This window comes from Lissotriton vulgaris, chromosome 3_1, assembly GCF_964263255.1.
Source record: "Lissotriton vulgaris chromosome 3_1, aLisVul1.2, whole genome shotgun sequence".
In the NCBI taxonomy this organism is placed as follows: Eukaryota; Metazoa; Chordata; class Amphibia; order Caudata; family Salamandridae; genus Lissotriton; species Lissotriton vulgaris.
The window spans coordinates 236,332,767-236,476,945 of NC_141689.1; the positions used below are offsets into that span (position 1 = coordinate 236,332,767).

The 144,179-nt window shown below is 45.5% G+C and overlaps 1 long non-coding RNA gene across 1 annotated transcript; it reads left to right on the plus strand.

The window, feature by feature from the left end:
- The first annotated feature begins 6,401 nt into the window (after nt 1-6,401).
- LOC147726250 (uncharacterized) lies at nt 6,402-78,456 on the plus strand. The gene is made up of 3 exons (XR_015309273.1): nt 6,402-6,505; nt 39,629-39,807; nt 77,229-78,456. It is a non-coding gene; the product is annotated as an uncharacterized LOC147726250 (long non-coding RNA).
- The last annotated feature ends 65,723 nt before the right edge of the window (nt 78,457-144,179 follow it).

Consider the following 144,179-nt stretch of genomic DNA (forward strand, 5'->3'; position numbering starts at 1 on the left):
GTTACCAGCTGATCGCCGAGCTGACTGCCGCTTCGCTCCATGTTAGGAGCAAACGTGTTGGTCGGAATAAAGAAGTTAAGAACACTCAATAGTTTTGTATTCTTAACACACTTTGCCAGGGCCGGTTCTGGTTCCCAGTCCGGCCCTGCAAGAGCATCGCCAATACCTGCTTAAAATATGCACTAGATGCAGTGGAAACATCAGACCGACATTATGATAGGAATCACTGAGAGAGCTATGCCTCGTTAAGAATTTCAGGTTTTAAGTTCTTAGGCGCTAGGTGGTACACTGGTGAATGGCCGCTATTAAGTTAGGCTCTCACCGTCCGGAGATCTAAATCCAGCATTTATCCTTTCAAATCGGAGTATGCTTGCTTTGTCATGGGCAGGAGAGCATCAGAGCAGTACCACCGTTGAGGAGTATGTATCCTCCTGGGAGCGAGAATGTCTGGGCAATAGTACTATCGAAGAGTATGCAGCCTGCTAGTGGGAGAACATCTGGTACTACTGCTATTGACGAGTGTGCAATTTAATGGGCAGGGGCATGTTCTCGCAGTACCACCATTGAAGAGTATACATCTGTTAAGGTGGGACAGCATCTGAGCAGTATAAATCCTCATGGACACGAGAGCAGTAACAGGGTACCACGGGTGGTTATGCGTGTGTCCCTCCCCAATCCCACTTGCATCGCTACTATTTTCTTGAATGTCTCCCCAATTCCTAGGTATTATAAGTTGAGAGCAGTAGAGGTGGGATCAACTGCCTCCTTTAAAAAACAGAGCAAATGCTCATTAACCACATCAGATGAGACTTGCCTTTTTAATACGCAAATCTTTACCCATGTGGACAGCAGACTCCTTAATCCAAGTATATGCAGGGACAGATGGACAGTGACCTGGGCATGACCTGGGCAGCCCTCTGGGCCTGGTAGATGGACCAAGGGCTGAGTGGAGCATTATCGGGGAGTGTTTATATCAGGGAGGGATGTAAGAAATGGCGACAGGCTCAGTGGTTCTCGCAAGGTACTAAAATGGACGGCCTTGCAACCGACCGAGCAAAGAGACTTATGATTGACTGAGGAGCAGAGTGTGGACCCTAATACCCTGGTCTTCATTGCTTGAATTTGCTCGCGAGAAAGAGTGGCCGAATCGTGTCACTCATAATTACACTGAAATTAAAAAAAATTCACACATAAGCATTCTGAAACTTGGCATCTATCTGATGTAAATATTATTTCTCTCTGGTCTCACAGTCGTCCCTGGCATCCCAAATTCGAAGGCGAATTGCGACGCGATATCACAGAGAAGAAGGTGGTGGCCTCTGTCTGATGTCGTCGTAGGTATTGTGTTTCACCACTGCGGCGCACGCACGGTCTCCGCGACCTCAGTCCACTCCCTGGAGGGCGCGTGACCGCGCTGTGATGAGTCAGAGAGCAGGTGCCTTTCTCTTGAGCTTCAATTGCAACACCGTTCACCGCTCAGATTCCATATCATTTACCGCCCGCCTTGTAGCAGTAGCTCTTCGTTTATAGAAGATCTCAAAGACTTCATCAGCGACCAATACTCTCAAAGTGACAATCAGACCATCGTGGGTGACTTCAATCTCCACTGGGGCGCACCACAAGACTCCTCTGCGAACTCACTGGCCACCTTCCTCTCGGCAAATGATCTTATCCAACACTGCACTGAACCAACCCACTCTAAGGGCGCAATCCTGGACCTTGTTATTTCTAAAGCAGGCATGCTTTCTACTACTACCCCTATTCATGTAGATTGGTCTGACCACCACCTCATCCCATTCTCTCTTCAACTTTCACACTCTATAACTCTTGGCCAACCCAAGAGGGCCATCTCCTGGTTCTGTGATGCCAAAAACATTGATGTCGGTCCCCTCTGTGAATCAGCTTTGCTTTCACTTCCAAGGCTAGACCCGAACATAGCTGTTGACGATCTCACCTCCCAATGCCTCACAGTTCTTGAAGCTGAAATTAATAACGTCGCTCCACTCAAAAGCAAAAGGATAAGGATAAGGCCCACTCCCTCAGCACCTTGGTTCAACAAATCCCTTTATGAGGAAAGGAAGCAGCTAAGATTCCTGGAGAAGCAATGGAGGCAATTGCCTTCCACTGACAATTTAGCCTTGCTTCGCACAGCAAGATCCAAATACCACAAGCACATCTTCCTTGAGAAAGCGACGCACTTCAAAACCCTCCTTGATTCCGCCAAAAATAGACCCAAAAAACTATTCGATCTCATCAAGACTCCGAGCTGCTCTCCCCCAACCTCCAAGGTGGAGGATTCTACAAAGAGAGCAGCGGATTTCGCTACTTTCTTCGATGGAAAGGTGAAATCACTTGTGGATCAGGTTGCTCATCCTACACCTCCAGAGGAGCGCAAATCCTTAGCCATTTGGCAGAGCTTTGACCCCATATCTGAAGATGCCCTTCTCAAATGCATACGCGAAACAAAGCCCTCCAACCACTCGCTTGACCCTATCCCCAGTGCCATTGCCTTTGACTTCTATGCCCATTCCCTCCCCTGTTGGACCACTCTGATCAACCTCTCCCTCTGGCAAGGCTCCCTTCCTGTCCCCTTCAAAACTGGGCAGGTCACCCCTCTGCTGAAAAAGCCCACTGCTGATGCGAATGACCTCAATAACTACCGCCCCATCACTAACCTTCCCTTTCTTGCAAAGATAGCGGAAAGATGTGTAGCCAAACAACTCTCTCGTCATATCAAGGACAATGATCTTCTTGACAATTGTCAGTCCGGCTTCATCCAAAACTGCAGCACTGAAACAGCCCTACTGCAAGTGGTTGATGATGCGCTGAGGATACTCGACTCAGGGGGGTCCTGTCTGCTAATTCTCCTTGACCTCTCCGCAGCCTTCGACACTGTTAATCACAACACCCTCCTCAATATTCTTCAACAGAGAATGGGCATGGAGGGCACTGTGCTTAAATGGTTTGCATCCTTCCTCTCTGACAGATCTCAAATGATCAAAATAGCGAACAGTCTTTTGTCTCCTGTGGCGGTGGGTCAAGGTGTTCCCCAAGGCTCTATACTTGCACCCACACTGTTCAATCTCTACTTAGAACCACTGGGAAACCTCCTAAGCAAATCCGGGATTCACTATCATCTCTATGCAGATGACACTCAACTCTACCTCAAGGTTGCCTCCACTCATGATCTCTCCATCCTAAAATCTACTCTTGACTCCATTCAAAACTGGATGTCATCTCATCAATTAATTCTGAATCCCTCCAAAACTGAATTCCTCCTCTTCTCCTCCTCACTCTCTCCTCCCCCGGTTCAATCATGGATGGATCAGATGAATCTACTAAACAACAAACCCATCATTGTCGACAGCGCAAAATCTCTTGGTGTCATTCTAGACAAAAAACTCAATCTAACTCCCCACATCAATTCTATTGCAAAATCTGCTCGCTACCAACTGCGCCTTCTTTGGGGAATCCGTCGCTTCTTCCCGGAGCAGGACCTTATAACCCTGGTGCAATCGCTGGTCCTCTCCAGACTAGACTACTGCAATTCTCTTGTTACTGGCCTCCCCAAATCTCACCTGTCCCCACTTAAGTCTGTCTTCCATTCAGCAGCTCGTTTCATCTATGGGGCCAAAAGAAGCGATCACATCACACCGTTGTTATCCACCCTCCGCTGGCTTCCCTTCGAGGCTAGAGCTATCTACAAGACCGCTTGTATCACCCACAAAGCCTTGCACTCCTCCTCTCCCCGCTACCTGGTGAATAAACTGAAACTCTCTGGAGGCTGTAGACCTTCACGCAATGACGAGAATCTACTGCTTGAACCTCCCACTTTCAAGAAGGAAAGAACAATGGCCCAATCCTTTTCAGGCAACGCAGTGAGAATCTGGAACTCGTTTCCGCCTGAGCTCCGGACCACCGCCTCCTCCCAGGCCTTCAAAAGGGACCTCAAAGTTCTCCTCCTCCAGAGACACCTCCAAAAGTAATTCACGTCCTCTTGCTATTCGGAGGAAGACTTCCCACTACTGATATTTTTTACTTTCCATGACCATGGGAGTGCCTTCCCAGTGTTTTCCTGTGGTGGGAGTGTCTGCCTTTTTGCAGTATTCTCCATGTACTTGTGTTCGGTGCCCTTTTGTAACATGCACACAACACTTTGCCCTTGTAACCCACGGTTGCTACCTCTCACATGTTTTTACCTTTGATACTTGCACAAGTGCCACCTTGCCTACGTAACGCCTGTTCTTGTGCCTAGCACATATTGCAGTATTATACCTCAAATTATACTCTGTTTTCTCTTATAACTGCCCACTTGTCACTTTTCCTATTGTGCACTTTTGACTACCTCATGTATTTTTGGTTGCTCACAATTTTTATTACCTCAAGTATTTTGTTTGCTCACAATTGTCACTATTACCTTTACTACCTCATGTATTTTTGGTTGCTCACAATTTTTACTACCTCAAGTATTTTGTTTGCTCACAATTGTCATTATTACCTTTACTACCTCATGTATTTTTGGTTGCTCACAATTTTTACTACCTCATGTTTTTTGTTTGCTCACAATTGTCACTATTACCTTATGTAAGTAACGTATGTTTTAGTAATCTGCTCTTCTGTAATGTTTCTCATTATGTTTCATTTCTGTTCCCAATGTGAAGCGCTCTGACGCCTCCGGGTAAAGTCCGACAGAGCACTGCACCAATCAGCCTCCAGCATGGCTCTGTGCAAATCCCCCTGTAGGCATCCCGGAGACACTGCTGAATGAAACTTTTTTTGGCGCCAACTGTAGATTATATGGTGCCGGTCGCTGCAGGCTCTGGAGTTTGAAACCGTAGTTTGCTCGTATACCATCATATGGGGATTAGTACTTAAACTATAAGTTTAGCAGGGTTCGTGTTCTTCTATAGAACACAAACACTAAACTTTAAAAGAGAGCTAAACCATGTACCGAACAGCCCGAAATTGGAAACGACTTAAAAGTGCAATGCCGCGGACTGACTATTGACTGACTGAACTCACTTGTCTTCTAACATTTTACACGAATAATATACGGCATACATACAACACCTCGGAGCCGAGGAATGTACATAAGGTGTTCAAGGGCAGGAGAACAACCACAGGCTATGTTCGCGAGCTGCATTTAGATTTTTTGATATGTAAATGTATCTATGTGGATATTCAAGGACCTCATTCACAGAAAATCCAGAAATGTTCATCCACTGGGTTCCACGTCACTTGGGTGTAGATTTTCGGTGTTTCAAATTAACGAACGTTTTCGAGATTATGCCTTAAAACATCTGGCTGTCAGAGACTTCCAGGTGCACACCTGCAAAACTTTCCTAAATATGATTTTCTCCTGAAAAAGTACACAGGCCTCAATCAATTTAAGTGAAATACTTTGTGTATGAACATCCAGGATTATCATAGCAACAGGAGCAGTAAGTAGTAAGCGTGTGGCGGGACCTGACAAAATCACAGAGCCACTCGACACCCACAGAATGGCCGGATTTAGATTGCTCGTCCTTAATAACCTGAACGCCCAAATCTGTGGCATATTATCTGTTCACAAATTTGACTGGCGCTTGGAAATGTCATGAATAGCCCAGCCAAGAGGAACATATGACGTTACAACAAATGCAATTACAACGCATGCTTTTTCGGTTGCCTCGTGTTTTTTGTTTGCTCACAATTGTCACTATTACCTTATGTAAGTAACGTATGTTTTAGTAATCTGCTCTTCTGTAATGTTTCTCATTATGTTTCATTTCTGTTCCCAATGTGAAGCGCTCTGACGCCTCCGGGTAAAGTCCGCGCTATGTAAAAATGCATAAATAAATGTAGGACATCTAAGTAACTAGCTCCGCACCCCCGCACCACCCTAGTGACGCCCTGTGGCGTCTTCCCACGGAGCGCGACCTGCGAGCCTGTCGGATCTGCCACCCACGAGAGGCACCCCCGCACCACCCTAGTGACGCCACTGTGGCGTCTTCCCACGGAGCGCGACCTGCGAGCCTGTTGGATCTGCCACCCACGAGAGGCCGCGGCACTGCCTAGGGAAACGGGCCGCATAAGTACAAGGCCTGGAGGGGAGACCATCCTTACCTAGGCTGCCGCATTCACGGAGGAGGGTCCACCTCCTGGCAACGTAGAAAATGAATGTGCGCATGCGCATGTGCGCACAAACCTTAATGTGCGCATGCGCATGTGCGCACAAACCGGGGGTGCAGTCCCTGATGGGCGGGGTATTGAAACGTCATAAAAATTAATGTGCGCATGCGCACCATTGGTGCGCATGCGCACAATGACAGGGGGGGCGCTCAATCATGGGAGCAGCGGATTATAGAACACCGTGACGCACCCCACCGTGGCCTCGTCAGCACGCTGTGCGCCACGCCCTTGCCCAGAAGATTCTGAGCAATGGTGGTCGGTTCTTTGGCGTGTCTGTGGTACTGACAATGTTGGCGTCGTCTGCTCCCCTGGTAAAACTGTTGGGAGTACAAAGGTAAAGAAAGTGAAATGTTAAAGCGATAATGTATGAAATTATTGCTCTATAAATTGTTACAGCCACGGATATGTTCTTCGTTTACTTGACCTGAACGATATCGGGTAAACAGATGAAAGTCTTGGACAGTCACAAAAACATTGTTTTGTTGGGTAGGGTGAGGCGTGTTACAAAGATGCATAGAAATGACATCCGCCATCCAACTGTTCATCTTGTTAAAAAGCTACACATTGAGTAAATATTGATGCCACATTGCTAGATAGAGTCTTCCACGGGAGGAAAGGTCTGTGGGTCCAGGTTACAAATGCATTGGAACAGCTGAGGTGCCACACCCGCAGCCTAAAAGATCTACTTCCAGACCTCAGTCTTTTACTCAACACAATATTATCACCAAATGATGTTGAAAAACCTTCCCCCAACTGCACCCTATAACGTGAAAGGAAAGTATGTGGAAAAATCAAAACAGCTGCACTAAAAGTGACCCTCAATGATGTCCCTTTAAATGTAGCCACCATTCCCCCTGTGGACCTGTGTGGGACAAAACATAACCTGTAAGAATGGTAGATTTATTTCACATTGAAAAAGTAAATGTAGAGGTATGTGACCATTTATTACCCATTTGAAATGTGAGAAACTGAGTTGGCTTTGTGAAATTATGATGATCTATGATAATTACTAGAAAGGGCTCTGTGAACATCCTAAGTATGTAAACGTTCCTCAGCCGAGGAAATATCTGGATGGAAGACACGAAGAACAATGACCTGTAAACAGTGGAAAGATTATGGAATTTTAGGTAGAAAAAAACAAACATGGACAAAGAACCACGGTATCTGGAAAAAAGCAAATGAAAGGCGATACAGACAGTAAGGCTTCTATCTCCCCACCCTCTGTCCAGAAGAAAAGGCTACCATTGGTGTTTGGTATGTAAGCTCCACGAACTCAAGAGGCTCAAATGGTGTGTACGTGAATACGTGTAGCACCAGGGGCCAATCCCAAGGAGGAACTTGAGAGTGCATAACTGGACGTTGAAGAAAAAAATTTAGAAGCCAATTAAGCAATTTCTGTTACCACCTCCCCAAAATATCTTAATTGCACCCCATTAAGCCCTAATGGTGGAGACTGCCAAACCAAGGATAAAACCATCCCTTAGGAAATTAAAGATTTTGATAAGTTCACATTGATTGGGCTGTAAATGCTACACCATTTCTCAATTTTCCTCCGATGTGAGCTGTGTGATTTACTAGCAGATCAACAAGCTTGCCAAAGAAAATCTCCCACATTTGAAGAACAGCCCTAAGCAAACTCTGAGAGCGAAGCAGCTGACTCGAGGGTGATGGTTGAAGAGGAAATTTCCATGGAGGAGAAACTGCCATCTGCTGTAACAACGGAAATGAAAGCCTTCTCACCCATCCTAGGGACTACCAACAGAAATAGCTGGCATGATTGGACTGAATTTTCTGCAGGGCTCTGGGTATCCGTGAAAATGGAGGGAAACAATAAAGAAGACCTCAAGGCTACCGCACTGATGGTTCACTGACAGAATATCAACCTCAAAAATATAGATGTAAAAAAATATAGAGGTAAAAATATAGAATGCACAAATATCGACTCCCTATACTTAACCCCTTCCATGCTGGGCCGTTTCCGCCGCTGTGCGGTAAACAAAAGAACAGGGCGGGGCCGTGACGAACCCCAGCCGTCATCAGCACACGAGCGCCGCAGAGCGTGACGGCTGGGGTTCGTCACCAGCATGGAAGGGGTTAAACAGGTAAGTACAAAAATATCGATGTCAAAAATATAGTTATACAAAATATAGATTTTTCCAAATATAAAATAATAAATATCAAATATATTAAAAAATAAACTTAATTTAAAAAATGACACATACATAATAATATATATTTTTACTTTAAAACAATGAAACTATTAATTTTAATGTATTTTATCATTTTAAAATTATATAAAAATGTGTATTATATATATTACCTACTGGCGGTCGCCAGTAGGTATATATAGTTAGGACCTAGTTACATAGGAAATCCCCAACATTGTATTGGGAATAACTTTTGCGCTGGTTGATGAATCTTCGCAAATTTCTCAAAGAAGATGGCTCCCTCCGCTCCGCTCCTTCCCTGAAAGTTTGGGGGGGATTCGTCAAGTGGAGGCTGAGAAAAAAGGGGGGTCCCAAAACGTGTTTTCCCCATGTTAATTTCCATAGGACCTTTAGACTCGGCTACAGCTTGAACCGCTGAAGGGAATGACACCAAACTTGTCAAGATGGTAGTGTCTGGTATGCAGATCACGCTTTTGGTAAAATAGTGTAAATCCCTCCAGTGGTTCCTGAGAAAATTAGAAGAGAAATCAATTATATATCTATAAGCGCGCACTGCGTGCACCCCGCGATTTTTCGCGAATATTTTTTTTGGGGGGGGGCTTGGGGGGCTTCTCTTTTATTTTTATCTGTTTTATTTAAATTTCGAGGGTGCTCACCCCTCGTTTTACCCCTGAGATCACCGCCGCGGCCCGAGCCGCCTCAAGATGGCCGCCGCCGCCTGGTTGTGGGCGGAACCGGGAGGACGTGGTTTCCGCTTCCCCCTGCCTGGTTGGTAGGTTGGTCATATGTGAAACACTCCAAAGAACTATAATCTTTCTTACTATCTTTATTTTAACACCAATGGTTTCAATTACATATGACTAATGGGCGATTTCGGCACTTTAAATTGCCGCCGTTTTGGGAAGTACAGCCCTTTATTTGGGTTGAGGCGTTTTGTCCCCAATCACGTGATAAGGGTTTTTGCCGGTCACGTGAGCGAGGCACGCCAGGTTGCTCGTTGCAGTCGGGAGGCATAAAAAACACACGCGTGCATCTGCCCAGTGTTCCTGGGATGATTGAACACCCGCGAACGCGGATTGTATGGTAAGGCAAGGGCTCGATGTTCCGGGTTACTTTGGCTGCCTAACTGCACTCACCGGGCGGTTCCTTCCGTTTCCATGACGGCGCATATTTCAGTTACCAGCGTGTACCATCCCTTTGATGCTCACGCACGGCGCAATTCATATTGGCAGTGGTTTTTACCATTGCTGCACTATTTTCTCCCCTCTATTTCTTTCCCACATGGTGGTAGACTTTTCTGACATACACTATGTGGAAATTAGAAATGAAAACCCACACACACTGCATTTGCAGTAACTACATACACTGCTATTGCAATAAGTACGGTGTGTTTTGGCTAGTAATTCTCTGTGGATGCTCCCCCTGTACAAATATGCATTTGGCTAGTGCTAGCCCGCCATTATGGAGGTAGCCCATGTTCTGAATGCATTTCTCGCACAGTGTACAGGAAGGAGAGGGCGAAGGGACGCAGAAAATGGAAAGAGCAGTAGAGAGTAAGAAGAGAGAGGGATAGCGGGGGAAATAGGAGAGGGGCAAGATAGGGAAAGACAGGGGAGAGGGGGGCAGGCAGGAGAAAGAGAGCGGACAAGACAGATAAATGGAGGTTGGACAGGCAGGAGAGGGCGCAGGGGACAAAACAGGAAAAGACAGGAGAGAGTGGGACAGGCAGGAGAGAGCGCAGGGTACACAACAGGAAAAGACAGGAGAGAGGGGGACAGGCAGGAGAGAGCGCAGGGGGCAAGACAGGAGAGAGGAGGGACAGGAAGGAAAGAGAGGGGGCAAGACAGGAAGGAGAGGGCGAAGGGACGCAGAAAATGGAAAGAGCAGTAGAGAGTAAGAAGAGAGAGGGATTAAAGATGCAGAAAACACTTTTCAGACGCACCACTTACACAATACATATTTTCCCATTAATGTTATTTGTCAAATGTGGCACATTATACGCTCTAGCATCTATAGTGGCCAGTTTTGGTGAGTTACGGTTTTGGTTAAAGACAGCACTTTTCTACTTTTCTTATAAACATAGGAATTTAGGGACAAAATATATATATCTGTAAGCGTGCTCCGGCGCGCTTCTATTACGGGTTTTGTTTGCGCTGCAGAGCCGATACGTCACGGTTAGGCGACGCGTCATGAGGCGTCTCATGTGGCTACGTGATACGTCACGTAATAAAGAATATATTTTACAGCTATAGATATTAGCTTTTAAAAAACCAAAGAAATTCACTGAAAAAACCATAGGTTATACACTATATATAGTTAGGAATTAGCCTTTAAAAAACCAATGAAATTCACTAAAAAAACCATAGGTTTTAGGCCTTATATAGTTAGGAATTAACATATAAAAAACCATTGAAATTCCTCCTATATAGTTAGCTGGACATTTTATTGATATAAAACCAATGAAATTCGACATATAGTTAGTTGCACTAACTATATATTTCGCGCAACCGCAATCCAATGCTGATGATGTCACATATTACATCATTCATGACATGGTCAGTGACATCACTGATGACATCACTGATGACGCATCCGCAATCCAATGCTGATGATGTCACATATTACATCATTCATGACATGGTCAGTGACATCACTGATGACATCACTGATGACAGCTCATTTAACATCAATAATCACACCACTGATGATATACTTCATGTGATTTTTACAATGCACCTCCTTACACGCTAATACACCTAGTGTAAAATACAGAGTATCATTTTTGAAACTATTGACACACCAATACCATTTACTACATACCCACTCACTGATTCCTATGTCTACATGCACATTCATTCATTCACCCATAAGGTCATTCGTACATACTGTCACTCATCATTGCAATACTATCATATGCACTCATACACCTATGCAGACACTCACACACTGCCACTCATCCATGGAGTTACTCACACACCTACTCAGTCCTGTAAAGAATCAATCACACTTTGATTTCTTCATCTATACAGTTAAACACAGAACAGCTTACATTTTCACAGATATACTAACACATACTTACTCACTTATACAATCAAATCCTTCATCCATACTCTTATACATCCTCTCATTCTTCAATATGTAAAACATATTTAAACTTTACAAAAACACACAGACACTGGATGATGTCATCAGTGATGTCACTGACCATGTCATGAATGATGTAATATGTGACATCATCAGCATTGGATTGTGGATGCGCGAAATATATAGTTAGTGCAACTAACTATATGTCGAATTTCATTGGTTTTATATCAATAAAATGTCCAGCTAACTATATAGGAGGAATTTCAATGGTTTTTTATATGTTAATTCCTAACTATATAAGGCCTAAAACCTATGTTTTTTTAGTGAATTTCATTGGTTTTTTAAAGGCTAATTCCTAACTATATATAGTGTATAACCTATTGTTTTTTCAGTGAATATATATATATATATATATATATATATATATATATATATATATATATATATATATATATACTAATAACATAACATCTAATATAAAAAAGACATCCTATTATAAATTAAAACATGAAACTATTTAAAAATCTTTAAACTTACATTTCCCACTTCAGTCAGTGCAACAGTATGGAACGTGTTCGATAGTGGAGGGGTAAAATTACTATTCCCACTCCAATGAGTGCACCAGTAGGGAAAGTGTTCGATAGCGAGGGATAAAAATTACTGTTCCCACTCCAGTGAGTGCAACAGTAGGGAAAGAGTTGGATAGCTGAGGGTTACAATTTACTATTCCCACTTCAGTCAGTGTAACAGTAGGGAAAGTGTTGGATAGCAGAGGGGTAAAATTACTATTTCCCCTCTGAGTGCAACAGTAAGGAATGTGTTGGATAGCGGTGGGGTAAAAATTATTATCCCCACTCCAGTGAAAGTAAAAGTAGGAAAAGAGTTGGACAGCGGAGGGATGAAATGTACTATTCCCACTCCAGTCAGTGTAACAGTAGGGAAAGTGTTGGATAGTGGAGGGGTAAAAATTACTATTCCCACTCCAGTGAGTGCAACAGTAGGGAAAGTGTTGGATTGTTGGGGGGTAACAATCAGTTCGAAATAAAAAACAAACAAAATATTAACAACAACAAAATATTTAAAAAGCAAAGTAAATAAAAATATATATATACGATAAACATTTAAATAAAATATATTTAATATTAAAAAATTTAAAAATTTAAACATATTGTTAAATACATGACAGTTACCTACAAATATATTAATACAAATGAAGAAAAACAATTTCAAACATATTTATTAGAAAATATTTAGAAGCAAAAATTCTAATTATTACATACATTTTGTTTTTTAAATTCCTTCCCTATAACACAACACAATTCACAACCCACATCTAAACAAACATTTTTTACTTCCATAATTAATTACCAATTAAAGAAATATTAATTAAAAAACAAATTAAAACTCATAAAAATGAATTAACTTTAGACAAAATCTTGTGCTTAGCTGGAGGGCAGGTCCATTCTCCCTCCCCGGAAGATACACTACTTGTAGAGAGTGGAGAGTGACCTCTGCCAAGCATATATGTCTGTAATATCCTCATGTTGTGTTATAATGTTCTATGTTATCTTGTTCCTAGCTAACTCACGGCACCGCCACTATATTGTATGCCTTTTCCGCCCGACCGACGGAAAAGCCGCAGACGGTCTTTCGGTCCGCTGTGGTACCCCTTGCCATATTAATATGTCGGGATGCAACAGGAGCATCTGGCAGGCGGATCGCCACCCAGCCAATGCGATCCGCCGAAATCCTAATAGGGCCCTAAGTCACTTCACAACTCATCTAATATGGACGCTGCCCACATTGACTCTGCAAGCTTATCTGCCTTCATTCATGTTCCTGGCAACCTGCACCTGGAGAACTTTATAGCGGAAGTTGTGTTTGCTGCATGTCTCTTAAAGGTTTTAGTGGTTTGGTGTCTACAAAGATCTGTTATTGCCACTGGAGCGGAAATCTCCACACACTGGGAATTCATACTTTAGCTCATTTTCCTGTGTGGAGTGTCGGACGACGTTGGTTTTGCATGACTTCCCAATTTGGGGTGTTTTTGGCATGTTTAGTAATCGTCCCAGGTGTCGGCTCATGGAGTGGGATATTTGTGGTGAGATGTTTATTGTTTTTTTCCCAGTGTTTTATATAGTGCGAACTTGACCCAAATTGGGTATCAGAGCGCTTTACATAGCACCAGTTACATAACATAAGGACACACATTCATTTTTGTTACGCAAGGGGAGATTAAGTGATTTGCCCAGAACCACAGGATGTTCAGTGTCATTGCCGAGACTCAAACCCAGTTCCCCAGATTCGAGGTCGACCGCCCTAGCCGTTAGCCCAACTCCTCTTCCCTATATTAATAATTTTCTTTTGAGGCTTCCCTCTAAACAATGGCAGTTAAACCGCATACTGGTGCGGTTTAAAAATAGAGATGCGAGTAGCGTGTAGCATGCACACATCTACTGTCATCTTTCAGACGCGCTGATTCTTTCCTTCAAAGTGTACGTCACTACGGATCCTGGGGAGCTGCTGTGGGACACTTTGCAGCATGCTCATGGCATAAGCCACTCAGTGCACGTTAATACTGCGTGCCGCCATCTTTAAGTTTATCACCCTGAAGTGTTGACAGGTTCTCAATCCAGGTCAGTCAGTCTGTGTACAACCTGTCTTTGAAGACATTATTTTGCCGCCGCGTTCTTGCAAACGGAGAGCTGTGGTGGAGTGTGAAGTAATCTGGTAGTTAAAAGTATGAAGGCGTAGCATTTGAGGAAGTCTGCCAAATGATGGTGAAAAGTGAAAGAAAGACGCTGTGAAGAGCCGTGATATAAAGGCTGTGCGGTAAGGAGAGGCTCTATGGGGAGTTGGGCTGCGAAGTATGCCCACTGCGAGGGACGCGCGTTGAGGAAAAAAGAACTGCACAATTTTATCTATGGCAAAGGGAAGTTTGTGTTGTAAGGAGCACCGCATGGGTGAGTCAGCCTGCGGACCGTAGCTTAAGCGCTGAACTGTCTGCAAAGAGTGGAGACTATAAAATAAAAGATGCTGCTCAACCATTCTTAGACAGGAGTTTGTGCAGTTACAAGCAACATGTTTTATTGTGAAGTCTGCCTTCAAGTGCAAAACTGACTGCTCTGTGGTGCCGCTTGCAGCAGTTCTTGCCACACCGCTTGTTTACCTACCTTGCCGGGACATTGAGTGCGAATTCCCCCGACTGAAATTACAGCCTGTGAAGGACCCTGATCACAGGACACAGCGTGGGACGCCGGGACTGCGAGGACCAGCATACCTTGTACCATCCACAGCTGGCGCCTCTTCCCGTGCAAGCCCTGCCCTTCTCCACCAGTACTTCACTGCTCGCGGCCCCCGCTCCGCGGGAGCCGCTCGCAGCAGTTCTTGCCACACCGCTTGTTTCTCTACCTTGCCGGGACATTGAGTGCGAATTTTCCCGACTTGGCTGACTGCAATTACAGCCTGTGAAGGACCCTGATCACAGGACACAGCGCGGGACGCCAGGACTGCGAGGACCAGCATACCTTGTACCATCCACAGCTGGTGCCTCTTCCCGTGCAAGCCCCGCCCTTCCTTGTGTATTTAAATCACGTTCCTACTGCGCATCGCGGGACGAAGCTCGGGGCTAAGCCCGGGCAAAGGGCGGGCCGTTTAAGGCCGGGCTGGGCTACCCCTCTAACATCTTGCTGTTTGCTACCATCATCTAGACATTTAGAATTTGCATCTATTCACTGTCTAGAACATATAATAACTTGTTATTGTGTGTCATCTACTGCAAACTGTTGGCAGGCACTATCTGTAAGTAACTATGTCCTCACAGGCTGGAAAAAATTATAATATCACTCTTGCCACTTCAAATGGGGTGGCTACTGGAACTCTCGACCATTTTTTCAAGAGAGTTTCTAACGTACTCGAGAAGGAAATCGCTGATGTGGAGAAGCGTCTTTCTCTGGACTTATAACGAGGAAGCGATCTTCTTTAGGGCAAATAGGGACTGTGGCTTCCCCGGTGTCTACAAACTATATAGTGGAGGAAATTAGGTTGGTGGATGTAGAGGATGCTGAGGGTATTGGAGAAGAGCTGGACGGTTCTAATAGTGTTCCATCTTTGCTGAGTCTGTCTACCAGTAGTGATAATGCTGATCTATCGAACTCTCCGAGGCTACCTACCCCATCTCCCTCCAATATGAGTCAGAGGACGCCACCTAAGATTAAAATTGCCAAAAAAAGAGGGGGGGTCCTTTAAAAACCCGGCAAGCTAAAGTACAAAAGAGGAACTCGACCTCGATAGTGTCAGACCCTGCTCAACCGCTAATCCCTCCTAGGGCTCCTTTAATATCCACTTATTGCCCATACTGTCTTACTGATGATGGCGGCCTCTTGGGAAAAATTGAAATCCTAGTGAAATCCCTGATGCTGCCTCTCCTAGAAAGAACTAGGATGCTCAATACACAGCTACACCTGATCGACAAAAAAGTTGGAGGGAATACACTCTTATTAACCGATCTTGCAAAGGGTCTGATCAGTATAAATCCTCTAGCAAACTCTGTAAGCTTGTTGCCGCCCACGAAACAATGTCCTCCCTGTCCTACTGTCCCCATAAATATCAATCACGTAGGAACAAAGCCAATTCATAAATCCCCCTAAACAGCACAGATGTCTTCTGCACCACAGAAGACGACTGCACCTAAAGTAGCACCAAAACGAAAGGAGAGCTGTCGAGCGGGGGATAAAACGAATTTGAGGGAAAAAATGGAACTCCCACAAAGTAAAGTTGATAAGGAAAATGGGGCAAAGGTCCCACAAAATATATACAGACAATCAAATAAAAGAGTAGACCTACCGCCAGAATCTGCCCCTTTTGTTGTCATTATGGTAGGAGTCCCTGAGCTCCCCCTCGGTATTAAGGAAGATCATCGAGCCTTAAGTAATAAAGTAGTATATTGGTTGTGTAACAATTGACCTTTGCCCGCTCACATTAATGGAGAAATCCTAAGTGTTAGGAGTGCAATCTGGGTCGGTTCACGTCCAAAAGAGAGGAAGGGGGATGTAATTATTATCAATTTTAAAGATCATAGAGCTGTGAGGCATATTGGGGACTGGTATGGTGCGAGAGGTACTGATTCCATCTCTACACATTATCTTAGTTATTTTTACCCGCAGACGTCAGCCCCCTATCCCAAAGTATGTTTATTAGGAATGAAGTCCTTAAAAAGCTCCGGATCAGAATATCATGGACGTAATCAAACACTTTTTACCTACCCACAAAGATTTATTGACTCCTACCCCAGACTGACTTACCTTCCAAACGGAAGTTCGAACTTCGAAAATAACTACTTGTTGGGTAATAGAGGTGGTGCATTAAGCGCCTATAACATACCAACCCACAATCGGTTCAACTTACTTTCGGGTCTTGAATTTGTGGACTGACTCGACAAGGATACTCCTATTAACATGTTAGGAACACAGGAGAATCCTGATATAATTAATAAGAATTCAGAAGAGCAGAGGCTGTTGCAGGGTAATGAAGACATTAACCTAATAGAAACTACGTCTGTAGCGACTAATAGCCTTAATAAAGGGGAAGGCTATAAGAGAAATAGCAAACTCGAACAAAAGATGGGGGAATATTGCGGCGAACCTCATTCCCCGACACGTAGAAGGGAATCGGGCAATGTGTTCCTGGGTGAGCCTGTAGTGATTGAGAATAGGGAATCTTGCAGTTTTCTGTTTTGGAACGTGGCAGGTCTGAAACAGAAAACTAAAAACCCCTCCTGGGAAAGTGTTATAAACAGTTTCGATATCTTGGCTTTGCAAGAAACTTGGTCAACTGACCCAGTATATATAAATGGTTATAAAAGCTTTTTCACTCCGGCAGTGGGGGGCTCACATGGGAGAGCAAAAGGCAGGCTGATTATGTACCTCTCCAATCAGCTCAAGTATGAGCGGGTACGCTTTTCATCAAAGTGTAGCTATTACCAGACAGTAACGATAGATAGCAGGAAGGCAGCTAGTTTTATTGCCATAAACTTTTATAACAATAGCCCGAATAATGATATTCTCAACACTTTAAAAATGCTAAGTGATGATATACAACATGAGATAGATAGAAATGAAAGGGAAGTAACAATTCTTTGGGGGGATTTTAATTGTCCACTTTGCAAAAAAGGGCAACAAGGGATCTGTGATTTAATGTTGGAGCAGGACATTAACCTTACACATTTTGACCACTCCATGATCGGGGACTTACTAAATGAAATACTGTTCACCTATGATTTGGGATATGTAAATGAAATTGCCCAAAAACCATCTCATTTTCTCCCGACCTTTATTGGCAGAGGAGCACTGACTACTATTGACTTCATTATTTCTTCAAATACTTATGGCCGTAAGATTAAGAGGCTCAAGACCCTAGACTTACCATTAAGCCATCATCGGCTGCAAATAATGGAGATTGAAAACCCATTTTGGGACAGCATAATGATGGGTCCCTTACGCGCGCACTCCCAGATGTGATGTTTGGGAGGCAAAATGGGTATACACTTAAATGGAGTAAGTTGGTCCCAGAGAAATTCTTAGGCAAACTGTTGAAAAATTCTTTAGATAGCTTCATGATTTGCCTGGGTGAACACTGATAGTGAGCGGATAATAGAACATTTTAACATTATAGCATCTTCTATTAGAGATAGTTTGTGAGTGGAGTCAAAGAAATGGGCCAAAGGCAACAGGAGATGGTTTGACAGCGCATGCACAAAGGCACTTACTGACCTGAAATATGCCATTCATAGGATACCTCGAGACCCTTTACTAATAAGAGGATCAAGGAAAGCATACAACGAGGCATCAAAATAGGAAAAAGGCTATAAAAAGAGAGGCCTGGGAGGTCCTATGTGCAGCATCACAGTCTAAAGATCCATCTGCGTTTTGGAGGGCCGTAAACGCCCCCTTTCTGTTCTGATAATACCAAAGCACGTATGGAAATTGCAATCGCGGAGGACGATTAGGTCGAACATTTCTCAAATCTTTATAGCTGCCTAGATCAAACATCCAAAATAGGCTTTGACACACTGTGTGACAAAAGGGTACGGGCCCCAGAAGCTGGTGGTTACTCTGGATGAAGTTATGATGAGTCTGAAAGCAACAAATGTGGGAAAGGTTGCAGGCCCAGATGGGACCCCAGCAGATTTGTTCAAAGCAAACAGTGAGATCTGGCGCCCCATGCTGGTACAGCTTTTTAATGCTGCGCTAGCGAGGGGATAAAATCCTTCATGGTTCACATTGGTCATTGTCCCAATATACAAGAAGGGAGATAGACAAAATTGTGCTTGCAATAGGCCAATCTCTCTTCTAGATTCATCTATAAAGATCCTTGGCAGAGTCATCCTAGTTAGACTCCAAAATTGGGCCGAGGATAATGGGATAATAAGTGACTTGCAATTTGGATTTCAGAATGGTATAGGAACAATTGAACAAGGTTTAAATGTATTTATTCTTCATCAAAAATATACCAGGGTAAAGGGTGAACGCCTATACCTGACGTTTGTGGATCTTACTTCGGCATTTGATTGTGTGTCCCATAGTAAACTATGGGCATTATTAGAAAGGTTGGGCGTGGAAGACCCTATTATTTGCTTTTTAAGGGAATTGTATTTAGGGGCCACAGCATCGGTTCATTATGGAAAGGGGGGTGAATGTACCAGATCATTCGGGATAGGACGTGGGGTACGCCAGGGATGCGTCCTGGCTCCATTTTTATTTTTGGTCTATATAAGTGGACTTGAGCTTCTTCTGTTGCAAGAGTGCAGGAATATGCCCAGGGTTGGCAAAAGATCTATCCCTGCAATCTTGTATGCGGATGATGCAGTCCTAATGGCCCGGATCCCCCTGGCCCTACAGAACCTGATAACATCCTTTGATAAGTTCATGTTGAGTATGGACCTAAAAATTAACTGTAGTAAAACATTCTCCATGAACTGTGGTACACGAACTAGGAAACAAATGAAAACGATGTGTATAAATTATATTCCCCTGGAAAATACCTCCACTTTCCCTTGCTTGGGTATCCTGTTTCATGAGACTGGCTCTTGGACACGTGCTGTAAAGGCTAGAACTCTCCTGTTTTCTAAAACAATAATGGCCGTAAAGAATTTTATAAAGAAGTTGGGTAAGAAACCAATAAGAGAAGTCTTAACTATTTATAATGCTACGTGTCTATCAGTGGCTCTGTATGGATCTGGACTTTGGGGGTATACTAACATAAAATCAATTCAAATAGCCGAAAATAAGTTCGAGGCATATTCTGACAATACCAGAAAGTGTTGCGACCCACATCTGCCACATCGAACTTGGGCAACCGTACATTACAGATATAATCAGAACTCAGCCCATTCTTTTGTGGCATAGGGTATGGACAACAAATGAGTGTACAGTGAACCGGGCTATTTTGTGGGACGTCTTAAAATTAGAAAATGAGAGCAGATTCAAATGGCTAGATTATGTTAAATGTTTTTTAATAGAAATCGAATGCCAACAATACTATGATGATCCTCTCACAATGGTTAATATATCCATAAAGTTGTTGAAAAAATTGTGTATGGAACACCTCGAGGAGAAAAGAATGTTAGAGGAAGTAAAGAAAAAGACGGTTTCCTCGCATCAGCTGTTATTAACTGGTGATAAATTACAGATGTATTTAACTCTACGTATGTCCAATTATGATAGATTCCTCTTGACAGGTTTCAGATGAAATATTGTTTTTAGACTTTTGACTTTCCCAGAAATGAATTTGTGGTCGCGTGATTTGCCTATGTGCCCATGTGATGAATCCTTGTCCCAATCCGACATCCATGTTTTATTTTTTTGTAAATTTTATACTTTACCGCGTAGGAAACTTACTATCCCAATTCTCAAAGAAATGAACTTAAATAGATGTCGGCCAGCATTTTTAGAGTTGCAAAGAATGGACACAGTTTTGGTTGTTGCAGTACTCTCAGAATTTTTTAGACATGTTTTTAAATTGCGGAAATCAATTGGTCTGGATGAATTTTAACTGCCTCCTTTTTACATTTCTGTGTAAATGAAATTTCATGTTGTTGCTTTTATGGTTATTGCCTATTAACCGAATAAAGTACTTTTTGAACTTTGAACTTTGACTGCTCTGTGTGGGACTAAATTAGCGCATTTAATACAGCTGATATTCTGTGAGGTTTAAAGTCATGCTTTGGAAGACATAATGTTAAGAGTGTAAAGCTACCAGTTTATTTATTTTCTCTTATCTTAAGGCGCAGTTTCCTCTTCAAGTATCTCCAATTTGGATTAATTATTAAGCTAAATATATTCTTTGTTTTTGGTGCATGTTTAAATAATATGCATAGTATGTTTTTAAAAGTGACATGATTTAGTTGTTTGGGTTTTACTGCAAAAACATTTTTGGGTTAGCCTATTTAATTTTGTTGGGTGCGCTTACTGTTACAAGAAGGTGGTTGTCTGTTTCTTTATAGTTGGTTTCACGCATGGAATGGGTCTTAGTCCCATATCCACACTTTATGACACTGTACCCTTACTAGAGGGTTTGCTTTAAGGGGTTGTTTCCCTTTCATGCTAGGAATGGGTTTTAGTCCCATATCCTCACTGAACACCAATGTACCCTTACATGATGGCTAACTTACAGGGTTTTTTGTTTCCCTTTTTACACATAGAATGGATTTTTAAGTTCCATTTTTTACAATGTTTTTTGTTTCTTGTGTGCGTAAGCCACCATGTGCTGCATGTTCGTTTTTGTTGTAGTGGGTGCTTTTCACTACCTTTCTATGGGGTTTGGTCCCTTATTTAGTGGTAAGAATTTGGGTCCCAGTCCCTTCTTCCACATTTTTACATGGCTTCTCTCCTTTCTTGGAGAGTATACACATTGTATTAGTATTTTCATCTATACTACTATTCTAAAGGAAGAACTTTGAACCTTTGAGGCGGGTAAACTCGGGAACCACAGCGCCAATCCAAACACCCGATACATCGTTGGAATTGGCAGGGTCTGTAGATGGACATAGGCTATATAAAATTAAAAAAATATACGTTATTTAAAATATTTACCTAAAAAAAAAAAAGTAGTCCCTTGGAAGTAGCGCCGGCCGGCCGCGACGTGCGCGGGGAGGAGCGGCGGACAGGCGGGGAGGAGCCGTGGACAGGCGGTGAGGAGCGGCGAGGAGCGGCGGACTGACAGGGAGGAGCGGTGAGCGGCGGATGAGGTAGGGGAAATACAAAAGCTACAGGCGGGGAGGAGCGGTGAGTGTAGGTGAAATGCAGGGAGGAGCGGTCAGCGTAGGTGAAATACAGGCGGGGAGGACCGGTGAGCGTAGGTGAAATACAGGCGGGGAGGAGAGGTGAGCGTAGGTGAAATACAGGCAGGGAGGAGCGGTCAGCGTAGGTTATATACAGGCGGGGAGGAGCGGTGAGCGTTGGTGAAATACAGGCGGGGAGGAGCGGTCAGCATTAAATGAAGCAAAAGAGGTAGCAAACCGTGCATTACAAAAGTGAGAATCGTGACCCAACAAAATACAAGAGCTAGCAAACGGTGCATTACATGAGGAAAAAGTGACACGTGTAGGTTACAAAAGCATACAAACGAAACATAGAGGTATAATACTGCAATATATGAAGGAAGGCTCCGGGGGACCCACGAACATTACAAAAGTGAGTGCATTACAAAAGTGAGAATCAGACAAAAGTTGGAATCGTGAGCCAACAACATACAAGAGGTAACAAACGGTGCATACATGAGGAAAAAGTGGCAGGGAGGAGCGTTGAGCGTAAGTGAAATACAGGCGGGGAGGAGCAGTGAGCATTAAATGAAGCAAAAGAGGTAGCAAACCGTGCATTACAAAAGTGAGTGCTTTACAAAAGTGAGAATCGTGAGCCAACAAACAGTGCATTACATGAGCAAAATGTGACATGTGCAGGTTACAAAAGCGTACAAAGGAAACATAGAGGTATAATACTGCAATATATAAAGGAAGGATCCGGGGGACCCACGGACAACGTCGGGCGGGCGGGGGTCCTAAAGCATGATTGCTCCCGGACAAGGTCGGGACGGGCTGCTAGTTCTTTATTAAAGGAGGAGGATGGGTATGTCGTATTTACCTTTTCACTTTTCTTTCCTCGTTATGTGGTCCTTTTCCCTCTCGTGATGTGGTTTCTACTGTTCATCCCTGAGTTATGACAATTGACTTCTATTGTATTTTGTTGTCTATAGTTGTGTTTCATTATTCTTCTATTTTATAGGAAGACATAAAATCCTCCTAAAGAAGTATAAGAGGGAAGGGATTAGAATCAAACAGGAGTATTTTACCTCTCTAACCACCTCACTCTCTTCGCCGAAAGAGCTGTTCAAGATAGTAGATACGCTCACATCACTGAAGGTACCAGATCCCGTGATGAGTTCACAGCAGCTCTGTAATGACATTGTACAATTTTTCCAATCTAAAATTGTCGATATATACTCGGCCTTAGAGCTTCAGAGGGCGGCCTTGTCGTTCACACCGTGTCCATCTGTCCCTTCTATAACATCCTCCAAGGAGTTGCTGCCGGGGTGTTTGTCCAGCTTTCCACCTCTTTCCCTCCAGGAACTTGAAGTCCTTCTGTTAAAGACCAGATCGGCCTCCCCCTTAGACCCTTGCCCCTTGAAGCTTCTCAAACAATGTAAGGAGTCTCTCCTGCCCATCTACTTAGAGATCATGAATCGGGCAATGAAGGACGGTACTTTTCCCGTACAATGGAAAAGAGCAGTGGTTAAACCACTGCTAAAAAAGCCCACACTTGACCCGGGAGTCCTCAAAAATTTCCGCCCCATTTCGCTGCTCCCAGCCCCTGCAAAGATGCTGGAAATCCATCTAAACAAGCATCTTGCAGCCTTTCTGGAAACCTCTGGCCTTTTAGATCATTCGCAGCATGGTTTTCGGAGAGAGCATAGTACTGAGTCGGCCCTCACCATTGTGCTTGATAATATCCGCACAAAAGTGGATAAGGGCCAGACTACCCTCCTCATTCTGCTAGATCTCACGGCTGCGTTTGACACCCTGTCTCCCTCAGTGTTAACATCCAGACTGAGGGAGATAGGGGTTGAGGGGCCAGCACTCAGTCTGCTGACCTCTTTCCTTGGCCAGAGGGAACAGAAAGTCAAGATGGGGGAGTTCCTATCTCCATCCCACCCTGTGCAGTGTGGGGTCCCTCAGGGGTCGGCCTTAAGTCCGACCCTTTTTAACATCTATGTGACCCCACTTGCCAGGCTGATTAGATCTTTTGGGATGGAGGTAGTATCCTATGCCAATGACACGCAGATCCTGATGTCTCTCGCCCAACCTTCCATCTTGGCTGCCTCCAATTTTAGACACTGCATGGAGGCAGTGGCTCAATGGATGTCTGCAATTCATTGAAGCTCAATGGCGAGAAAACAGAGATTCTGGTGTTCGGAGGCAAGGAGGACATCTGGTCGGCGGATTGGTGGCCTCCATCCCTGGGCCAGTGCCCTATACCCACTGCCTTGGCCAGGAATTTAGGAGTCATGATTGATCCTACTCTGGGGATGAGTCACCAAGTAAACAGGACCATCTCCACCTGCTGGGGCATAATAAACATCCTGCGGAAGATAAAATACTATCTGTCCCCTCAAGCCAGGAAGCAAGTGGTAGTTGCTTTAATAGGCTCGAGATTAGATTATTGCAATGCCCTACTTCTAGGCATTAACAAGGGCCTCATAAGGAGACTTCAAATGGTACAGAATGCCGCAGCAAAATTTGTACTAGACCTACCCAAGCGGGCTTCCGCTACGGCTGCAAGGAAAAGTTTGCACTGGCTCCCGATAGAGTCCAGGATCTCTTTTAAGTCCCTATGTCTGATCTATGGGGTTTTGGCTTCAAATGGGTCTAGAGGCCTGAGGGAACTGCTGGTTCCCTATTCTCCCGTTAGAACTCTGCGCTCAGCCAATAAGTCTCTGCTGGCAATCCCCCGTGTCCGCAGAGCCAAATGGGGTGGCAGAGCCTTCTCAACCTTGGCCCCTAAGCTGTGGAATGCTCTGCTAACCGAGATTAAATCCCTCCCCACTAAGCAAGCCTTTAGGAAGATGCTCAAAACGTGGCTATTTGCCAAAGCCTACCCCTAGCTCTGGATTTGCCTTTTTCTGATTTCTTTGGTTAGGCGCCTTGATGCCTTTGGGCTTAGTTGCGCGTTTATAAATTTCATTTCATTTCATTTCATAGGAAGGAGATAATATAGTATCTTCATGTTGTATTATAATGTTCTATGTTATCTTGTTCCTGGCTGCTGAGCCAGTGTGAGTGTTCTCTGTGGAATGTTGGTGTGTGGACCAAGAGTGGAATGCTTGGGTGACTGGTGTGAGTGGTGACAGTTGGTGATGGGCTGAGCAGCTAGCTGGCTGCTCCTGGTGGGGCTGCTGTCCAGGATCTATGCTACATGTTGTCCACTTAAATAAACCTACTTAAACATCATCTACTAGCATGGACTACTTTACTACAATCTCCCTGGCCAGCCGAAAGACAGAAGGAACCTTTCCTCCCTGCCTGTTTACATATGCTCTTACAGTTTGATTGTCCTAAAGCAGACCGCTTGATTCTTGATTTGCACTGCTTCAAACTCCCTCCAGTTGGAAGAACACTAAATCTCTGGAACAGACCATCTTCCCTGAGCTTTGTCTTTTTCCAGGACCGCTCCCCAACCTTTCTTGCTGGCATCTGAGGAGCTGGCTTATTCAATTGCCACCTTCCCTGGCATGAGCACCCACAGGAGCTTTTACCGGACCTGTGGAGAAACTGTCACCAAACCCTTGTAATCTTATGAGAGGGGATTCCAATGGTTTAATAAATGGTAGGCTAATGAATTTAGGTGAAGTCGGCTATAAGTCACAAAAGCAAGTGCAGAAGTAATCTTTTCTGACTCCGTACCCACAACCTTGCTGATGCTTGAGTTCTTTGAAGGAGGTCTGACAAATGCTAGTCTGTTTGCTCTTTTCGGGGAAAGAAACACCTCTCCTAATTCCGATACACTGAAGCGACTGCACCGGGTGAAGATGTGATTTGCCGAGATTGTTCAGGAAGCCATTCCTCCAAACTACAACTCTGACATCACTCTTCACCTTTGAAAAAGAAGATCTAATTAACCTATCATCAAGATAGTGGTATAAATGGATACCTTTAGAATTAATAATTCCCACCAGTGAAGCCAAGAGCTTTGTAAAAACTCTTAGTGCTTAAGTTAACCCAAATGGCAGGACTCCAAATTGGTAATGATAGGCCCCTATCACAAAGCACAGAAACATCTAGTGGTCTGGGTAGATTGGCACATGCAGATAGGTATCCAGCATATCCCCCCTGTTTCAACAATGGGGGGAAATGCTGGAGGGGAGGACTCTTCCTGGCTTGCAAGGCTGCCCCAACTGCCATATTATTCATTTCCTGAAGTGAAGCCTGTGAGGGAGCCTCCGTAAAGGGCCCAGGAAGCCTCTTTCACCACCTCCTCCATATGGTAAGTGGGAAAGACAAATCGTTAAATCTCACCAACGCTACCAAAGAGAACGCAGAGAGCAACCGACTTCCTGTTTGTCATTTTGTTTCTTAGTAAAGCGCCCTCTCGCGCTAATACTCCTGACATTTCCAAATTACATGATATCTTAAAATAGGCAGACTTAAAATGAAGACTGCCTAATTAAGTGTTCGATAGTTGACAGTGAAAAACCCGTGCTTCTGGCCTAAATTATTACTAAACAAACCCAATACGTAGCACGACCTGAAAGACTGCTATAACAAGTCTGGCACAGCGCATGCAAACTGCCAGAGTCCTGCCTGCTAGTGCAAGTTGTTTAGGACTACGAATACACAGTAGCACTTTCTTAAATTGAGGTTACTACAGCAGAGCTTCCTTAAAACATAACACCAATACAAACATTACTTAAGAGAAAGTAGTTCATCCCTGCACCCGGTGACAGGCACCTCAAGGGATCAACAGGGGGGCACCATAGGTGCCAATGGCGGCCTTGCACCCATGGAGGCTCTGCAGGGGTCCCCAAAGACAGATTCCCAATGCCTTTCTATGTCGGAAAGGCCGGCACCGAAAGGCAGTGGAAAGCTGCCATCGTAATCCCTCAGCAGGAAAGAGCTGGCCGTGGGATTACTGAAGGCCTTCCAAATGGCGGACGGGTTTTTCAAGCCTGTGGTAAGCCATTTGGAACTCCTTTTTGGAATAATTTCCGACCGACTCCATCAAAATGGGTTGGGCGAAAATTATTCCAAACAAGAGATTATGATGCAGTAAGAATTGCTCTGACCGGCAGTCAGAGCCATTTCTTACTGCATCGTAATCGGGCCCATAGCATTGGGGGTCCCATAGGCCAAATTAAAGGGACCATCCTAATCCTTACGGCGGTGCCTGGTAGGCACTGCCACCATTTCAGAGATAGGAAGGCCTCCGCAGCACCGACGGTCTCAAGGAGTCCATCGGATGCGTGCTAGTCTGAGTTTCCGACCGCCACAGAACCGCCTGCCATCATTATATGGTGGGCGGGAAATGGCCTTACAATGGAGGTGAGATCGCCATGACAGCCTGTCGGTGGTGGTCTCAGTGTGATCGTCATGACCCCATAATTTTAAACCATAGAACCATCTTTTCAATACAGCAGCTTATATTCTCTGTTAATGACAACAGCGATAACTGAGGAAAAAAATAATTCTACAATATAAGAACTGTGAAGATTATTTTATTATTTTGATTCTTTAATATAAGAGGAGTGAAGTCTCAAGATTTTGATTCTATCATATTAGAAAAGTGAAGGCTGTTTTAAGATCTTGCTTCAACCTTGATTTGAATGCATCAGCTAAGGTCATGCTTTTAGACATGTCATCAGCATCTGACTTGGTCTTGCACCCCATTCTGTTGAACAGACTATGGAGGATTGGAATTCAAGGGAAAATGTTAGCCTGGATTAAATTGTATCTGGAGGAAAGATCTCTAGCAGTATTTCTTATAGATTTCACTGCGTCACTTCTATGACCCTTTCTTGCGTCAAAACGCCCCCCTTGCATACATTATACCAGGCGCAGGTATAATGTGGCGCAGGGGTTTGCAAAGTGACGCATCTACCTAGATGCGTCACTTTGTAAATATGGCGCAACAAGGCGCATTTTTTACGCCACTGGTGCGTCACAAAATGTGACGCACCTGCAGCGTAAAAGTGAAGTACAGCCTCTTAAATGAGGCCCATAGTACCTAACCAACTCTCTTTAATGATCTAACTAGTGTATTAGTGAATGGATGGACCTATTTTAACAGAATTCAGCGAGGGTATCCCAGACACTGGTCGTGAATACACTGTGTCATAGGACTCCACCTGTAGCTCACCAAGGAGGCATATAAAACCCAAAATGCAAATTGCAGAAAACGGATGCATCCAAATCTTGATCTAAACAGGCAGAGGAGCCATTGTCATACTTGTCAGCAGCCTACAACCCGCCGACCAGCTGAGGTTCTCTGAGTCATGAGCATGATCCGACCAGGCCTGGAACTAGCAGACACTGAAAAACATACTAATAGGTCATGAAGTGCTTTTGGGTGTGTTGGAACTGGGGTAGCCTGGCCTAGGGCAAGACGGATATTTCAGAGGAACAGTGTAAAGGTTGCAGACCACCCAACAGTAAAACCACGCAATAGCACTCAAAAAGAAAACGCTACACCAAAATGTGGAAAAATAAGTACTGCTTTATAAAAATAATATATATCTTTGCTCTTTTTACTTTTAGAATTCACAATTAAATTACACTTCAGTTTGTGTGGAATATAGCAGGAATACTTTTCAATTCTAAATCATATTAACAACCAGCGTTTGTAGTATAGACAGTTCACTTAGATGACTGGCAGATAATTCTTACACTTTTATAACTCCGTTAGGCAATTACTGTACTCAGCTTACTATGCATCATCTCTCACTACAGTACTACTCTAAAGTTTGGCAAGATCAACCTTTTAACTAGATCAGGGTAACACTTTCCTTTACATAAATAGCGTTTGTAGTTCTCTTTCTTATCCTGTTAGAGAGAAATGGGTTAAGAACCACTTAAATCAGCTTTATATAGAACCCTGTCAGGGATTCCTCATAGACGCTGTACTCCCAGAGTCAGAGTCTCAATTTATATACAGTTAATTCTGTGGAAGTCAATCCCCCACGTAGCTACCTCCTTACTTGTGACTGTTGTTAGGATAGCTCTGCGCCAGAGGTCAGGGATTATCAAGCGCGAGGGCCCGGGGAACCAAGGCTGAAGAGGCTCTCTCTCGCCTCAGGCCGACTCCTCCGCACTGCACTCGCGCTGGAATTGATCAGGGCAGACACCACAATGCCCCAAACCCCTACCGGGCCTCGTATCTCTCCCTCCCTGCCCGGGCCAGCTCCTCAGTGTGGCGCTTGGGCAGGAGGGACAAGCCGATTGCTCCGCAACCTGTAGAAGCCGCCGGCGCCTCTCCTCAACGCTGGACGGCAAAGACGCTTCTTCCGGCGGGCATGCGCAGTAGCGCGCATGCCGGTGACTCCTCCCGCTCCGAGGAAGGAACACTACACTCCCGGGCCTGCTCGATCTTAGGCCCCTCCTGCGCCAGGGATACCTCACTGCTTGGGCATGCGCGCAGAAGCAGCGTCTCCCAAATGGAGATCGCGCACTCGCGTCAGCGCCTGCCCGCTTCCTCCTCTCTCCCTGGGACCGGGGAAATTACCTCAGGGCTGTTACTTCCTCACAGCATCAGCGACCACAGCGCTAATCCAGCGCTTCTCCGCAGAGGCCGAATTGGGGTTTTCACTGCACAGCCTTCCTCCGCTTCCGCCCCAGTCAGTAAGTGATGAACTTAGGAGGAGGGGGGGGGGAAGAAAGACTCTGCCAGCAAGGAAAGTCACGGCAGCCAGTGGCAGGATACAGTTGGCTACTGCTACTGGGGGGGGGGTCACAGGATTTACCCCTACCTCTTCTAAACACTGCTCAAGGAGAGCCTCTCTCTCTGCTGGGCAGAGGACTGCGCACCGCAGCACTGCAGTCTCCTTCTCCTGAAAGCTTCCCCTGTATATTTTTAGTCAAGGGGCAAGCTAGGCGCCCAAGGTCTCCAGTAACCCTCAACAGCGGGGCCAGGGCAAGTAACCAAAAGGGGAGTAGTGGGGTGGATCAGTAAGGCAGCTTCCCAGTCCAGGAGGTCAACCCTATGTCTAACCTTTTCCCACCCTTAGCTACAGCCTGTCCTCCAGCTGACTCTCACAGGTAGACAAAATGGCTGCCCCGCATTCCCCCTTATATAGGCTGCCCTTCAGTGGTCCAGAATGGACCAGAAGGTTCTAGAATGCCCTATGCTAGGCTATGGCCAAGTTCTGTGTGTGACAGTTAGGGCAGTTGGTGGCCACCATTTTAGGTGGTGCCAACTTTCCTGTCAGAACAGGCCTCTGGGCCTGAAGTAAAAGATTATGAGGGGGAGAAAGAACACCTATCCCCCTGGCCAACACCTACAAAAAGTCAGTAGACAAAAATTATTAAGGGTATGAGGGGCAAAAAGGGGACAAAATAAATAATAATGAGGAGGGACTACGTCAAAAAGCTAGACAGGTCTAACACGCGTCCCCCCCAGCTGAAAGTGGGGAGAACTACCCAACCCCTTGGGAGTCCTCATCACTAAGGCGTAAATACCTGGAGAGACCGTCTGCATTGGCGTGGTCCACTCCAGGCCGATGTTCCACCCGGAAGTCCATTCCCTGTAGGGAGATGGACCACCTCAACAACTTGGGATTTTCCCCCTTCATTTGCATTTGCATCAGCCAACGAAGGGGTCGGTGGTCAGTCTGAACCAGGAAGTGCGAGCCAAAGAGGTATGGCCGCAGCTTCTTCAGAGCCCACACCACCGCAAAAGCTTCCCTCTCAATGGCACTCCACTTCTGTTCCCGGGGAAGCAGTCTCCTGGATAAGAAGACTACAGGTTGATCCAGGCCCTCTTCATTCAGTTGCGATAACACTGCCCCAATGCCATGTTCTGATGCATCTGTTAGGACAATGAACTCCTTGGAGAAGTCTGGGGCCTTCAGGACCGGTGCCGCACACATTGCCTGTTTCAACTGTTTCTCGAAAGCTTGCTGACAAGCTCCCGTCCAAACTACCCGTCGAGGTTGTTTCTTGGAGGTGAGCTCTGTGAGGGGTGCTACAATAGTGCCATACCCCTTCACAAAGCGACGGTAGCAGCCTGTGAGGCCCAGGAAAGCTCGGACCTCAGTCTGTGTCTTGGGGGGTTCCCAGGCCATGATTGCCTCAATCTTCGCCTGCAGGGGCTGCACAGTCCCCCTACCCACCAAGTGTCCAAGGTACACAACCGACCCCTGCCCAATCTGGCATTTGCTGGCCAACCCAGCTTGTCTCAGGGCCTGGAGAACGGCTTGCAAATGCTGCAGATGGTCCTCCCAACTGCTACTGAAGACAGCGATGTCATCCAAGTAAGCAGCAGAGAAACTCTCCATTCCAGAGAGGACCTGGTTCACCAGCCGCTGAAATGTGGCAGGGGCGTTCTTGAGCCCAAAGGGCATCACACAGAACTGGTAGTGTCCCTCAGGCGTGGAGAAGGCTGACCTTTCCCTTGCTCCATCTGTCAAGGAGATCTGCCAGTACCCTGAAGTGAGGTCAAAGGTACTCAGATATTGGGCAGCTCCTAGCCGGTCAATCAATTCATCCGCCCTAGGGATCGGATGAGCATCAGTCCTTGTCACTGAATTCAGTCCTCGGTAATCCACACAGAACCTCAGTTCAGGTGTGGTGCCTGGTGGTACGGCTTTTGGCACGAGCACCACCGGACTGGACCAAGGGCTGTTGGAAGGTTCAATTACTCCCAGCTCTAGCATCTTGGCAACCTCTCCATGGATGCTAGCCTTCACCTTGTCAGACAGCCGGTAGGTCTTCGACTTCACTGGTGGGCTGTCTCCTGTGTCCACGTCATGGGTACACAGTAGAGTCCTTCCCGGGACAAGGGAGAACAACGAAGAGTACTGCTCCAGGATCTGGCGGCAGTCCTCCCGTTGCTCAGGAGTTAGAGTAGGAGAGAGAATCACTCCCTCCACTGACCCATCCTTCTCTTGAGACGAAAAGAGATCTGGGAGAGGTTCGCTTTCCGCTTCCTCTTCCCCGTCAGTCACCATCATCAACATGACTTTGGGCCTCTCATGGTGGGGCTTGAGACGGTTGGCATGCAGCAGCCGTAGGGGCTGTCGAGGGGTCTTGAGGTCCACCAGGTATGTGGCCTTACCCTTCTTTTCCAACACCTCAAAGGGGCCTGTCCAGCGATCCTGGAGGGCGCTAAGCTCTCCAGGCTCCATCACCCACACTTTCTGTCCAGGCTCCAATTCCACCTGGTGAGCATTGTGGTCATACCACTCCTTCATGACTGCCTGGCTGGCCTCCAAGTTGTCAGAAGCTTGCTTCCACAACTTCGCCATTTGGCTCCTGAAGGCCAGCATGCAGCTCACCACATCCTGGGGGGGTTTCCTGGGAGACTTCTCCCAACCATCCTTCACCAGGCTGAGAGGACCGCGTACAGGGTGCCCATACAGAAGCTCAAAGGGGCTGAAGCCCACTCCCTTCTGGGGCACTTCCCTGTAGGAAAACAGTAAACAGGGTAGGAGGACGTCCCATTTCCTCCGCAGGCTTTCGGGCAGACTTCTGATCATGCCCTTCAAGGTCTTATTAAACCTCTCAACCAGTCCATTCGACTGGGGGTGATAAGGAGTGGTGAATCGGTAGGTCACTCCACACTCCTTCCACATTGCCCGCATGTAAGCTGACATGAAGTTGGTCCCCCTGTCAGACACAACTTCCTTGGGAAATCCCACTCGGGTAAAGATTCCCATTAGGGCTCTTGCCACTACAGGTGCAGTGACTGTCCTCAGAGGAATTGCCTCTGGGTACCGTGTGGCATGATCCACCAGAACCAGGATAAACCTGTGACCAGCTGTTGTTGGTGGATCCAAAGGCCCTACAATGTCGATGCCTACCCTCTCAAAGGGTATGCTAACGACTGGAAGTGGTTCCAGGGGAGCTTTTAGCTTCACCCCTGTTTTCCCACTGGCCTGGCAGGTTACACATGTCCGACAGTAAGTGTTGGACGCCACTTTCATCTGAGGCCAGTAAAAGTGGAGGACAAGCTGTGCAAAGGTCTTGTCCTGGCCGAAGTGTCCTGCCAGGGGTATGGCATGAGCCAATTCCAAAAGAAAGGCTCGGTACTGTTGCGGGACTACCAAGGCCCTTGATGAACCAGGCAAGGGTACCTTGGGTTCACTGTAGAGGAGTCCATCCTCCCAGTAAATATGGTAGTGTCCCGTAACATCACCTGCTGCTTGGGCTTCAGCCTGTCGCCTCAGTCCCTCAAGGGTGGGGCACTCCCTCTGCCCCTTACAGAATTCCTCTCTGGTAGGACCTCCCTCCACATGCCACTCCGCAGGGATGGGTAAATCCTCCAGAGAGTCTACTTCCCCCTCCACGGACTCCTGGTCCACCACCGCAGGTGGCCGATCTGTCTCATGGGGTGTGGAAGCCGGAGCAGGCTTTCTCTGTCTCCGGGTCTGTCCCTTCTTAGCAGCGGGTTGGGCCATTGTTCCAGGCTCCAACCCAGGCGAACTCCCTCTCCGGGCAGTCGCAGACCGTGTGCTGACACAGGCCCAGTCAGGTGTACCCAGCATCGCAGAATGCGTCCGGTATTCCACCTCTCTCCAAGTGTTGTGTTCCATGTCATTCCCCAACAGACAATCGACTGGCACGGCAGGGCTTACGGCAACTCGAAGTGAACCTGCAACCCCCTCCCACTCAAAGGGAACCTCAGCCACTGGATAGTGGCCCATTCTGCCGTCAGCCATCGCGGCGGGGTGGAGTACATTAGGAACAACCTGCTCTGGAGACACCAGCTGACTTCTCACCATAGTCATACTGGCTCCTGTATCTCTCAGAGCCTCCCCTCTCTGGCCATTGATGGTAACCCATTGCCCATACTTTGTAGTATTTGGGGGCACCTGGATCTTTGGCACCATCTCCCGCTCTCCCAGGGACACTAAGGTGACACCCGCCCACTCACCCCCCTTATCTAAGGGCAACTCCTCCCCGAGCGCTACACTAGCGACTCCCGGTGACTTTCCTCCGGTGGGAGGGGGTGGTCTCTTTGGGCATCTGACATCCCCCTTATAATGTCCAACACCACCACATTCAAAACAGTGGAGAACCCTTGGCTGCTGGCTTTGGCCAGGATTAGGGTTTCTGGGCGGGTTTGCCCTAGGGGTGAAACCTGCTCCCTTCCCTTGGAAGTTATTTTGGGGACCTTTAGAGAACTCTTTCTTTTTCTCTCCCCCCTCCTTCTTCTGGGGGGCGCCCTGTCCGGCTTTTTGAGATTCCCCTCCAGTCCCCTTAGAGGACACCCGGGTACTTGCCCAGATGTCCGCCTCCTCTGCAAGCTTCCGGGGATTGGTCAGCTTGCTGTCCACCAGGTGTTGGCGCAGCTCGGGAAAACATTTCTCGAGGAGGTGTTCTCTCTAAAATAGATCGTACAGCCCCTCATAATCTTTTACCTCACTGCCCTTGACCCAACCCACTAAGGCCTTTCTGGCGTAGTCAAGGAAGTCCACCCAGTTCTGAGTGCTCAATTTGTGGCTCCCCCTGAACTTCTGTCGGTACCTTTCTGGGGTAAGCCCGAACTTCCTTATCAACGCCAGCTTCATGGTGGGGTAGTTTGTTTGTTCCTCTGGTTCCAGGGCCAGCAAGGTGTCCCGACCAGCAGGAGGCATGTACTTATACAAACTACCCCCCCAGTGCTTCTCCTGCACCCCATGAACCCTCAGAGAAACCTCATAAGCAGCCAGCCACTTAGCTATATCGTCCCCCTGACTGAAGCTCGCTATCAGGTCTTTTGGTAAATAGGGTTTGGTCTCCCTGGCTGTCTCCTTTTGGTTCGCTACCACCATTCCTTTCAGGAGAGGACCCCCTTCTCAGGCTTTGGGGCTTCAGTTCCTTCAGTCTGAACTCGTGGGCCATCCTCCTCTCCTCTTTCTCCTGCTCCAACTTAGCCAACTCCCACCTCAACTGTCTTTTCTCCCTCCTATCGGTGAGCTCGGCTTCCGTTAGGCTTCCCCCAGAGGCGCTACTGCCCCTTCTGGAGTAGGACACTGGTCCTGGGAGTAAGTTTTCCCCCTCAGAGCGGAATAAACCTTCTACCCCCCCCACCGTGTCCTGGTCGGCCTCTTCATCCTCCTCCTTCTTTTCTTGGTGTGCCTCCACCCAAGCCCTAAGACTTGTCTGGAGCTCCCCCTTCCTGGCACCATGTTTGAAAAATACCCCCATTTGCTGGCAGAACATTTTCAACTGTGACACAGAATAGACTTCCAGGTTTTCCATAGCGAACTCCATTGTGAGTCAGGCAAACCTATATAACACACCAGAAATTTCAGAGTTGCAAGAGCAACCTAAAGCCACCTCCACCCACCACCAGGAACAAATTTGGAAAAATCAAAAAGACAAATTGGGAGGGCCGCAAGGAGAAAACTCCTGGTGTAGCTTTAGTGTATTACGTTGAATTACTATTGAGTAGCTGCAACCAAGTCAGGATCCCACCGCTAGGCACCAATATGTTGGAACTGGGGTAGCCTGGCCTAGGGCAAGACGGATATTTCAGAGGCACAGTGTAAAGGTTGCAGACCACCCAACAGTAAAACCACGCAATAGCACTCAAAAAGAAAACGCTACACCAAAATGTGGAAAAATAAGTACTGCTTTATAAAAATAATATATATCTTTGCTCTTTTTACTTTTAGAATTCACAATTAAATTACACTTCAGTTTGTGTGGAATATAGCAGGAATACTTTTCAATTCTAAATCATATTAACAACCAGCGTTTGTAGTATAGACAGTTCACTTAGATGACTGGCAGATAATTCTTACACTTTTATAACTCCGTTAGGCAATTACTGTACTCAGCTTACTATGCATCATCTCTCACTACAGTACTACTCTAAAGTTTGGCAAGATCAACCTTTTAACTAGATCAGGGTAACACTTTCCTTTACATAAATAGCGTTTGTAGTTCTCTTTCTTATCCTGTTAGAGAGAAATGGGTTAAGAACCACTTAAATCAGCTTTATATAGAACCCTGTCAGGGATTCCTCATAGACGCTGTATTCCCAGAGTCAGAGTCTCAATTTATATACAGTTAATTCTGTGGAAGTCAATCCCCCACGTAGCTACCTCCTTACTTGTGACTGTTGTTAGGATAGCTCTGCGCCAGAGGTCAAGGATTATCAAGCGCGAGGGCCCGGGGAACCAAGGCTGAAGAGGCTCTCTCTCGCCTCAGGCCGACTCCTCCGCGCTGCACTCGCGCTGGAATTGATCAGGGCAGACACCACAATGCCCCAAACCCCTACCGGGCCTCGTATCTCTCCCTCCCTGCCCGGGCCAGCTCCTCAATGTGGCGCTTGGGCAGGAGGGACAAGCCGATTGCTCCGCAACCTGTAGAAGCCGCCGGCGCCTCTCCTCAACGCTGGACGGCAAAGACGCTTCTTCCGGCGGGCATGCGCAGTAGCGCGCGTGCCGGTGACTCCTCCCGCTGCTCCCGCTCCGAGGAAGGAACACTACACTCCCGGGCCTGCTCGATCTTAGGCCCCTCCTGCGCCAGGGATACCTCACTGCCTGGGCATGCGCGCAGAAGCAGCGTCTCCCAAATGGAGATCGGGCACTCGCGTCAGCGCCTGCCCGCTTCCTCCTCTCTCCCTGGGACCGGGGAAATTACCTCAGGGCTGTTACTTCCTCACAGCATCAGCGACCACAGCGCTAATCCAGCGCTTCTCCGCAGAGGCCGAATTGGGGTTTTCACTGCACAGCCTTCCTCCGCTTCCGCCCCAGTCAGTAAGTGATGAACTTAGGAGGAGGGGGGGGGAAAGAAAGACTCTGCCAGCAAGGAAAGTCACGGCAGCCAGTGGCAGGATACAGTTGGCTACTGCTACTGGGGGGGGGTCACAGGATTTATCCCTACCTCTTCTAAACACTGCTCAAGGAGAGCCTCTCTCTCTGCTGGGCAGAGGACTGCGCACCGCAGCACTACAGTCTCCTTCTCCTGAAAGCTTCCCCTGTATATTTTTAGTCAAGGGGCAAGCTAGGCGCCCAGGGTCTCCAGTAACCCTCAACAGCGGGGCCAGGACAAGTAACCAAAAGGGGAGTAGTGGGGTGGATCAGTAAGGCAGCTTCCCAGTCCTGGAGGTCAACCCTATGTCTAACCTTTTCCTACCCTTAGCTACAGCCTGTCCTCCAGCTGACTCTCACAGGTAGACAAAATGGCTTCCCCGCATTCCGCCTTATATAGGCTGCCCTTCAGTGGTCCAGAATGGACCAGAAGGTTCTAGAATGCCCTATGCTAGGCTATGGCCAAGTTCTGTGTGTGACAGTTAGGGCAGTTGGTGGCCACCATTTTAGGTGGTGCCAACTTTCCTGTCAGAACAGGCCTCTGGGCCTGAGGTAAAAGATTATGAGGGGGAGAAAGAACACCTATCCCCCTGGCCAACACCTACAAAAAGTCAGTAGACAAAAATTATTAAGGGTATGAGGGGCAAAAAGGGGACAAAATAAATAATAATGAGGAGGGACTACGTCAAAAAGCCAGACAGGTCTAACAGGGTGCTTTTAAGTGTATGTAGACAGAGAGACATTAGCAGTATTATTAAACCTGAAATATCCTTTTAGTAAAATCAGGTCCTTTGCGTAAATAATGAGCGTCTCAGTGGGCTGCAGACTGCAAACTGGCTGCATGCCGAGTAAATCAGGCCTGACTTTCTGTGGGCTCAGGGCATGGCGTCGTCGATCAAAGGGGCCTTTCCTCTCTTTTCAGAAATGGTTAATGTCGTGTAGTGACAAGAACACATCAAAGAGTGGAATAGGAGTCAAGTGGTCCTAGCAGCGCCAGACAGCATTTGAAATGGCAAAGGAGCGAAGAAAATGACATTTAAAATGATCACTCTTCAGTCAGTTGCCAAGGGTGCAGACCAGAGAGTAATGAGTGTGTTTTCAGTTATCAGAACAAGCCTGGATATACAGTGATAGGGCCATATTTTATTGACAAGTCAACGCTTCTAAGCATTGCATTCATATTTTGGTATCACTATCAGGCTGCAGCACTGTAAGTTTAAATGTTAACGTAATTGTACAAATATGCCTCTTTTCTGTAAACCTACATGAGCTGGAAATGGTGTAAATGCATTCGATCACGTTCCTGGTAAGAAATGATACCACCTTAATGCAAGATGACATGATGAGAATAGTACACATTATAGGCTAAACTAGGGAAGAGTCATTAAAGTTGCATTTTCATCCAGTCTAAAAATCCAGCCAATAAACTGAAAGTATTTCGGGGAATTTGGTAGTCCCATTAAAAAGTGTTAATATTTTAATGTAGATACAGAGGCTCAGGCAGGGGTGTGGAAATCCTATAGCCTAATGCCCAGAACATACTGTGTGGGGTCAAGGTCAACACGTTTTTATGTTTATTTTGTCCTTGGGACAAGTAGGCCCAAACCCCTGCAGCACAAACCCTTTGGCTGCCAGTTAGCAGTGCCACCTTATATACCAGTGAAGGGCATTGTCTACAGTGAAGGTAGTATCTCTGTCCAATATTTAATGCTGTTCAGACTTGTATTTATGGTTCATTAATGCAAAGCCTTTGTTAGGGTGAGCGTTCTATGAAAATGCTGTAAGCTTGCATTGCATTACTGACAGTGGTGCCAGTATAAGAATGTGTACACACGTTTGCCTAGTTAAACAATGTGAGGCTTCATACAATGCTTTCAGAATGCTAGGTTTCTGAAGAAGCTTGAAAACAAGATTGATGATTCTTTGCTTTCAAAATAAAATGTGTGCAAAACATATGCAACTAGAAAAAACATGTTTTGCTAAATTACTGTGAAATTGTAGGTACTATTTCTTTGAAGCATCATTTAGTAAAATGTGTTTGATACATGGTAGTATTTCCCAAAAATATTTATAAAGGAATATCGGTGTAATCAGATTCAACAAGATTATGGGGCAAAAAATTAAAATAAAAAAACATTGGCAGAACCAATAGGTCTGACATTGAGGGCCAGCCTTTGGTTTTGTCAGTGCATGTCTTGTATTGACATGTTTTTTGTTAAACGTTATTGTTTTGGAAGATGCCAAGCCCTCTCCAACATAACAAGCATTGGCAAAAATAGTTTTCGGTCATAAAAAGCTTACAGCGCCACAGTAGTCCATAGGATTTACTATCCAACACAGATCAGAATTTGTTTTGTATAGTTTCCCAAAGCAACACAGAGTTGCGCAATGCGCTGCTTTGCATTACTTTGTTTCAAGGGGCGTCCCATGGGTGGTACACGTGCGTTTTCATGCAACAACTCATGGGTTTTGCCGCTGTGGTCCTGTGAAAACGGGCCTCGTTATGTAAGGTTATGGTTCCGTCAGTATTTTGGTGATGTTGAACCGTATTTAGTGAGTGCGGCTAATGTGAAGTGAATTCGTCACGTTAGCTAGCGAAGTACATTACGCATTTGGAGATTTCGTCCCGAATATGGGTTTCATTTTGTTTGAGTCTCCATTTTGTCTTGCCATCACGCAGGCCGACGAATATGGTCGAACGAAAGAAGCGGCCTGGCCTTCATGTATTGGTATACATTAACAGGGTCTTTCTTGATCCCGAGGTGAATTGCAAGGATCTGATTCCTTCACCTAAAGCTGACCCTGCCGAGTCAATTTCCCTGGTTTGATCGTTGTCTGAGATTGCCCAACACTGTTCAGGATATCGTTAACTTTTAGTCTCCTTACACATGCCTTATCTTGCTCACTATCAGACATTGTTTCCTTTTCTATGCTCTTCATTACATGGATTGTGCTTTTCAATTATGGGTTTGTCCTGCTTGTGAAAATTGGATTTGGGACATTCCAAATGATTAACTTTGGGTTGGGACATTGCAAACTGAGCTTTTCGTCATGTGATACTTTGTTTGAGAATGTACCTCATTGGTTAACTTTTTGCGCAGTGGGAGTGTATGTTTGTAAATGTGAATATTGTGTATAAAAGGAGATGTCTTGCTCTACGAATTTGAGCAGTCTCCTGAAATACCCCCATTGTGTATTTTTAGGATCACTGTTACTGGCTGCAGCTAATAAACTTGGTCTCTGACGCCACCCAGAAGTTTTCCGTGTTTCTGTAAACCAAGACAGGTGAATCCGAAGACTTTGGACATGCCCCTGGCGCCGCTGGGTTCTAAAAAGCCAAGTTCTTCACCGCAAATCCCTATCTTCAAATTTTCGCAGACAGGTATGTGCACAAAAACCTTATGTCTCATAGAGGAAGAAGAAATGAGAAGGAATGTCTTAATTTTTCTTCATTTTTCCTTATTTGCCTGCGTGCTGCATTGTACAGCACACATACTAAGCAGGACAAGTGTTAGAGGGTAGTTTTTGTATGAGGAGAACTGGGGTTCCCTTGACAGAGAGCGACACAGAGGTATCCGTTTCTGTGACAGTGAAGTGCGTGAGGTATTAGTTTCCATGACCGAGAACTACACAGAGGGATGAGTTTCCATGACAGCTACACAGTTTGCCAAGTTAAACAATATGAGTATACATATGCTTTCAGAATGCTTTCAGAGGCATGAGTTTCCATGACTTACTGCAACAGAGACCCAAGATTTTCCGTGACAGAGAGCTTAGTACAGAGAGTTATGAGTTTTCTTGACCTAGAGTGAAATGTTCCCAAGAGTTTTCATGACAGCGACAGAGCCCCAAGAGTTTACATGACAGAGAGCTATCTACAGAGAGGCATGAGTTTCTATTAAAGAGAGGGACTGGGGTCCACGAATTTCCATGACAGAGAGATAGCTACAGAGAGGCATGGGTTTCCATGACACAGAGATACACGGAGGAATTAGGTTCCATGACAGACAGCAACAGAGAGGCATGAGTTTTCACGACAGGTACAGAGCTCCAAGTGCTTCCATGACAGAGCTTGCTGCACAGGGAATGCATTTCCATTACAGACCACAAAAGAGAGGCATGAGTTTCCATGACAGAGAGGCAGAGACCCAAGAACTTCCATGACAGAGAGCAACAGAAACCCAATAGTTTCCATGACAGAGGTAGACACTAGACAGAGGAATGAGTTTCCATGACAGACAGCGACAAAGAAGAATGAGTTTCCATGAGAGAGAGCGACAGAGACCCAAAAGTATCTGTTGCTAAGACCCAAAGGCCAGACTCCATTTGTGCTGGCCTGACTCAATTTTTTTTGCCTGATCATTGACCTAACTTTGACCTAGATATTGTCTGTCTGTATCTTTCGAAGATCTTGGGAAAGTGCCAAGTCATCTATACAACAACCTTGAAAAAACACCTAATGTGACCACAGTCTGGGACATGTTCCCTGTTATCTATATTTCGAGGTCAGAAAGCAAAGATAACATAAACAATGTAGCCTTAATTGATTTTCTTTTTTAATACTGGTTTTAGTGGTTCGTCTTAAGACTGTCATATTGATGCATATGGGTTATGTCTGGAATTTAATGGAAAATCCTCCATGTAGGGTAAAGGTCGTGGCTAATTCTAGAAAAACTCTATGCAGTGGGAAAGGACTCAGAGAGGCCCTCAGATTATTGCACGAGATCCTGACAGACTGTCAGATTACCGTACTGCTGCAACATCCATTCCTGTGCTGAGAGCTGATATCGAGCCAGTTCCGGGAGGAGAGGAGCTGAGCACAGCTGATGTGTGTTTTCCTTTATAAAGAATTATCTCTCCGGGCCCAAGGCTGATAACTACAGCTTCTTGCTATAAACAGATATGCAGTGCTCTGAACCCAAAAGAATGCTAAATGCGAGTAAACCTTCTCCTTGTTCTCAAGGTATAGCGTAAAAAAGTATTGGGGTGCTAATGACATTTCATGTATGTTAAAAATGTTCATATTATTCTCGATAATGACATGCGTAAATTTTGTCCTGCTTATATTCTGGTTAGTTATTATTCATGTGCTAAGCAAGAGGATGAGACTGTTGAAATAAAACACTTGTAAATGCAAAGTGTATTTTTCGTAGAGCAGTACCGGTGGACGATAATCTAAAGAACAGAGTTGGGTCTGAATTACTACTGCGTCCCAAACTCTTTTTTAAGGGACTGTTAATAACCCATAAAGCACAGACACCATATCAACAAGTGCGTTGAGTGGGGTTGTGTGGGGGCTACAACAACCTGGACTTTCTCTCCCAAGTGCTGATGCTCGGAACTCAGTACAGGCATCTGTGGCTGGGAACTGCAAAACTTGTGGAACTAACCCAAAGATTTGGTTTACACATCATTTCCATGACAGAGAGCAACAGAGACCCACGAGTTTCCATGACAGAGAGCTGCACAGACTGTTGAGAGTCCATGAAAGCGGTGGGGCAAATCTTCAAGGATAGTATTAGGAGTAGCAGGTAAATGTCTGGACTCTTCCACATGCAACATACAGGGAGACTAAAGAGAACAGTTTTATAGGTTGCAGAGGGAGGTTTTTCCTCTTTCTCCTTTTTCTCACATACAGATTACTCCTTGTTTCTCCCTTGGCTACTTTCCTGCCCACGCTAGCATTCCTCGTTCCCTTATGCTTCTTTTTCTTTTGTCATTTCTCGCGAGAAGTGCAATATTGCTGGCTTCCTATATTTGGCAATATAAATATTTAAATTTAAAGAAGATGCTGTAACTTACAGGTATGTAAGCACGCATCAGCATTGTCCTCTTTTCTGGTTCATTTAAGTTAATTATTTGCTGTTACTTCTTGCTCAACCTAACCTGCTGTGTTTGTAGTATGTTCTAACCTAATATTGGGTAGCTCTTTTGACGGAACCTAAGGAAGAGCCCTTTTACAACAAGCCCAGTATGTATGAGCCTGTACGCGAAAGTCTGCTTTGCAGTTAACAGTAATACTGACATTATTTACTTTCTTTTTTTATATGAACATTTTTGTTTTTATTTTCAACAGTAGCAGTACCATAAGGCAAACATATCCCAAATGAATTACATACACATCCATAGCAATTTCGGACAATCATGAGTGAGTGCGATTATTCTTCATGTGGATCCAGGTGATGGTTGTGTTGTGTAAAATGCCCAGGTTTATACACTTTAATCTAGTTAGGTTGTGAACGATGTTTCATCACACGATTATCAGACTTGAGTTTGGCTTCTCATGTGGAATGGGTGAAGGTGGGAGAAGAGATCTCGTGAATCTAATATCAGAGAGTAGGATTCCTGATTTTCTTGACAAAGATAAAGTTTAGGGCCAAAGAACAGGAGAAACCAGTGGCACTGGCTGAAAATAACTGGGATTGAGGTTGCCTTTTTTCATTGTTTATCAGGTAGGAAAGGGGAAGCTCTTCTGCAGGTCGCTAACCAACCTGCACCTGTGGGCCACTAACTTGCGCTTGCACAATAATGGTAAAACCACGGTTCCTGAGGAAGCTCATACCAAGCCTCGAGCAGAGGCCAATGAGACATAAGGAGCCCTGTGAAACATGCAATCTATCTCAGCCAAGGAGATCAACTCCCCACATTTAATTTATCGTCCCCTTTGAAGGAAATGGCACAGTCAATAATATGCCCCGTATATTGTGAAAAGGGCTGATTTTATCAGATCGATTGGCATATTATAACAAAAATATAGCACTTGGCTGAATTGCCTTACCCAATAAACCTAAGCATAACTGTGTGTACAGTTCACTCTAAAATATTATGCATGACACAATGATGAGATTTGATTTTCTTTTTGCAAATGTGATGCGAAACAAATTATTTTATGTAGGGTCAATGCAAGATTCAGAGCAGTTTTAATTTTTCTTTGGGAGAAATGATCACTAACTTAGCAACATTGTCTGAATCTTGCATTGACCCATTAAAAAAAGATATCTGCATTACAACTGGCCCTTCACCTAAAAGACTAAATCCAACCAAATGTGTGAATACAAATCAACGTTTTGCCCACCCCATAAATGCAACCCGCTTTAGCCTATCGGCTAACTCTCTCTCCTAGACCCACCAATCACCCCTTTGTGTTGCCTGTGCACAAAAGCTAAGCTTCCAGTTCTATAGTGTAGCCATATCTAGTCACAACCTTCTTCTAACTAGTGGTCTTCCACCATAACCAATACCTACCTACTAGCTTCCTGGAACTAACTGGTCTACCTTCAACTTTCCTTTAGCTCCATTTACCTCCCACTTCTTTCATTCTTGTAGCTTCTTTAGAAATGTTTTTCTTTCTTCCAGCCTACTGTTTGTGCACTTAAACCCCTGCCAGGCAGTGACCAGGCCAAATCAACAAGTGCTCTCGTGCCTGGTAACTCCATCCTAAAAAAATTCAAGTAACCACCCCTGCACCGAAAAAAATTCTCCCCTAACGTATTTTCCAGACCTCTGATTCCACCTGCTGTCATTTCTCCAACTCTCCATCCACAACCTCACCATTATTGACTTGACTAAAAATGCTCTCATCCCTATCGCATAAATGCATGTTGCAGTCTGTAACCGACTGATGCACCTTCTGCTCCTGAGAGAAGACATACAGATTATACTTTTTATTACCATGAAGGAAACCAGGCTATATATTTCTCCATGACAAATAGTTATCTTTCAATAGAAAATGCCTTCCTAAAATTCTTTATTCCCCTAATGCTCACACTTCTGTACAGTCCTGACCAACATCACACCTATATGTGCCATGGTTAAATCGTTCCTGATTGCTTTCCTCGCATAGCTTACATTTTCTTTAGAACCTTTCAAACAACTGGGACCAGAGGCTGACCAAACTCATCCCCCCATCTAAATCTAGAAAACCTCCAGTGGCCATAAACAGCGTATGCTACACTGATATGGGTGCAACAGCTGACCCCATTCCCTTCACCCCACCTCTTGCCATGCCTACTGCATTCAATGTGCCAAAACATCCTAACCAAAAATTAATCCATTTCACCTATCGTCCCCGTCTCAATCCTAGAGCAATATAAAAAAGTACAGAACAAGCACATCAATGTTCCTCGTCATCCCACTATACCTAGTCTCAACTCAATACTTATCCAGTCTCCGCTTCCATCTCCTGACCCCTTCTGGCCTCAATCTAATCATACTGTTGCTTTTTCTATCCTCACTCTGCGCATCCTTATTTCCCTGCTCCTTGAGATACAGTAAGCCCACGTATTTCATAGCAAAAACCAGACTTGCAACTGAATGAATGAATAGAGGGATTTATAGACGCTACTCAGAGTGCCCCGGCGCTAAAAGCAAAACATTATATGCATCCCGGCACAGGTGGCCTGTGTCCTAGAAGAAAAAAACATTGTTTTCAGTTGCTTTCTGAGGGAGGTCTCAAGGGGAATCTTACATATCACAAGGACACTTATTCATGCTTTAGCAGCAAGAAACCTACAAGCTTTTCCACCCCGTTTTAAGCACATAATGCGCGGGACAGTCACCAACACAGCAGAGGCTGAGCGCACTTCTAGATGGGTGATAGGACACACATTTCCTCGCAAGGGCGGTTGGGCTAGCTGGAAAAACAGCCCGACAAACCAAAACAAGGGCTTTGAAAAGAATACACTTCTTCCACCATGGCCTACCAGCACCCTAAAAAACACACCACCATTGTTACTTTTCCCCCATTTGTGTTCCAATAAGGTTTTGTGATGGGGCATCGATTGACCCTTTCTTAGACTTCACATTTAACAGGATTTGTAGCTTGTAATTGAAAGCCAGTTTGTTTTTGATGTATTTACTTTTCTGCCTCAGCAATGTTTGAATTACTAATTTTATAGCTTTTTCCATTTAGGACGTTTAGCTGCTTGCATGCCTTAGCCAGTCATAAAGACACAGTGATATTCATCAAGCAAACTTACACATTCATTTCAGGTTTCAGGTTTTAAAGTCTTTATTTCGATTATTAGCAAATCATAAAAGACACATTAAAATACAAAAGAATATAACTGATTCATTTAAAATATCCAAAGAAAGTCAATACAATAGAAAATATTTAAGTACTCACAAAATACATAAGTGTACAAACAAAGGAACATTCGTAACAAATGAATAAAACAGGATTAAATTTCAATTGATGAATAAAGAGACCTGAATGTTTTATATAAAATTAAAGAAAAACATTGCATTAAAAAGGTCAGGATTACAGTTCAATATTGCGAACAATGAATGCAGATAATGAGACATGGTCGTAGGGTGGTTTAGCAGTTACATACTCAAGCTAAACAAATTATGGCCGATTACAGAACAACCTTTATACTTGGCGCTAAGGCGTACGGTTTTTTAGCCTAAGAAGCCAAGCCCATCCCAAATACTTTGCCAAAGCTACCACAAAGAGTTCTGAAGTGTTGGTCCTGAGTACCTGTATGGCTTCCTTCGCTGTTTTAAATGGTAAGTTTTGAAACAAGGGTTTTAGCCATTTTTTTCGAGGTGCTCCGTACCTAGGACAGGCAAAAAGGAAGTGGCCTTCTGATTCAATATGACCTGAGCAGCAAGTACAGTGAGGTGATATCCCTGTGGATCGTTTGTTCAGAAAGATGTTTAATGGCAAAGCGCCCACTCTAAACTGATGGTACAGGTTCTTATCCAGAGTTCGAGATATAACATCCCAGTATGGCTCTCTCAATGGGTCAATTTTGAATGTTAAGAACCTGCCTGTAAGGCCGTTTTTGTTGGACAACAGCACTCTTTTTAGGCGGATAGTGGCCCAATATAGAGATTTGAATTCATCTTTGGGTGGGAAAGAGTTAGATTGTGGGGATGACCAGAGATGTTCCAAACCCATGTCTTTCAGAATTGTTTTGACAGCAGAGAGCCATGGTATTTTCCCAGAACCCCTGATAGACCTAACTTCCGACAGTTCTTTTGCAAAGAGGGATAGGTCTGGGGATGTCCATATTCGTCTCCACAATGCCACTAACCTAAATCTTGCCATCTCATTGACATTCATTTGTTTTGCGTTGCTGTAGTGATAACAATATTGATTTGCAGTTTTTTTGTCCCAGGATTAAAGATGTGCGCATAACGAAAATACTAGTCTTTTGTCAAAAATGCCTACTGTGCACCTTCATCTTCTAAAATCTTCTGACTCTTTTCATCCTTTCATTGTATTCTCTAATGCAGCCGGGTCATCAAGGGGGCCCTAGCCCTACCTTCAATATTTTTGTAGCCCAAAATGGGATTTCTAGGGCAACTGGGGCAACACGCCCAAATATTATTACCAAAAAACACTATACTTAGCGACTTTGTAGAAAGCTGTGTTTCTGTTGCAGTAACCCCCCTGCTTTCGCCAGACTACTTATGCACTTTGATTTGATGTGCCCTGGGTGCTTGCCAATCAAGGTCCCAGGGCCTGTGTTCTTTCCCAAAAACGGTACCTTGTACCCCCAATCGGCACCTCTCTGGCCACATGTCAGTCCCTTGTAAAAGGTACCAAAGGCACTGTGACCAGGGAAGGCCTCTAAGGGCTGCAGCACCTATTGTGCCACCCTGAGAGGCCCTGTACCTTTACACACACACACTGCCATTGCAGGCTGCGTGTTTTGGTCCAGAACAAAGTGAAGAGTCGACATGGCACACATCCCTGTGTGCTATGCCTACAACCCACTGCTCTGGCATATGTCCGCCACCCCTCTAGCTGGGTGCACTATACCAGTGGTGAGGGTACAGGTGCATGAGCCCTGTACCACTACAGTGTCTAAGCCAATTCTTAGACATTTTAAGTGCAGTACTGCCACTACGAGTATATGGTTCTGGGAGTTAGTCGTTATGAACTTCACAGCACCTTAATGGCTTTCCTGAAAACTTGGAAGTTTGGTATCAAACTTTTCAGCACATTAAACCTGTTCTGATGCCATTGTGGGATTTAATGAAAAATGCACTCAGAGGGCATCTTAGATATGCCCCCTGAAAAACGACCAGCCTCTGGTTGGTTCCCTGACTGGTACACACCAGCCTGCCACCACAATATATTTTCCTGGACCCCTAGGGTGATAGCCTTCACTCCCTGAGACCAGAAACAAAGCCTTAACCTGGGCGGAGGTGTTGACACCTTCACACCTCCTCCGATGCCAGGAAGAGCCATCTGTGGCAGGGGAACTTCAAAGGCCTTGCAGCCTTTGTAATTCGACCCCCTGCCTCTCCTGTTATCTATTAGGAGAAGGCCCCCTTCCTGTCTCCCCTCCTTTTTTGATCGGAAGACAGGCGGGAAAAATTAGCCAGCCCAGAAGGTGTGCCCACCTCGGCCAACCCCACCCCTCAGGTGGGGCACGCGAGGAGAAGACCACTCTTAAGTGCCCGCCATCTTGCAGATGGCAGGCACTCCCCAATCAGGATTAGGGATTGTGCTCACTCCCCCTTGTAGGGTGAGCACACCAAGGGTGTAGTCACTCTAAGGTCAGTAGCCCATGGGCTACTGACATCGAGGCCCCTAAAACGCCCCCTAAAAACAGTATTTAGGGGGCAGCCCTGACCCAAGAAGAGAGATTCCCACAACCTATGAAGACGGATGAAAGAAGACACCAAGCAGAGGAAACTGCAGAGAAGAACTGACTTGGCCCCAGCCCTACCGGTCCATCTGCAGTTTCCAGAGATTCAGTGCCAGAAGTCGCTGTGTCATACAGTCAGCAACCTCCAGAACCCTGGAAGGACGGATGTATGACGGAACAACACTAGTTATTACAACACGTGCTGTTATATTGCTGTCTTTACAACAACTGCGATGTAACCACGCTATGCCATTACAGCGCAAGTCTTTACATCGACTTGCGCTAGATGGCGTGCTAACATTAGAAAAGTGTAATTTACTATTCCAACTCCAGTCCACTTAACAGTAGGGAAGGTGTTGGGATAGTAAACAATACTATTTATAATGTTAGCACGCCCTCTAGCGCAAGTCGATGTAAAGACTTGCGCTGTAATGGCATAGCGTGGTTACATTGCGGTCATTGTAACGACCGCGATGTAACAGCATTGCGGTGTAGTGACCGCGCTGTTAACGATGTTTCCGGGAAGGACTGACTGCCTTCAACAAAGACTGGCTCTCCTGTGAACAGCAGCTCTGTTCAAAAGAAACAGCCAAGAAAGACTCCGAGCCTGCTGATGACACTGAAATCAGATGCATAGAACCACCTACCGCCCGAATCTGAGTGGCCCACCGGTCCCAGCGAGGACCCCCAGCTCTCCAGGGTCCGAGTCCACTGGGGGTGACCCCCCCAGGACTCCCCAACGTTGCCTGCAGCCTCTATACGGAGACACTCCCCCTCCCCCCCTACCCACCGCGAGTCGCCCGGTAAGGTGTAATCCAACCTCAAGACACCCCTGCATCCAGTCGCCCTGTGCCCTGGATAAAAGAACCTGAGGTGCACCTACATTCCTGAGCCCTCCAACTTACTTGCCCAGCTGTTGGTTTCTCCTGGAAGTCTTCCTGGACTGAGCCTGCAGCTAAAAACCAAACCCGGCAATCCTCTTGAAATCAACAGGGCACCCCACCCCAAACTAGCACCCTGCACCCAGCCGCCCCTGCACTGCTAATGGTGCACTTTGAGTGCTAAACAGGATCCCACTTTGCCCTGAGCCTAACACCAGGAGCTTTGCTTCCACAACCTTGTGGCCTGCTCGTGCGCAGCCCCCAACCTGAGGCCCCCTGTCCCCCTTTGTATAACATTGGGCCTTAGCACTCTGCACCTGGCCACCCTAGTGTGGAGTTGGATTGTATGAAAACCTGAACAGCTACAACTGTACTACATTGATTTTACTAACCTTTTCTGTAGGAAATGTCCCAGTGTGATATCTAGGCATAGTACACTGAGTAGAAAAGTAACTTAAAAAGTAATCTAAAAAGTAACTGAAAAGTAATCTGTACAGTAATTTTGAATCCTTGAGTAACCTGTATTTCAAAAAACTGCATTTGAACTTGCAATCAATTGTAAACCCTGCATAATATTTTGCAAAGCATTTATTTCACTTACCTGTGCCAGGCTTGACTTGGTTCTAAAAATAAAATAACATAATCGTTTTATACAAACAAAATTGGTCGGAGTTCTGTCTTTAAGAGTGTGACATTTGCTGATTGAGTGTGTACAACAAATGCTTAACACTACCCTCTGATAAAACCTTACTGCTCGCCCACACTACCTCAAATAGAGAGTAAGGTGTGATCTACTTTTACCTCTGCCTACCTTTGGGGTTCCACTGGACTCTGTGCACACTATACCTTATTTTGGTATAGTATATACAGAGGCAGCTTCTTAAAGACTTTGACGATTATTTGCTGTTGACATGATCCACGGTAAGACATTCAGGTGCATGCTATTGTCAAAAATGTGAAACTACAAGTACCAGAATGCAAGGACTGGCTGAAAGTGTCACACATGATGGAGAGCCTCCTTGACAGAATTAGCCATCGATTTGCCACAGCTAAAGGAAACCAGTATATGTAAACTCTTATCATAACTCAAAATGTTTTGAAAAAAGCGGACATCAATTTCCACAACTAGCTACAGAATGAATGGCAACACGTCACTGTGCAAATACTTAATCTGTAGTCATACCACACTCACACCGAGTCACTGAACTATTCAGTAAGTACGTCCAAAATAAAAACGTTAACAATTTTTTTTACATTTTGCTAAAATACTATAATATTTGTACTATAACTACTCCCTTTCTATTATTTGTTGTAATCTGCAAATATGAGAACACGTCGTTTCAGGGCTTTAAGTGGGATGAAAAAACTGGGGGTGTCAAAGGGCTGTTGCCGATATAATTAAGGGTTTGGCTTAAAACACATAAGTTAGGACTATTGGCTTTGGCAATGGTTGGTAGTTGCATAAGACAAATAAGTAACAACGAGTTTTTTGTATAAAATAGTTAACATGCTTCAGTTCTGAAATGATGAGACTCAAAGAACTATAACGAGTTCCTTTAAATATGTATTAAAAACAGTGAATGGTGGTACTGCTGTCAAGTTAAGAATTTTTTGTAGTCGGAGGGTGAGGGCAATACTGGAGATCTCGAAAGAGCCCCGTCTCAACACCTGCTTTCGGCAGGACCCGGCCCACTTAAAGCCCTGTGTGTGTCTATTCCAATAACATCGTAAAGTGTTTACTCCCCCCTCGTCACCTCCTCCCCCCCCCCCCCCCGATAAGGGGGAAAGCACTTTAAATCTTACACACTGGAACAGAGAAGAGGATTAATCTGTGTTGCAAATTAAGAATTTATAATATTAATTCACCTAACCGTGTACAGTCGGACAAGCATTAACTCACCGAGCCACCTTTTCTGCTGTATTACCCACCTCAGCGTATGTTCTGTATCAACTATGCACTGAATATGGGGGCATATTACCAAGGAATAGCTATAATTATCGCTATTGCTTGGTTAGAGACAAAAATTTACTGCTGAGCTGCGGCGATTTTTATCGCAGATAAACCTTGGTATTACCAAGGTTTATCGCAAATGCGATAAAAATCGCCGCAATGCATCAATATCGCTGAAAAGTCAGCGATATTCAGGCATTACCGAGCTAATGCTCTTAGCCATGTTATCCACCTCCCATTGGATAACATGGCTAAGAACTGCTCAGGGCAGGTGTTAGCTTTTGGAGATATTCGCGCTTAGCGCGAATATCTCCATAAGTTGGTAATAGGAGATAGCGATGTTAGCGACTGTTTCCAGTCGCTAACATCTTGGCACGCCCACTTTGCATGTCATTAGTGATAAATATCACTGACATGCAAAGTGGGGCCCAAGATGGTCGCTATCTCCTAGCTGTCGCTAACTGGTGTTAGCGGCAGCTAGGTAATAGGGAGATAATTTTATTTCCGCTTTCTTGGCTTTTAAAGCCAAAAAAGCGGAGATAAACCCCCCTGATAATATGCACCCTGGTTATTTATGTTCAGTAAAGCCACGCAGCACACAGAAGCCGCCACAAGACAGCAGGTTGGCGCTGTACACATGCAGAGTATCAAAAGCGTACATCAAGGCAACACAAAGAAGGAAGGCATGGATGACTAGCGCGTTCTCTTTGAAGGTCGGAAGTGCTTGAATGTGGACTACGTTCCTGGAAAGCAAAAACACACCAGTCATGAACAAATCAAATAGTTATGGATTTCAGAATTTCCAAGCAGAACGAGTCGGTGTGCAAATGAGGTTGCTTGGGGAGTTAATTAGATGGTAGAGGCTGAAATCTCATCAGTAACCCAGTTTCCCGTGACTGCGGCGCTAGCCTTGGCGAATGAATGCCGCCTGACTGATGAAACTCCCGAGAAAGTATCGATTTGGAGAGAATCCCAGGTGGAAAGGAGTTGTGTGATTGCAACATTCATTATTGTGTTGGAGGGGTAGAAGGGCGAGGGCAGACATGTCAGGTGTTGCAAAGTTTTCAAATACGTGCTTGTAAAAATGTAGTTCTCTGCGCTCTAGGTTTCAGCATGTCCATAAATTCCTACGTCCCTAGTTCCTGAAAAAAATAGGAGTTTTATGAATTTTTCCGACCTCATTTCACACTTGAGCATTTTATTTAGCACTAAACTCGACCTTGCAAACTGGGTGTGCAAAAAATATTGGGGGTGTTTGTGAATATTGACAGTTATGAATATGTGGGTTTTAACTACAATTCTAATGACAACCCATGTATCACAGCACACAGCACACCCGCATTTACTCTTAAAACTGTCAGCTGTTATATATTAATGCGACTGTAAATGTCTGCAAAATTTTCTTCTCAGAATCAGGTCGTTTGTGTCTGTGCATGACACTTTTTGGACACTTGGGTGAAACATGGTCCACTAAACGTTTTGTTACTCAGTTCCTGACTTTCTAAGCAAGTGTGCTCGTTAGTCCTTCTGCACAAACAAAATATCCAGAACATTGCAGGTCTTAAGTGAGATGAAAACTAAAACATTGTTAGACAACTTTCAGGTTCTGATTCTAAATAAAAGACGAATCTGCACTTGTAAGTTAACTAATTTATTTCAGTGCAGATTTATACATTTTTAGGTTGCAGCCTATGCAAGACATCTTGGGGACACACAGAAAGCTGACCTAGGAAGGCTTCTGTCCTTGGTTTACCATTGTCTTTGTAACTCACATTTTCTGGCTTTCTATTTTCGTGCTTTATTTTTTTTAGGATGTCTAGCTTCAGTGTTCCTTTCCAGCTTGAGTGCATCCCTCCCGTTGCCCAAATCTTATTAACCATATCCTTCTGAGTGCCCCCTTTCCGTAAACAGCCTTTCAAATGTCACATTTGCTGCACATTCAAAGACAGAGGTCAAATGTTAGGCTTATTCTTTTGAAGGATCTTGGTGTTTCCTTTTCTTTCTCTGACTTCAAAGTGAGAGGATTTATGTGACAATTATGTTGGCTACTTACTGGGGGTAATTCTGATGTGTGGTAGAAACAAATATTTTAATGCCATCAAAACAAATCAGTACACAATGTTATGATTTTCCACCATTATATATTGTGTGTCCGTATACTTTTATCAGTAAAACTGTATATATGTGCAAATTTAAAGGTAATTTCAGATGAAGATGTGTTGCCTGTAATGGCAGTGCGCTACCACACTCCACACTATTCTGCACCAATTCACTGCCCTCTACTCTGCACCACTCACACTATGCCCCTCCACTCTTCGCCACTTTACTCTATGCCTCTCTACTCTGTATCACTACACGCCAATGCACTTTAGTGCACTAAGCACCACTGCACTAAGCAACACTGCACTCTACATCACTGCAGTCTAGGCCACTCTACTCCACAATCCTGCCCTCGGTCACTGCACTCTATGCCAATGTACTCTACTCTGTAATACTCCACTCTGCACCAGTGCTCTCCATGCCATCTGCACTACACCACTCAAATCTATTTTGCTCCACTTCACTCTACCCTGCACCATTCCAATGTATGCCAGATCACTCTACTCTGAAACAGATTACTCTGGGCCACTCCACTCTACACCACTGCAATATACACTGCACCACTCCACTCTGCCACTCTACAGTACCACTCCACTGCACTCTACTCCAACCACTGCACTCTATGCCACAGCCCTTTACGCCAATTTATTCTGCACCAGTCCACTCTATGCCACTATACTCTTAACACTCTACGCCACTGCACTCTGCACCACTGTACTCCACAACACTGCTCTCTACGCCACTCTACTGTGCACCACTCTATTCTACTACACTCTCCATCACTCCATTATACACCACTGCACTCTACGACAGTCTGCAACACTGCACTTTCTGCCACTGAACTCTATGCCTCTCTACACTATGCAACTGCAGTCTAATCTGCACTACTCGTCTCTATGCCAACGCATTCAACGCGACTACTCTCTGCACCGCTCCACTCTATGCTACTGCACTCTACACCAATCTTCTCTAAGCCACTGTAATCTACTCTGCAACAATGCACTCTAGGATACTGCACTGTAATCTATGCCACTGACTCTACACTGCTTCAGTCTACTCTGAAACTAGTCTACTCTATGCCACTGCATTTTGTGCCACGGTATTCCATTCTGTACTATTCCACTTTACGCCATTCCTCTCAAGGCCACTGCACTCTACACCACTTTAATCAAAATACACTACACCGCTGCACTACCCGCCACTATACACTACTCTGCAACACTCTACTCTATACCAATGAACTCTGCACTGCTCTATTCTACTCTGAACCACTGTACTCTACACCACTGCTCTCTATACCACAGCACTCTAAGCCACTCCACACTACTGCACTCTATGCCACGGTATTCCACTCTGTACTATTCCACTCTAAGCCACTCCTTTCAAAGACACTGAACTCTACACCAATGCATGCTACACCTCTTTACTCAAAAGAAGTACACTCTACACCACTGCACTCTACACCAGTCTTTCCTGCACCACTGCTCTCTATGCCACTCTACTTCACTACACTCTACACCAATGCACTCTATGCCACTGCAGTCTACTCTTCTCTACGCCACTCTATGCCACTTCACTCTACAATATACTACTCTGAAACATTCTACTCTGTGCTGCTGCACTATGAACCACTAAACTCTAAGGGCCCGAATCACAGAATGAATTTAAGACTCAATCCTAAACTTACTACTACTTTGGTATTCACAGAATGCACTTGCTACTTTTGGTATTCACAGAATGAACTTACTACTTTTGGTATTCACAGAATGAACTTACTACTTTTGGTATTCACAGAAGTTAGGATTTTGTCTTAAGTTTGTCTTAAGTCTGTCTGAAGTCTGTCTTAAGTTTGTCTTAAGACAAATATAAGACAAAATCCTAGTTTCTGTGAATACCAAAAGTAGTAAGTGCATTCTGTGAATGCCAAAATAGTAGTACATTTAGGATTGAGTCTTAAGTTCATTCTGTGAATCGGGCCCTAAGCCACTGCACTCTAAATCACTGAACTCTACGCCACTAATCTACTCTGCATCACTGTACTCTATGCCACTGCTCTCCGCACCACTTTACTCTGTGCCACTGAATTCTATGCCATTGCACTCTGCACCACTCTACTCAACACCACTACACTGTACAACACTCTACTCTGCAACACTGCACTCTCCACCACTGAACTCTGCTACATTCTACTCTGTGCCTCTGCAATCTGTGGCACTGCACCATTCCACACTACTCTACACTACTCTACGCCACTGCCTTCTATGCCACCCTTTTTTTTTGTTGATAAACAAATGTTTTGTTTTTACAGAATACAAGCACCAGTGACAAGACATTGGATAGCACCAATATTGACGCAATACAGTTAAAAGAACACAGACATTGCTTGTAAACCCCACCTTCCAGCAGTGAATACAAACATCATGTATAAAGAACAGGCCCCCAGCCATTTGCCCCATACCCTCCGGTATTTCCTAGGACACCCCGTGCCTCATACATGGCTTTTTCTTGTTCCGCGCACCAATCCACCCCCTTGACAATTTCTCAGAACTTGGTGGTGTGGGAAGTTTCCAGGATGCGGCTATATCCAGTTTGGCCACAACCATGGCTGTATTGTGAAGTAACTTCTCGTTCCTGGACCTGTCTAGTCCATCAGTAATCCTGAGAAGAAAGTGACGTGGGTCATGGGTAACCTCCCACCCCACGACCTCGGTCAGCTCATTTTCGATCCCCCTCCAGAACTGCGCCAGTCGGGGCATGCCCACACCATGTGGAAAAAGTTGTCCGGGTCCTGACCGCATCTCGTACATTAGGCGGATGGGGAGAAGCCGGCTCCATGTAGGCGCTGAGGGGTTAAGTAGCTGTGTGTAAGTAGTATAATTGGATCAAGCGGAGTTTAGCGGATGTGGTGACCATCTTGGGTGGAGAAGTGTGGCTCAATGGTGGAGAAGTGTTGCTCAATGGTTAGAGCAGTCAGACCTTGATGCAGATCTCTGGCCAGGGACCAGGGTTCGATTCCTGCCCCAGCGGGTCTCGGGCTCATTAATTCCCCTGACCGGATATTCTCGCCTCAGTGCCTATTCTGATCATGGGTCCCACGCTGCAACTCTGGGCAATAGCTTGCTTAGTCTCCACAACGGCCCCCACAACGCGAGGGATGCCTGGTCTGCACCATGGGGGTGCCCAGGAGTGGACACTTCACAGGGAAAACCAGGAAGGGTTCCCTTGCGGTATTCGTACAAGCGCCGGGAAACCCACTGCGGGTAGCTGTGCGCTATACAAGTACAAAAACATTTACATTTACATGAGGGCATCTGGCCAGTTCTCCTCGTCCAGAGAACCCATCCACTCCTCCCATTGGCCCCTGAGTCGGTTTAGTGAGGTCGGGGTGTTGTTGACCAGCGTACTGTAGATGCGGTAAATACCCCCTTCCCCAAGTCGCCTAGCATGGCCTGTGCCTCAGGGGGACTGCATTCAGGGATCTTGGTATCATCGGGAATATGTACGTGGAGGGTGTGTCGTAGTAGTAGGTATTTGTAAAATTGTGATGGGTGCAGGTAGTATCTAGACTGGAGGTCTTTAAAAAAGCACATGTGGCCGCTCGCTCACACATCGCCGAGCTGAGAGATCCCAATAAGATTCCACGTTCGAACCCTTGTAACCCACTGACTTCCCCGAGCCATGTACCATGCCATGGAGGCGTGTGTTGAATTAGTTTGTGTGTGCACTTGATATGTCGTAGAGCAGCCCGCCAGGCTTGGAGCATGAGCGCATGACTTCAGGCGGGATGGAAGGGATAGATTCCCCGTACATTTTCGATCCCCCTCCAGAACTGCGCCAGTCGGGGCATGCCCACACCATGTGGAAAAAGTTGTCCGGGTCCTGACCGCATCTCGTACATTAGGCGGATGGTGAGAAGCCGGCTTCATGTAGGCGCTGAGGGGTTAAGTAGCTGTGTGTAAGTAGTATAATTGGATCAAGCGGAGTTTAGCGGATGTGGTGACCATCTTGGGTGGAGAAGTGTGGCTCAATGGTGGAGAAGTGTTGCTCAATGGTTAGAGCAGTCAGACCTTGATGCAGATCTCTGGCCAGGGACCAGGGTTCGATTCCTGCCCCAGCGGGTCTCGGGCTCATTAATTCCCCTGACCGGATATTCTCGCCTCAGTGCCTATTCTGATCATGGGTCCCACGCTGCAACTCTGGGCAATAGCTTGCTTAGTCTCCACAACGGTCCCCACAACGCGAGGGATGCCTGGTCTGCACCATGGGGGTGCCCAGGAGTGGACACTTCACAGGGAAAACCAGGAAGGGTTCCCTTGCGGTATTCGTACAAGCGCCGGGAAACCCACTGCGGGTAGCTGTGCGCTATACAAGTACAAAAACATTTACATTTACATGAGGGCATCTGGCCAGTTCTCCTCGTCCAGAGAACCCATCCACTCCTCCCATTGGCCCCTGAGTCGGTTTAGTGAGGTCGGGGTGTTGTTGACCAGCGCACTGTAGATGCGGTAAATACCCCCTTCCCCAAGTCGCCTAGCATGGCCTGTGCCTCAGGGGGACTGCATTCAGGGATCTTGGTATCATCGGGAATATGTACGTGGAGGGTGTGTCGTAGTAGTAGGTATTTGTAAAATTGTGATGGGTGCAGGTAGTATCTAGACTGGAGGTCTTTAAAAAAGCACATGTGGCCGCTCGCTCACACATCGCCGAGCTGAGAGATCCCAATAAGATTCCACGTTCGAACCCTTGTAACCCACTGACTTCCCCGAGCCATGTACCATGCCATGGAGGCGTGTGTTGAATGAGTTTGTGTGTCCACTTGATATGTCGTAGAGCAGCCCGCCAGGCTTGGAGCATGGGCGCATGACTTCAGGCGGGATGGAAGGGATAGATTCCCCGTACATTAGGGATTGGATTTTGGGCAGGCCGTGGTCACTTAGTTCAAGCCCTATAGGCTGGGTCAGACCAACCCCCATTGAACCAGTCATGTATACTCAATAGACGAGTTGCCAAGTAGAAGAGGTATAAATGTGTCATCCTCATGCCCCAGTCGAAAGATGGAATCTGACAGGTACTTAACGCCATCTGGGCCCTCCCTCCCCCCAGAGGAATTTAGCAACTATAGTACCTAGCTCCCGAAACCACGCCCGTGGAAAACAGAAGGGGGTGTTTTGGAGGACGTAAAGAAATCTTGGAAGAATCATCATTTCAAACAAGGCGACCCTCCCCAAGGCGACCCTCCCCTGTTCAAGAGCAGTGTCTGTCATCTGTGCAGATCCGCCTTAGCTTTCTTCATGAGCGGGGTGATATTAAGGGACCATCATAATTCCGGGAGGATAGCGTCCCAGATCCCAAGATATTTAAAGGACTGACACCGAAGCCGTATCGTGGGCTGCCAGTTGTAACATTCTCTGGAGAGGTGGAACGGGACAGGACCGACTCATTAGAATTCATTCGGAGGCCGGAGGTTTGTCCAAAAGAACGCAGGATCGGGAGACAACAAAGACCAGACTGGACGGGATAGGTGAAGAAGTGCAGGACATCGTCTGCGTAAAGAGCGATCTTATCCACTTCAGAGTTGGGCCACTCCAATCCCCGAACAAGACTCTCGGACCGAATCAAGGTCGCTAGAGGCTCCATTGCCAAGGCAAAGAGAAGGGGCGAGAGGGGGCCTCCCTGTCTCGGCCCCCTTTGAATGGGGAAGGCATCAGAAAGAACCCCATTGACCAAGACGCGCGCTTGAGGCCGGGTGTACAGAACCCCAACCAGCTGACGGAAGCGAGGGCTGAAACCCATCACCGCTAGCAAATCGTCTAAATACGTCCAATTTACGGAGTAGAACGCCTTCTCAAAATCGATGAGAAGGAGTGCCAAGTAAGGGGAAAGCACTTGGCGGTGAGCCAGGGCCAGGTGCAGCCATCAGAGACAATGTCTGGTGCCTCGCTGGGGCATGAAACCACATTGGTCCGGGTGGACCAACATGGAAAGGCTTCAGCCATTGAGCAAGAATTGCAGCGTACAGTTTAACGTCCTTGTTAATAAGGGAGATGGGACGATAGTCAGCACAGTGGGGAGAAGGCGGTTGTGACTTCGGGAGGACTACGATGGTGGCCATGTCTGACTCGGGCGGGAAGGATCTGTTCTCCAAGGCCTCGGCATATAGGTCAGAGAGGCGAGGCACAAGGGCCTCGCTGTATGCTGCATATAATTCCTGCGGAAGGCAGTCCGGGCCAGGAGTCTTACCCGACGAGGTGTAAGCAATAGACACATTAATCTCGTCATGCGAGATTGGGCGGTCAAGATCGGCTTGAGCAGTAGAGTCCAGCTGAGGGAGGTGGCATCTGTCGCGCCATCAGCCCGCAGAGCGACCGCACCGAGCTCCGTTTTGCATAAAGTTGACGGTAGAAGGCGGCGAATGCGCGGGCCATAGCCACAGAGGACCGTTGTGTCGACCCCTCCTGATCCAGTATCTGTAGGATAATGTGGTTCGCTCCGGGGTACGTGGCAAGCCTATGTAGTATTGTGCCGTTTTTGTCACCCCAATCATAAACTCTGGCCACAGAAGATCTCAACAGGAGCTTGGCAGCCTCCAGCGAGAGTTGCTTAATTTAATTTCGAATGCTTATGAGGCGCCACTCATGAGCAGCGTAGCCATCCGTGGAGGGGGAGTGCTCAAGGCGTAGAGCCTGCACCTCCAGTGAAGTGATCTTCAACAGTTGAGCCTGCCGTTTGAGGTTCTTCGGTTTTCGACTTCGTCCTGTATTCGGCCGTCATTTTGTGTCCCGTCGCCATTTTGTGTTGCCCTCACTCAGGCAGCATGGCGAACTGAGTGTTTTTGTCTTTTCCAGCTGCTACGTGTCCCTTCTGTTAAAAAGTAACTCCCTGCCCTTGTTTATGAAACCGATGTCAGGGTCTGGCCGAGTCCACTAATCCATGTCTAGGTTGATTGATCCCTGTCTCGACTGACTGTTTGGCTCTCCCTATTCCTTCCTTACTTTATCTTATCCGACTGGCCTTCGCTATTCTCTCCTTGTATTCTCTTATTACACAACTATCCTTTGAGGCACACAAATACGTCCTGCCACCTGCAAATTGGATTGTAGGCACTAGCACTGATTAATTAGTGGGGGGGTGACACACAGGGTCTGAAAGAAGGGCGATTTTGGGTCACTTGATAGCCTGTTTTCCAACTTTTCCTATTGGCTAGTCTTGTATGTATTGGGAGTAGACATCGTAAATATGTGTGCTATAAAAGATTGTGCGCCACGGAATGAAGTGGCAGTCTCCTAAGAACCTATTCTGTACTTCTTGGACAACTGTGCTTAGCTGCAGCTAATAAACCTGGTTTTCTACGCCTAACAGAGTGTCTTGTGTCTCTGTCCGACAAGGCAGGTGAACTCAGAGATTTAAGGCGTGCTCTGTGCCACCAGGCCCATAAGGCCCGGTTCTTCAACTGGCGCCCAACGTGGGGCGCCTTCAGCGGTAGCGGTTCAGCCCGAGGGTTGTATGGAGCCTCGCAAGAAAATTCCGGAGGATTCACGAACCACGTCAAGCGACCCCTGCATGTCGAAGTGGACCGAAGGTCTTTTGCAGCGCGGCTACTCCTTTCCGACGGCTGCTGACGACTGCGTCTCGGCTTGATAATCAGCTTCCGCGTTTTTTCAGTTGGAGGCCAGATCCTCTGGCGGAAGCCACCGATGCATTTCTACAGGACTGGAGTCAGGAGAGACCCTTTGCGTTTTCCCCCGTTCTCGATGGTGGTGCGGACGGCGGCCCAGGTTCACCTTCAGGAGGTGGAGATGGTGCTGGTGACACCACATTGGAGGTCCCAAAATCTGGTTTCCAGTTCTTCAGGAACTTTCTTGGGATTCTCCAATCCTACTCCCCCGATTTCCTCACCTCCTGCTCAATCCGGATCGGGAGCCGCATCCTCTCATCATTCAGGGTTCTCTCCACCTCGAGGCATAGAGGTTTTCCGGTGACGCTGGTCGCTCCCGGGCCTTTCGAGGTCAGCTGAGGGACTGTTGTCCAAAGCCTGGGCAAACAGTACGGCGAAGTGCTACAAATCAGCTTGGATTAAGTGGATGCGTTGGTGTCTTCGACGGGACTTGGATCCACTGGTCGCAGGAATCGTTCCCATCCTAAATTTTCTGGCCGAATTGGCAACCAGCGGCCTAGCATACAGAATGGTTAACGCTATGCGTTCAGCAATTTCAGCGGGCCATCACCCGGTGGAAGGAGCACCGGTAGGAGAACATCCTTTTGTTTGTAGGCTCTTACGAGGCATTCGTCTTTCGCTGCCTCCGGAACCTCGGTATTCGTTCCTTTGGGACGTCAATGTGGTTTTGAACCTCTTCTTGTCCTGGCAACCTAACGAGTATTTATCTCTGTAAAAACTTTCGTCCAAATTGGCTATGCTTTTGTGTTTTGTATCTTGCCGGAGAGTGTCAGATGTTCGTGCCTTGGACGTTTCAGCACTGACTTTTTAGGTCGAGCTGATGTGGCATTCATGCGAAGCATGAATGCATCAGCTCGACAACTTATGCTGCCCGTATTTAGGAGACTGGACAGCAATCAGACGCGCGCTTTCACTCTGTCAGATTTCACCTCGGGAGCGAGCTTTCTAAGCTGCGCTTGCGCAGACTAACTCGCTTCCCTAACTCGCTTCCCTCGCACGCATTAACGGCACAGATACAGCCATCCCCCACCCCTCTGCACGCACGCGCACACATACACACGCTGCCGCCCCCTCACCCCACCCACACACACACACGTACACGCAGACAGGCACAACACACGCAGGCACATACAAGCGGCGCACCCCCCTCCCCCCTTCCTACAAACCACAGTCACGCATGCGCACATACCCAGCCACACACACTGCATACACACACTGCATACAACACGCAGACCCACGCGCACACACGCAGACCCACGCGCACACACACAGACACATTCGAACAGACACACACGCGTACACCCCCCTCCCCCCTCCCACTCACCGGGCTCTTTCGGCGTGTCTCCTCTGCAGCGCTGGTCGGAGTCGGCCGGCTTCACTGCTTCCTCGGCGGCGGAGGGCGGAACTTCCTGCTGGATTGCAGGCCCCGCCCCCGTCTGGGCCAAAAGTGCCTGACTTCCGGTTTTCGCGGAGCAGGGCTGCGGCGGTGATTTCTTTCTTTTTACAATAAGCAAAAATCTTGCGAAATATGTTTGCACTTGGAACTGTAAAGTGGGTGCGTCATGATCTTGAAAGCAGAGGCTGGGCAAGTATATCTTTTTTGCTTCTCTGAGCAAGTTTAGACATCTGCGTAACTGCGAGTGTTGCATGCAGATAAGATGATGAAATGAAAGGCAGGGAAGCCACCCCGAAGTTCATCAGTAAGGGTGTGGGGTCACGGCAGTCTGTTAAAAACAAGGCGAAGGAAGTTTATTCTGCAAATATAATCCACCTTTATGTGGTTAGTAGAGGGGGGAGGTGGGTACAATGATTATTTCAGTTATCAGAAGTCTGGCTTGGTAAAATTCACATGGAAACCCCATCATGGGGTATTGGAGGTTGACAGGCAAGAAAAGATTCCATTGCTATCGCATGCGAACGTAGCCCACTACAACGGCTCTTTGTTGTCAGCCGCCCGCCCCCTTCGCCATCAAGAGCCGGTCGTGACTGGGGTCCGGCGGCAGGGGGCGCTGCACTGCCTCACCCGGGACTGACAGGCAGGGGCACGTGGGCTGGACTGTTTTTTATCAACTTCCGAGACTGACTGACAGATCCCGCCTCTCTCCCTTCATGACATCCGGCCGCGGGGGCGTGACCCTTCATCCATACATGCATCGTCCCGAGGCCTTCCTTCATCCATCTATCTCACTGGCAGGAAGGAGCCTGGGCTCAAGGGCCGGATTGTGATTGCGTAACATGAAGTTGATAAACAACAAGCAAGTGTCTAGGGGGGGGGGGGTGAGGGCTCGCCTCATGGTTTGGACCCTATGCAACACACACTCCACACAATATCACTCAGTGCCACAATTATATGCTACATAATTACACTGCACTCAATGCAACATACACTCAAAACAATACCACTCAGTGCCACATAATTGCATGCCACACAATTACACTCTACTGAATACATCATACACTCCACATAATTACACGCCACATAATTACACTGCACTCAACGCAACATACACTCCAAATACCACTGTCACATAATTACACGCCACATAATTATACTCTACTGAATGCAACACACTCCACACAATACCACTCAGTGCCACATAATTATGCTTCATAACTACATTGCACTCAACGCAACATACACTCCAAATACCACTCAGTGCCACATAATTACACTGCACTCAATGCAACATACACTCCAAATACCACTCAGTGCCACATAATTACATGCCACATAGTTACATTGCACTCAATGCAAAATATACTCCAAATACCACTCAGTGCCACATAATTACACACCACATAATTACACTCTACTGATTAGACTGCGCTCAATGCAACATACACTCCAAATACCACTCAGTGCCACATAATTACACGCCACATAATTACACTTTACTGATTAGACTGCGCTCAATGCAACATACACTCCAAATACAACTCAGTGCCACATAATTACACACCACGTAATTACACTGCACTCAATGCAACATACACTCCAAATACAACTCAGTGCCACATAATTACACACCACATAATTACACTGCACTCAATGCAACATACACTCCAAATACAACTCAGTGCCACATAATTACACTGCACTCAATGCAACATGCACTCCAAATACCACTCAGTGCCACATAATTACACGCCACATAATTACACTGCACTCAACATCTAAGTCACGTAAATACAACACATATTGCATTACAAATGCTATAGGTGTCACATTTGAGAAAGTTAAAACTATTGGCATTGTAAATGACAAAGCTATTAATTTTGGTATTTTCAAAACCAACAGATAAATATAAAATTTGCCATTTACAATACCAACAGCTCAAACTTTCCTAATGCGAGACCTATTGCATTGCAAATGCTTGTTCCCCTGATGGTGTTACTTTTATAGTGAGGCGCCGCACAAAATCCTCATCAAGAACTATCTTGTACCCGGCTTTTGTGGACGTTCCCAAGTTGTGTTTTGTTCAATGCCTGAAGGCTTACGAGGAAATTACTCTGGATATTCGTCCTCCGGGCAAACAGCAACTGCTAATTGCCTTGCGAAAACCACACAAAGCAGTCTCCTCCCCCACCATTGCCAGGTGGGTACGATTGGTCATGCAAGAAGCAGGCATTGACACTAAGCGTTTTGGAGCTCACTCTGCCAGGGGGGTCATGTCCTCTAAAGCTTTCTCTGTAGGAGCTCGTTTGGAGGATCTAATGCGGGCAGCGGATTGGTCCTCAGATTCCACGTTTAAGAGGTTTTACTTTAAATCTCGCTCAGTTAGTGATGCTCAGTTAGTGATGCGCAAGCTTTAAAGAAGCATAATCTGAGCCTCCGGTTCTGCCATAGAATCGAAATTTGCCTAGCTAACGTAACGGTAAGTTTCAATTCTATTAAGGACACGGAGCGAGGATTATCCCGCCCAGGAGTTCGTGGACTAAGGACCCATCCGTATGGCAGTCAGTAACTAGGTTTACAATTTGTCTATGTGCCATTGTGGTCTTTTGCTGTTCCTCTATATCGCTTGATTGTAAGCGTGGTTATTTTACAACGCTTACGCTGTCGTTGTTCTGCTAGGAAATTAAGGTTCCAAACAAGACCAATGAACAGGGAGCGTAATCTGCATGAAGAAAGAGGAGGAAGAGTGAAGAGGGACTGAATATCTAGCCTTAATGGACATAATGGAAGGACTACGTTATGGACTGACCTAGTGGACTCATGGGAGTTGTGGTTTTTTGTCTAATGACACGATGGTTTAACCTAAATGCTTCTTTATTTTTAAATATAAGCATTTGTTTGAAGCTTTTCTGAGGCTGCTGTGTTTTATGTTGATAATAAATAGCAAAGGAAGAAAAGCATAATCCTCGCCTCCGTGTCCTTAATAGAATTGAAACTTACTGTTACGTTAGCTAGGCAAATTTCGATTCCATAGCGTGCCCTCTTGCTAGGGATGTACTGCCTAAAAACCAAACGATCCTTGAACAAAACCAAATACTCATCAATATATATTTCTTTTCCTGGAATGTAAATCTCTGAAAATCGATCAACAAAGTGATCAAGAACAGGCCGAATCTTAAAAAGACGGTCACAGTCAGGGTGACTACGTGGCAACGCCAAAGAATTATCCACAAAATGCAGCATGCGTGGCAAAAGTAAATACCGATCACAAGTTATAACTGCTGGAAATATGGCTGTTGCCATCAAGGGACTGGAAGACCAATATGAAGCCAGGTTCGGCTTCCTTACCAAACTCATCAATAAAGTCAAACCAAAAAACTTCTTCAGCTCTTCCAGATTTGTAGGATTCCACCGGGTAGCTGTGGAGTAGGGCCTAAGTTTGTCACTGTTGTCCCTCAAAAAATGTTCAGCATACAAATTAGTCTGCTCTACAATCTCGCCCAAAAAGACATCATCCATAAATAACTGAAAATACTGTATAGGCAAAAAAAATCACAATTCACTCTACACCCTGCATCACCGGCTGCACCATGTTAGGATCAACCCAGAGTCCAGCACTTCCAGTAGGAAGCCTAGCAGCCTCAGGCTGCAATCCAGATGCCTCTTGCACAATCGGCACAGCAGTATGCTCCTCTAAAACAGGACCTTCATCTGCACTGAGAGAACCTTCATCATCCGATGATTCCATGTGGAGAGAAAAGTCACTGCCAGAATCTTCCCCTCCCTCCTCTCCCTCAGACTGTCAGTGTCATAATCCGGCTCAGCGGAAGATTGCAGAAGCATACCAACCACCTGCTGAGCAGTCATTCTACGGCAAGCCATAATGATTACTAATAAAGGTAACTTGTCACACAAGTCAACAACAACAAACACTATGTAAAATAAGCAATAAAGAAAATTCACCCATATCAAAAATACCTATATACTGCAAAACAATACCACTCACTTGCAGAAAGCAGTTACACCACGTACTCTGCACAGACACAGTATGGATCAACAATAACCCACTAAAAAAAAGAGAAATAAATTACACATTAGACAATGCAAAACATTGTTAATAGACTTAGGCCCGAGGGGATCAGTTAAATATTTTTACATTTTCTAAGAATAACATACCTATATTGGGTATACAATAGGAATAAACTAAGCCCGAAGGCTATGCTGCCCTTGAACCGAGGTGAGGAGAAGCAGGCCAACAAAAAGTAATAATTTTGCCAGAAGCTAGAACCACCTCCTTAATCTATCTATCCTGACGGGCCTTCCTCTTTACCCAAGTCTAACAAAAGCTCATCTGCTGCCTGTACCGAACTAACATTATTCATTTTATTATTGTACATTATTTTCAGTGCAGCTGAGAACTTAATTTGTGCGACTGCTCCGAGCTTCCTGAAGGCCTCCAACCTCCTTCCCAGTTCCCACTGCCAGTCTAGGGTTGCCCTAGACAGGTCTGATCTTATCTGAAAAGGCAACCCCTTGCCACTCAAGTTTTTCTGTTTTAGGGCTTGGTTGAGAATGGATTCCTTGAGAAAATAGGTGAGGAAGTTAACTAGAATCTTCCTAGGCTTAGATCTCTGAGGGTTCATCCTAAAGGGGTCCCTATGAATTCTTTGAATATCAGAAGATAGATCTTCTACTGCCTGCTTAAGCCCTAGAGAATCCTTTAGGAGTGTGATCACATACTGCTTAATATCCGAGCATTCACTCCCCTCAGGAACATTAGGAATTCGGAGATTATTACGCTGAGTGTTATTTTACAAAACTTCAACTCTCTCTGAGAGGGCAAGATCTTCTTTCTTAAGGTTGATAATGTCTGCCTTAGACTTGTCAAGATGAAGAGAGAGACCCGCCACAGTACCCTCTAGAGCAACTGTCCTAGCGTTGAGCCCATCGAAATTACTTTCCAAAGATTCACAAACATTTCTGATTTCTGTCTGGTTGGCTGTAGACACTTCAAATCCCTTCTTTATATCCAACGTCAAAGATGAAAACATGGATTCTAGAGAGGCTGCTGCAATACCTCCCTCAGCCTGCGGGCTGCTTAACGCCAAAGCAGTTGCCTCCTGCTGCGCCGAAACTGATACTATTGACTCAGTTAAATACTTTCTTCCTGGAACAGTCTCATCAGCATCCACAGACATCACCAATTCAGAATTTTCCTTGGTAGTGTCCTCCGATACCGCCGGGACCCCTAGGACTCTACCATCAATGTCCAAATCCAGATTATTTACCGCTGACAAGGACCCTTCCAATTCTATAGTATCACAAGAAAAAGAAACTTGCCCAGGGGCCGCTCTACAGGAACCCCCCCTCTTTTACAAGGTTTAAAACTTGTGGCTTGACCTTAAAATATGATCTTAAAGAGGGAGTTACTCTTGTGCCAGGATTTAAAACAGGCTTGACAGACTTGCGTGCTTTTGCTCGTTTAGCCTTCACTTCACCACACAAATAAGTAGAGATATTGTTTTCCTTATTGTCCACAGAGAAACTCTGACTTTGACCCTGGTTGTGGCTCCTGCTTATTTCTGACGAGGAGTCTTCCTCCCCATTAGCCTCACTCCTAGTGGTTTGTGTTTCATTCCCACGCTTCTTACCCTTTTTTTTTTATAACAGGGCCAAGTAGTGCTACTTTCCCCTGTACCAGCTGAATCTGAACCGCAGGGTCCGTAAGCAAGTCTACGCTCGCCTGGGGACGGATTGCCTGTCCTAAAACCACCTTACCCTGTCGGGTGCTCGAACACTCCACCTCAGTTTTGTCTGGGACTCGACCTCCCTCCGAGGACCCGGAAGCTCAGGTGCTGCCGCTGCTCCCAGCACCCTGGAGGCTCCGAATCCATTGTCCTCTTCGTAGTGACGAAGCAGACATTTATATGATACCAAATACATATGTTTTCAGGCCTACAATCTTCTTTGAACTATTATTATTATTATTGGGACATTTGTAGAGCGCTGCGATTACGCACACCGGCGTGTCCACGCGCTGAAAGTGGGAGAGGCAGAAAGCAGGGGACACAAGAAAACTGCGCGGGCCGTTATTTAGTATAAAGAAATGTTTTTAGTTTCGCTCGGAAGCTAGCCTCCTCTACTAAAGAAAGACACCAGCAGAAATCCACAGAATGGTCGCACGCTCCATTCTGTGTGTTAAGCCAGTCTGTCAGCTGCAACATGCAGAGCTAACGCAAAGCTTCCGAGAAATGACATGCCAGCTTTCAGCTTTTAGCTTGCTATTGCTAAACATCATATCTCCAGTAAAAGATGTCGACATGACCTGCCCTAGCTGGTCAAGTACGTGCCAAAATCCACATACACTAGAAACGCAGATTTCACCTTTAGGGAAAATCCAAAATCTGCTCTTGTAGATGACACGTGGGTAACAATGTTAGGGTGTAGGCACACTTCGAGCCTTAAAAGGGTATCATACCATATGTGCACTTCACTGATTGGTCTAGCAGGTCATAGCCTGATCCAGATTACGTATGCTATGATGCCCATCCTGTGAGGGCTTATACCTATAAAATGTCTCTGCACTGTCATGCCAATTGGGCACTCAGTGAGCTTTGCTGAGGTCTCCGTGTGCAAGTATATTGCATTGTGATTACTTTCTAATTGGGTTCCCAATAAATCTTGCATACTCAAACATGCTGAGAGCGAATTGTTTATTTTACTGTTGTCATTGATCTTTTTATTCTTGCAGTTGAACACTGAGCTTTAACATTTGGTGGAGAATGCGGGCAGCCTTCAATGCGCTAAAAAGAGAATTGGAAGGAGCACCAGCATTAGGCATACCAGACTATGGAAAAGATGTTAATTTGTTCTGCCACAAGAAGGGGGAGTGCTCAATGGGGGTCATGGCTCAGAAACATGGAGCTTTCTACCGCCCCGTGGCATACTATTCTGCCACGCTAGACCCAGTGGCTGCAGGGCTCCCACCATGTCTGAAAGCAGTAGCTGCTGCAGCACTCGCCGTGGAACAGTCAGACAACTTAGTGTTAGGACACACACTAGTGCTACATGTGCCCCACGCCGTGGACACACTTCTGACATCCACTAAGACACAGCACCTCACAAATGCACGCCTCACCAGGTATGAGTTGGTACTCCTGACACCACACATTATCATCAAGAGGTGTACCACTTTGAACCCTGCATGCTTGCTACCCACGGAGCATGAGCTGGAGGATTTTGATTCAGATGACTCCTTTCATGATTGTGCATTGGCCATAGACAGGCATACTAAGATACGACCAGACCTTAAAGACACACCGCTCCCAGATGCTTAAGGAGATCTATTTGTAGATGGGTCATGTTTAAGGGATGACACAGGAGTACTACAAGCATCCTATGCGGTGGGCACAGCAACAAAATTGTTGGAAGGAGGGAGACTGACAGCAGCAAAAAGTGCACAAGCAGCGGAACTTGTGGCACTTACAAGATCATGTGCATGGGCTGAAGGGAAGAAAGTAAATATATACACGGACAGTACGCCTTTGGGGTGGTCCACGATTTTGGCCAGTTATGGTCAATGAGGGGGTTCCTTACATCAGCAGGCCAGCAAATACAGCATGCACAATTGATTTGTGACCTCCTCCAAGCACTGCTATTACCTTGCAAGGTGGCCATAATAAAATGTGCTGCCCACACTTCATCAAAAGACCCCATCTCCAGAGGCAATGCTTTCATTGACCAAGAAGCAAAGAGAATAGCACTTATAGGCTGCGAGCGAGCTATGGTACAACTAGTAGGCAACAAGACAGACCCAGAAGAGGGTAAGGGTTCACTGCATTTTGATCCAATACGTATTCGGGGGAGGCCGCTGACAATGAAAGAGAGGAGTGGAAGCAACAGGGATGCAAACAAACTGAAGAGGGGCAATGGGTAGGACCTAATGGCAGGATATGCTTGCCTTCAACCATGCTCCCTTCAATGAGTAGCTTGTTCCATGGACCCTCACACGTGGGGCGTGATGGTATGGTCAGGTTATTCTCCCAGTGTTGGTACAACACGAAATTCCGCCAGATGGCAGAAAGGCTGTGCAAGCAGTGTGCTGTCTGTGCGCAGTACAACACTGGAAAAGGTATCCCAACTGCGCCTGGCCACTTCCCACCCCCCATGGACCATTTGAAAGCCTTCAGCTTGATTTTATAGACATGCCCCCCACCCAGTCATATAGATTTGTTTTGGTCATCGTTTGTATGTTTAGCAAATGGATAGAGGCCTACCCTACCAAAAATTGTGATGCCCAGTGCGTGGCCAAGTGTCTACTTAAGGAGTTATTGCCAAGATTTGGGGTACCTTCCGTACTGGCATCCGACAATGGGCCTGCATTCATTTCCAACGTCATAAAGGGACTGTGCAAGGAATTGGCCATAAAACAAAGGCTACATTGCGCCTATCACCGCCGGCAGCAGGGGCTGTCGAACGGAGAAATAGAATTCTGAAAAATAAAATTGCAAAGATCTGTGCGTCAACTGACCTCTCATGGGTAGACGCGCTGCTTCTAGCGCTTCTAGCAATGAGATGTACACCAGACAGAATAACAAAGTTAAGCCCCCACGAAATAATATTTGTCCGACCCATGCAAATACCCGGCCATATGTCAACAGCCCCCCTGTCAGTAATGGACGACTTATTGTTGTGTTACTGTAAAGAGTTAACCCATGTCTTACGTTACCTTCACTGCCAGGTGCTGACGTCCCTTCCAGAGCCCACGACGCCACCAGCCCACGGCCTAAAAGCTGGTGACTGGATTTGGGTCAAAGCCCACACACGGAGGAATTGCTTGCAGCCGAGATGGAAGGGGCCCAGACAAGTCATCCTCACGACGGCCACAGCGGTGAAGTGTGACGGCATAGCTTCGTGGATTCATGCGTCACACACGAAGAAAGTAACGGACGGAGAAAGGATGCAACCGATTCAGATATCAGCTGCCGAGCCCAGCAAAGGATACCACCTTCGCTCCCACAGCAAACAGAAACATGACCAAGGAAGTTAATGATCAACGGACTGCTGGCTAAATGCAATGCTCCTGACAAATAGACTTCGATCTGTGTCAATACAAGCCTGCGGACAACGGTCCAGGATAGAATTAACTATTTTGAATGAATGAATGAAATATTATTTATAACGCGCAACTATGCCCAGTGGGCGTCAAGGCGCCTAAACCAAAATATAAAGCTGTTAGCAGACAGAAACAGAGCCTACTGGTATGCCTTAATAAAGAGCCAGGTTTTCAATGACTTCCTAAAAAGGTCAAGGGAAGGAAGTCGTTTGATTTCGAGGGGGAGTGAATTCCACATCAGAGGTGCCAATATGGAGAAAGCTTTGGACCCCCATCTAGCCTTCTTGGCCCTGGGGATTACCAGTTGATGTTGCTCGCTGGATCGTAGACATCTGCCCGGAACATATCTGGCAAGTAATGAGCCAAGGGCGTCAGCCGGGCCTGCAGTTAGAGCCTTATATGTAAGGCAAAGGAGTTTGAAAGTGATCCTTGACGGAATGGGGAGCCAGTGGAGGTTCTTCCTCGCTAGGGTCATAGATGACAACCAGGGCAAAGCGAGAGCAAACCGCGCTGCAGCGTTCTGTATGACCTGTAGACGCTGGAGCAAGCCCTTGTTGGCCCCGGCGTACACTGAGTTACAGTAATCGAGCCTTGAGCCAACAAGGGCAATCACCACCTGTTTCCGCGCCTGTGGGGACAGATAGTGCACAATCCTTTTCAGGGTCTTGATGACACCCCAACAGGTTGCCACCGTTCTATTCACCTGTAGCTCCATGGAGAGCTGGGTGTCAAAGATGACACCTAGGTTTCTAGCAGATTTGGTAGGTATGGGGCAGCTGCCTAAAGAAGGGGGCCACCAGTCATCTGACCATATGTCCTGGTCCTTGCCAAAGACCAGGACCTCTGTCTTGTCCCCGTTCAACTTTAGGGAGTTGGAGACCATCCACTCTGCAACAAGTTGCATGCAGGCCCTAAAGTTAGAAGCAGTTTCACTGACAGAGTGGGTCAGGGATACCATAATCTGCGTGTCGTCAGCATACGACACTACCTCCATCCCCTGAGATCTTACAAGTCTTGCAAGGGGGGCCACGTAGATGTTGAACAGGGTCGGACTCAATGCCGACCCCTGAGGCACCCCACATTGCAAAGACTTGGCAGGGGAGAGGTATTCACCTAGCATGACACGCTGCTCTCGATGTTGTAAAAAGGAGCTCAGGAGACTGAGCGCTGGTCCGACTACCCCTGCCTCCCTTAACCTAGATGTTAAAGTCAAGGGAGACAGGGTGTCGAAAGCTGCCGAAAGATCAAGCAGCACCAGTATGGTGGTGAGACCCAAATCTACTTTTCTGCGGATGTTATCCATGACTTTAGTCAAGGCAGACTCCGTGCTATGTAGCTTTCTAAAGCCATGTTGGGACCCATCCAAGAAGCCAGAGGCGTCGAGGAAGTTCGAGAGATGGAAGTTCAAGTGGGTCTCCAACATCTTAGCAGGGGCTGGCAGCAGAGAGATGGGTCTAAAATTTTTCAGCACTCCAGGGTCTAAGGTGGTCTTTTTCAGAAGCGGCTTTACGATGGCTCTCTTCCAGAGTGATGGAAAAATGCCCTGTTCCAAGGCTCCATTCATTACCTCAAGCATCGGGGGAAGAATGATCTCTCTGCAGTTTTTAAGTACCTTGAGGGGCAGTGGGTCAAGGGGGGATGAAGATTTAGTTTTCTCCAGCAGGCTATTGAGATCTTCTAGCGTAAGAGCCGGGAAGTGTTCAAGGGACTGAGGGGAGTCTTCATTCCAAGCTTCCAGTCGTGAGATTTGCGCGTAATCCTCCGAACTGAGTGAGTTCCTCTGCGTCTTTAGGGCTATGTAAATATCGTCTATCTTTTTATAGAAAAAGTTCGATATGTCATCACATAGCTCCTGGGAAGCAACTACTGGGTCTGGAACCTGAAGAGAGCAAAGGGAGTCTACAATTTTAAAAAGCTCTTTGGAGGATGTTAACGAACAGGTTAATTTGGAAAAATAGTCCTGTTTTTCCTTAATGATTCGCTTTCTATACTCCCGTAGTAGAATCTTATAATCTTCTCTATCTTTTAAATCCCAAGATTTACGCCAGGCACGTTCCTTCTGTCTACATTTTTGTCTGAGCAGCCTCAGATCGACAGAGAACCAAGGGGCAGATGGCTTCTGTCTAGCTGCAGATTTCAAGGAGGGGGGGCTAACTCATCAGCAGCTTTGATAATGGCATCAGTTAAATCTTGAGCCGAGTCATCAACCTTCTGTTTAGTTGAAATACTGATGTTGCGGATAAAAGGTGCAAGTGCCTCCTTAGTGAAATTTTTGAAGCTCCTTTTAGATTGTTTTTTACCAGTGTCAGCCGTAACATCAGGACAGGGAATGTCTAGAGACAGCGGGACTGCTAGATGATCAGACCATGTAATTGGTACCGGTAGACCGACTTCTAGTCTGGAATCGTTGGAAAAAATCCCGTCAAGGATGTGCCCCGCCTGGTGGGTCGGGTGGAGAACGAGTTGAACAAAATCACATGCCTCCAAGGAATTAAGCAGGGAGGAGGTGTCTTTTGATGCAGAATCCTCTAAATGGAAATTGATATCGCCCAGAATGGTAAAGTGAGGCCTACCAAAATAAGGTTCTAAAATTCTAAAAAGTTCTGGGCAGAAGTTGACTCTAGACCCAGGGGGTCTGTAGAGTAGTATGCCGGAAAAGGAGCTCACCGGGGTGTGCGTAATACAAAAATAGAGCGCTTCGAAAGGATCCGTAGAGACTGATAAAGGTTTTATTGTGCAAGAGAGAGTAGATTTAAAAAGAATGGCTATTCCACCTCCTCTACAACGTTCTCTGTCTAACCTTAGGAAGGTGTATCCTTCAGGTATGGCCAGGAGCAAATCATGACCAGCGGACTCAGAAGCCCAAGTTTCTGTGACAAAGACCCAGTCTGGATTCCTCGAACTGACAAAGTCATGAAATTCGATCCCATGTTTAATCAGAGAACGAGCATTGACCAGAAAACCCTGTTTGGGTTGAGAGATATGGCTGGTGGACTGAAGAGGGGTAGCACGAACGCAGGGTTGAATGGGACGAGTAAAAGCGCTATTGCAAGAGGGACATAAACGAGCCCGGCACAGAACTTCAGGTTTTATGCCCGGGAGAAGACATAACTGCAACTCTGATCCTGCTGGTACCGAGGCCGCTATTGCTCAGTGAGCTAATACGTTTGATTTTCAATGACATTTCCTTTCCGGCGGGCCAAGAGCAAATTCCTGAGCAAGAGTTAACAGACCTTCGTTTTTACATTCTCAATAGTTCTATTTTTGCGATACAGAGTACTGGTTCTAGCATTATTCAAAACCTTGAACACCATCCATTGTGCCGCTTTTGCAACAGAAATCACTGGTCCTAGACCTGTTCGAGACATTGAAAATTGAGAGAAGAGCAGTGGTTAAATGCTTGACTCTAAGGGCCAGCCTGCATAGCGCCAAGTGGACCAAGAATACATTTAGGGCCTATTCACAAGCCCGAGTGGACCAAGAATAAATTTAGGGCCTATTCACAAGAAGATTGCATAGCATAGGGAAGGGAAAGATTTGTACAGAGTCATGCAGTCCACGGAGAGACACACATGTAATTGGAGAGCAGTGATTCTTGCAACATTGTTACCAGTTCCAGCGGTTATAGTAACAGCAATTATAATAGCATATTCTGCTGAGCTTGAAATACCACACCTCAATGGAAGGGTGGGGGATGGTAGTGATGGAACTGAGCGAACAAAAACCCCAAGAGACTATGAACAAAATATAACAATGAACATTACTGGTGTGGGGGTGGATGTGAATAAAGGGGACCAAGAAGGATTGTGGGATACATACGAGGGGAACCAATATGTGGAAATGTTGAAACTGTATGTGACAATTTTGAATATATCTGACTATGTTTGCACACACCTGCCCACAGACACCACACATAATTTAAAGTACAACGTCCTGCCATTATCCAAATATGTAGGCTGTGTCCTTTTGCGAGACATGTTACAAAGTCAACACGGCATGTCTGTGTCAGTATCGATAGGTACACCATCATCTGAAATACTGACTGTTGATCCCAGCCATGGCTGTAGCTATAGCAAAAGGACAACAGACCCCCCTCCCAGACCTAAGAGGATCCCTTGTATGAATATGCAGCCAACTAAGGGAGACTTAGAGATGCTGAAAGGATTTGACAAGGCTTCTAGAAATAAGGAATGGAGGGGCAGGGCAGGTTGGAATGACATAGAAACAGGCCACTTGAAAATACCAAGGTTCAGGGTAGGGGAAGTTCCAGCCCCCTCCTGCATCCTCAAGGAAGAAGTAGTAACACCCAAGAGAGTGCCGGTTCTTCCAAAGGGAGCTACCAGAACATGCACCCTTTCAGAACTGCTGTCCAAAGACAATTGGAAGGAGTGCATCTCATTTGGATGTACCTTCGAGGAGGTCGCTCAAGGAGAGCAGGGCCTATTTGATTGCGAGGACAGGATAAACAAGATAAAAGGCATACCACCCATCAAGGCAGTTCCCCAGATCTACATGGGAATGAGCAGCTGTAACCACACAACCAGACTAACTCGAGTTAGGAGTCGTGACGAGCCGTCACCAGGTCTGGTAGGTTACAAAGGCCTTTTCTTTGTTTGTGGTCCATGGGAATACTTCTACCTGCCCCCAGGATGGTATGGAAGTTGCTACTTAGCATCCATCATCCCAAAGATGACCCACTTCACAAAATTAGTGCCAGCAGAAAAAACAAGGATGACACTGGTGAGGGCCAAGAGGACGGCCGCTTGGGTAGACCACGTGTTAACAGGTGTTGGGGCAATGGCTCTAATACTAGGCAATATCTATACTTCAGAACGGATACACCAGTTGTCCAGGATGATTGAAGATCTAGCGGACTCTACTACTGATGCCTTAGGAAATATAACAGAAGAGCTCACCTTGATGAGGGCTGTCGTAATTCAAAACCGGATTGCTCTCGATATGATTCTGGCCAAGGAGGGAGGAGTCTGTTCCGTCCTCCATGAGGCATCTTCCCCAGCATCTTCCCTGGCTCAGAGCCAATGCTGTGTATTTATTCCGGATAACAGTGGGAATATAATAAAAGCCATTAAAAAAATTAAGGATATAAGAGATGAGGCCCACGGGATACACACAGGTAGTCTATGGGAAGATGTGATGAAATGGTTCACAGGCTGGGGCTCATGGATACTTGAGGCAGTTATAATAGTGGTAGCAGCTCTTTTGACACTGTGCCTCCTGATAAGAATATGCCCATCTTGTTGTGCAGCAATCTTCAGGTCCTGTGCCAACTGCATATTCAGGAAAGGTGGTTCGCCACACCACACTCATAAGGATGAGGATGAGGATGAGGAACAGGAGATGATAAAGATGAATGACTTCTGATTAACATATGATTTAGTATCAGATTTGGGGATGACGAAACAGACATTTATATGAAACCAAATACATATGTTTTCAGGCCTATAGTCTTCTTTGAACTACTAAAGAAAGACACCAGCAGAAATCCACAGAATGGTTGCACGCTCCATTCTGTGTGTTAAGCCAGTCTCAGTCAGCTGCAACGTGCAGAGCAAACGCAAGGCTTCCGAGAAATGACATGCCAGCTTTCAGCTTTTAGCTTGCTATTGCTAAACATCATATCTCCAGTAAAAGATGTCGACATGACCTGCCCTAGCTGGTCAAGTACGTGCCAAAATCCACGTACACTAGAAACGCAGATTTCACCTTTAGGGAAAAACCCAAATCTGCTCTTGTAGATGACACGTGGGTAAGGTGTAGGCACACTTCGAGCCTTAAAAGGGTATAATACCATATGTGCACTTCACTGATTGGTCTAGCAGGCCATAGCCTGATCCAGATTACGTATGCTATGATGCCCATCCTGTGAGGGCTTATACCTATAAAATGTCTCTGCACTGTCATGCCAATTGGGCACTCAGTGAGCTTTGCTGAGGTCTCCGTGAGCACGTATATTGCATTGTGATTACTTTCTAATTGTGTTCCCAATAAATCTTGCATACTTAAACATGCTGAGAGCGAATTGTTTATTTTACTGTTGTCATTGATCTTTTTATTCTTGCAGTTAAACACTGAGCTTCAACAGTAGCTCAAGCGTGGCCTCAACCCACCACAGCAGCCCGGGCGCTGCAATCTGACAACACATCAGCGAAGAGGCACCCGGTAAAAAAAAAAAAGGAAACCAATACCCGAAACCGCGCAAGACCTCCTGTTTTTCCTGCCTTTCCTCAGATGCCACGCCAATCACAGGAAAATGCTGCAGCCCGCAAGCAATCCAGGTGCCCCGAGCACTCCAAGAAGGACAAACCTCACGGAACCAGGGGAAAAGGAAAGAGAACCTCCACCATAAGCCGGTGAGTTGATACTTTAGTAGTTCATGTACTTCGACAAATCCTGTACAGCAATTTGCGGCGTCAGGCACGGGGGCAAATAGGCATTACGGGAGCCCTAATCTGGAGCGCAGCGGCGGCTCAGCTAGCTGCCGCCATGTTTCCCTCAATGCAAAACACATCACAAAGATTTTCTTGCTCAAAACACTAACTAAATATGCTGCCACTATGAGACTACTTACAAAAAAATCATTCCTACATTACAATATTACTCATTTGGACCAAATACAACACACACATTTTACTTACCCAAAAACTGCAAGTACGCAAAAGTGCACAACAACCACTGTCGAAACCACGAACAGGAATCAAAAGCTTTACACTAGAATAAAAAAGGAGAAAAAAACATTGCAATCACATATGCAAACAATGCACCAAACCACCATCCAAGCTAAGGGGTAGGTGGGCCTAAGAGTAAATTAAGTATTCACCCCCGTAAAAAAGGAAGCAACCCTTGCCCTTGAGGCCCCCCCCAAAACAAAATTTAAAAAAAACTCTGGTGTCTAATGGCTTCTGCCCCCCTTGGGAGCAGATGGGCCTGAAAACGTACTGCTACTCTGCCACCCAAAGAGGGCAGAAATGGTCACAGTCATCCTCCCATAAAGAGGAGTAACCCATGTTCAAAGGTGGCAGCCCACCATGAAAAAAAAAACTTGGTGGGCTACTGGCCCTACAAAAAAAAAAACATGCCAAACCGTCCCTCAGGGTGATATCAAAAGTGATGATGGACGGAGCGCTTCAGCAAATCTAACTCTCACCCCATCTACTAATCTGGGTTTAATCCATCATCATTCTTTAGCTCACTCCACCACCGAGTATAAAACAATTAATTCAGCTGAAATGGACCCCATGGGAGTGACCCTTGCCCAAGGGGCCACTCCCCAGCACAGTAGCAACATTTATAAAAAACAATAAAAATTCTGCCCCCCCCAGAGGGGGCAGACAAAATGAAAAACATTGCCCCCAAAAGGGGAGTGACCCTTGCCTAAGGGATCGCTCCCCAAGACTAAATATTTAAAAATTACATGCCTAAAATGGCCCCCATGGGAGTGGCCCTTGCCCAAGGGTCCACTCCCCAAAACAATGCCTCAATTTTGCGCCGATTTTGTTTGAAATAATTATTTTTCTGCCCCCCCCCCCCCCCGGTGGCAGACATCGAGAAAATAAATGCCCCCTAAAGGGGAGCGACCCTTGCCCAAGGGGCTGCTCCCCAAACCAACAAACTTGACAAACATTTTTTTTTTAATCCCTGGTGTCTAGTGGGCATTCCTGCTGCACGATCGCATGATCGTGCAGCAGGAATGCTCAAAAGTGGCATCAAGGGAAAGGAAAACCCTTTCCTTTCCCCCAATGCCGCTTTCGTTTAAATCCCCCCCTCCCCAGCCCCAAAACGTACCTGTTTCTCCTCCGACGCGCAGGAAGCAAATGGCTTCCTTGCGCATCGGTGGAGAAAGGGAACCTCCAATGACGTCAGCGCGCCTCGTGCGCTGATGTCACTGATGACTTGGGCGGGGGGCGTGGGGAGGCAGGGGAAGGTCTTCCCCATAAAAAAGAATTAGATCGGGCCCCCACGGGGGGAGCGCCCGTGGGTGGGGCTCATGACGAGCTGAGCTCGTCTTGAGCACCCGAGCACTGTATGCCATGATGAGCTCAGCTCGTCATGAGCACACAAGGGGTTAAAATGTGATTTAAGGATTTAAGGCGAATTTGGATAATTCATCAAATTCCGTGAATTTAAGAATGGTCATCCCTATCGTTCATAGCAAATAGGGATGTTAAGCAGTTCGAAGGAACACACACGTTCCTCGTAATCCGATGCTTCCAAGAGCATATCCGGGCAACTTGTGTGATATTCAATGATACTCAGTTATAAGAGGCGCTGTGCAGTGCACAGGTATTCCATTCAGCCAACAATCCAAGTTTAGCCACCCTCATCAAACAGCCATCTCAGAACAGGCCTGGTCATGGGCCAGTAATGGTCCCACCAACTGATATTAATCCTTGTCTATGCCAGTCGCATTGGAGAGGCTTAAATCCAGTGGGCAATAGAAAGGGCACCTTCGGTATTAGAGCACAGGTTTCACGCAAGGAAATAGGCAAAGCGAAAAGTTAGTCCATAACTTACGCCAAGCATTGCCAATGGCAAGCATCCAAAAAGTTGTTGCATTCGGTCACGGTACAGTTACAATTGACCAGGTCTGTGCAGCCATTGCGTAGCAGGAGCAGAAGCACCAGCACGCAACCCACCAGCTCTAGCATTAAGGGAAACTTCTGAAGCCGCTGGAAACAATAGAATGGATAAAGGCCAGTATTACTCCAAAAATCGCTTGGGAGAGGTCACAAGTTTAAAAAAATGTGCAAGGCCTACAATATCAGACGCATTAACTATTTGGTGTATTAATTCTCTAAAATGAAGTGGGAGATTGGTATTCAGCAGTGAGTGTATCTCACTTGCGGTTCTCGCCACCTGTAATTAAAAGGTCTCTTGTTTTGATGTGCGAGCCACTTCTTGTTGAAACAATAGTGCTTTGAGTCTGCTTGGTTTATTGAAATCTGTTTTCAAAGTCGGAATGCAAGGCCAAAGTGAACTATCCACAATCCCATGCGGGGGTGGAAAAAGGACATTGCTGCAACAAGTAACACGTTGCGAAACTGTTACTTTATTTGGAAAGCCAGCCCGTAAGCCACAGCAGTCATGGATATTCAAAATAAGATAACTGCTATTTGAAAGCAATGTGAGCACGGGAATAATCGCTGGGACGGGCTTACCTTTTAAAAAACATGCCAAATTATGGGCAGAAATGTTACAAGCGCCGTGCAATTTAACTTGTTTGCAAACTAGGGAATGTCCTACTGTGGAACCGCACTCCTCCCCTGTCAGGAAAACGTCCTTATCCTCCCAAAAACATCTGTAGGTGAAAGGCAAGGACCACAATTCATGAATAAATGCTCTTCCCAGGGGTACAAAATGTCCTATCGGGAAGTGTTTCCTGCAAGATTTGAACTGAAACAGCGAAAATGGGAGAGAAATAACGCCATGGATTAGCCATATGCCTGAATCATTCTCTGCTACAGAAAATGGTAAATGTTCTAATTGTTCTATGTGTAACAGGGTGTATGGCGCGTCTTTCATAGACATGAACGTTTATCAGTTAAATTAGATGGCAAAAACAGAGCATAAGCATTCAAATAATCCCATGGTACTTATCCGATTTTGAGAGTATGCAATGAACAATATCAATAACAGATGAAACAATATTACCAAGAGTATAAATATGGGACAACAATGATTTTATGCTATTGTCGACAAGTGCAAGAACTTTTTCCAAATTAGCTTTGTCAATTTGGCGCAGACAGAACGCTGCTTCCATCTGCGATAGTTTCCATAATTCATTATAAGCCTCATAGATAAAACGTTTTGATCTGGGTGATTTAGGACCCTGTATAAAGTCAGTCAAATTGATGTTGCTTGATGATTGGTTGCTGTTGAGAGAGAGGGGAAGAAGGACGCCCGGTCGGAGAGCTCCGCGACCCTGACTGAAGCCCGCGAAAGCATGCGCCAGACTACACCAGAAACTAACAAAGAAGGTCTAACACTACTGTAAGCGGTAAGAAAATGAGATGGTCTAAGCTAATATTGACACACCCCGGGGAGAAAAGAACGGAATAAAACGGCATAAAAAGGACGGATCTGCAGTTTAGTGGCTTAGTGTTTAAAAAAGAAAAAAAACCGTAAGAAATGCTTTTCTACCTTGTCCATGACGAGCTCCCGCCACGGAGGGAGTATGAAGATCCTCGCACGCAGGACTTGAGATGCGGCACGGCTGACTACGTGGGTGTTTGGGAGGCAGCGGGGAGAGCCAGAACAGCATTCAGGAAGGCTTCCGGGAGACTCCGCTTCCAGTTCCGGAGGATAAGTGGCAGAGGCAACTCGGGGCAAGTTTTTTCTTCTTGGGAAACGCGCAAAGAATTTAATGAAATTTGGAAAACCATAACTCCAAAGCTAAACGGCAATGTTAATATTGGTAGCACAAGGAAGAATACTGCTAACTCCTTAACCGCCTATCTCGCAGACAGAGAAGAAAATTATACACTGTCACAACACATGAGCGAGGCACTGGGAAAGAGAGAGGAGGAGGAGGGGGGCGAGGAACGTGTGGAAGGGTGGACTGGTAAAAGAAGAGAGACAAAACAAGACAACGAGCAAGACAAAGATTCTGCTACTGAGTACAAGAGCTTAGGTACACCAGCTACAGGAAATAAAAAGGGAGCAGAAGGAAAAAGGGGGCCCCTGAACATAGTATCTTGCTACAGCCTTAGAAATAGAAGCTTTCTAAAACAGGAGCAATATCCAAAGAACATTACTCCAAGGCAAGTTAATAAAAAAAAACCTAGGGACACCAAAAGGAAACCCCAAGAAACCACTAAAAATAACACGGACAGTGGGAAACAAAACTCTGAAGATAAAACCGATACAGCTCTGAAAAATAGACCTAAGATCACCCCTTCACTGAGACCGTTTTTTAAAGTCCAAAAACAGCAACAAGTGCACACGGTAAGAAACCGGGCGAACCAACTTGATCTCTTATCAGAAAGTCCTGAGCCGGCACTAACACAGATACAGAATAATCAATCCCCCATAACAGTAACTGTGCTTACACTTCAAACTGAGAGCCCTAAAGAACCCTACAAGATGCCAAACACCGACAGAGCTGCGCAAATAAATACTGAAGTTAAAAACCATACGCATACACAGCTCACAGAGAAGTCAGTAATTTTCCCTGTGTCTCAAGAAATGGCAGAGGCAGCCACAGCAATAAGCACTCAAGAAAAAGATAATAACGAAGAAATAGAGACGAACGAAGAAACCGTACAGAAGTCACAAGAGGCTGAAAAAGAAAGTCCTAAAAATCAGACGAACGAGTTTCTGGAAAGAATATGGACTGAGATGAGAGACAAATTTACCATATCAGAGGCTAAACAAGACAAAATTCAAGAAGCATGCGAAAAGTTGGACGGTAAACTAAATGCACTAGGAGCGAGAGTGACAGCTGTGGAAGGAGAAGTAAGTGTTTTGAACAGAAGAGTGGAAAGTAACTGGAAAGAGCTAAAAACATTACAACAGGAGGGGAAATATCTGAGCGAGAAGGTGGAATCACTAGAAAATCAAGCAAGGAAAAATAACATACGAATCCTAAATGTGCCAGAGAATGAAGAAGGGACTGATATCAAGAAGTTTGTGGTAGAACTCTTGGTGGAGCAGTTTCCATGGATCGATGTAGAGTAATTAAAAGAAGACATGCAAAGAGTTCACAGAGATCCGTTCGGAAAAAATAAAGAAAGGAAAACACCTAGAAAAATACTCATTAACTACAAAACCTACACATTAAAAGAAAAAATTCTCGGAGAGGCACTGAAAAAAGGCAACTTCAGTAAACGTACATGGTCCTTCAGGATCAGGTCCGATATGTCAAAAGCATCACAAGACAGGCAATGGGAGCTGGGGAAATTCATGCCAGAACTACAATCGTTAGGCGCCACAGTGCAAATGAAGTTTCCACCCTCGTTAAGAATTGTGTGGCGAAACAAAATGAGGAACATTAGAGATCCTGAAGAAGTAAAGAGTCTCATCGAGCTAATGAGAGACAATATCCGAATGGAAAACCCCACATGTTAAAAAGGGTATAAACATTAAGCTATAAAAACTAATAAAAATACGCATATAAGTAAACATAAAATAGGTCGTGTCGGGCGCGACAAGTAAAAAAAACCCACACACAATCAAGTCTAGAGTCAAGGAGCTACAAAGGGGTCAAGATGAAGACCCCAAGAAATGAAAAAGGAGGCTTCCCCAGGCATGTTAAGGACAAAGTACAAAAACAAAAAATACAAAAAAACTCAGGAAATAAAAAATGGGTGGGGAGCAAAATAGGGAAAAAAAACAAAAAAATAATCCTCAAATATTGGAAAAATGGAAGGAACGGAAAGTCGAAGCCCCTATCAGAATATTTAATCTTCATAGCCAAGATGCACCAATAATAAACATGAAAGATGGGAGAAACTAGTAAAAATATCAAAATACTCTGCTGGAATGTAAATGGTATGAAGACAAAAAATAGGAGAAATAAAATCCTTGAATACCTCAAGACAGCAGAAAGTGAGATCATTATCTTACAAGAGACACTTCTTCTAAAGGAGGAATGGGATCAGGTGATGAAAAACCTAAGTTGGGTGGATACGCACCTCTGCACAAATCAAGGGTGCAACACCAAAGGAGTAGCCATTATCATCAAGAAATCATTAAAAGCAATTATGGAATATTCGGAAGTCGATAGTAAGGGTAGGTGGGCATTAGCTAAAATAAAAATGGGAAACACTTCATTTACAATAGCAGGTTACTATGGCCCTAATCTTGATGACCCCGACCCACTCCAAAAACTATACACACACCTGTTAACCGCCACTACCCCGGTAATCCTGGGAGGAGATTTCAATCTCATATTAGACCCTAGAGTAGATAGGTCCCCCCCAGGAAGACAACCAAATTTACCACAGATGAGGGAGTGGATTGGGATATATAGAAAAGATCTAGACTTGATAGACACATGGAAGGAGAAAGGAGACAAAAGTCAGCCGTACACATTACATAACAAAAAACTGGGGCATAGGTCAAGAATAGACTACTTCTTGATAGATAGAACTTGATGGAAAATGTAAAAAACTTAACCCACATGCCAGCCCACCTATTAGACCATTCCGCTGTGCAGCTAACCCTTCAAATTAACATAGCCCAAACACAAAAGAGATTTACAGTTGAAAGGGCTATTTTATTAGATCAGCAAATCATACACAAATTTGAAACAGAAACAGAAAACTTTTTCGAAGATAATAAACTAGGTACAACTAAACAAGTCACCTGGGATGCATACAAGGCCGTAATAAGGGGAAAGCTACTTAGCTTAGGAGCACATAAATCTAAGAAAATGAAACAAGAGATAACAAACCTGGAAAAGAGCATAAACACCTTAGATGCCCAAATATTAGCAGAAAGAGACCTAGATAAGAAAGACCACCTACTAAAAGATAGACAAAAACAGAAAGACTCGTTAAGTGATATTCTTGAGGATAGAGTACGTACAAAGTGGGAAGCAAGCAAGCTGGCAAACCACGAGTATGGAGAAGGCTGCAGAAAATGGCTTGCATGGAAACTAAAAACCGACATTGCAAGAAATAAAGTAAAGGGCCTAAAACAACATGACCAACCAAGTTTGATTACAGACGAAGAAGCAATTAGAAGAGAATTTGCGACTTTCTTCTCAGAATTATATACTGAAGATATTAACCCATCCAATGAACAGATAGAGGAGTATTTAAGAGAAATATCGTATCGTCAGAAGAAATCACATAATTACAGGTTTGTCTATATAAATCACACCACCAGTAACTTTGCTGTAAGATAGAAACAGTTGCAGAAACTCTGGCATGTGCAGATGCCATGCCTTCATTTGCGGCTATGATCAAAGGAAGCCTGCGGCCCATGTTGGGAATCAGCGAATCCCCAACTGAAGGTATTGTAGCATAAGGAACTTGTTCAGGTAGGAATACTTAGAAGGGAATCCCTGCAGGTAATCTTTTCCTTCCTTCGTAGCAGCTATGGTTGCCAGAATATCATTATCTATTTTAGTCATGGACCTTGTTACTGCTGCAGCTGAACATGTGGCTACGGCAGATTTGTTTGCCTCATTAGCCAAAGAATTGCCAACAGCATGTGCTTCCACATGCTGATGACCAAGAGTATGTATACCCTGTGTGAGTGGCAGACGTTCTTTAAGTTCTGTCATTCGGACCCAAAGCATTTTTTGCTTTATTGCGCTACCTTTAGAGTCTTGGTAATCATTCTGAGACCCAGTAGTTTGAATCAGACACAATAAGAGTGTTCACATTAGAATCAGCAAATTCTAGAGCATAAACAAGAGCACACAGCTCCACCAATTGCACCGTACAGTCCCTAAGTGCCTGTGTATGTGCAATGGAAGACTTAAATTCACCATTTACAATTGAACCAGCCACAATAGCACAAACCGCCAAGTAAGCATGTTTGGACCCGATGGCTGGTTTTGCCGAGCCATCGGTATAAATGATACGTTTGTACTGGTCCAAGGGAAGCAGCAACAGCAGAGGATGATGAAGTGTTCATACTGTAAAAACTCCTGTGTCTATAATGCGGGATCAAAAATTAACGTGACATCAGCCGATATCAAAGTATCAAGTTGTATCAAGTATCAAGTAGCTCATTGTATCCAACGGGGATGTAAAGCTTTAGAATTTGGTACACTCGCCTTAGTCTCTGCTTCTAAAGCAGGTATCGGCGAAACCATAAGAATGCATTTCCCCTGCGCCAGAGATAGTTCTTTCAGAATTGCCATTTAGACCGCAGTCACACAAAAATCAACATTGGAAAACCGCATTTCTGCTGATGTGTACAAATGTGATTTGTATGCAATTGCTACTCTATCACCTTCATTAAACGTTAAGTATGTGAAACCTACCGTTCCTGGCACAATTCGTATGACCAGGTTCGTAGAATTATCACGTGTTAACAAGAAGTTGGTTTCAAGTAGATCTGATTGCAAAGATTGAAAAATAGAGTTATGTCTGGAAGGCAGCTGGCAGAAGAATACAAAGGTTGTATCAATGAATAAAGCGGTTTGATACTCTGGGCATAATCAGGAATGTATGTCCTCCCGAAATTCAAAAATCCCAGCAAAGATTAAAGTTTTTTCTGAGTAGATGGAGGCTGCAATTGTACACACTTCTCCAAAAAGAGGGCGGCAAACCCCTACCTTCATTATTGAGCTCATAGCCCAAGAAAAACACAGCTAAACATGTGTTTAGGAAAGTTACATTTTCCCCCAAAGTTGGCAAACAACAGAATAATTTGATCCATGCGGACTAGATGTGGAATCAGTTCGTCATCCGTCAGATAAATGTCATCAACTTATGAGAAAGTATCTGGGTCAATGCTGTGTTACAAAGACACAACACATGCAGCAAATGTTCTAGGGCTGTTCTTATAGCCCATAGGCAAACAGGTTAATCTTTTTTGTTGTGGACCGTGGTAAATGCGTTCACATCACAGCTCTCTTGAGCCAAATTATGACTGTAAAAACCATTGGATCTATCCAGTGTCGTTTTGTATTTTTTACTAACGATGTTAGTCACTAACGCAGAGCTGTGTGTGTTCTGTACTGCAAATGTACGAACATGACAATGTAAATTTCGATACTCTAATACAATGTGATACAAACCATCCAGTTAAGATATCGGAAAAAGAGGATTATTCATGGGTGATACACAGGGTTCAATTACATCTTGATATTCCAATTGGGACAAAATGTCACAGACGGAAGCTTTAGCCTCTCGTCTGATTGGATATTGTGGTTGTGGCTGCTGTGTAGATCGCAAAGGAATCTCATGTTCCGGTGTTAGAAGCCAGCGTTCCCCCGCACACCGTTGTCAAGTGTGCGATCCAGACACCCGCTCTCCCACGTTAGGCCAAGAAAGGACATCGTCAGAGACAGCCCTGCTCACCCACTTATTAGCTTGACACAAGCAGCCAGGCTTATCTCCAAGGCACAAGTTTTCAGTATGTGCAACCGCGCCCCCAGCAATCCCAATGATATCACCACAAATGGACTCCACACACGTTCGTATAAAACAAGTATACTTTATATAAAAAGATATACGAAATGACCACACGATACAACTCCCACATATATACACTGGGTAATATTGTTTCCCGTGGGTTGGGCGGTCCTAATCCCCAACTACCGCTTCTAACCAACAGTTACACTGACTTTTAACCGTTCTCAACAGGTTAGGCACGTCGTAGCACTAGATTCACACATGTTACAAAATACAAGGAATACTGCACTACCTAACAATGGGTTCCTGTACAGTGCCACAGTGAAACAATGCAATGCGTAGCGTCAAGATCATGTACTGAGTCAACACAAGATAATGCAACTCGGTTCGCTACCAGCATGTCCTGTTCAAGGAAGGAATTTTGGAAAAGAGTTTGGCACCGGGCTCAGTGCATATGATTAACACGTCTCACACTCATACCTTAGGACCACAAGTCACAAATAATACAAACAAAGCTAATGTTTTTTATCCAAAAATATTTTAGCTTATTTTTCTTATGTCAATCTTTTATCAAAAATGAGTTGACTAAAAACAGTCTTGATTTTTTCAGGTGGCAAAATACCATTTAATATCTGGTGGTTGAAATGTGTTTTTTGTGAAATATGTAAACCCCCCCCAAAACATTGTTGTTTTTATGAAATTAATGAATTATTATATTTGTATCCATGTATGGTGTATGGTTTTTAGTCAACTCATTTTTGATAAAAGATTAACATGAGTAAAAAAATAATAATAAGCAAAAATATTTTTTGATAAAAAAACATTAGCTTTGTTTGTATTATTTGTGACTTGTGGTCCTAAGGTATGAGTGCGAGATGTGTTAATCATATGCACTGAGCCCGGTGCCAACCTCTTTTCCAAAATAACTGTCTCCTTGTTACGGTAGTATCCTTTTTACAGGGGCCCCATATCTTTTCCAGAGTATACTGATCAAGGAAGGAATACAGCAATGCTTCATGCTGCAATTACGTACAGTGCGATAGGAAAACAATGCAATGTGTATCACCACCAGCATGCCCTGTGCAAGGACGGAATAAGGTAATGCGTCACAGTGCAATTCAGTACCATGCAGTAAACAACCAATGCAGCGTGCTACGCTATGATCCTGTATCCTGCAAGAGAAACATAACGTATTGCGTAGCGCACTAACCCCTGAGTTCGTTAAGCACCTCTAGTGTCAGACGTTCTCCAATAGTTTGACAGTTCGTTAGCAGCAAATATGTATAGTGTTATACGACTCTTTTTAGAAGTTGTGCGACCAGTTGCCCCCAACACGGATCAACGATGACACCCAAGTTCCACTCCGGGCCCGGGCCTCTGTACTGCCCCGTCTGGCACCAGCACGGACCGAGATCTGGCCGAAGCAACAGGCACACACAGCAGCTAGAGTCCGAGAGAGTGTCCCTCCGGGCCCATGGCCGCCCCAGGCGATGATCCACTTACCTGGGGGGGTACAGCCCCACTCTCCTCTCCTGCCGCAGTGGCTTGGCTTCACTCCAGAACCTTTTCACCACGGGAATGACGCGCTCGGGCTGGTAGTTCTGCTTCTGCGGAGCTGCCGGTCTGGGCCCCAAACGTTCAGCACAAACTCGTTCCACACGATGCTGGTGCTACCTCACTTTGCCTTTGAGGGCCCAATCACTGGACCCTCCTCTCCAGTGCTGTTAGGACGTCTTCGCTCCCTGGTGCTCACTGCTCCCTGGTGCCCCTCTCAGGCACCTCCGGTGGCACCTTTGACACTCACCCCTGGCACATTCGAGGCTCACTCCGTCTCTTGGTGCACACGGTCTTCAGGCGCTCTCCACTAACGCCTGGATCGCACTACGACACGCACACTGCGTGTCTAAGTCTCACCTCTTCTCCTGGTGCACACGAGGTACCAGGCGCTCTCCACGAACACCTTGGCTGCAACACCACACGCCGACCCGCGTGTCGGAGACTCACTCCTTCTTAGTGTCCACGATGTCTCAACAGTCTTCTCTAGTGCCTGGACTGCACTGCGACACACACCCCCTGCGCGTCCCGAATATCATCTCTCTTCCACGATGCCCACAATTCACAGGCGCTCCAACACCTGTAGCTGCACCAAGACAAGCACCCTGGGCGCCAGAGGCTTGATTCGTTCCGGGTGCCCATGATCACCTTAAGCACCCCTTTGGAGGTCTCAGGCTGCCACGACATGTCCCACCACCACGCCACTTGAGACTTCCGGGAAACTTTTATGTTCCTGTGTTTCCGAACAGGGAGCCAGCTCACCTCAGGCCTTTGGTGTGCGGGACGCAGCACACAGCAAAGTCCTGCTCAGGAAGAATGGGGGACACAACACACTGCAGTGCCTCTTCAGTCCCTCCTTGGTCAAGAGCTACAAACTGCCCACAAGCCCCAGCTCACGAAGCAAGGGTCAAGTGTCTCCCGCAGCCTATTCAGCAACTCTTCCTGTGGCAGAGGTTTTCTTCCCGATCGCAGATAGGCCAAAGCCGCCAGAGACTCGACCAGTCCACGGCATCTTCAAAGCACTCCTAGCACTTCTCTGAACGATACCGAGACCGTTCTCGATGACATCATCAACATAACCAAAGTCTTGGGGTTATAGTTCTTCCAGTTATACCCCTCAGTGTCTTTGAAGTTTCCTTGTGCTCAGGGTTCCCGACCCCTCCCTAAATCAGTCTTGCTTATCTCCCCCCAGTGTCACTGTCCTCTCTTTGATACTGGGGGCCTGGATCTTTAATCACTCTGAGGGAGATAGGTCTATTGTTTTATGGCTCTGAACCAGGCCTCTTCACCTCGCAAAGCTTCTCCTTCTCCACGCTCCAGGTGCAGGGAAACCGCTGCCATCTCCACCCCACCCCTGGGGCATGATGTTTCTCAGCCTTTCTCACCTCTCCCAGATCCAGGCAGGCAATTCCCTTTCTGCTGAGACACACAAAAAGGTCTAATGCATAAACTCTGCCATTTTCTCAAACAGTGGTCTCTGGACACACAGCGAGAAATCCATCTACCCAAAAAGATGCGTTATGACGCTGTGAGTTCAGACAGACAAAACTTCCCTGTTCCATTTCCAATTCTTGGGAAACTAGGCTAACAATACTACACCTAGCCTCCCCTATTCTGTCCTATGAGCAGTATGGCCTTTCACCAGGAAAAATGAAATGGAGTATTTTCTACGGTCAGGGCCTAACCCACATTGGTACAGGTCCTGCCTTTTACCTACACTGCACCCTGCTTAGGGGTTACTCAGTACATCCTACAGGGGTGCCTCATGTGTATGCAAAAGGGAAAGTAAGGCCTGACAAGTGGTAGCACTTGTCAGGACAACATGCTAATTTAGCATAATGCGCGCAGGCCGTCCACTGAAGACCTGTGTTCCCTCTCTGTATATTTATTTAGTACTAGCTCTGGCACACACGGTGCACATCACTTGCTAGTAAGGCAAACATATGAATCTGATACAACCAAACACCTCTGCAATGTATACAGGGAACATCTGTACTTGCACACTGATTAGCGGTGGCAAGTACCTACAGCATCTAACTTCCCAGCTCTCGGTTAGGTAAAACGGGCTAGGTGAAAAGGAAAAAGTTTAAGTGAACTTTAGCCAACAAGGCCAAGTCCAACAGCCTGCAAATCCCAATCTCAGCCCATTTGATTACAATGCACTGCCGGAGTCAGGGCGAATACCCACTCCGATGCGTAAGCCTGTTTAGTTACTCAGGGGCGTAACGCAAAAAACTCTGAAGTATCATGTCCTCCCCTCGAGAAGAAGCCTGAACAAATGGCGGAGGCCAATCTGCCTCCACCAACATAATGTCATACTAGGAGGTAAGATTTTCCCAGAAAACCGCAGTAATAGTACTCTGTATATCAACTTTAATCTGGAGGACTATTTCATATAGTCTATCTGTGGGTGCAACTCTTGTATCTGCTGTTTCCACTGTGATGAATGTATCAGTTGCTCTCGTCGCCAGACAGTGACACAGTGCCTCCCGCACTATGGTAACCTCCGCTGCGCTGTCGAGGAGTGTCACTTCCCACGTCCAATCTAGAAGTAGAGTTCTCACCGTCTGAGGCATACTCCGCTGTTAAAGTAGCAGCTTTTTTCTTCTGATACGGGGTCTAAAAAGAGGCAGTTCCTCTGGGTTGGCTTTTACGCCAAACTGGCGTGGCGGATCACGTCTGCTGAGCAGTCGTGCATTTGCTTTCACTTTCCACCACCGTCTTGAGAATCCGATGGGTCCTGTAAAGAACTAGGAGAGTGCTGATCAGGGACTTGAAATCTATCCGGAGACTTCATTTTAGCGCGGTCACGCAAATCATATTTACGCTTAGAAGCCTCAGGTGTTGGTGAACCAGCACACAAACCCTGCTTCTGTTGCTGCTGCTGCTGTTTTTTATTCCAGTGCTTTTTAGGAAAGAACAGCTGCCCATCTTTCTCAGGTTGGGCTTTTGGTTGAGTTTGAGTAAAAGGCTTAACTCCTAGTCTATTGTGCCCTAAGGTTTTATAAGCTTTAGCAATAACCTTTGGTAATTCACGGTGTTTGTCTACGTCAGCGACAGCTGCCAAGCACGAGCCACCCGAAAGCTTACCTTTTCACCCTTTACATGGGCAAGGATCATATTGCAAACAATATCGAACACCCCTACCAGTCTTATTCCCAACTCCAGGGCCGCTTCGGCTTCCTGCTCATCTTGATTATGTTTAATCACTGAAGGGAGAACGGTCATGGAGGGAGTGAAAAACTACTGTGAATATACCGCTGCAAACAGTTTTCACCAAATGTTAAATTCAGGTAGCTTTAGGTAACCTCATGGTCAAAATCCTGTGTTTTTCAACAGAGTGGTGTTCGGAAAAACGCTTTGAGTTGGTCACACTTTTCAGCTAGCCAATAAGGGAGTTTGTCCTTATTCTGAGGACGTTTGCCCATCACTGAGTTGATCATGATGGGACTTATAACCATACCATGGTGTCCTGGTGGTTGTGCAGCACCTCCAGGCTGTACCACCTGTTTGTTGCGCGACATTAACTGTATAACAGCCCTATGCACACTTATCAACGACATATGTAATATGCTACAGCATCATTAAGATAATTTGGATGTAGTGTATACCCAGCCAAAAAATGAGACGTGGCCCAGTCAATCGATAAGGGGCCTAAACGGACCGCTATCACAGGGTGAGGAAGGGCGCCATTCAACCATATGGTATGCTTCCGAGCCGTCAAAGGAACTTCATGAGATGTGTAAGGTCGATAATCCTGTGGAAGCACATGGCAGTATATTCGGGAAATAAATCATCATTTCCATCCACTGCCGGAAAGGTGACCCAAGAATAGAAGACTTCAAAGCGGTGTGATGCATCCGCTTCAACAATGAAAATAAGAGCAGTACCAGCATTAGGGACTCCATGTTGAGTCAAATAAGCTGTGACTAGAGCGCGATTTGGAGCCTCTATGGCTACTGCCATAATGTAAAGAAGATTACAATCAACCTATGTGTGGGAGCACAACTACAGGTTATATTGAAAGAAATACCTTTTAAAATCCAAGCTTGAGAAACCTATAATATCTCAAATATAGGAGGCTACGCAGTTACAACTGTCTCCGGAAACAGAAGTGAGGGGAATGTGGACAATCAGGAGCCTCGCACATAAGTACCAGACCAAACGTTGGTGGCACCATGTTGCAGGGATTCTGAACATACACAGAACTATGCACAGGAATGCGGGACCTTGGTGTATAGGGGCTAAGCCTTCCTACCTCCTCAGAACCCACAATCACAGGACCGACTAGCTATAGTGTTGCACTTGCTCCCCTAAACAATCACGAAGATGTAAATGATTAGACACCTCAGAACACAACCCTCCCGACTCTTTCAGAAATCGCAGTAACAAGACATGCCCTTTCGCTCACTCACTCGTACTTGTCCAAAATAAGAATTGTCTCAGACACGAGTATGATTTAAAATGTTTATTTTAACTATTGTGCTCTATAACTCAGTATACAAGGAACTACCAACAGCAAAATGCATACACTCAACACAGTTAGCATTGTAGCAAGTCCATATATCATAAAGGGAGATGTCATCTTATAAAGACAGTGGATAAGGGGCTATAAGGCCTAACCACTATCCCTTTGGTAAGAAGAAGTATTATTATATAATAGAAGATCTCTGGGCTTTATAAGCAGACCCCATACCTTAACCCCTTAAGCGCTGCGCCCGTCCAGCGGCCGACGGCACCACTACCTCGGGAGTGCTGCCGTCGGCCGTTGGAGGTTCCAACTGCACCTGCGCAATTGAACGTTCAGCACTGGAGCTGGACGTTCCAAAGCAGCTAAGGTGTTAATGTCTAGATGGTATATCTACATGATAGGAACAGCATGACTCTTCTCCATATAAAGGTCCCTCTCCAAGTGCGTGTTAACCAAACATGCATTCCCATAATATCAAAGCATGAGTCTTCAGCAGCCCCAGTTGTTTTAGCATGTTTTGTCTACGTGCTAGGGACTGACCACAACAGAATAACAAGGGGCATTGTTTATTGACCTTGCTCACCGTGTTCAGACTAAACTCCAGGAACAGACAGAGAATGCACAAAGCAGATGGTTCTCATGTGAAAGGCATAAACAGAGTCTTGCAAAAATAAAGTCATGTAGTAACATGTGCAAAAGCGATATCATGGCAGCGGAGCTCATGCTAATTTAGCAATGAGGACAATGTCCCTAACGGCCATATAACAATGCCTCCACTCTACGTCACTCTCCTCCACTCAACTCTACAACACACTGTTCCACTCTACGCCCTCTACGCCCTTCTACTCTACTACCCTCTCCTCCTTCCATGACACTCCATAACACTATGCAACTCCATGACTCTTCACTTCACTCCATTCTACCTCTAAATCACTCCATGAATCTCTATGCTACTCCAGAATACCCTCCTCTTTATAGAGTCTTTATAGGGATTTTTGCCTGTGGTACCTTCCATTCGGATCAGGGTCCGGCTTTCGCCTCTAAGGCGTATAAGGATGCTATGGTTTCGTTGGGGTTCCAAGTAAAGTTTTCAAGTCCGTACAGACCCGAGGGTAACAGTGTAGTGGAACGAATGAACCGTGACTTAAAGCAATCTTTGACAGCCTGAGTTATAGGCACTGGCAGAAACTGGTTAGCCCACCTCAATGGCGTGCAGCGTGCGCTTAATAATCTCCCTAGAAGGTCTCTGGGTGGGCGGACCCCATACGAAATGCTCTTTGGTATCAAGATGTACGTTCCTGACCTCGATGGTTTGGACTGCAAGGCCCAGGCCTCGGCCTTTGACGTAGATGAACATTGCAATGTTTTACAGGATCTACAAAAGACCAGAGACAGTCTAGCAAAGGAACATTTGCCCTTCACATCGGATGATGCGTTGCAGATCCCAGTAGTTGGCTGGCTACCCCAAGTTGGAGAACTGGTTCGAGAGAAGATCGATAACAAGAAAGAGTTTGGTCCCTCATATCGTGCACCGATTCGAGTTCTTGGAGTGAAGGGCACAAGAACAGTCATTTTACCACCACTTCCAGGTTGTAAGGAAAACAGATTTATTTCTATTGAAAATGTCAAGACACACAGGGTGGCCGATTCTTCATAGCATGACACCGGATGTATCCTGTCCTACCATGGTGAGGCACTCTGTGCTGGCTATTACATCTGGTGCAGAACAGGAGGTGTCCCTCGAGATGCCTGCCATATCCAGTCCTTTATTAAATACTATTCCTGTTACTAACATTGATGAGCTGAACTACACCTATCCTGCTGATTTATCGATGCCTGAATTACAGACTCGTGTAGCCGACCAGTCCAGATTCTCTTTTGACTCTGTTTCGTAAATTTCAAAGAAACCCTCAACTATTGCAAAATATGCCACGTTATTTAAAAAACATTTTTTAATTCCCCCTTGGACATACATTTGGTTGATCCTATTTTCATTTTACCTTTTTATGTCAATTGGTTTTGTGTTTTATTTTTTCCGCCTGATCGATGGTCACTACGTTAAAGAAAGAACAGGAATTCGGTACCTTAATGGAAAATTGGCCCCTCTTTCCTCTTCACATTCAGCGCATAGACTGAAACGAAACTTAAATACAGTCAACATTACAGCTTGGCCTGTCCTTGATGGGATTGTGTGGGATGCGGTTAGATTTCAAATACATGGGCCCACTGAAGTGATTAATGTTCCGAATGTGCTTAGAGTAAACATGGGAGATGTGATTAAACAAAATATACGTTCTGATGATTGGGATATTCAGGCCGTAGAAGCATTATTTTCTGATTTAAAATACTACGCGGCTTTTGATGCTGAAGACTTATATTTAGATTCTATTAATTATGGTGATTTCTTTTGCTTCCAACGTTATGGTAATCATTTTCTCCATAAGACGAATTCCAGGAGGGTTGCTGTGAATTATACGCAGTGGGAGCACTGCCCAGCTCCTTTAATAGGAAGCTCCAGTACATTTCTGAAAAAATACAGTTATTTTACAGATTTTAATCAATCAAATCCTGAGTCATTTTACTTCAGAATGACAGAAAAGTCCATGTCCAAAGTTAGACTTACCGATACGAAGTTGCTGTATTCGAAGTCCTTTCTAGACAAGTTGGCTGTAGATGGCTACGAGTTCTGGAAGGGAATAATTGACCTTAAATCGGTTTGGGGTACCAAAGATTGGCAGGTACAAGGCACTGAGGCTTTGCACCGTGCATGTCTCATCCCGAATCACATGTTGTCTCTAAATTATACTATTTCCCAAACAACATGCTTTGGATTGGCTACTTCTAAAAAATTAAATACACCAACTATCCCCGAATTAGAAGAATATTCAGGTTGGGGTATTTTTTCCGAATTGTCTATTCATGAGATACAATCTCTAATGTACAATTCGTCCTTTAATGTATCCAGCTTGGATCCAAAAGGTTGGCTGTTGTGGCAAAAGAGTTCTGATTCTTGCCAACGTCGATTTCTAGGGTTGGCTGAAGGGTTCACACAAGTGCGACCAGATCCCCGTTTTGAAACTGATTATACTGTCACCACTTACTCGGTAGGGAAACTGTCAGAATTGGTTACAACATTCCACGTTAGCTGCAGTTAAACTACATCTGTCTCAGTTAACTGAAAATGTGGATTTAAACGATTTTATAAAAGGCCCAGCTAAGGGTAGGTCTAAACGGTGGATTTATGCTGTTTACAATGAAATTTGGAAAGTGTCTCAAATTGAGGCTGCTAAGCGCCTGAGGGCAATTGACCAAGCAAATTTGGAGAAAGTACTTGCAGTGGTCGATAACAGTATTAACACGCTTTCTCCCCGAATTTACACGTTAAACAATATTGTTTCTTCTGTCGTTGACATTGTGCATGATGAAGTGTCCGTATTATATCATGGTCAAAATCAATTGCGCTCTGTTATGCAGTTTGCTTGGACACTACAGACTCTGAAGGCTGGTCGAGTGCCTTGGAGTTATATGAACGTCTCATTATTATTTGCCCCATTTAATTTGACTGACAAGCAGCGCATGCTTTCCATGCGAGATGCATAATTTTCTATGTTACACATTGAGAAGTTAGAATCTTTGCCTTTCTCTGTGGCTGAGGCGGCTGCTGCTACATGGCTTATCCATGGTATTATTACTTTGCCATTTGCTCTGTATAAATTTACAAATTGTATGAGATATATTGCAATAGGACGATATGAACCACTAGGTAGTGCTTTCCTGCATGAGACATGGTCTTTACCATATACATACAGATGTCTGAAAGAAGGAAAGGAAGTGAATCTGAATGGAGAGGAATGCACACAGTCGCCTGACCGTTCACTGATATGCAGGCACATCCAATTGCATGGTTCTTGTAATCAGGACAGGCCAAATTTAGCCTGTGTTTTAAAAGGCACACCGGTCCCTGCAATAGTTCCCACATTCACTTTAACACCTTAGCTGCTTCGCAAATGTCCCTCCCCAGTGCTGCGCTGTTCATTGGAACTAGTGCTGAATGGACGTCCAATGGTCATGCGCAGCACTGGGGGGGTAGCGCTCGTGACGACCGTTGGGCGTCAGCAGCACTTAAGAGGTTATTGTCAAACGGTAGTTATTTGCTTTTGAACAACGAACTGTGTTGTGCGTTAATGGTCGGTATCGCATATGTGGTTACTGTATCAGAACGTGTGGTGTGTTGCAAGAACGTGTTATATCCGCCCACGCATGGGAATTCAGATGTTTCCATTTGGCCAAGAATACCAACCTTGAGAGCGGAGTTCAATGGTTTGAGCCGAATAAGAGCCCTATTGTCTCAAAAAGAAGTGGCCCTGAGCTCTGCCCGTGAAACTTATGTCCTTCACATAGCTAACACACGCACAGAGGTGCAGGCACTTTTAAATACTGATTTGCCGTTTCATTTCTGCGAGCTGGTTCATAAAATCTTTAATGCCTCCTCCACGACTGGCCTAGCGCATTTTTTTAAATTGGTTAGCAGTGGTCTCGTGACTACGTTTGAAAAAGTATTTGGTATTATCCCTGCGTTTTTTCATTCTATATTCGCAAGCTTGTTTGGCGGACTCCCTGTTTTGCTGGCTTTGGCTGCAGGCGTTCTGGTGATATTTTGCTTTATAAAACATGGATGTCCTTCCTGCGCAAGAAAACGCTCAGCCCCTACTGATGCTGTTTCGCAACCGGATGCTTGATTACTATGGCTCCTTACCGCTTGCGACTTTAAGCACGGCTTTTGGATTATCGTTTCGATTTTCCTATTTCACATGTGTCCAGCCTGTGTTTCATTGCCTGAGCTGTGATTTCGACTGGGCCATTGATTTGTGTCTCTGCTTACCGACTTCTCCTGACGTCGATTTTGATCAGCTGATGAGCCCCGTAGTTGCTCACGAGTTGGTTTGTTCTGGCGAAAGGGTTATGGCCGTGGCAGCGATGCATGGACTAATGGGTCAGTGGGACATATCCGCAGCAGCGCATGACTTTCTGGCACATAGCGTACTCGAGAACCCACTGAGTTGTCCTCTGATGTTGCTAGAGGATTCGGTGCTGGAGGAGCACGTATGTTCTTTCCCATTACTTAATTGGATGGCTGAACTGTTTTCGGATGATGACAGTGATTTCATGTTGGAAGCTGTGGCTACCTATTTTGCCTATTCTATCCACCCATAAGTGGCTTTTGGAGACTTTCACTATTATGGCACGTGACTTTTTAGTAATTCTGAATGGTGCCTTTTCTATTACGAACATTGGACTTTGATATATTCTGGGCCTATGATTTTATAAATGGCCTCAGGTTCAAGTTTTTTATTTTTTATTTTTGTGTGGCCACTGTAGGCATTCATACATATTTTGTATTATTGATTTTTATATACATTTACATACATTTAGCTTGGCTCAATATTGTTGAACTCTGCTTTCATGTTTTGCCTTTCTTATAGTATTGGCTTACATTTTTCCTTTCTTGACCGTCCTCGGATCATTGGGGGGGTGTCATATGGTTACTGCGTTTCTATATATTGTGTTAAGTTAGCATGAGTTTATTAAATGTTTAAACACCATATTTTCCTTTGGCTTCAGTTTGCACACGACACCTAATTGTTATTGTAGCTCTCAACCTAGACGAAAGATGTAATTTATTTGAGAATAATATGTTATTGCTCTGATATCAGTCGTGCTTGGTACACTTGGTACAAATGTCTGCACACTGAAAACTGCACCCTCTAAGAATAACCTAACACAAGGTTGCTGAAGGCCTGTTCCTCGCACCACATTAGACATAACACAAATAATGTTGCTGCCAACATTGGGCTCTACTCGGGTTTAAGATAGAGTTACAGGGAATGAATCAACACACTTGATGCTTCGCATGCAGAAGAGCTGGTAGCTGTTGATGTGATCTGCTCCTACTGACCATTAGAGGTATGAGCCCGCCCAGCTAAAAACCCGAATGAGACCTTCTTAGATATAATATAATATGCTAATTAGGGTGCGCGAAATATAGGTGATACAGATTTCTATAGATTTTGCATTATAATATGCTATCACCGTTCGCTTACTATGGACTAGTGACTATGCTGCTCACTCTGATTTTTATAATATGTATGTTGATATTATATAAGATACAGCGTTTGAGAACTTTGCATTGAAAAATAAACATTTCAAACTTGCACGTGTGTTCTTTGCCTCCCCGTTTCGGTTTGTAATGATTATATAACGAAAGAGTGTTCATGTGTTCCACGATACCTGAGGTACCCTAAGTTCATGTTCTGGATTGTCTAAGTCATTGGGAAGTTATTACTACCAATGAGACACTGTAGCTAGCTTGGTAAGGGGATTTCTGAAACAAAGGTGAGTTTTGTGTCACCCTAACTCACCCAGGTTCTAGATCTCTGTGCACAGTTCTGTGGGAGAACGGAAACCCTGCTACATTGGTTTCTATCTTAAACAAGCATTAGTAGTATGTTCTTATCAATATACTGATTAAATAAAAAACATCAACAGCCAATCAAAATTATTTTTACCCAGTGTTTCTAGTTAAATGTTTTCTAAAGCTCTGCAATGATCGGGCTCACATTAGGGTTAGTCAGGTTGGAGTGGGCACTGTGGACACCTGGCCAATAGAGTCCCTAGAAACTAAGGTCTCACATGTTCTCTGCCTGCCACCCTAGGGCTTTTTCTCATCTGACACATAGCTCATTATGGTTTCCACTTCACTTGAGTGCGCCATTCAGTTCACAAGCCAACAGCCCATGTCGCCTTCAAGCAAAGCTATCACTGCTGCCCAAATTCCTCGAAGCTCGTGACACCTTCCCCCACAAATCCACTAGCGCACACCTGCTCTCTTTAGACTTCCGCTCATAGCACCTCCCCCTCAGCAGCCTCTCAGCTTTGCACCTCAGTCCGCCACCCCCTATGAGGAGGTCCATGTGGCGACTTCCAATGGTGAGTGATATCTCTTCGTGCTACCCCCAGTACCAGATTCAGGAATCTATTGCCCACTTTCACTTATAGTGTCTTATATATAATCCAAGAAGGCACATTTCTACTGTGTTCAGGTGCTCATGATTGTGGGTACACACCAGATCCCTTGTGGCCTGTAGCCTCAACCTGCGCTATAGTTTTACACCCCCAAACCCCATGGAGAAAGTCTGCATCGAGCTGTATGGATCTAGGACACACTATTCTTCTGTATGCAGCATAATATTGAGTCTGTAGGGAGTGAGATATGTACAGTGCAAGTAATCAAATTGTGTGCATTTAAATCTGGTATTACAATGAAGGAGTAACTATGTTCACGAACTTGGGTCCATTCCTTCCCCCGGAAGGGTCTACCTATAAAGTCTTCCAGCGAGTTCTCAGGAGAGGCAAGTCATCTGGCCTCATGGTTAGGGCCTATTTATACATCCACAAGAGCAAGTGTCTGCCACCAGCAAACGTTAGGATGGTCTGGAAGAGTTCATGTGTGGGAGGGGTTCCGGATCTAATGCCTTTTATATAAATTGCTCACAGCTTGGGTCAGCAATCCATGTGTTAAGAACTAGGTTTTAAGAAAGCCTACCTCTATCACTAAGGCCTCCAAGGACCGAAAGGTGCCCTCCGAGTAGCAGTCCCAATGGTCTTAATCCCAGCTGCTATCCAGGGTGCTATCTGCTTAGTAAGGTAAAAGCCTCCACTTGCGGCTGGTCAGCCCACCAATGATTTTCCTCAAGCATAAAGGGTGATCAGTCCAATCCAACAGCAGGCTCCCCTCTAGCATCTGAGAGCTTTGCAAAGAAGTCTAGGTTTAGGGGTTGTGGGGATTTTAACCCTCATGAGCAGAGCCAACCGTGCCCTAACTCTACCCAGACCACCAAATTCTCTCAGTTCTTGACGTTGCCCTTATCAATGTCAGGAAGAATAGCCATAATTAAAATGGTTGTTCTCCCGCAATTTCTATATATTTTTCAAAACAGCACTATCCCACTGTATAACAGTTTCTTCTTAGACCTTCGAACGCATTTAAAACAATTGGTGTGGGGGGATAAACCGCCCTGCATTAACTGGGATACCCTAATGATGCCGTATAAGAGAGGAGGGTCCAGGGTGCCAAATTGTCGTATTTACTATTTGGTAGCACAGGCGAGCTCGGCACTGGAACCACGCAGATGTCAGGATTCCGTATCACGGACCAGAAGCCGATCGGGTACTGCTGGCGCCACTTAAATCCCTGCTACCGGTTGGGTTTCCGCAGAACCCACATGTTTTCAAACGCTATCCACAACCAGCTGACCATGGCACAAGCTACTCTTGGTAACTGGATCCCGCAGATTTTATTAATCCGATTTACCACTAGTGGGTAACGTCTGGATTCCCATTCTGCAGAGGCATATTTCGCACACATTACTTTGACATGTACCAAGATAGCGTGCTATTGGAAGGTAGTGTTGGGGAAATTTCCCGTATGATTGAGATGGAGCTCACGCCCATGCCATTGATGGCACTTCTTGGGTACACACAAGACCTTCCCAAATCAAAGTGACGGTTTGTCACCATTGCCCTCCTCATCACTAAACGCAAAGTAGCCATCAATTGGGGCAGTAAACACACCCCCACTCTACACTTATGGCTGTGCAGCATGACCTATTGCAACAGAAACAATGACACATATGCACAGCTACAGCCACAGCCACTCGTGGCTAGGCCCCTAGATATGTGGCAACCATTTCATTCCTACCTGCTGGCAACATGGGACATGGATGGTGCTCCAACACTGCCACAACACATTTCTGCGGGGGCAGGGTTGGAGCAAGGAACACCTGGGATTGCCGAAACATCGCAAAGCTTGAAGTGAATATTATTGAGTGTTCTTCCTGCCCCCATGCAGAACAGAATTTCTTTACTCAGTGTTAACCTGGTTAATTCATGCCTGTACTTTGACATGTGCCCAATGTTTCTGAATTCTGATACATCATAATGCACTGTAATAGTTCTTGTGAAATCAATAAAAAAAATATAATAATAAATTCTCTCAGATCTGTCAGATTTAGTCTCCCCAGCGATCCAGCCACTACGTATTAATGTAGTTAATAGTCAGAAACCCATAAGCCACCTCTGGACATGGGTCTTTTCTGCGTGTATAGCGGCATCCGTGGGTGACCCCCATCCCATATCAGTTCCCTGATCAGGGAATCAAGGGATCTGTAAAAGGCCCTTGGTACACAAACCAGGAGATTAACAAAATAATACAGGACTTGCAGGAGTATCACCATATTAGTCGGTGCTATCCGAGCCATGGTGGGAAGTTACAGTGTCCTCCAGAAGGTCACACATCACCCCACCCAAGATTACTCTCCCTTTGGTCAGTTTCAGTATAATAGATCTTGACTCCCAGGTATTTGAGGACTAAGCATGGGCGAATTTTGCGAATCTCGCGTTCGCGAATTTTGCGGATTTGCGAACTCGCAATCCGCAAAATCCGCGAATTTGCGGATTTTTTTTATGTTCGCACGGGTTTCTGCAAGTTCGCGAGGGTTTTGTACAATTTCGCAAATTGTGAAATTGTACAAAACGCGTGCGAACTTGCAGAAACCCGTGCGAACACAATGTGCCCAGTAGGGTATGTGCCTCTTGTGTAAATAAAATGTCAGAGAAAGATCAGTTCAGCAGATGAAGAGAAAGAAGCTCCTGGTCACAGGAACAGCACGGGTATTGCGCTCGTGAAAGTCAAGGATGCAAAGCCTATCCAGCATCACAGCTGATTTTCCACGGTAGATTTGGGAAGAAGGCACACCTGTCCAGCCTTGACGACGCTCGATTGTTTTTGGGCTAATGAATGAGTCACTGAATTTGAGCATCAACTAGTTCGAGCGACCATGTGTGTGTTACTATGCAAGCGCCCCGAAGGGCGCAGGGGTCCCTTGAGTGAGCTGCAGACCTGTGCCCAGCCATGCAACTATTTTACAATGGCGCCAGCAAGCTGCTAGCGCCGTTGTAAAATAGTCACAAAGTTAGCGTGCACAGGAAGCACTTAGATAAAATAAAGCAGCACCTGCTTCGTTTTATCTAGTGGTTCCTGTGCAAGCTAACTTTGTAACTATTTTACAACGGCGCTGGCAGCTTGCTAGCGCCATTGTAAAATAGTTGCATGAGTGGGGGTTCAACTTTTGAACCCGTTACGTTCGTGGATTTTTTTTTGCGGAATTTGCGGGAAATCCGCAAAATTCGCGGATTGCGGATTTCCCAAAAATCCGCAAAATCCGCGAGCGTAACGGATTTCCCGCTCACACTTATTGAGGACCTTGGGTTCCCATCGAATTTCATCAAGCAGCATCGTCGCTGGCTGTCTCTCGTGCCACATTGACACAGGGAAGGCACATGATTTTTGCCTGCTCACGCCGAGGCCCAAGACCTGGCCGAAGTCCTCCAAGAGGGCAGCATTGTTCTAGAACCCCACAGTAAACAAGCATGCCATCTGCGTATAACAAGACCAAATGTACCTCATCCTAGCGTGGGATCCCCTCACCCTGTCTCACCGCACAAACTAATGGTTCATTTGAAAAGGCAAACAACATGGGGCTGAGTGGGCAATCCTGTTGAGTGATCCAGCCGATCTCAAAGGGCTTGGAAAAGCTTCATCCTGTGCACACTCGTTCCCTCAACATTGATGTGGGAGGCAATATGGGCAAAGGTGTCAAAGTAAGCAGCAATCAGGTCACCAACGGGGTCCCAGGAGTTTCGTTCGTAGAGATAGATAGATGAGAGACTCCAACTGGGGATGGGCACCCTGCACCGACCCCAGTGAAATTCCATCCTAAGTGGGTATTGGTCTGACAACATGAGACCCAAGTACTCAGACCGGACCACCCAACTAAAACACCCGCCGAGCCTAGAATCTTATGTAGTCTGACATGCAGATCATGCACTGGGTAGTAGAAGGAGAACTGGTTTTTGAACCCGCCATATGTCTCGGAGTGTCCAGTGCTCTAGTCAGTCCTGCGTTTGGAACATGAATGGCCTGGGAGCCAAATTGGTTGATCATGAAGTAGTCAATTATTTGAAAACATTTGACTTAATACTTCTCCAGGAAATCTGGGAAGAGAACGCCAAGGAACTCCAAGGTTACTTACTCCTCAGACTTTGTCTCGGGAACAAAGGGATCAAACTTTGGTCGCTACTCTGGGGGACTAACGATGCTGGCTTCAATTACCACAATGGGCTCAATAAAGTCCATAGAGGTGAAAATTACATCACCCAACTCAGTTCATGCAATACAGATAAAGCTCAAATTTAACAACACGATATAAGATGTAATAATAATTAACACCTATGTGCACCCCAAACGTAAACAACAAGCTGTAAAGGAGCTGTCAAATGAAATAAAACGGATTATGGAAGAGTAAGAAACTGACCAAATTATTGTTGCCTGCGATTTCAACCTACATCTCCTTGGGTCAAGCCAAGATGACGGACCTGTGCAGGAACGTACATCACGTTGGGGGATACCGACTCAGGGCAAAGCAAACAATAGCAAACCCTCAAGATGGGCTAAATATCTGCTACAAGAACTAGAACATCTAAACTTAAGAGCATTGAACAGCCGCTTTCCTGAGGATATTCCACCAGTTGCCACTTTTCACTCTTCAAATACATCCCCCAATCTACTAGATTACACATTTGTAACACTAGCTATGTTCGATAAAATAGCAACCTTCAAAATAGGTGATATGGCCCAGAGCAATCACCTTCCATAGGAAATAATGTTGAAAGCGAGGTCAGCTACTACACTAGACACCTGGAACCCGATTGCTACTGAAGAAGTCTCTAATTTAATGCGTTTAAGATGCAATGTCAACAATATCGAAGCTCTTTCAGCCTCTGCTAAAACTTTATTTTAGAGGGAAAAACACAGAAAAAATCAAAAAAGCAAGTAACTCCTCATAAGAAATGTTTTCTATACTCAAAGCACTAAAAGCTCGCAATAAATCTAATTATGAGGCTCGCACCTCATTAGAGGATTGCAATATAATAGCCGAATATTTTGCCGATAAATTTACAAAAATATATGACTCCTTTCCAGTGGAAGCCCGTCAGGGGGTTACATCTGAGTGTAAAACAGGTATCACATTCTTTGGTGATACCCTGGACTCATTCACAGTACAGGAGCTAGATGAGGTAAAAATCACAGCGACAGATCAAATCTGGATCCCCAGTTGATCCTGCTTGCCCTGAACAATTAATGATGGGTGGCATTCTTATCTTGCCTTACATCTCAGAACTAATTGCATGCTCATTTCAGATAGGCGCGGTCCCCCAAAAATGAAAGCAGGCGATAGTGTGCCCAATAAAAAAGAAGCCATTCATAGACAAAACCATTTTGGAAAATCTTTGTCCCATTTCGCTATTACCATTTGTCTCAAAGATTGCTGAAAAAGTAGCGAATAAGCAGCTAACGAATCGCATCATGAAGAGTGACTTACTGCATCCATCACAATCTAGCTTTAGAGCTGCACACTCTACAGAATCAGCACTTCTTTTGGCCACGGACACTATGAGAAAATACGCGGATGAAGGGCAAATCCTGTTAGATCTCACTGCAGCCTTTGATACCGTCTCACACAGGCTGCTCCTTCACAGACTAGAGGAATGCGGAATCAGAAGTACTGCACTACGATGGGTGGCATTCTTTATGTCTTCACGAAGCTTCCAAGTTGTCCAACAATCACACCTGTCTAAGAGCATCCCTCTACCTCAGGGAGTTCCAAAGGGTTGATATTGAGCCCCACAGTATTCAATCTATACGTGGGACCATTGGCAGACCTTGTAGAAGAGCATAATGTGAACATCGTGTTGTATGCTGATGATACAGTTGATTGTGATGCTATCTCAAAATAGCGAACAAACAGCTCTCCAATTCTCCATGTGTTTGGAGGGAGCAGCTAAATGGTTGACCAGTCACTGTCGAAAGCTGAATGGGAACAAGACCGAGGTAATGATTGTGGGCAAGGCCCAAAAGATCTGGTCTTCGGCGTGGTGGCCAGAGGCATTAGGCCAACTACCGAGCCCAAAAACAGAGTTGAAAAACCTCGGAGTTTGGCTTAATCCCAGATTATCATTCGACAGACAAATTCTGAAAGTTTTAGGGAAATGGTACGGAATACTAAAACTCTCAGAAAGTTCCTCCACTTACTATGATCGAATGCCAGGAAAACTATTGTACATGCCTTAGTGACCTCCCAACTAGACTACGGCTATGTACTATATCTAGGGACATCCAAAAGGGGGCTGACAAAACTCCAGTCAGAGCAGAATGCAGCCGCTCGATTAGTGCTAGGCCTTCCGAGAAGAGCTTCGACAAAGAAAGCTTTGGCAGGACTGCATTGGTTGCCAGTTGAGAAAAGAATCATATTCAAAGCTATGTGCCATTGTCATGGAATTCTGTCTAAGAAAAGCCCACGGTATCCATACCCTCTACTAACCCTATATACCCCTAGCCGGATTTTAAGATCCAAAGTCAGGGTGTTGGTAAATGAACCAAGTATTAATAAAGCTTGACTGGGGGCACGCTCCTTCAGATATCTTGCGGCCAAAACTTGGAATACTACTGGAGGACCTAAGATTGGAGCCCTGTGAAACCAGGTTTTGCAGACACGTGAAGACTTGGTTATTCTCCTCAATAGCTTAGAGGTCCTTCAGAACGTTGGTACAAGTAGCTGAGCATACCTTTTTCCCTCTATGCGAGTCTGTTCTAGCGCGGGGACACACCGGTGGTATAACCAAGCGCTCTATAAAAGGATTACATTAAATTAAATTAAGGCTCTTCTCAGCAGACGCATCATATGGAATCATGAACCTATGATGGATACAACCTGATCTTTCATAGTGAGAGATTGATCTAACCAGACTCCCAAGTTTGTAACTAATTGTTTAGGTGAAGGGGCTTTTCCAAGTTTTGGGGGCTACCAATCCAGATTCCATAGCTTTTGGACCTTCCCAAACAGCATAATCTCTGTTTTAGCGTAATTTAACTGGAGTCAGTTTTCAGTAATACCAGCAGAGAATGGATTCTTTGGTTCTAGCCAAGTGATTGGAGAGATTTAAAGCTGAGTATCATCTGCTTATAATATGATCTGAAAACCAAAGGCTCTGGCAATTTTGGTTAGTGAGGCCACATAGATGTAAAAAAAGTGATGGACTAAGACATGAGCCCTGGGGAACCCCTCTTTCCAATGTCATGGTACAAGATTAATAGGAACTCTGAATAACCATTTGGGTCCTGTTGGAAAGAAAATCTGAAAGCCATTTTAGCGCTATTCTGTTGATGCCTATCTCATGAAGCCTGCCAAGTAACCCAGGGTGAGATATGGTGTCATAGGCTGTGGACAAGTCCAGCATCTCCAGTATGGATGGCAAATTGCCATTCAGTGAACATCTGATGTGGTAAGTGACCGCTATCAGAGCTGTCTCTGTGCTATTTGATGTTCTAAAACCAGACTGTGATGGGTCTAAAATGTTCTAAGTCTCCAGATATGTTCTAAATTGCTTATTTATTTGGTTTTCTAGTATCGTCCCCAATACGGGTAGCAAGGAAATTGGTCGATAAATGGCAAAATTGGTCAATGCCAGATTGGTCTTTTTTTGGAGAGGTATGACCTGTGCTGCCTTACAGCCCAATGGGATTTTTCCTGTGTTAATGGATAGATTAAACAGGGAACAGAACGAAGGGGCAAGCACATTGGAAGTGTTCAGCCACTATTCTTGGTGGGCAGACATCCAAGGGGGGCCTGACTTAGTTGAAACAAGGATACTGAATCTACTCCCGAGTAAGACCTTCAAATCTACTTAAGCTTGTAGTACAGTTAGAGGGGGGTGCACCACAATAGAGGTCTTCGCAAGTCTGTTCGAGTGGACTGGAAAAATACTGATGAATAATTTTGATTTTATCTTCAAATTGATTGGCCAAGGAGTCACAAAGAGTTCGGGATGCATTTATTACTTGGGAGGATGCTCGCGGATTAATTAGAGTGTTAAGCACATTGAAGAGGGCTTTGGACGAGGTTTTGGCTTCTGCTATTTGTTTTGATATAAATATTTTGAAGGCAGACTTGATGTTACATTGTATACATTTAAGGAGACTCTTTAAGCGTCCTTATCAGTTGAATTATTAGTGTGGTGCCACGGTCTGACTAGTCTCTTTTAGGAGGCTTTCTCTATTTTTAATTCTGCCGAATACCAAGGGCATGGGGTCTGTGTGCTTAAATATTATACTGTTTCAACTGGGCTATTTATCAACAGCCTCCTCCAGGGCTCTGTTATTGTCAGAAAGTGCTTGCTCTACATCCAGATCCTCTGAGGGGACAGAGAGCTTCAGCCCCTTGGCTATGGAGTCAGGGGTAGTTTTCTGTCACTGTTGAGCGATATTGTTATAACATATGTTAGTTTTTCCTATCTCGTTATACTTAGGGATCCGGAAACAGATGAGTGAGTGGTCTGTCCAGGGTAAAGGTTTGGGCAATTCAAAAATTAAAAATTAGAAATATGTAAAAATTAAGTCCAGAGTATGCCCTGCATCATAAGTTGCTCTGCTGACATTTTGGAGCAGTCCAAGTGTTAGATCAGAAAATAGTTGAATGGTCTCTAAATTAGCAGGATCTTCCCCATGGTAATTGAAGTTCCCCAACAAGTGAAAATGTTGTGCTGCAACCACATGGGGCGCAATATATTCCAGTAAACGTTGACAAAAGTCTTTTTTTGGACCAGGAGGACAATATACTAATGCGCCTTTCCAGCTTACATTGGAAGAAAGTTCAAACTTAAATGTGCATATTTCTGCCCAATCTTCCATAATGGAATCAAGAATTGAGATATTAACAAAGTCTTTAGAGACAATGGCAATGCCTCCTCAAGTCTCTCCTTTCCTATCCAGTTTAAGAACTTACCTAAGAACTATAAATACTAGACTTATCCCATTAAGTATTCCCACCAGAATAACATGATGGCCGTCGTCATTGATGAATGAATTCTCCATTTCCAGAGTGATCCATGCCGGACCCCAAATTAGTGCCCCCCTGGAAAATGCTGAACATACTGTCGCGAATATCAAACCCCTCCAGCGTCTCTGAAGTTTAGGTATCTGTGCCCTTATTAAGTGAGTCTCCTGAAGGAGGGCGATATCCACTTTCATGCTCTTTAGGGAAGCTAAGATTTTGTACAGTTTACCTATAGGGACTAGCCCCCAGACATTCCATGTCAAAAGAGAATATCGCTGTGATTAGGTCGGGATAGATTCCGATACAAACACAAAGAAACTACCTGTTTATGAACAGCGAGACAAAAATTGGCAGAAAAGCTAAAGTGTCTGGGTCAAAGAAAATACATATTCACAATACAAAAATAGAAAAAAGAATCCCATCAGCACTGTTTTTAGACTTGACACTAAGATAGCGTCTATTAAAGTTTTTGTGGTGTCTTAGTAGTCAATTTTAACATTTGAACATTCTTTACTTTTCACCTTTTTGCACTGCAAATCTTCAGCACCACTTATTATAAATCAAACTGTGGCTGTATCAATCACTGGGTTATGAACTAAGCATAGTTCTTTACCATATATTGTTGGTTGCACTGGTTTTGCAACTTAGAGACAATCCCAGATGATGAAGTTTGCCACCACGGTAGGCTGATGGGATTCCTTTTTGCCTTTTTGCATTATGAATATGAATTTTCTTTGACCCAGACACTTTAGCTTTTCTGCCAATTTTTGTCTCGCTGTTCATAGGCCGGTAGTTTCTTTGTGTTTATTCAGGTTGTAGTATGGGGATGGAATACTGCCTGGTCTTTAAACATTGATCCCTAGGACCCTCTGTGTAAAGAATTTTTTTGGATAGATCCCGATACACCCATTAGGACTACCATGAATTGCTATACAGCAAAAAGCTATCCCGCTTTAACCGCTTGGGAGGATCTCTAGAGGCAGTCGCAGGATTACCAGCATTTTAGGGATGGATTTGGAGGAGATGGCACGATGGATGTTTCTACGTGAAAGGAGGACGCCGAAGAGGGAAGTCAGAACACAAAAACATAGGAGAGACACCCCGAAGACCATGAGGAAGATGACACAGAAGGTGAGACACTACCGTAGAAAATGCCTGAGTTACCTAAATCAACGTGAGCGGCGAGTCACCAAGAAGATACTGGGACTGGGACTGCGCGAGAAGAGAACCGCTCTTAGAGCAAAATCGCTGAGTTCAGCTGTTCCCGAGAGGAGGGTTGTGTTCTCAGGTAAGTGTCTAGCGCTCATTTCTTTCAGCAGGTGGTGGGCGGGAATTTGCACTGCATCCTGCAATAACTTAGAGTGAGGCGACGCTTTGCTACAGCACAGTGCACAAGAATCCACGGTCCTTATGCCGGCCCCGAAAGTTAATCACAATATAGCAACTGCAGAAGGGCGTCCGTTGATAGAAAACCTACCCCAAGCACAAGTCCACGGAACAGACCCACTGCAGTTTATTGAGGAAGCTTCACCTGTCGTTCTGGTGTTAGCTAATGTACCCTTGCTGGATGACGGTATTACCGAGTCATCCAGCTCTCTGTGTAGTAAGGCCCTCCACTGGCTCTCTGGTAATATGAGGTTAGCGCCTGGTGGGTCACAGCAACTGGCGCATGATATCAAATCAGCTAAACGTGTTCCCTGGATAGGGAATCGCCCCAAAAGATTTAAAGGGGACTGTGTGGCGGTAACATTTGCCCACCCCGATGTACTTCCTAATGTTCTAACACATATTCTCCCACCCCAGCGTAGACGAGGTACGGTAGTACCCCTAACACTAAAATTCTTTTATGGGGAACAGCAAAATGTAACTCTACCAAAAACGCCAGCACTAGGATGGGATAACAACTTGAATATGCATAATCGCTGGGCATCCCCCCTAGTACCAAGCATGCTACTACACAATAGATTTGATGCCTTGTCTGGTCTGAATAACTGCGATTGACAAGAGGTCAGACATGAGCTTGCTGAAGTGGGTGCAGGATCAGATTTACATCAGTCCCCAAACACTACTGGTAGTATACAGCCTAAGTATGAGGGTACATCATGCATTACCTCAGTGGGGTTACCAACAACTTGCATTATTGCCAGTTGGAATATTGCAGGCCTAGTCTCTAAATTAGAAGTACCAGGGTGGTTAGAACTTATTAGAACATTTGATATCTTATGTTTACAAGAGACCTGGTGCTTAAATTTTGAGGGCCTGGATGGTTTTGTAGCATACGAGTTACCAGCAACGGCAACTACCTCAGGGAGGGCCAAAGGTGGTTTGCTAATCCTGATCTCGGTGAAAATGCGAATTAGGGTGAAGGAGCATATCACCGTGGGCAACAATTCCCAACTGCTGTGGTTAGTTGATGAGGCAGACAAAAACATTCTGTTGATTAATATGTATAATAATGTTTTTGATGCCAGCAGATACACGGTCATTTTAGAATTAGACATCGCAATCAAACAATTGATGAAAGCTTCTAATACAGTTTTTGAGTTCATATATGTTGGAGATTTTAACATTTCTATTTGTCCTCTCTCTAACCAAAAGTTGTGTGGCACTTTGAACCGTGTTGGAGAGCCAGCTATGCATTTCCAACACAATACATATGGAGAAACTCTGAACTCCTTCCTATTAGACTATGACCTGGAGATCATAGAGATTGAGCAGGACGGGAAGGGTGATAGTTTGCCAACCTTTGTGGGGAGAGGGGCAAACACTGTAATTGATTTTATTTGCATGTCTTCCGAACTAGCTCATTTTAGCTCTGATGTCAAGGTTGTTGATTACTTGGTCAGTGACCACAACTGTCTTGTTATTGAAACCAGGTTTTGGAAAGCTTGTACAATTCCAGATAGTAGCCCTATTATAAACATTGAGGTACATAGACCGAATGGTTTTAGAATAAGGTGGGCAGGGGATAAAGCAGAAGTAACATCTAATTACATTATCTCATGCTGCTCAAATGATATCACATCAATTATTGATGAGAAACCAAACCTGGAGGCCTGTATCCTTCATTTTATGAAAATCAATGTTTTTATTAGTGGTAAGTTTACTAGGTCGGCTGGAAACCCTAATAACAAAGCAAGGGGATGGTTTAATAATGCATGCACTATGGCACTGAAGACACTAAAAAATGCATTATCCATTAAACCCAGAGACAAAACAGTTGTAGCTAAGCTTAGATCCGACTATAATTTAGCTCTTAAGCAAAGGAAAGCTGAATTACGTGAGGAAGCTTGGGAGCGACTGGATCTAGCGGCTGTATCGAACAATTGTACTCTTTTTTGGGCAGTAGTAAATAGCCCCCTTTTAAAAGATGATAAACTTCCCGTGTTAACCTCAAACGTGGGTAAGGATTCATGGGTACAGCACTTTTCCGGTATTTTTAATTCTAATATGGTAACGTTGCCGATAAGTTGCTCTTGGCCAGTACTTTTTTTTTTTTTTTTTTTTTTTTTTTAAACCTTTATTTACAAATGCACAGTACACAGCGTCTGCCTACAACCCCGCAGGGCCGGCCGCTATGACAAAGACAGGCTAAGCGAAAAGTGGATTATGAGGCAGTCCGTTGCTGGAGCGATCCATTACATCAACATTGTCGGCGAGAGCACAGTATCATACCATAGGATACGAAAGGTTTAATTTTATGTTTTTGTTGAAGTGAACACAAACAGACAAACACATGGTATCATAGTGGCAAGGGTTGCTGGAGGCGGGGGAGAGGGGAATTGATGTAGGAGAAATGTCGAAGGCAAGGGGGGGGTGACGCGCACAAGAGGGCAAGGCATGTGGTAAGTAGAGGAGAGGAACGTAAATCACGGAGAGGAGGGGAGGGGGATCTCGTACTCAAGTGGAGGTGAACAGATGTCTCCACGGTAGGTATTCCAGGGAGCCCAAACTCTGGACCATTTCCCTGGACGCCCCCGGGCCTCATATACCGTCTTCTCTCGGAACATGGACCAGTCCATGTTTTCTTTCCAGGCACTCAGAACTGGTGGTCTAGGGGAGCCCCAGAGCTGCGCAATATCCCTCTTAGCGATCATATTGCCTAGGGTGACCCAAAGTGTCTGGGCAGCAGTACAATCAGTCGGTTCCCACACATTCAACAGACAGCGACGCGCCTCAGGGAGCAATAGGACCCCCGTGACACGACTCATAACATCATGCACCCTAGACCAGTACGCTACAATGATTGGACATTCCCACATAACATGAAGAAAGGTACCATCCACTCCACAGCCACGCTTGCAGCGTCCGTCTGTAGCCAGACCCATTCGCACCAGTCGCATTCCAGTGAGGTACACACGATGAAGGATTTTCAATTGAACAAAGCGAAGTCTAGCAGGAATAGCCACCTCCTTAGGGGAGGACAAAGCGGACTGCCAGTCCTCGTCATCAATTTCGAGACCGTCAGCAGTCCAGGCAGCCCGGAGCTTCTCGAGCTGGTCAGCTCTGTTATTTATAAGCTTCTTATAAATCAAAGAAATGGTACTGTCTGGGACGTGGCCATCTAGAACTCGATCCTCCAGCGGGGAGGACTGCGGAACGTCAGTACCAGAGGGGAAGACAGAGGACAAGGCATGTCTCACCTGCATGTATCGGAAGTGCTCCCTATCATCAAGCCGGTATTCCAGCTTTAGTGATTCAAAGGACTTAACCGCGCCACGTGTCCAAAGGTCCCCCACAGTACTAATCCCAATCATGTCCCATTTCTCAAACCCTTTCGTCTTCCACAGATTGCCCAGTCGTTCAGAGTCATACAGTGGCGTCATACGTGTCAGTCTACCACCCCAACCCGTGGCCACTGTAGCGTCCCGCCATGCACGCACTGCGCATTTCGTCGGGCCCGTGAGGAGTCGAAAGGGGGCCTTAGAGTACAGCGCCCTATTAAAGTTACCACCGGGCAGCTGCAGTTTATCTAATGCAAAGGCGGGGGCAGGCTCCGGAGAGTAAGTCGCATGGTTGATGGCGCTCAGGTGTGAGGCCCAGTAGTAACGTCTAATGTCTGGTAGCGCAATACCTCCGTCGTACCAGGAGAGCGTGAGCTTGGATAAGGCAATACGGGCACGGCCATCCCAGATAAGTTGCCGCTGTAGACTCTCGACTTCACGGAAATAGCGGGCCGGAACGGGGTCGAAGAAATTTTGCAGGGCATAGAGAAAGCGAGGAAGCGACATCATTTTAAAAAGCGCCGCCCGGCCCAGTGGAGATAGGGGGAGATCGCGCCATCTCCGAACATCCTGCTTCAGTCTGCGGAGCGGAGCATACAAGTTCCGCTCGTAGCGGACCGAAGAGATCATGGATACATGGACCCCCAGATACTTAAATCCGTCGGTCGCTACCAGGATTGGAAATCTGCGGGGAAGAGGCGGTAGGGTACCAGCTATGGCGTAGACACAGGACTTGGTCCAATTAATGACCAGTCCCGAGTTCTTGCCGAAGGAAGTGAGGACGTCGAAAAGAACATTTAGTGACTTCTGAGGGGAAGTAAGATAAAGGAGGATATCGTCCGCGTATAAGGAGACACGATCCTCGAGGTCAGGGGACCATCGGATCCCTTTGATCGAGGGTTCCCACCGGAGCCATGCGGCAAGTGGCTCGAGTGCCAGAGCAAACAGAAGCGGAGAAAGGGGACATCCTTGACGTGTGCCGCGGCCCAGGGGAAAGGGGTCTGAACATCTTCCATTCACAGCGACCTGAGCTAGCGGCCGTTCATAAAGAAGTTTGACCCATGCAATGAACTTGGGGCCAAAGCCAAATTTGGCGAGGGTTGCCCACAGGTAGGGCCATTCAATGGTGTCGAATGCCATCGTGGCGTCTAGGGAGGCGATCACTGCCGGCTCGGCGAGAATAGAAGCTCTCGCGAGAACACTGTGGAGCCTGCGTAAATTAAGAGCAGTGTTCCTGTGGGGGATGAAACCGGATTGATCCGGGTGGATCAGGTCACAAATCACAGTAAGCATACGGTTAGCCAACACCTTAGCGAGGATTTTGGGTTCCGCATTAAGGAGGGAGATGGGGCGGTACGAGGCACAACGATCACGAGGTTTGCCATCCTTATAAATGACCACTATAGTAGCTAGGCGCTGCTCAAGGGGGAGGCACCCGGCCTCAACCGCCTCGAGAAACATGTGACGCAAGTGGGCGGCCATCTTGTCGGGACAAAGTTTGTAAAGCTCAATGGGGAGTCCATTAGGGCCCATTGCCTTACCCGAGCGAAGGGAACGAATTGCGAGGGCAATCTCGTCAACAGTAAAGGGAGCCTCCAGAGCGAGGTGGTCCGCTTCAGACACAGTGGGCAGGGCAATATCACGCAGGAGCAACCTGGAGTCGGCCTCATCACGATCACTAACAGGCGTATAAACCATACGGAAATGGTCAACAAAGCATTCAACAACTTTACCCGGATCAGAGACAGTCACGCCAGAATCACAAACAATGGAGGGAACAACCCGACTAGCACGCTCAGTCTTATCTAGCCATGCGAGAAGCTTGCTAGCCTTGTCACCCACGTCATACAGTCGACCAAGTTGATTGGACCTCATCAATTTAGCAGCGTCCGTGACACAGGCTCTATAGTCTGCTTGTTTTAGTTCCAATTCATGCAGCAGTGCAGGTGTGTCGTTCCCACCCAGCTCACTTTCAAGCGCAATGATTTCGGTTTCAAGAGCCACAACAGCCTCCCTTTTGACCCTACGCTCGGTGGCAATGAGTGAGAGGGCTGAACCCCGAATAACCGTCTTGAAGGCCTCCCAAAGAACAGTGGGGGAAGTAACTGAGCCCAGATTCTCGGAAAAATAGCAGTCTATTGCCTTAATCAAGTCTGAGCGGAGCCGGGGGTTTTTCAAATGCCAGGGAGGGATCGGGGGAATTCTATTACCAGGTGGGCCACCCACAGAAATCGTAATCAGCAAGGGAGAGTGGTCCGAGATACCCCGGGGTAGATGCCGGATCTCACGTACAGTGGACAGAGTGGAGGCTAACATAAGAAAATAATCGATACGGGAGAGGCTGCCGTGCGCTCCAGAGTGAAAGGTGTATTGTTGGAGTGAGGGATGTAGTGAGCGCCAGACATCAACCAAGCCAAAAGTGTCAGCCATTTCACTGAGCCACATCTGGGACTGCGGCAACACCCTAGGGGGTAGTCGGTCGCAGTCACCGGACATGACAGAATTGAAGTCCCCACCCAGGATCAACAAGCCGTCTGGCAGCCCAAGAAGAGTCCTGCCTAAATCAGCATAAGTGGTCGCTTGCAGTCCCGGGGGGATATAGACAGCAACAAACACGACCTGTTTACCCTCCCACCTCCCCGAAACAGCAGCATACCGCCCACGCCCATCAAGGATAACATCGTCGACAGCAAGAGGAAGGGAAGACTTTACCATAATACCCACACCCCGGGAACCCGAGGTGAAACCCGCATGTGCAATCAGTCGATAACCCCGGCGGTCTAAGGCCTTGCAAGCATTGCCAATCAAATGAGTCTCCTGAAGAAAAACAACATCAGGGGCGTGGCGCCTCAAAAATTGCAATACAATGCCCCGCTTAATCCTATCACCCAGACCATTTACGTTCCAAGAAAGAATCCGCATCTCACCCCCCCCATAACAGCAAAGACACTTCACACCCACCCCCCAGCAGAGCCCACTATAAACAGTCATTGCAAAATATAGAATACCATGAAACAAAGAACAAAACCAATTGAACGAAACACAACTCAGTCCCCAAACACAGACCCCAGAACCCAAACCCGTTACAACACCCCCCTCCCTGCACCCCTGCTGACTAAAAAGCCACCCCCAACTGCAGTGTGCCTGTCGCCCCGTACCTCTACACAAAGAACCCCCCGAGGAGGAAGGGAGAAATCACCCGTTACCGCACCGCCACGGGCAGAGTCAGTAGGGAATAAGTCAATTTGTACAGTATATTACATAGTCTCAATCGGAACCTCCAGGGCATCTGTTACTCCTGGGCCGCTGCACCACCTTCCGCACCACCAGGGCTTCCGCTCCCAAAGTCGTCCGCCGGCAATGAGTCTAGCCAGTCGGCTGCACGTTCAGGTTGATCGAAGAAGTAGGCACGTTCCCGATATTCGATCCGGAGCCGGGCCGGAAACAGCATGGCGTATTTTAGTCCCCGATCCCTCAGGCGACGCTTCACCCCGAGAAAGCCAGATCTTTGCCGCTGCACTTGAGGAGTGAAGTCAGGATATATGGATACAGAGTTATTGTCATACTTTAGGGGACCATGCTTACGGGCGGCCTGGAGGATAGCATCTCTGTCCCGGTAGTGGAAAAGCCTGGCGATGATAGGCCTCGGTGGGTTTCCAGGCTTCACTTGGCCTCCGGGAAAACGATAGGCACGCTCTACGGCAAAGAACTTACTAAGTCCTGCCGGAGCCTGCTGGGCGACTATTAATTCCTCGACCAAAAGGTCGGTCGCTACCGCGCCATCGCCTTCCGGCACTCCGACGAGGCGTATGTTGTTCCGCCTGGCCCTGTTATCATAGTCCTCCATCCGCTTGAGCAGTAGGTCGTGCGATGCACGCAGATTGCCAATTTCGGATTGCGCCTCGGCCATGTCGTTCACCAGGCTCGACGTTTTAAGATCCAGCGCCTTCACCCGCTCATTTGTTTTGGCCAGGTCGGCTCGAATCAAAGTCACATCCACCGCCACCGTATCTATTTTGGTCACTACGGCTTCGAATTGTTGGCCCATATCAGCCTTGAGACCAGCAATGGCAGCCATGAGGTCTTGGAGCGACACCTCCGACGGGGACGATGTGTCGGTCTGAAGTCCTTCAGCACCCATGCATACGGCCCCGGGGGAGCCTTTCGGTAGGGTATAACGTTCGATCATGTTCGTCTGGATCGATCCCCCCCGGGTCGTAGCCTTACGACGTCTTTCGGCCTCCACTTTCGTCGCCATCGCGCATTCAAGTCTGCCGATTAGCCGGAGAGGTGACGGACAGGCTGAAAAGTCTAGAAACTCCGATGTGTCACTGGCACAGAGGTGTCGCGGCCTCCTTGCAAGTCCAGCGGAGGAGCGTACGACTGAACAGGCAGCAGGCGAGGCAGGGTAGGAGGAGACAGGGACAAAGGGAAAGAAACCGAAAGTGAAAGCAGTACACCTCCGGCGGGCCAGATGCCAGGCAGCCGTTGTTGTTCAATTACAGGTCGGCTACAGTGGGCAGCCGAGTCCCCGGTCGCGCCCGTGGGCAGGCCAGAAAGTTGCAAGTTGTAGAAAAGCGGTCCCCAGGGTCCGATTTCGACCGGAAAAGGATCAACGGCCTCAGCGATGGTAGCTCTGCAAAAGCCCGTCAAAATGACCAGGATAGGTGAAGGATAGATAAAGGAGGACGGCGCGGTCTCGGGAGCTCTCTGCTCACGCGACCATCTTGGATGCCCGCGTAGCTCCTCCCCTTCTCTTGGCCAGTACTTAACCTAGATATCACCTTACAGGAGGTCCTAAGTAGTATCAGGGCTAGTAAGGGTGGAAAGGCCCAGGGACCCGACGGTGTCCCAGTTGATATGTACAAATTAGCACCTGAGACTTGGGGGCCAGTACTGGTCAAAGTTTTTAACGCTGCTGTTCGCTATACTTTTCCGTGCACCTGGTCTGAATCCATAATAGTCCCGATTCATAAGAAAGGGGACTGAGGAAACGCTAAAAATTACCGGCCAATCTCATTGCTGGATTCATCCGTCAAGATTATGAGCCGTGTACTCCTCGTCCGATTAGAAGAGTGGGCAGAGTCTAATCAGATAATGACAGACTGCCAATACGGGTTCAGGAAAGGAAGAGGTTGCATTGAACAATGCTTAAACCTGGAACTCCTGATAGGGAAATATACCCGAGCAAAAAATGGCTCACTCTACCTCTGTTTCGCTGATTTGAGCAGCGCTTTTGACTTGGTGGATCACGCCATACTATGGACTACCTTGCTAGAAATGGGAGCACCTAGGGAAATTATATACTTTCTGGCCCGTTTATACGAGAGGCTTTGCTCGAGTGTCCGTTATGGGCCGTCGGGCGAATGCACAGACAAATTCAGGGTCAGGAGAGGTATTAGACAAGGGTGTGTTTTGGCACCCTTGCTTTTCACTCTGTTTATTAATGAAATAGACTCGATCTTAAAGAAGGCACCAGCTGACGCCCCTAGAGTAAACACAAGTACCATCCCCGTGTTACTCTATGCGGACGACGCTGTGTTGCTCTCTAGGACCCCTCGGGGCCTACAGCTTTTGATGGATAAATTTGTGGCCTTTATTGAAAGAAGAAAGCTGGTCATTAATAAGAGTAAGACGTATGTGATGGAGTGTGGAGCTAGTAATGTCAAAACTAAAAAGCCCTATAGGTATCTCATTGATGGCCAAGTGGTGCAGTGTGTGGATAATTTTTGCTACCTGGGGGTTAACTTCTCCAAAAATGGCCGCTGGGATGTCGAGCACAAGGTGGTGCGCGACAAAATGATCAGGAGTGCCAATGGAATATTTGCTTTTGCAAGTAAATTAGGTAGTAGAAGACCTAAAGCAATGCTTAAAATTTTTGAAGCTAGGTGTCTCTCTGCTGCCCTCTACGGAGCAGGGGTATGGGGGGTTTCCAGGGCAGAATCTTTACAGGTAGAAGAGAATGCATTTCTGAAAAAATTATTGTGTCTCCCGACCTCTACTGCTAATAGTTTGGTCCATAAAGAACTAGGACTATGTCATCTAAACGATTTATTATTATTGAGACCTCTGATGTTGTGGCGTTCGGTCTGGATGAAAGACGAAACCTCGTTTAATAGGGCCATCATTGAGGATTGTCTACGTCTAGACTATTTTCTCAAAATCCCATGGATTAAATACATAATTGAATCCTTTTCTAATGTGTTCGGGTTTAACGTTACATTAGATCACTGTTCTGCTTCGGATCTCTCTAAAGAGAGTCTGAAATCAATTTTCCTAAATCATTGTGCAGAAAGACGAGCCACGGATGATCTTAAACTTTCCACCTGTATACGTTATAACCTTTTGAACGAATTTGTGGGCCTACATCCTTACCTCCTCCAGGTAACCAAGGGGCAACACCGGTTTGTTCTCACCAGGCTGAGGATGGGTACGGTCCACCTATTGGTTGCATTCCCTGAGATTAAAATGCGCCCCTCAGGTCCATGTCGGTGCGACAACATTTCAGAACAAAGCACAGAGCACTTTCTACTTATATGTAACCTGTATAGTGAATGTCGCAAATTCTTTTTAAAACCTTTATTTATTAAATTTGGAACTAGAACTGTTAATGCGGCAATGAAATTACTTTTTAACCTGCATCATCCTGACATCTGTTTTTATACGGCTAGTTATCTACTTAGGGCCATCAGCTACAGGAAAAGCATGATTTTTTAAAATTAAATTTTTTTTTATAATATCTTATTTATTCTATATCTTTTTAAGTGTGTTACTCGATTTATTATATGTACCTTACTGTATTTTTAAGCGGATTGCGATTGTCACGAATATTTTCTTTTAACATGTTTTGTATGTATGTACTTTTATGGACATGATTTACATGTTTCCGAATAAAGTTTATTGAATTGAATTGAATCCACGGTTGTGGTAGAGAGCACGCTTTATTAACTCTCTAGTTATGAGAAGCACAGGCAGACCCTGTTGTATTGTTTTGGCTTTTCCCGAGAGGCACCTGGCAACCAAGAGTCCAGAGGAAAGAAGGAACATTAACACATTATCATATCAGTGTATTATGCTAAGAATCTGATTAGTGCTTTTTTTTGGGGGGAGGGAGAAATGGGGCTCAATGGTAGACCCATGTCCCCCACATGCTTCCCATAGACAATTTGTTTCTGGAAGTGTTCAAAGAATTCTGTTCTCTATGAATAGTTCTACTGTAAGCAGATTCATTTGCCATAAAAAAGAAAAATACAAATTATGAAAAAGAAATTAATCATAGGAAAAAGTTCCAAGGTTTTTTTTTTTCTTTTTTCTTTAATGAAGGCCAAATTCAGAGTCTTCCCTGTACACTGTGTGATGAATCAAAAGTCAGTGTATGGGGATGGAGAAAACATGAAATCCTCTATTCCTGTAGACAAAAAATCGTCTACCATTGTAGGTGATAGTTTGAATACCTTGTTTAGTAGATTAACCGCACATAGATGCGAAGTATCGCCTTCAGCATTGGATGCATCAGCAACGTTCGTTTCCGATGTTACCTGTGTGCCCATTGTTTCCTCTCGTACCTCAGCAGTAGCAATTTGCGTCAATGAATGCCGTCACCAGGATTGGTAGCCTCTGGGGACAACATAGAGCATGGGCCGTTACAGGGTCCAGCAGAGTATCGATATCCGTTGGCATGACTGATGGGAGTGTTAGACAGATGTCTAACACGCATTCTTCACCGCAAAGCAGGCAGCGTAAAACAGGTAAGATGCAATCTTGCTAGATTGGTCTGAATGACAGAAACCATGTGGTATTTAATTATCATAGACGAGGTAAACCCAAAAGTTGTACTATGCGCTCACGACACTTCCTTTCCAGGAGAGCTTTCTCCACAGTGCTGGGAGTGACGCCGGTGGATAGGCTTGCCAAAGCGTATTAGTAGGAATAAAAAAAGGATTCCTGCAACAAGTGCTAGAATTAGTGGCAGACCTCCAAACACCGAGTGCACGAAGTTTGGAATGATTCTGAGGACTTCTTGAAAAGGTCTTAACAGTCCTGAACATATGTTCTTAAATACATGCGCAATACCGCTCATATCAGACATGTCCCAACATGTCAGTGAAATGTGTAGGGCAGTTTGTACTTCACAGAGCCTGTATCTTAGCCAAAGTCCTTGCAATTTGTAGATCATAGGTTTCTTTGACCGAGGTCAAAGGTACGGTTTGTTGTAAAAGAATGGCTTTCTTTCAGCTTAAAGTATCAATTCGTATAACAGAGATGTTCAGTGAAGGCCATAAAGGCGACTCCCTGAATGTGTCTATTTGAGGGAACAAGACCTGCATACAACAAGTGACCCTGGAAGTAACCGTTACTAGATACGGGATGCCTGGCAACATGCCACAGCAGCTGTGATCAATCAACATGATGTAACCTCCATTTAAAAGTTGTCCAAAAATTGGATTAATCTCTGTGGCTGGTGAACCTTGCAGGAGACAGGACAAATTTGCTGTGGAACCATTACAAGCCCGCGTAACTTAATACCCTTACATAGGAGAGAACCGCTTAGTGCATTTTCACAGTGTGTACAGCTAAGAAACACTTCACGTCCCCCACTCCAACATCTGTGTGTGTAAGTTAAATCCCAGTATGTCTTGATGTATTCTTTACCCAACCTTTCATATTTGCCTGTTGGTATATTTTTAAGGCAATACTGAAAATAGGAAGTTGTAACAGGCAGAGTTATTTTGCCATGAATGATCCACTCAGTAGCTGTTTTTTCTGGTACCGTAAATGGCAATTTTTCCAGTTTTTCAATGCTCAGCACTGTATACTTTGCTCCCTTTTGTGCCAGTTCAATCTGTTTATCAGTGAGATTAAATTCTGAAAACAGAGACGTTGTGTTGATAAAATGCCAAGGCACATAGCCTGCACGCAGGTTTTGTAGCATCCAGCCTAATAGAAAAATAGAACGTAGTTGAGACTGGCCTTGTCGCAGCATGACCAAATCTTGTTCCATAATGTCTATGGCAGAGCATACAATGTTGTCCAATGAATATATCCTGGATTGCAGAGTCGTTAACCTATTGTCGACTACAGCAAGAGATTTCTCTAAATTAATATGATCAACATCTCGTATTCTTTCTGCAGCGTTTGCTTGGGTAACCTTCCATATTTCATTATAAGCAGCATAGATACCGGCATATATGAAACTTTTTTGACGCGGTTTTCTTGGTCCTAGCAAGAAATCCCCAAGGTCTGTGCCTTCTTTAAGTACAGACAAGTGTTGTTTCACATCCTTGAGTGTAGATTTCTATAACCAATCAAGGCATAATTTTTCTACACCGTATGTTATTACTACCCCTGGATGCTATCATTGAACATATCGTGGGTCTGGCCTATTGAAAGTAAAACCCTGTATTTTGTTTAAGAATCTTTCTTGACAGGTGTTTGTGTCTGTGGGCCATAGCGACCATTTTTCCCATTCAGGATCTGATCTGTTGTTTTGTAAAATAGTATGTACGTCGACCTCCCCCTGTGTAGTGTTATTACTACATAATCAAGTGAGAGAATGGACACTTGTAACTACGTACCCGTAGGTTAGATTGAATCACCCTCATAAACGCTATGTAAATTGTGTGGTGTATATCGTTTATCCGCCCCACATACACGTTACGGCATTATCATTGGGTGTCCAAATTTGTGCTGCGTGCCAGCCTCAACCTGAGGCAACCTCTGGTATAGGTAGTAGTGTCCAGAGATAGAAGGGCACCCCCAAAAGTGAAAAAGGGGAGTTAGAGGGTTATGTCTAAAAGGCAAAATTTCACCGCAGGTGAACTTTAATGAGGTTTTGTTGTTAAAAATTAGTGGATATAATTTCAGATCGTGTTACTGGATCTCTTTATATCACTTATATGAGAAAGTCGACATGTTTCTGCTCCATTTCGCCCAGCCGGGTCTGTGGAGCATTCGTCAGGACAAACAAAACGGACAACAAATCAGTTACTTACACTACTTGTGAAGTACTCAGTAGTGTTATTCTTAAACACTCTGTTTCTAAATCGGTCAAGGTTCCTGTGATAAAAGAAACAGAAGAAATAAACATACAAATATGGGGGTGCAGGTTCAGCACTGTATATAAATCTCCATTTGAGATATCTTGAAAGGGCGTGCCAATATTATGGGGGCAGTCCCAATAAAGACCACCGAAATCTGTGCTACACTTTGAGGTGAAACAGGATCATTGCAGGAATTAAACGAACCTCAAGATCTAACTAAGTTCTCTTGTGTGTATCGTTAGGGTCTCCAACTGCTGGGCCCAATAATTAGACTGTGTGCTATGCGGAATGATGTATGGTAGCTTATTGTTCGTAATTACTGCGTCCCTCGAAAATTGCCACAACGTGATAATTATGCTGCGCTCGTTTCGATCGGTTTCTCATAAAGGTCAACACTACTTTAACATTTTTGCTTGTTAAATAATGCTTGGTCATAGATTATAAAGGGCAAATTCCAAGCAAAGGATTAGTTAAGTTACACTTTCTAATTAGTTTACTACGATGTGACTCAATGCACTTCTAGAAAATGTGTGGTAATCCGAGAAAAAGAGCGTAAAGTTTACCTTATGTCAGGAATCTTCGCGCTTCAACAGGGAGCGTTAGGACTAACTGGTCCTGAGCTGGAGGGGGCGAAAAATTATAAACGCCATAAATCTTACCACTCGGTAAGGAAAACGTGTGTATTTCTTGCTGACGCCATTCTCACCCGCACAAGGAAAAGTCTCCGCGTCTAGTGCTGGCTCTGGCCCTGGACGCCGGAGACGGGTTTCCTCTTCCTTTTCAGAACGTGAAGATGTAAATGTAAATGTACGTGTCTTGTAAAGCGCACTGCTGCCCTGAGGCGTCGTGGCACTGTAGACCGCTGGGGGACCTGTCCTGGCTAGCCCTGTGAGATGGTCCCTACTGGGTATCTCCAAGGTGAAACCAGGCATCCCCGGCGAATGTGGGGGGCCGTTGTAGAGATGAGGCAAGCTAATGCCCAGAGTTGCCGAGTGTGATCCCTGGTTAGAGTATGCACAAGGTGAGAATTATCGAGTCCGCTGACCCTGGTCCACGACCCTGCTGCGTCGGGAATTGAACCCTGGTCCCGGACCGTTCTCTGCTTCCGGGTCTGCCACCTCTAACCAGTGAGCCACACCACTCCAGATAGAAAGAGGACTATGTGTGTTTATGATAACTTCAAAACCAAGCAAGCTTTATTGTAAACCTGATTTTGACGCTTTGTTTTTAGCGATGTTAAATAAGCTGTACACTAAAAAAGTTAGAGAAATCACCTCTTTTCTAATATTAACATAATGAAGTTAAATGAAAGGTGAAAAAAGTTCAAGCTTTGTCGTATACTAAATTCAGAGGCTGTATTTGTAGGTAATATTGGTGTGGGTCATACCATACGTTGGTAATGTGGGTAAAGACACCTCTTTTCTAAGCTTAACATTGTAGAGTCAAACAAGTGGTGAAAAAGATTCATGAGGGCCCAATTAAGGAAATATAGTAAACTGCTCTAATGATGTGGCATTGTTCTAGTTGTGATATGAAAGGCAATTATCTGTGAGGTCATGAATCTGTAAACGGTAAAAAGGTCAGGTGTAACCTTAATATATTCGGAGATACGTCCAAAACATAGATAGTTGTCAACTCTGGAATAGTTTTCACATGTTGTATTATCATAGTGTGTAAATACATAGTATCTCTGGTTCTTAGTCTAGAGAGTGAAGTGTTCCCTACGCAAAGTGGTGCCAAGGTATGTTATCATTTAATCCTGTCAGGTGTGTCTGTAGACGGTTCACCCATCTCTGCTCTTTCTCGAACAGTACTCTATCTGCATTAGTGGTTTTGTCAGTAAGCATTTCTATTACCGTCCATCTCAAGTCTTCAAATTTGTGGCCAACTTCAATGAAATGGGAACACAATTTCGTGGTGTTTTTCTTTAATTTGATGTTACTTTTGTGTTCTTCAATTCTCGTTTTAATTTTTCTACACCTCATCCCTATGTACTTTTTGTCACAGGGGCACCATATCATGTAAACTACATGAGTAGAATTACAATTAGTGTGTTGCCGTTGTGTCCAATTTAGGGAGTCTGTGAGTTGTAGGGATTTTGATGTTATTGTAAGTTTGCACGCTACACAATTGCCACATGGGTAGTGGCCAGTGACAAGGATCATTTCTGTATTTCTTTTTGTATGGATTTCTTATGTTTCACTGGACGTGTATGCAGAAGCAGATCCTTGAGATTTCTAGTCCGTTTATTTGCAAATCTGGGTTTAGGCCAGTCAAATTTACCTGTGGCGAGAATTCGCTAATTCTTGTTGACTATTTTTTGTATGTCATATGTCGCTGGACAATATGTAGTGACACACGTCACTAAGTCTGGAATAGGCTCTTTTGTGTTAGTTCGAAGGAGGCACTCTCTCGGTTGGTGTGTTGCGCTTTTACGATACTTTGATATTGTTGTTGGTGTGTAGTCCCGGTCTTTCAATTTGCGACTCAATTCTTGGGCTTGCAGCCTATAGTCACTTTCTCTGCTGCAATTTCTTTTCAGCCTCAGAAATTGGCTATATGGTAGGTTGTCCCGTAAGGGTTTCGGGTGAAAGCTTTTATATGACAGGAGGCTGTTTTTTGCTGTGGGCTTGGTGTATGTTTTTGTTTCCATCTTTCCTCCTTCAATGAAGGTTGTTAAATCAAGAAAATCCAGACTTGTGTGATTTGATGTGAATATAAACTTCAACCATTTGTCTCTGCCATTGAGCCAGTCGATAAATAAATTAAGATCCTTATCGATTTTCCAGATCATTAAGATGTCGTCTATGTATCGTTTCCCGTATGATATACTGGAAACGAAAGGATTGTTGTCGTTGAGTACAAAACAACTTTCAAATTGGCTTACATAGGGACCCGCTACCGATGGGTCAAAAGCACTGCCCATGGAAGTTCCATGGCATTGCACAAACAGGTTCCCGTTATATTCAACATAGTTTTTCATCAGGGCTACGCGGCAACATTCCAGCACAAAATGTCTCGGGTTTGGTGGGTCCAATCTTCCATAAATAGTATATCTTCCAGCATTTGCAAAGTTTCTCTTTGTGGAAGACTTGTGTAGAGGGACTCCAAATCTAAGCCCACGAGTAGCGTGGTGTCAGTGTTAAAGCTTTTTCCAGACAATTGAGTCAGGAGATCGCGAGTATCCTTTGAATAGGTGGGAGTTTTTTGTACCAAAGGTTTTAAAAATTCATCAGCAAATTTGGACAACGGTTCCCATACCGAACCGATACCCGAGACTATCGGGCGTCCTGGTGGTGGGGATCTGTTCTTATGGGTCTTCGGGAGCAAATAAAAGAACGGTATCTTGGGTTCTCTAGTTGTTAGATAATCTGCTTCTTTCTTTGAGATCCATGCATTCAATTCTGCTTCATGTATCATCGTGGCAATGGTGTTTTGCAGTCTGGGGGTAGGGTCAATCAGAATCTTTTTATAAAATTTTGTATCAGACTGAAGGGCGAGGCACTGTTGATCGTAGCCCTCCTTCTTCAGGATAACTATGCCTCCCCCCTTGTCTGCAGGTTTTATTATTATCTTGTCATTTTGTTGTAACTACTCCAATGCCAGACGTTCCTTCTTGCTCAGATTTTGGAACAGTCGTTTGTTCTTGTTGCTCAATGTGTCTACTCCTTTTAGCAGAGCTTGCTCAAAAGTTTGTATCTCAATTGGGATCAAGCTGTTCGGAGGATTGAAGGAGGACTTTTTTCTTAAGGATGTGTCGCCTTCATTTCATGATGGTTCTGCACCTGCAAAATAAGCTTTTAGTTTCAAGGTTCTGCAGAATTCTGCCAGCTCACACTTCAACTTAAAGGTATCAAGGGAGGGGGTAGGAACGAATCCTAAGCCTTTGTTCAATACTCTAGTTTGATCTTCAGACAGGGTCAGGTCCGTTAAGTTCACTATTAGTGACTGTTCTTGCTCGTGCTGGGTTTGTCTGAGGACATGCTCCTTGTCATCATGTTGCGCTGCTGGTCTTGCCATGTCAGATTTTTTCTTCATGCCCGTGGTTGGTTTTGGCCTCTTGCTAAAAAAAGGCGGCTGTTGATGCAAGTTCTCTGTAACTGCCATATGCGGATTCATCATCTCTGGAAAATGGTGCATTCCCTGATTGTAAGGGTTCATCCATCCAGCATACTGGGTTAAGTATGGTTGGAAGAATGGCATTTGATTACCTGGTAAGTATGGTCTCTGCCATCTATTTCCTCTCCGGGGATGTTGGTAACGGTAGTTATTACGACCTCTCTTGGGGGTCAAGTCTTCTGAGCTTCCTTCTGAGGCATCTGAAGAGTTCCACCCAGTAGAATCATTGTCTGAGCCGGGGTCAGGTGCTGTGTAGTCTTGTTTGGAATACTGGTGCATCCTTTCCTGACTGAATCTTTTCAAATCTTTACCCAGTTTCTGTAGTTTCTTTTGCATGATGTATTCCTGTGTTTCATTTCTTTTGTGATTTCTTCTAACTTTTTCTTATATACAGAGGGATTTATACCTTTTTTAAGCTCGTTCTCACATGCCTGGATTTGAACCAACAGTGCTTTGGATAATCTTTTAGCTGTTTTTACGATTAAAACTAAATAATCCAGCGTGCATTTCCATGATATTGATGACCAATCGCGGCGGAATGCTAGGTCATGCAAAAAAATTCTGGGGGCATTCTTGACCCATAGTCTCCTGGGTGCTGACTTAGATCTGAGGTATTCAGTCATATTTATGCCATGAATGGCTGTACGTATTTGTTCCCTCTAAATAATCATGATTAGAGAATGCAGCTGATCTTTCTAGATCAGACATCATATTATTAACAGTCTCAAAGTCCCAATCATCAGAAAAGGTACTAGAGGTAATAAAGTCACTTAATGAAATTTTAAATAGGTGTGGAATCTTCAAAAGTTCTGACAGGCCGAATATGTCATATTCAGTTTTGTCCCAAACGATACCATCTTGTATAGGAACGGCGGTGATGTTCCCGGATGACAAGTCTCTTGCTTCACGATGGGATGATTTGTGTGGTTTCAGAAGTAAGTTCACTTTTTTACTTACTGTGTCCATTTGAATATATATTCCATTTATCAGCATACTCATAGTCATTACTAAAGCTAGCCAAAGCAGAAAGAAAAATATTCCAGAATCAATCCATGGTTCCATCCATGGTGAAACCAGATAAGTCTTTTTCAGGAGATGAAAAAAATGTGTTGCTTGTTCTTTGAAAGTTCTTTGTGCTGGCGTCGTTTCAGGTTCACTGGGATCCTCAGAAAACGGATTGGTGACGTTACAGCGCAGGCTATTACAACGCCTGCTGTTACAACGCGGTTTTTACATCGCATACCATTACAACGCATAGTGCTTTTAAGCGCTGGATAGTGAATTATTTAATTTACTATTCCAACTCCAGTCCCCGTGGATAGTAGGGAAGGTGTTGGATAGTAAATTAAATATATTCCCTATCCTAGAGCGCCCCCCAGCGCAATGCGTTGTAATGGTTTGCGTTGTAATGGTTGCGTTGTTAGTGATGTTTCCCCAGAAAACGTATCAAAGTTAATGAAATAGCCAGAGGCAGTTCTGTCAATGGTTGGAATTGCATCAGGATTCGTTGAAATGTCTGGAACCAGTTGATCACGTGTACTTTGGTGTAGACCGGTGTATCAGGAGGAACTGTTATTTGGGTTTCAAGAGGAATAAGTTCCATAGCATTGTTGCTTAGTCCTTCATTTCTCACTTCTGACTCTTCGAAGGTAATGAGTCTTTCAGTTTGAACCTCTTGGATAGTAGCTAGAGGAGTACGTCTGCTACTTGGTCAGAGTCCACATGGCCTACTGCTTAGTATTGGCCACATAGTGTGGTATGATGAGGTAGATGGACACAAATCTTTTCTCCTTTTTTCCAGCAAAGGGCGGCTGAAGTACTGTTCTTGATCCGTGGATGGCTAGGACAGGTACTGGTTGTCTGTAAGAAGGCCCATATGCCTTCTTATCCGCGATCTTCTCTCTGACTAGATCCCCAACTTTTGGGATCCAGACAGGCCTTGCTGGGGCGGCTGGATTTTCCCCAGTAGTGGTTGGCTTCAGGAACACGTCGCTTTAGATACTGTAAAACTGCCAAACGATCTTTGATGCCAGAAGGTTTATTTTCCATCACTGTGCCTTCGTAATCGAGATCTGGAACCCACATTCTTGTCCCAAACAGGACCTCATATGGAGTGACACTCCCTTGAGAACTTCTTGGCAAATTGTTTAATGAGCGTTGGACCCCTTAAAGATGTTTGACCCATCCATCACCCGAACCTAATACCCTAGCTGTTATAGACTGCTTTATGTCCCGGTTTTTCCTTTCCACAACAGAATTTCCCACAGGATGGAATGGAGAGGAGTACCACAATGCTACGCCTAAACTGGCCATGACTTCTTTGTAAGCTTGAGAGCTAAATGCAGGGCCCCGGTCAGAGTGTAGTATGCCTATTGCATATGTGCCGATAAAGACACGCAAATCTTTTATAACAGTTCGCGCGTAAGCTGAGTCCTGAGGCCACATCCTTAGGAAACTTGACGTAATGTATATAGGATTGCATTCGTCCAAAAGGACTCCTGCGCATAGAGAGACTAATCCTGTCTAACAGTGGTATCTGTACTGGGCAGGCTACTTCGTAGTCTGGTGTCTGATGACGGTCTGCACTATGCTGTCTATTGCTGTCCCTGCAGTTATTGATGAAGATCTAAATCAGTGTATTGATCCCAGGCCACCAGTACATCTCTTTTAATGTTAATATTGTTTAAGAGATCCCCTGATGTGACAGACCCTCCCCAAAATGTGCTTCATAAATCAAAGCTGCTCTACGTTCCATGTTTGGAATTACCCTATCCCCCACTCCAGGGATTCGAGTAAACGGAACGTTATTCGCATCAATTATATACCGGTGCCTTTGCTTGAAGCATTACAGCCAATAATATCTCACTGTCTATTCTCGTTTTTGAACAAGTGATCGCAGCTACCGAAGCGGGTAGCACAGCCCCCTTCGCTGCTTCATCAGCCAATGAATTCCCTGAAACGTGAACGCCTTCTCGTTGATGACTTAGCGTGAGTATTACGTGAGTGTTTTGTAGTCCGTTTCACAAATGAACTACTTGTTCCCGAAGCGTTTTATGCTTGATTGTGCCACCTTTTGCATCTTTAAAACCATTTTGAAGCCAATTCTGTAAATATTCATTATATGATTGAGCACAGTAAAAAGAATTGCACACAATAAGTGTGAGGAATTTGCGATCCATATTTTCAAGTGCAATTTTGAATGCTTGTAGTTCAGCTCACTGAGCTGTACAATCTCCTAGAGATTGTGTTTTTGTGACTATTGGTTCAAATTTATTATTGCGCATACAACCTTTAACAATCACACATGCTGCACTATAAGCTTGTTTACTCCCGGTATCGGGTTTTGCAGATTCGTCAGTATAAATTATAAATTCGAACTGTTCAAGAGGAAAAATCTCAGTAAGCAGAGGGCATTCGTGTTCGTTTTGAAGGAATGCTTGTGTTTTTAAACATATTCAAAATCTGTTGCAGCAAGAGAATTAACCCATTGTATCCATCTTGGATGTTAAGCTTTTGCATTTGGAATGCTCGCTTTTGTAACTGCCTCTAAGGCTAGTACTGGAGTCACGACAATAATGTGTTTCCCCTGAGCTAGAGCTCTTTCTTTTGCAGTTTGAACTGCTGTCAGAATTTTTTCTGTTGATGTAAGGCGTATTTCTGCTTGTGTATACAAATGTGATTCATTAACCCCTTCGCTGCTGTCCCGTTTCCGCCGCTGTGCGGTAAACAAACGAACAGGGCGAGGCCGTGACGAACCCCAGCCATCATCAGCACACGAGCACCGCGGAGCGTGACGGCTGGGGTTCGTCACCAGCATACAAGGGGTTAAAAGTTAAGTAGGTGAATCCGCATTGACCCTGAATGATTCGGATCACTAAATTGCGTACGTTTACTCGTGTTTGTAAGTGATTTGGTGCTAACATATCAGCTTGAAGTGAACGTAGGATATCTGTGTGTCTGTGTCCAATTTTTGATTTTGAAATCGGGTTTGAATAATTCATAGAGAGGTTTAACCCTTTCTGCGTAATTTAGAATGTAAGTTTTTCCAAAATTTAGGAAACCTAGAATCGACTGTAAATCTTTCAGTGTTTTTGGAGGTTGGTGCAGCGCACACTTTTCTAAAAAGTTAGCTGCCAGGCTTTTACCTTCACTTGAAAGCTCATATCCTAAGAAAAGGACACTGAGGTGGGCAAGTCTTGATTTCTTGAAATTTAATTTGTAGCCCTCAGAGGCGAAGCCCAGTATAATGGTATTCACCCTGTTGAAGCGCCTATCCAGGTCATCGTCTGTCAGATAGATGTCATCGACATATGACAATGCCTCGTCATCATAAATTTGGAGTAACTCTGTTACCCTTGCTGAGAAAAACACTGGGCTGTTCTTGAACTCTTGTGGGAGTCAACAAAAGTGATGCTGGATCCCCATTATGGAGAAAGCTGTCCAGTACCTGCTTTCAGGGGCTATGTTTTGACAAAAGAAACCATTTGAAATGTCTAATGTGGTTTTATATTTTTTACGCACAATGTTAGTCATTAATGCTGTACTATGTGCATTTTGTACTGCAAATGTTTTGGAACAAGAGTTCAGGTGTCTGTAATCCAAAACTAGACGATATGTATTGTTTGGCTTAGAATTGTTCATTGAGGAGGTGCATGTTTCAATCACCCCTTGGTATTCAAGTTGATCTAAGATCTCCCTTCCCTGTTTTTTTTTGCTTCTTGTTTTATTGGGTGCTGCCTTTGTGCAGTAGGTCGATTTTTTTTAACTGGATCTTGTGATGAGGTGAGTCCTCATCCCATCCTACATGATTTTTATATAATGCTGGGGCTAGGGCAAATCCCCATTTCCTGGCATAAGTATATTTTAAATGTACTGGAACATGGTTGGAGAAGGCTAGCATAATGATGTCATTGCCATGTTGGCACTCCCTGACAAATTCTGGTGGCCAGTCCTGTTCTGCTAGAAGTATACCATAGCCCTTTTAAAATCTCTCCCAAAAGAGTGCTTTCCCTTTTCTTGGTATGTCTCCTTCCATCCGGAGTGTTATTTCATATAACATTTGTGTAGAACTAACCCTGGTTTCTACAGTCTCTACTTGTATGTACTCATTCAAGTCCACTGTCTCCAGAAGTTCCTTCAGGTTCTGGCGAGCTATTGTTACTTCTTCTGCACTGTCCAGCATTGTCTGAGCCCATTCTCCGTTCTTTAGTTGTGTTCTCAGAATTCTCTGCATGTCTGATCTTCAGACTTGCTACATTTTTCTTGGAGAATTGAGGTTTGTTTTGTTTTTCTGAACGCGTTGATCATCTTTGGACTTCAAGCGTTTTTTTTGTGATCTGACCGTCCTCTTCTTTCGGATGTCTGTGATGATATCTGAAAGGTACGAGAGGAACGTGTATCAGTATCCTGATACCTGTCAGGTTTTTTCAAATTATCCCTATTCCTGAGGTTATACCTCCTTTCAGAGGGCTCCTTTTGAGGAGACCTACCTCGGGATTCAGAACGTTTCTGTTTTGAATTTTGTTTATTAGTTTCCCACTTCTTTTTAGAAGATGTAGGAATGTGTGTAATAGAATCTTTTTCAGGAACTCCAGACAGTTGTGGTTTCAAAGGTTTTCCACCTCAACTGTCTCTGCCTAATTCGTCTTAGGATTTTTCAATTATTCTGGGTCGTTCTTGTTGATGCTCTGTTACATCAAATTCCCTTAAAGGTTGGTGGATCGCCAATGATGGTGCCTCCCCTTTAATATTAGATAATATTATTGTTGAGAGCTAGTCAAAGTTTTTCAGTAATTTCATACCTACATTTAGAGCAGGCTCTGCCCCATATTTGTTTTAAATTTGTTCCAGGACATCGGGTATTAAAACAATAGATGGAACACCATGTGTTTTAGTATAGTTGGCAGCAAAGACTGTGCCCCAAGTGGTGCAGTCTTTCAGATGTGGTGTGATCCCCCTCTGTAAACAGATTGTTAGGATTCTCTGTTTCTCATAAGGGCTAGTATTAGGAAATACTGCTTCGATTTGAGTAATTTTTTGAGATATCCAAAATCGAATTTGTTCACGATTTGTGGGCATTTTACCTATGACTGCGTGTAAAGTCTGTGGAGTAATTTGTTGTGTATTCCCCTGGTGAGAGGTTTGATTTGGAATGGTTATTGACAGTTGGACTGTAAAAGTCTGCATTACATATTGGACTAACTGTCTGTAAATTTATATCAACTCTTTGAGTTGAGTGAGTAATTCCTTGTCTGACATTTTTTCAATGTCCGGATGAGGTGTGTAGCTGGCTAAAATCGGCCATGTTGCTCCTGGTCTACCTAGTGGACCGAGCCTGGTATTGTGATTGAAATGTTTTGGGGAGCCTTTAAACCAGAGATTATGCTCCTGGTATGTGGGTGGAATTTCAACATCCTCGAAAGGAATATATTCCTCAGGTGGTTCATCTTCTTTGTAGAAGTGAAACAATTTTGTTACTGGATTTGATTCTGGTAATACTATCCATGAATAGAATACCTCTGTCTGAAAAGATTCATGTGCCTCTATCACGAAAACTGCTCTTGGTGTTAGGCCATGTTTTATAAGTTTTAGAGTGATGGCTCTCCTTAAATTTGGAGGGATGTTTATAACTTCCTCATCGGTTTCATTAAAACCTGTACGATTAAAACCTGTTACGACTGGGTCAATCGTAGCCTCACCGGTCACAGTATTATTATCCCCATTTTAGGACATTGTTTAATGAAAAATTCAGAACACGTTTCAAGGTAACAAAGATAAGGTGCACAATATTTTGGAACACTGTATCCTTCAACGTTGAACAAATCAAACAACTAATACATAGTATTTTCGTCCTACTCAGCTATGGCGGATATTAACCCTACCCACCCACCCACTCAATCAATCAATCAAACAGATTTGTATAGCGCACTACTCACCCGCTAGGGTCTCAAGGCGCTGGGAGGAGGGGGGAGTCGCTACTGCTCAAACAGCCCTATCTTGAGTTGTTTCCTGAAGGAGAGATGGTCCTGGGTCAGCCGTAGGTGGGTGGGGAGGGAGTTCCATGTCTTGTTCGCCAGGTAGGAGAAGGATCTTCCTCCGGCGGTGGCTTTGCGAATTCGTGGAACGGTGGCGAGGGCGAGGCTGGCGGATCGGAGCTGGCGGGTAGATGTGTAGAGTGTGAGGCGGCTGTTGAGGTATTTGGGGCCCATGTCGTGGAGAGCTTTGTGTGCGTGGGTGAGGAGTCTGAACATGATCCTCCTGCTGATGGGGAGCCAGTGCAGGTCTTTCAGATGGGCGGAGATGTGGCTGTGATGGGGGATGTCCAGGATGAGTCGTGCAGAAGCGTTTTTTATGCGCTGGAGTCTTTTCTGGAGTTTGGCTGTGGTTCCAGCGTAGGGGGTGTTCCCGTAGTCCAGTCGGCTGGGGATGAGGGCCTGGGTGACCGTCCTCCTGGTTTCGGTGGGGATCCCCCGGAAAATCTTTCAGAGCATGCGCAGGGTGTTGAAACAGGATGACGACACAGCGTTGACTTGCTTGGTCATCATGAGGGAGGAGTCCAGGATGAAGCCCAGGTTGCGTGCATGGTCCGTTGGCTTGGGGGCAGGGCCCAGGGCAGGGGGCCATCAGAAGTCATCCCGGGCAGGGGGGCATGATCCTAGGATGAGGACTTCCGTCTTGTCTGAGTTCAGTTTCAGACGGCTGAGCTTCTTCCATTCCGCGACGTCTTTCATTCCTTCCTGGAGGCTGGCTCTGGCGGTGGCGGGGTCGTTGGTGAGGGAGAGGATCAGCTGGGTGTTGTCAGCGTAGGAGATGATGTTTAGGTTGTGTTGGCGTGCGATGGCTGCGAGGGGGGTCATGTAGACATTGACGAGGGTGGGGCTGAGCGAGGATCTTTGCGGAACGCCGCAGATGAGTTCGGTGGCTGCGGAACGGTGGGAGGCGGACTCTCTGGGTTCTTCCGGCGAGAAACAAGATGATCCACTCCAAGGCCGTTCCTTGGAATCTGGTGTTGCTGAGGTGCTGTATCAGGGTACGGTGGCATACGGTGTCGAAGGCTGCTGAGAGGTCCAGGAGGATGAGGGCAGCTGTTTCCCCGTTGTCGATCAGGGACCTGATGTCCTCGGTAGCTGCGATGAGGGCGGTCTCGGTGCTGTGGTTTGCTCGGAAACCGGACTGCGAGGGGTCGAGGGATCTGTTTATCTCGAGTAAGGCGGAGAGTTGTTTGTTGACGGTCTTCTCGATGACTTTGGCTGGAAAAGGGAGGAACGAGATGGGGTGGAAGTTCTTGAGGTTCGTGGGGTCCGTGGTGGGTTTCTTCAGGAGGGCGCTGAGCTCAGCATGTTTCCAGCTCTCCGGGAAGTTGGCGGATGCGAAGGAGCTGTTAATGATGTCCAGGAGTTAGGGTGCGATGATGGAGTCGGCTTTGTTGAAGATGTGGTGTGGACAGGGGTCTGTTGGGGTGTTAATCGTGCGGGTGGTGTCTTCGGTGCTGACCGAGATCCAGGTGCAGAGGGTGGTGGTGGGGGGGGCGGTGGTTCGGTGGTTGGGTGCGTGGTCTGTGCGCCAAAGCTGTTGTGTATGTCGGCGATCTTGTGGTGAAAGAAATAGGCGAGTGAGTCACAGAGGTCTTGCGAGGGTGTGATGTCGTTGTTGCAGGCACTGGGGTTGGAGAGCTCTTTAACGATGCTGCAGAGTTCCTTGCTGTTGTGGGTGTTGTTGTCCAGTCGTTCTTTGAATGTTGTCCTTTTGGTGGTGCAGATCAGCTGGTGGTGTTTGCGGGTGGCGTTCTTGAGGGCTGTCATGTTTTCTGTTGTCTGGTCGTGGCGCCAGGCTTTCTCGAGGGAGCGGCAGATTTTCTTGGAGCTTTTGAGGTCGTTGGTGAACCACGAGGCTTTCTTGCTGCCGGGTCTGCTGGGAGGGTTCTTCAGTGGTGCGAGGTTATCGGCACAGTTGGTGAGCCACTGTGTGAGGTTGTGGGCTGCTTTGTTGGGGACCGTCGTGTTGGTGGGAGGGTTCTGGCTGAGGGAGGTGGTGAGCTGGTCGGTGGTGATCTTGCTCCAGCTTCTGCGGGGAACCTGTTGCGGGTGGTGGTGGGTCGTGGTTCTCCTGAAGTTGTAGTGGACGCAGCTGTGATCTGTCCAGTGTAGTCCGGTGGAGTGGCTGAAGGAGATGTGCTTGCTGGAGGAGAAGATGGGATCAAGCGTGTGGCCAGCGTAGTGGGTGGGGGTGTTCACCAGTTGCTTGAGTCTGAGGTCCAGACATCTTATAGAGTATTATGAGTAGGGGTCTCTGAGAAAAGCACAACTGAGTTACTTCAGTATCTAGTGTTACATTAGTGACTTACCAAACCGTTGGGCACCATGTAGTGTAGTTCCTATTTCCCTTATAGGCTCTGTGCATTGGAATAATATACACTATAGTTTTGGCATAGGACTATGGTCAGTATACCTCTATCAAGTACATTAAACTGAATTACTTTATGTGCCAGCTAACTCAGAGGTCACTAGAAACTTCTCGAATAAACAAGAAGGGATTTGTTTCTGACAATCGCATTAACATGACAACTTTGCTTCCTTTAGAATCGTAACAGTTCTCAGAATTGTGGAAACAATAGATAACAGTTTCACTCAGTCAATCGTGCATGCTTAGTTTCTTCAGAGTTACACAGAATCAGATAGACGGGTGTTTCAATAAAAGGATTACTTGAACAGTCTTATTTTTCGTGCAAGAGATATGAGCTGTTACAATCGCAAGACAGTATGCGAAATATAATACGTACAGTGTAAGCAGTAAGAAGAAATAATACTGCAATAGCATGATCTTTTAGCTATGACATATATTCATATAAACATACATAAATAACACAGGCTAAAATGTGAATACTCGTCTGGTGCTTCTAAATAGTTCTACCCCAGTGTGCCTAACCTAAGTGTAGTACGAGGTAAGAAGTAGGTGCAATTTTCTATAGTATGGTACGCTATAGTTTGTATTGCGTTTGTATACCAAGATCCCTCTAGGTTCTAGTCTGCACCATACCTTAGAATGGGAGAGGTGGGAATCTCTTTCTGGATCTCAATCCCTAACACCCCGCGTAGGGAGTCAGGACACAGGAAGCTGGATTCTCTGCGAGCAGGATGACAGCGACTAGTCATTGAGTCAGGAGGGGACTGGAATTCCATCCGAACTTGCCGTGGCAAGCCTTATCGAGCTGTGTAGCCGAGCCGTGGTTTCGCATGGTAAGTGAAGGTATATTTATACCTGGAAGGTGCCTAGGAATGCTAGAATTGATGTAAAGTTGGGCAGAGGAAGACGTCATAAATGAACCCCTAAGGAATAGTTGTTCATGCATAATAAATGAGTTCTTGGAGAAATCAATAATCCAAGCAGGGAAAGTCCCAATGGCTTAAGGGTTTGGTTTCTAAGAACTCGTTGTGACTTGGAATGGACAGATGTAGGTGACCATGCCTGTATTTGGATAGCATGGCTGATGCCTAAATAAGGACTGGGATACTATGCCTAAATTAGGTTTTGCCTTGCCTTAGGTTTGGAACGGTGGCGAGGGCGAGGCTGGCGGATCGGAGCTGGCGGGTAGATGTGTAGAGTGTGAGGCGGCTGTTGAGGTATTTGGGGCCCATGTCGTGGAGAGCTTTGTGTGCGTGGGTGAGGAGTCTGAACATGATCCTCCTGCTGATGGGGAGCCAGTGCAGGTCTTTCAGATGGGCGGAGATGTGGCTGTGATGGGGGATGTCCAGGATGAGTCGTGCAGAAGCGTTTTGTATGCGCTGGAGTCTTTTCTGGAGTTTGGCTGTGGTTCCAGCGTAGGGGGTGTTCCCGTAGTCCAGTCGGCTGGGGATGAGGGCCTGGGTGACCGTCCTCCTGGTTTCGGTGGGGATCCCCCGGAAAATCTTTCAGAGCATGCGCAGGGTGTTGAAACAGGATGACGACACAGCGTTGACTTGCTTGGTCATCATGAGGGAGGAGTCCAGGATGAAGCCCAGGTTGCGTGCATGGTCCGTTGGCTTGGGGGCAGTGCCCAGGGCAGGGGGCCATCAGAAGTCATCCCGGGCAGGGGGGCATGATCCTAGGATGAGGACTTCCGTCTTGTCTGAGTTCAGTTTCAGACGGCTGAGCTTCTTCCATTCCGCGACGTCTTTCATTCCTTCCTGGAGGCTGGCTCTGGCGGTGGCGGGGTCGTTGGTGAGGGAGAGGATCAGCTGGGTGTCGTCAGCGTAGGAGATGATGTTTAGGTTGTGTTGGCGTGCGATGGCTGCGAGGGGGGTCATGTAGACATTGACGAGGGTGGGGCTGAGCGAGGATCTTTGCGGAACGCCGCAGATGAGTTCGGTGGCTGCGGAACGGTGGGAGGCGGACTCTCTGGGTTCTTCCGGCGAGAAACAAGATGATCCACTCCAAGGCCGTTCCTTGGATTCTGGTGTTGCTGAGGTGCTGTATCAGGGTGCGGTGGCATACGGTGTCGAAGGCTGCTGAGAGGTCCAGGAGGATGAGGGCAGCTGTTTCCCCGTTGTCGATCAGGGACCTGATGTCCTCGGTAGCTGCGATGAGGGCGGTCTCGGTGCTGTGGTTTGCTCGGAAACCGGACTGCGAGGGGTCGAGGGATCTGTTTATCTCGAGTAAGGCGGAGAGTTGTTTGTTGACGGTCTTCTCGATGACTTTGGCTGGAAAAGGGAGGAACGAGATGGGGTGGAAGTTCTTGAGGTTCGTGGGGTCCGTGGTGGGTTTCTTCAGGAGGGCGCTGAGCTCAGCATGTTTCCAGCTCTCCGGGAAGTTGGCGGATGCGAAGGAGCTGTTAATGATGTCCAGGAGTTAGGGTGCGATGATGGAGTCGGCTTTGTTGAAGATGTGGTGTGGACAGGGGTCTGTTGGGGTGTTAATCGTGCGGGTGGTGTCTTCGGTGCTGACCGAGATCCAGGTGCAGAGGGTGGTGGTGGGGGGGCGGTGGTTCGGTGGTTGGGTGCGTGGTCTGTGCGCCAAAGCTGTTGTGTATGTCGGCGATCTTGTGGTGAAAGAAATAGGCGAGTGAGTCACAGAGGTCTTGCGAGGGTGTGATGTCGTTGTTGCAGGCACTGGGGTTGGAGAGCTCTTTAACGATGCTGCAGAGTTCCTTGCTGTTGTGGGTGTTGTTGTCCAGTCGTTCTTTGAATGTTGTCCTTTTGGTGGTGCAGATCAGCTGGTGGTGTTTGCGGGTGGCGTTCTTGAGGGCTGTCATGTTTTCTGTTGTCTGGTCGTGGCGCCAGGCTTTCTCGAGGGAGCGGCAGATTTTCTTGGAGCTTTTGAGGTCGTTGGTGAACCACGAGGCTTTCTTGCTGCCGGGTCTGCTGGGAGGGTTCTTCAGTGGTGCGAGGTTATCGGCACAGTTGGTGAGCCACTGTGTGAGGTTGTGGGCTGCTTTGTTGGGGACCGTCGTGTTGGTGGGAGGGTTCTGGCTGAGGGAGGTGGTGAGCTGGTCGGTGGTGATCTTGCTCCAGCTTCTGCGGGGAACCTGTTGCGGGTGGTGGTGGGTCAAGGTTCTCCTGAAGTTGTAGTGGACGCAGCTGTGATCTGTCCAGTGTAGTCCGGTGGAGTGGCTGAAGGAGATGTGCTTGCTGGAGGAGAAGATGGGATCAAGCGTGTGGCCAGCGTAGTGGGTGGGGGTGTTCACCAGTTGCTTGAGTCTGAGGTCCAGACATCTTATAGAGTATTATGAGTAGGGGTCTCTGAGAAAAGCACAACTGAGTTACTTCAGTATCTAGTGTTACATTAGTGACTTACCAAACCGTTGGGCACCATGTAGTGTAGTTCCTATTTCCCTTATAGGCTCTGTGCATTGGAATAATATACACTATAGTTTTGGCATAGGACTATGGTCAGTATACCTCTATCAAGTACATTAAACTTAATTACTTTATGTGCCAGCTAACTCAGAGGTCACTAGAAACTTCTCGAATAAACAAGAAGGGATTTGTTTCTGACAATCGCATTAACATGACAACTTTGCTTCCTTTAGAATCGTAACAGTTCTCAGAATCGTGGAAACAATAGATAACAGTTTCACTCAGTCAATCGTGCATGCTTAGTTTCTTCAGAGTTACACAGAAACAGATAGACGGGTGTTTCAATAAAAGGATTACTTGAACAGTCTTATTTTTCGCGCAAGAGATATGAGCTGTTACAATCGCAAGACAGTATGCGAAATATAATACGTAGAGTGTAAGCAGTAAGAAGAAATAATACTGCAACAGCATGATCTTTTAGCTATGACATATATTCATATAAACATACATAAATAACACAGGCTAAAATGTGAATACTCGTCTGGTGCTTCTAAATAGTTCTACCCCAGTGTGCCTAACCTAAGTGTAGTACGAGGTAAGAAGTAGGTGCAATTTTCTATAGTATGGTACGCTATAGTTTGTATTGCGTTTGTATACCAAGAGTCCCTCTAGGTTCTAGTCTGCACCATACCTTAGAATGGGAGAGGTGGGAATCTCTTTCTGGATCTCAATCCCTAACACCCCGCGTAGGGAGTCAGGACACAGGAAGCTGGATTCTCTGCGAGCAGGATGACAGCGACTAGTCATTGAGTCAGGAGGGGACTGGAATTCCATCCGAACTTGCCGTGGCAAGCCTTATCGAGCTGTGTAGCCGAGCCGTGGTTTCGCATGGTAAGTGAAGGTATATTTATACCTGGAAGGTGCCTAGGAATGCTAGCATTGATGTAAAGTTGGGCAGAGGAAGACGTCATAAATGAACCCCTAAGGAATAGTTGTTCATGCATAATAAATGAGTTCTTGGAGAAATCAATAATCCAAGCAGGGAAAGTCCCAATGGCTTAAGGGTTTGGTTTCTAAGAACTCGTGACTTGGAATGGACAGATGTAGGTGACCATGCCTGTATTTGGATAGCATGGCTGATGCCTAAATAAGGACTGGGATACTATGCCTAAATTAGGTTTTGCCTATATAAGGGCATGGTTCGGGAAACCTATGTAAGGGTTTCTAAATCCAAACACAACAGTGAATGCAAGTGTCCTCAGTGACTCAAGTGCAAACGAGGTAGGGTAAGCCAGTGAAGAGAGCATCATCCCAAAATATGCTATGTATAAGTCCCCTGATGTATATGATATATATGTATATGCAACTGTATGTATATGTTTATCTGTACCTGCAGTTGGTTGAATCCCTTGTGTCAATGGTTTCTATGGAATATTGGGTTTGCCTTGGTGCGCAGTTGCTGCCTGTACATATCCACCCATGGTGTTGTTTTCACAAAATGGAAAAATACTTTTTTTTAACGTTTTCTTTTCATTTTTTTAAGAGCAGGCCGTGGGACGTGGGACCACTGCCTGCTCTGAAAACATATTTTCACTACCATTTTCAAATGGGAAGGGGTCCCTTATGGACCAATTTCCATTTACGGATGGGTTACCACCTACCTGAAGTAGGTGGTAAAATACGAATGTTTCACGACCGCAGTCCGGTCACGGAACATTGCTATATACCTCTGTGATTCAGTATTAGGAAGAGATGACCTAAACAAGCTCCTTCAAAATAGCGAATAGGTTACCGAATCGCAAAATAGGGTTTGGTGCATTGGTAAAGCCTTTTTTCCGGTTTCAAATGGCCCGATTCTGCGAATCAGGTCCTTTGTGACCTTCAAAAAGGTACATACATCTAGTTGCTGGCTCCTAGTTCAAGTTTAGTTTCACAAGCAACCCTTTGCCCTCCTGCATTACCCAAGAAAAAAAATCTTTGTTGTTGCTCAGGATCAATGCAAATATGTAATGGTATTCCAAGCAAAACCTGAATTGTTCAGCTAATCCTAATTAGCCATATGGTAATTATCACCGACAAATGGAACACTGACAAGTATATCTACAGCTGTATAAGTCAACCTGCTTAACTCCTCTCTTTATTGAGCCAGTGGATTTCTGTGACAATGTCTTTTGAGTCCGTGTTCTTGATTGCAGTTAAAACACCTGAAAGTAGAAATGCGTCATAGAGGCTTCGTCCTTCTACCCAAACTATTTATAACCACAAAACAAAGTATTAATCAAACAGGATAACACACAGTTTAGTTTATCTTCTTTGGTTTTAATGGCAAAAACGTTGTTTTCCTTTCAGACTGTGGGGAAGTAAGTAACCCGAGTGCATGTGTAGGCATAGCAGTGCCTCTTAGTCACTACTTCCAAGTAATACTGCTTATTTATGTATTCATTTTGTTATGATTTTCTACAGCGAGTTATAACTAGGTCAAAGTGAGGTTTACAAAATGACCAGAGATACAATGCAAAAGAAATCTTCTGACGAGCAGAACAGCGTAGTAGTTAGACAGCAGGAGAGAGGTATGGGGCAAACATTAGCTATCCAGAACAGAAATATTTTCAGTAGAATCCTGGAGGAAAGCAAGTCAGGCAAAGTACTGAGGGAAGGAGGAAGACCGTTCCAGAGGCTAGGAAGAGAAGGACTGTTTTAACAAATTTCGCTGCGGTGCGATGGGGGGGGGGGGGAGGTGCGGGGCTGGGCGTGGCGCTCAAGTATCCAGGACTGCTCTCGACTGTCATAATCACGGTGGGCGTGTGCTCATGACAGCCGGGAACCGTCTGAACTCCGCCTACCAATTAATTCGCCCGCACAGACAGGGAATTAACAAGCCGCGGTGCGTCCATTGGGGCATAGGGGCGTAGCCCCACCAGCCACCATGGACCCGCATCGCAGCCGCCGGCCGTATCCGTAAATAAAATACATTGAGCTGAATTGCGCAGGGGGGGTGGCCTGCTGCAGCTTGAGTGACAGTCCACGCACTCAGGCTGCAGCAGACCGTAGTGCGCAGTCCCTGCTTGAGAAAGTTGGCAACTTTCTCAAGCATGTGCACTGTAAGTTCCCCAGTGAAACCCAGGGGTGCTTATCCGTGCGTCGTGCTGTTCACCTGCCACAGCCCGGGTTTCCTAAGGGCGAGCAGCAAATGTGCCCCCCTAGCCAATCCTGGTGCTGCATGCAGCGCCAGGATTGGCTGGTCCACCGTCACAGCATCCCATTCGATGCCACGCGTGTGGGTGGCCCGGCAT